Source organism: Gobio gobio (genome assembly GCF_949357685.1).
Source record: "Gobio gobio genome assembly, chromosome: 17".
In the NCBI taxonomy this organism is placed as follows: Eukaryota; Metazoa; Chordata; class Actinopteri; order Cypriniformes; family Gobionidae; genus Gobio; species Gobio gobio.
Window position 1 is genome coordinate 32,593,083 of NC_137110.1, and position 144,179 is coordinate 32,737,261.

The window sequence follows — 144,179 nt, forward strand, 5'->3', positions numbered from 1 at the left end:
AACCATCACTGTACCATTTTACCACCACAGTACTTTTCTTTGTAAGGGAGGGGCAAAAAATCCTGGGACATAGATGACTAACTATCTTCTTATGAATACTGTCTTGCCATCTCAGCACTTTAGACTCTTCACTTCACTGAAACGCTGATACTCACACTTTGACAGCATACCTGTATCTTCCACACATCTCTTCAAACATATCCAAAATACTCAGATATGCTCATGTTACACAGAAGGTCCTCACTCAGCTCCATAAATTCATCCATCATTGCCCCTCCACATTTCTTCAAGATTCAGCATGAAAAAAAGACATGGAAAATAGCTTACCTCCACAATTCCCTTTTTGAAATCTATGTTAGCTTTTCCTATAATTGGGCAAAGGCCAGGTTAAGACATCGGTTTATCTGAATATCAAGTGTTTGTGTTGGTTCCTTATAACACCATTATCTTGATAATATTTGGAATGTTTTTCTAAATCAAATTCTGAAAGTCCCCTTGCAGTTGTTTCAGTATACAAGTAAACAGAATATTTTTTAGATGAAAATGTGAAAAGGTTACATAACAGCCAGCTAGTCTTAATAAGAAGTGACTTTCATTATTTAAATTGTCAAACCTGAATGTCTGCTGTGAGTCTCCATATTTCAGGCTTTGTTTGTGTCAGTTTTCAGCAGACACATCTCAGACAGAATTAAGTCTTCTTAGACCAGCAAAGAATTTTGCTTAATTGAGATTACATTTTGTGTGATACAAATGTTTATGTAAACAGAATTGCATGCATATAACTTGAGATAACAATGTTGTAGATTTTAGTTGCACACTAGTTGGCTATGCATGCAGCCAAACAGGATTTGTTACAGGTCTGGACTATTAATACAGCTAGATTTAATTTCTTTAGCTTTCTGGAAAGTCTGTGTCAGGAAAGAGAAGATGGGACTAAGATTGAAGAGCGAAGATCACTTGACAGCTAGCTCATCATGTGGCAGAAGTCAAAGAAAAAGAGAACGAGAGACTAATTCAAAGGCTATGTAATTTGTAATAACAGATGACACATCACATGCTTGTAGATAGTATTTATTATATTCATACTCATATCTTAATTTTATTTTGTATTTATGTAGTATGACACCTCCAAAATTTACATTATGTACCAAAAGAAAAAAAAAACAGTCTGTCGATATTGCAATACTTGATACACATTAATAAATAACACTTAGAAAAATATAAAGTTTACCACAGAACATCCATGTTAGGTGGCTAAAATGTTAATATGTGATCCCTCTGCTTAGCCTATAGCATCCCAGCAGGCACCGGACGTCAATATGACGTCAGATTGACATTGGACCACAACGTCGGACAGACGTTGCATTTTGGTTGAAAATGAAAATCGGGTTGACGTCAGAACACAACATCAGATTGACGTTGGGTTCTGACGTCAACCCGATTTTCATTTTCAACCAAAATGCAACGTCCGTCCAACGTTGGATGTTGACGTCAATCTGACGTTGGGTTCTGACATCAATCTGACATAGGGTTCTGACGTCAACCCGTTTTTCATTTTCAACCAAAATGCAACGTCCGTCTAACTTTGGATGTTGACGTCAATCTGACGTTGGGTCTGATGTCAATCTAACGCTGGGTTCTGACGTCAACCCGATTTTCATTTTCAACCAAAATGCAACGTCCGTCCAACGTTGGATGTTGACGTCAATCTGACGTTGGGTTCTGACGTCAATCTGACATTGGGTTCTGACATCAATCTGACGTAGGATTCTGACGTCAACCCGAATTTCATTTTCAACCAAATACAACGTCCGTTCAACGTTGGATGTTGACGTCAATCTGACGTAGGGTTCTAAACACAACACCAGATTGACATCAACCTCCAACGTTGGACAGACATTACATTCATATTGAAACTGGCCATTATCTCATTTGTCATCAGCCTGTGGATATAAAAAGAAAAGGATTTAAATGTCCAAATAACTAATAATACATAACACATTATGAACCGGTTGTCATAGTTTTTGTCAGGTTCATCATATCTAATGCAGATGTCACACTGGTTCTACTCTGGTGCTAGATGGAAGGTCATGGGCTCACCCAGATTGCCAGGTTTTTATCTTCTGGCAACACAAGTGATAAAATGCAATTCCAAAATCTAAAACCTAAAAATCTTTAAAAATTTACTCTGTTGTGAATATGTACACAAAAAAGAGAAGAAACAACAAACAACTGACTGAGCAATTATTAGATGGAACCAAAAGCAATGGTTTAGGATATTTCACACTATGAATTCAGTGATATCACCAGTCTGTAATCGTTGTCGTCGTTGCTGCTTCTTCTTCTTCGCTTGTTTTAATCAAGAGATGCTGTACTCGTTCAGGAGATGTGTAATTGCGCCCCCTACCGTATAACATGGAAAGTGGAAAATATTGTAGAGATAACAAAAGACAGAAAAAAAAATCACTCACGACTCTTGACGGAATAACTTTTAATAAGGGTTAATCTATATTTTTATGCAGTGATATATAATTGAATGCAGACTATGCAGTAATATTTTACATTTGATTACTATTTATGTACCTGAAACTCTAGTTTAGACCTATATTAACCTACATAATTTGTATGTTTGTTCTGCTGTATTGATTTGTGCTGTTGCTCGTAATTTGATTATTTGTTCTTATTTTATTACTGATTGTCTTTAACAATATTTACAATATATATTAGTTAGGCTAGTAGTTTTTGGAGTCATAAACTTATTTATTAAGGTTACATGGATCAAAAACAATACTGGGCTTATTTTATTTTATTTATTACTTTTTTTGTGGTGTGGCCAGTGAAAATTTTGGCAGGGCAAGTAGAAAAAAATCCTTATATAAAAAATGAGTCCTTATAAAAAAAAAAAAAAAAAAAAAAAAAACAACGGATGTTAGAGTTTCACAACCTAAAACGAATAAAATATCAACATCTAATGATGTTACAATCTGACGTCAATATGATGTTGGCTTGAGACGTTAGTTCAACGTTAGATTTTGGTTAGTTAATACCACAACCCAAAACCAACAAAGGATCAACGTCTAATGATGTTAGAATCTGATGTCAATATGATGTTGGCTTGAGACGTTGGCTCGATGTTGGGTTTTGGTTACTTTACAACACAACCTAAAAACAACTAAATATCAACATCAGCTGATGTTGGTATTGGACGTCAAATTAACGTTGACATTAGACGATGAGCTGATGTTGAATTTTGGTCACCTGACGTCACAACCAAAATGTAACCAAATATCAACGTCTTATGACGTTGTGTGCCTACTGGGCTGCGTGCCACGTCTGACAACACCACGTATCCGTAACACGCCCGCTCCTCGACAGTAGTTTCGAGAGGTCTACTCCACTACAAATGTGTTAAAACCAACAAAATAACAGCATTTAAAATGTTTGAGTTTCCTTTTTCCAGTTAGAGTTTCACAACCTAAAACCAACAAAGGATCAACGTCTAATGATGTTAGAATCTGACGTCAATATGATGTTGGCTTGAGACGTTGGTACAACGTTTGATTTTGGTTAGTTAATACCACAACCTAAAACCAACAAAGGATCAACGTCTAATGATGTTAGAATATGACGTCAATATGATGTTGGCTTGAGACGTTGGCTGGATGTTGGGTTTTGGTTACTTTACAACACAACCTAAAAACAACTACATATCAACATCAGCTGACGTTGGTATTGGACGTCAAATTAACGTTGGCATTAGACGTTGAGCTGACGTTGAATTTTGGTCACCTGACGTCGCAACCAAAATGTAACCAAATATCAACGTCTTATGACGTTGTGTGCCTGCTGGGATATATTTTTGTGTGTCGGGGTATATAAATACTATGCTGAGCAAAAGCCCCCCCAAAAAACAGGTTTTCAAAAAGTTGGACCATTGTTTGTGCATTTGTGGATGTGTGTGATTCAAGGGAATCCTGGCACAGCCTGTCGCACAGAGACAGGCTCACTGCCAGCAGGTGGATGGCTAGATAATGGAAAACTATGTCATGGTAATACAGAAAGAGAGAAAAAGAGAGAAAGACAAAAAGGAGGAGGAGGAGGTGATAGAAAAACTGGTAAAGAGAAGAAGATCATCTTAGAAACAAAGAGTCGAAGATGGAGATGGAGGATATGTGTGTGTTATTGCACCACTATTTGGAATGGTGAGTGTGTTTGTGAGGGTGTCTGAGAGTGTATTTGAATGCGCTTGTATTTTTATCTAATTTTGGCTGTCTCTTGATCAGCAATTAATACTTTATAATAATGAAATGTGTGTTTTGTGTTGAAAAGATAGAGTTAATGCATAACATAATATTGATCTCTGGGGTCGGATACAGCATTAGAATGCAGATCTGAGAATATTGGGTCACCTCTTGGCTATGAATTATTTTAAATACAACTCTGATCTCTTGTACCTCTAATATGTGAGAGCAATAATAATTATAAGTTAAATAAATTAATAATAAATAAATAAATAATAGGGATGCACCGATATGAATATTTTGGCCGATACCAATAACCGATAATTCTTTAAATTTGAAAGCCGATAACCGATATATTGGCCGATAAATTTAAATACAAATTTGAATAAACTTTGAGAGCCTGATTACAAAAATAAAAGGCTCACCATTAAAACCCATGTCCCAAACACTTCAACATAAATCAAACCTATACAGTACAGTAGCCTATTTGAACCAGTGTAAGATTCCTTACCTTTTCAAATTAATTTTACACTCCTATGGCCAACTTACTTTATAAAAAAAAAATGGTAACACTTTACAATAAGGTTTAATTTTTGTTAGCATTAGTTAACCAACAATGAATGAACGATACTTCAACAGGATTTATTCATCTTAGTGCATGTTAATCACAACATTTTCAGATCCAAAGTTGTGTCTGTCAACATTAGGTAATGCACTGTGAATGGACTGTTAATAAACACAAACATTTTATTACTAACATTAACAAAGGTTATTGTTCTCTGTTTATTCGTATTTGTTAATGCATTAACAAATGCGATCTTATTTGTAAAATGTTACCTAAAATTCTATTGCTTAAAAAAATAAAAATAATACACCTTAAAAAAGCAAGCAAGTTATTGAACAGCATTGCTTAGGCTGCATAATAAAGAATCAGAATGCAAGTGCCGTGCATGAAATAGCCTCCGCGCGGACAATAAGGAAATGGTTTTAATCAAACCATATTGTTGATGGAAATGATACGAGAACAATGAAAGTGCTAGTTTTTGAAAAAAATATGTTTAATATTACAGTAATAGTAAACATCTTTAATATTAGTCTAGTCTATTAAATCATGTTGCTGTTTGAGAGCGCGCGCTGAAGAGAATGAACGAACAACCGTAAACTAAAGCGCTTAGAAGGTTAATTAACAACTAAACGCATCATATATGAGAACAATCAGATATTTATACAAAATAAATATAATATTACAACTTATATTAGCACAAAATAACGCATAGGTGAAGGCCTATAACTCCTGTGGATGCTCTTCCCCTGTTTGAGAGCGCGCTGAAACTGAAGATGATCACCGGTACAATGAAGCACTGCGGGTTATTGACTTAACGAAAAGCATCCTATTTGACATTAATCAGATGTTTATACTACAAAAACGTAATATTACGACTTACATATGCTTAAAATGACGCGAATGCACAAGCGAACTTGACTGTGCTGGTCAGAATGCGTTGTGGACGCTTCCCACAACAGCGCGCTGAAACACAACCTAAACCCAGATAATTCACAACGTTTTATAACAAAAATATTCTCATTACAGTGTTATGTATAGGACAGTCCCAGTAGTTATTAATGCTGTGCATTTCTGTTTGAAATGCGCGCGCTGAAACTAAAGACCTGTACAATGAAGTGCTTTACTGCATCGTTAATTAACTCAACCAAACGCATCCTATATGAGATTATATACACAGAATAATAAATATAATATTACAACTTACAATGGCACAAAAGGCTGTGAATGCACAAGCGAACTGGACTGTGCTTGTCATGAAGGTGTAACTCCGTGGGCGCGCTCTTCCCTCAACAAACGCGCTGAAACACAACATTCTTTTACAGCCGTATTCTCATTATCATTTTATGTAGATTATATGTTAGACTTGCGCTGTACATGTTGCACATAACTGTATTTTCCTTTTCGAAGTGATTCCAATCATATTTAGAGCAATTCAAACCCCATCATGGTGGACGCAGTGCGTCTGTCTCAGCTGAAGAAAATAATACATTATCTATTGGCTTGACTATATCGGTCAAATTTTCTTATTGGACCGATAACGATAACATCAAAAATAATCATTTATCGGCCGATAATGATATGTTGCCGATATATCGTGCATCCCTAATAAATAAAATTAAATTCAATAAACTTGAGTAAAGTACTAAAACACTGAGACTCATGTGGTTTGCAGTTTAAGAGTCAAGAACTCTTGATAAAGTTGAAAAATGAACAGCAGGTTTATGCTATTCATTTTCATTGGGCTTTAGTAGGTTTTGTGATTCAGAGCAATATTATAATGAATTGTGTTGTGTTTAATTGTGATTTTTTTATGATATACATTGAAAAGATACTAGCCCTAAAAGACACACAAGCACATTGCACTACACAGCACAGACAACATCTTTGAGGTCGGAGTTATATATACTAAAAATAATATGTATAAAATAAGGTGAAAGAGAATGACACGTATGAAAAACATTTTAGATTTCAGCCTCACTTCTTTCCGATTCTATTTAATTTGTTTCACTTTATATTTCAGTCCTTTGGCTAGCCAAACTGATGGTTCACAACTAATGTTCATGTGTAGTGGGAACAAATGCTCCAAGCCTGCTCAGACCGCTGAGCTGGAGAGTTTGACCCACCCCACCTCAGTATAGGCCCCTGTGATATGCCAGTACAATGCTGCCATCAGTTTGGTCCAGGATGTCTGCACCTCCGGGGTAAAACACTCTCCAAAATCCTCTGCAAGTATCTCCAGAATAACCCCACTCAAGATCTGTTGTGAAAAGAAATAAAGTACAATTATGAAAGAGGATTGAAAGAGAGCACAAAGAGATCATTGGTTGATTTATTAAGGGATGTAGCTTTCCCCTGGCTTACAATGCATATTGGTATTGGTAAAAGTGCTTATTAATAAACAAAAGTGTCTAAATGTTTTCATTCATGACCCTGGATGAAGGGATTTAGTGATTTATCTTTAGCAACCCATATACTAATGTATGTCAGATGAAAACTTTGCCACTTCAACATCCTAATCCCTTGAAAATACATGGAAATCAAATGCTATGTCAAGATCTAAACTCACCATCTCTTAAGGTTCAGAATGTAATGGAGGGGCAGAGAATGCTTTAGACCACAACAACTACATCTATTCTGATGATGCATTTAATTTGCTATATGAATTGAAAATTCTCTAAAACCTGAAAAAAGTAATAATGTAATCACTTTAATGCACATTAAAGAAAATGCATGTTTTCACAGCAAACAGCAATTGTAAAATTGCTAAAATTAAAATTGACCACTAACACTAATTGACCTAAAATTATAAAATTAAAACAAAAAAAACCACATGAGCTCAGGTCCAGACTGTAAAGTCCAATGAACGTGAGCGGAGAGGATCAGCCTTGATGGATCAGGATCAGCCATACCACATCCTTTAGGGATACCCCTTGTATAATAAGGCTTTCTAAGCCATCATACTCCTGTCCTGGTCTCAAAGCACCATGCAGAAAATGTGTCACCAACGGGTTTCTCCCCAAGGATACACCACCCAAAGGAACATGGTAGGCAACTATTGGCGCCATGACACCTTCAGTGGTTTTTTAAAGCCTTATTATTTTCAGGGATTACCCTGCAGGAAAACGATCCTGCAGTAACTCCAGCACTGTATCAACTGGGCAGTTAACCTCGGCCATGTCTGTAACAAGGCATCCAGCCCTAATGGCGCTGGATGTGTGTGAGGGAGAATCTCACGTTTGCTATCGTGAGACGCAAACAGATCCACCTCCGCTTGGCCGATCACTCCCCCTATGAGTTCCACCACCTTGGGGGGAAGTCTCCATTCCCTGGGCCTCAGCCCCTGCCTCGACAGGATGTCTGCTCTTAAGTTTTGGTACTCTGGAATAGGGGTTGCACCAACTAGTCGACTTTAATCCTATAGAGGGTGCAACAGGATAAGCCATTTCCTGACATGCAGGCTCTGTTTCCAACAGTTAAAAATTACAATAAATACATACTCGGAGAGCTCTCCACAAGACATGTTTGATTATACCATCTGGATGCTCAAAATTGATCGGGAGAATGCACGCTTATTGTACACGTCAGTTAATCACCGTTCTAAATGCGTGCTGCATTGTAACACACACACACATAGCTTGCACATCACGTGGAGATTGCGAGCACGCGTGCGCCTCACATAAAACCATTCAGTAGCGCAGAAATGTATTGTCAACACTGTTCTGTGATTTATCACTAAAATATCTTAAACTGAAAAGTTATAGCATATATTTATTAGTCACTAAAACTCACAGCTTCACTATTAGTAGAGAGAATCTGGCAGGTAGAATTAATTCATACGCAATCGCTCTCTCCATTAATGCATTCATATACATGTAATCTTTATTGTGCTACTTTATCTGTATCTGATTCAGAACGAGCATAAATCTGTGAGAAATAACAACCCAAAGACAAAAGAACTGATACAAAAGCTGTTATGTAGTAAGAGCAGTAACCTTATGGGCAGCGCTGTGTCATATGCCATAGTTGTCCTGTGCACAAGAAAACCTGTGTTTGCGTCTCAGCTCAAGATTCAGGGTTATTTGTTTATTAATGACGTCATCAGCGACTAGTCGATGCGACTAGTTTATGCGACTTTCATCACATAAATGTCGACTTGAAAGAATCGGAAGTCGTTCAACACGACCTTGGTCTTTAGCCATCACTGCAAGGGTCCTATGTACAGTCATTGAATACAGTCTGCATCATCGTTTTAGATATTGCAGATCTAAAATGGGACACAACCCCCCAGCCCTCTTTGGTATGATGAATTACCGGCTGTAGAAATCGGACTCTGTCTTGGGTGGAGGAACACATTATATGGCCTCCTAGCCCAAGATAGTTTTACCTTCCTGTTCCATTAGCAAAGCCTGCTCGGGGCCCAACGCAGTGGTAAAGTCCAGTTGAAATAAGGTGGTTGACACAAGAATTGGATTTGTAGCCTATTTCTACAGTCTACTAAAGGAACCAGCCTCTCAAGACTAGCCTCTGGTATTCTTTGAGTAGTCACCTGAAACAAACTGGCAGGGAACAACCCAGCTGATTTCTCTATTTCCCTCCTCAGAGGATGCGAGCGTCCCAACGACGTAACATTGAGGGACTGACTTAAATGCACCGACGCAATGTCTTGTGCCTGCTGGAACACTTGTGCTCACTGGAAACCACTGCGCCCAGAAGAACAGAGGATGGCGGGGTTGGCAGAACGGCCTCCTGACGGCACCAATGAGGAATGGGCACCGTATAATGGTGGGAACCGGGGGGAGCACGGGAAGTGACACTTTCCTGTACAAGGAGCTTTTTAACGGCTGGGGCTGCTCCCGCCCAGCAGCACCAGAGAGTCCGGTGAGGGAGATATTCCAGGTCTCTTAGCAGGTCTGCCTGCTGCCTTATATGCCTTACACACCAGCGGCAAAGTAGGTCTAACCAGCCTGGAGGGTAAAGCTGGGGCCTTAAGGGACGATGCCGTGACAGGGGACAGATAGCTCACAAGTGTCTGCTCTGCCTTTGGCATCGCCCCATACCCCTGTTTTTTCAGCCCCCATATATTTACATATATGTTTAACTGAGAGCAGATAAATCAAGCTGAAAAAGGGCTTAATCCATGATCTTGAAATCTCATTGTAAAGGGAAAGAACGGAAGGCCCTGGGAAACAATGCAGCCAAAGATCAACCAGACAGGTTAACACGTCTGGATGAAAGGCTGAACTAATACAGGAATCTAACTTCTCAAAGTCAGATAAGTATTTATCATTTAATTCCTCAAAATTAAATGCAGCCAGAGTTCAACCAGACAAGTCAACACAATCTGAATGAAAGGCTAAATATATTACAATAGGTTCAATATACAATAAAATAACCATAAATTCATAGCTTGCAACCCACTACAGTTTACGTTTTCATAATCTATGCATTGCCTTCTTTATTGCATAAGACTTTTTCCCTTGAGAACAAAAGTCGACAAGAGCAGAGCTAAAACTCCCGATAGGGCATTCCTGTACACGCCGGGAAATTTTATGAATGAAAACAGCTAGCCTCCACTTTTTTTTTTTAGAGCTGACCGTGCATACTCCTTGTGAACGAGGATGAGGATGGTGAGTCCTCAATTCCCTCGCATCGATGCTCAGCACATCTACCTCCTCAGAGCTAGACTGCTGAAGCACCAAGCTCTCAGTCAGGGCGGTAGGAACCACAGCACGGACTTCTGAAACCAAAGAGAGAGTGCTGGATCCCGTGGATGAAGGCAGGCAAAAGGCCCTCCACAATATCCATTTGCGCTCAGGGGCCAGAACACGAGCCTGATCACTCTCCTCGAAGAGTGACAGACGGGGGTGGAGAGTGCGAAGCAGAAATCTCTCATAATGCCCTGCATGCTCAGCTCCCAAACAAACCATGCACAAATCGTGTTTATCCTTACCAGTGATGTAGAGAGGGCAGGAAGGAACACACAATTTAAATTCCTTGGAAGGAGCTGCATGTAACAGCTAAAGAGATAAAACATGCCTATCCTGGAGTGTCTTATTCAGTAGTGATGAATGAGGGGAATCTTAGTAACTCTTCTAATTCATGAGTCATCCCTTATTAAAATTCTCAATCTTGTTTTAGTATCCCAGATATTTAATAATTTGGCTACTGCAATCCTAACACTTTGTTCCAGTGGGCAAAATTATTATACATTTTATCTTTCTTACTTTGAAGTACATTGGCTCCACTTTGTATTTGAGGGCATGTGCTTTTCCCACTAGTCCCAGCACAGATGAAACCTTCTCTGGATCATGAAGGTTCTCCACAACCGTGTTAATGGCATTCATGACACGACGGGCATGTTTTCTCAGCTGAGAGTTTTTCTCCATCTCTTCTGGATCTTCCATGTCCTGGAACTGACTGAAGTACTGCTTTGCTGAGGGGAAGTTCACAAAGAATCTGAGAGACATAGAAAGAAGATCATTTATTATTGCAACCAAAGTTTAGTAGACTTCCATGTGAACATTTCAAATTATAAGTTATGATTTCTCTTAACCATCAGTAACACAAACTGTGGCTTTGTCACAGTTCAGGTCTGTATTTTCATTTCTGTTGTCTTCCTATCGTGTCTGTCAGTTTGTGGACGTGACTACATTCAGCATTCATTCTGCAGTCACAGCAACATATCAGCTAATGAGGTTAATCAAACCTCTGCTCACCTGTTGATGATTTGGTTACGCTATATATACCTCAATGTTTGTGTTCATTTCCTGTCAGATTGTTATTCTTGTCTCACCATGTTTTTTTCTCATCTAGAGCTTATATTTGTTGTTTCCCTCTTTTTGTGTTCGATTCATTCCACATTAGGTTTCCTGTTATTCACTACCTGCCTGGATTATACAGATTGGACTGTCTGACTGATTTCTCCCTGCTCAAGTTCATGTCATTTGGATATTTTTTCATGCTCCAGGTCTTTTGTGAATTATTTCTCTGTGTACTAAATAAATTCTTAATTGGACTCTGCATTTGGGTTCTGTTTACTGGTGTGACAGAATGATCTGACCATAAGAAGGGGCGACAGTGGCTCAGTGGTTCATGTAGGTTGTCTACAAACTGGAAGGTTGGTGGTTCAATCCCCGGTTCCACCTGACCAAGTGTCGAGGTGTCCATGAGCAAGACACCTAACCCCAGCTGCTCCCGACAAGCTGGATGGCGCCTTGCATGACTGACACCACCGTCGGTGTATGAATGGGTGAATGTGAGGCAATATGTAAAGTGCTATGGATGACCATGGGTCTGTTGAAAGCTATATAAATGCAGTCCATTTACCATAAGATGAATTCAGCGAGTGCAGAATTCAGCGAGTTTGCTACTAAGAGCAGATTCTTTATACAAGACAAGCTTGTTCAGGTGTTGGTCACTCAAGTTTCAGAGCTCACTGCGCAGTTTCAACAATTCCAAGCTGATTTCACCTCAAAATCTCCCCCTGCGTCAACGGCCATTAATTCTGCCCAGCCTTCTGATGTGGAAGTTGCTAATCATCAGTTCGAGCCTTGCTTACTCTGTAAGCGAATCTCTGTAGAACCTTTTTATCAAAGTGTTCTTTTTTTTGCAACCAGCTGCTTATACTTTTGCAACCAGCTGCTTATCCATCTGAATGCTGAGTGCTGATGGACATTTGCTAGCTTCATGTCCAGTAAAAGCCAGCACCTGTCAGTAGGATCGAGTTTATTGACGGGTGGCATCGGATTTTGCATTGGGACAGTTCCTGTTTTGATAGGCAAGCCTTTTTGGATAGCGGGGCTGAGCGGAACTTCATTTACCGTTCACTGGTTATGAAGCTTAAGATTCCTGTTGTTTCCCTCAATCAACCCGTCTCCGTTAATGCCCTGCGTGGTCAACCTTTGACCTCCATCACATATTCTACTGTTCCGGTGAGTCTTACTATTTCTGTTAATCACACTGAAGATTTTTTTTTTCTAATTTTCTCTCCTCATGCTCCCCCTTGGCTTTCACGTCATAATCCCCAAATAAATTGGTTTACTAATTCTGTGTCTACATGGAATGAAAATTGTCATGCTATGTGTCTGGTGTCCGCGTGTTCCCCTGTACCTTGTTCTGTGTTGCAGGACGAAGACGTGGACCTGTCTACCGTGCCTGATGAGTACCATGACCTGAAGGGAGTGTTCAGTAAGTCTCAAGCTGCTTCTCTTCCTCTGCGTCGTCCCTATGACTGTGCCATAATAAAATACTTACCCTTTGCCATTGATGTCATCGGCCTTCGAGTGTCTGCAGGGGTCCATCTTTTTCATGAAGTTGGATCTCCGCAACGGCTATCATCTGGTCCGCATTAAGGAGGGCGATGAGTGGAAGACTGCTTTCAACATCCCCAGGGGACATTTTGAATGCCTGGTGATACCGTTTGGGTTAGCCAATGCCCCCAAAGTCTTCCAGGCTCTCGTCAATTACATGCTGAGGGATATAGTGGACCATTTAATTTTTGTCTATTTGGATAATATATATCGATTTTTTTCTTCCAGGAACCTACCCAGCACGTCAGGCATGTGCTTCAGAGGTTGTTGGAGAATGGATTGTTTATCAAGGCAGATAAATGTGTCTTTCATCCACAGTCTGTTCCATTCCTGGGTTTCATAATTTCGTCCAAGGGGGTGCGCATGGATTCTGCTAAGATTCAGGCTGTTGTAAATTGGCCAATTCTGGATTCTTGCAAGGCCCTGAAGAGGTTTCTGGGGTTTGCCAATTTTTTCGCCAGCATTGGCAACTGTTGGCAGTCAGGTTGGCCTTGGAGGAATGGCGTCACTGGTTGGAGGGTGTGGGGGGGCCTTTTATTGTCTGGACCAATCATAAGAACCTTGAATTTATTAGATTAGCTAAATGATTAAACTCCAGGCAGGCCCGGTGGGCTTTGTTTTTTCGTTTGTTTTAAATTTTCCATCGCCTATCGTCCGGGTTTGAAGAATATCAAGGCCGATGCTATATTTCGTGTTTTTGATCCATCCGAGTGTCCAGTTTTTCCCTGCTCCCATCCTACCTGAAGGTCTTGTGGTGGGCATGGTGGTGTGGAAAATCAAATTGAAGGTCCGTGATGCCTTACATGGGGTAACGCCTCGTTGTCCACTGGGTCATTTGTTCATGCCAGAGAATTTATGGTCAAATATCATTCGGTGGGGTCAATGTTCCAAAGTAGCTTGTCATCCAGTAGTGTGTCGCACCATTTTCCTAATTAGGCATTGGTTCTGGTGTCCATTCATCGCCCGGAATGTCCGCCAGTTTGTTTTGGCCTGTTCGTTTTGTGCCAATTCTTAGACTTCCAGTCGACTCCTGCTCCCACAGCTTGTTAGTTTTCTTCCGGCGTTTTGTCGATTACTGGGGGCCACTGTTAGTCTTTCCTCTGGTTTCCACCCACAGAATACCTCCCGTTTACATTGTTAATAAAAAAGTGGGGCTTTCTTCCAGTGATATTCCTCTCCGTTATGTTTCTAAGAAATTGTCTGTTGTCTGTTGTCTTCCTATCATGTCTGTCAATTTGTGGGTGCTAATACTCATTCAGCAGCCATAGCAACTTATCAGCTGATGAAGTTAATCAAGCCTGTGCTCACCTGTTGATGATTTAGTATATATATATATATCTCGGTGTTTGCATTCATTTCCTGTCAGGTCGTTATTCTTGTCTCACCGTGTTGTTTTTCTCATCTATAGTTTATATTTGTTGTTTCCGCCTTTTTGTGACTTGATTCATTCCATGTTGGATTTCCTGTCATTCCCTACCTGCCTGGATTATACAGATTGGACTGTCTGACTGATTTCTCCTTGCACAAATTAATCTGTCATTTGGATATTTCTTCATCCTCCAGGCCTTTTGTGAATGATTTCTCAGTGGACTAAAATCATTCTTAGTTGCACTCTGCTTTTGGGTTCTGTCTGTTTACGTGTGCGACAGGCATTTTAATCAAAGAAAAATGGGATGAATATGGCTTTAAAATTGTGTCAATTTCTTTACATATTACGCTATATGTGTTTTAATTATTTGTATACTGGCCTCCGAAGCTAAGACATATTTTTATCAGTTTATTACAGTAAGACACTAGAAATGTTCTAAGGCCCATGATAACCAAAGCCATCACTCTTCGTTAACATTTTGCCCAAGGGCATACTTCCCAGCTGAGACGAAATAGAATATGTATTCCTTCGGAATCTAGATAGCACAATCTGCATAAATTAGATAGACACAAGCCAATAAATGCAAATTATGAAAAATTATAGACTGGAAGATTAGAAAGTTGGAATGAAGATAGCTAAAAAAAGAGAGAGAGCAATTGTGGGCAATGAATGGCAGCGTGGTGTAAGACTGCAGTGCAGAGCTGAAGTGGCTCTGATGAGAAGGATGTCATTAAGTCACAGTAGGAAAGGCAGGTGCACAGACAGAGAGAGAGAGAGAGAGAGAGAGAGAGAGAGAGAGAGAGAGAGAGAGAGAGAGAGAGAGAGAGAGTTCAAACACAACCAGTCAGTGCTTTAGCTCTGATGGTTTAAGAGCCTCAGCATTGATAATGAACATACTGTACTCTAATATTCAAGAGTGCAAATCTGACATAAATGACAAACTGCAGCTCTGTTTCTGTTTTCAGTTCCACCGTAGGCGTTAAAATTGTCAGCTGTGTGCCTGGCAGTATCCTGTTAAAAATTACTGAAAACTTGATATTAGCAACAAAACTAGATTTAGCAGTAACATACAAAAATGTACACAATGTTAATATTTGCAATTTTCAATATTTGCAATGGTCTGCTCAGAAAGCTTTTAGCTATTATAATAGTTCATTTTGATGATCCTTGAATCTGATTGGCTGAGAGACCTTCAAGGAGTGCTGTTTACTCTTTGTATCTCTGCGTTGTAGACATACAGCGTTTCTCCCAGCGAGTGACAATGGTGGAGGAGAAAACCCACAATTATTTTTTTGCATGAAATGCTGCATGCTCTGTGTTTTGTGAATCCACCTTGGGTTGATTGTTTGCCAGCTCAGCCCTGTACTGTCAGCCCATTTGCTTCACCTAGAAATCTCTGTGCCTGTCACTCCACCTCAGCCTGTCGACCTGTCAGCTCTCTCCTCGCCCCCTCGGATCCACCTAGGACTGTCGTCCCAATGGCTGTACCTTGGTCAGTTGTTGGTCTGCCATCGCCATGGGCTTACAAGACTTTGTCTGAAACTCGTCCCTCCACCCCTTTGGCTCCCTTGGGCCCTGCCTTCCCTTCAGCTTCACCTAAGTCCTCAGGTGCACTAGCTTCTCCTCAGTCCTTGGTTCCATCTGCCAAGTCTCCCCCTTGGTTCCATCTGTCAAGTCTCCACCATGGTTCCTTCATGGCTTCTGTCTCCGTCGTCTTCACTTCGCCGCAAGATTACATCCTGGGATTGCACCTTTGCTCCTACCGCTGGCTCCTCCCTGGCTTCTGCCTCCATTGTCTCCTACCTCGATTCTCCTGCTGTTGTCTCTACCCTGGTCAGGTGCAGATCTACCAGGGTGGCAAGTGCCGCCGTAAGAAATGCATTGCCACTCCATCTGCCACCCCAGATTTATTCCAGTATAAAATTAATGAATAAAATAAATACATGTACACAGTGTTTTCTGTAAAACATTTTAGCAACTGTACTTTAATGTGATGGCATATAATTGTAGAGGCTGGATCAATCAGACACAAATATTCATGAATATTCATGAATATTGATATTGAATAATCCAACAGACGCCTCAAGACCGTAACAAGCAGGCCCAAGCAGGTTCCTAGGAGACTGCTTTCCACTGATCATTAACAACTGTTATTCCCCTGCTGACACTAACCAGTGAACCTCAGAGACATTCCAGTAGGGGGAATGTGGCCACATGCAACAGCACACGCCACAGGAAAGACACATAAGGCCCATGAAAATGGAATTCTCTCCATTAATTTTGTATGATCCCTCTTATTTAGTTAAATGATTCCCATTTATACAGATTCTGCAAGCGGTTCACATACTCTTTCATGCCACTGTATCCTCAGGACATTGTGTTTTGTATATTGTCTTTTTGTATTGTATCTTGTTTTGTGCATGCCTTATGTTAGAATTAATATATAAAGTAACCTTATTGGTATCATGCTTCCTCCCGAAGTAATCCTTGTTTAACGCCCTGCACATTGATCACTTCCTTATAGCATGCTTGCTATATTAATCAGAGCATAAAGGGACACAAACAAAGGAACTTTTCCCCGTTTGAAATTATACCTTTCTCTTTGGTCAAGCCAAACTGGAGAGGTGTGACCTTCACAAGTTAAAGGGCACTGTCTCAGTGACCCCCTCTCTTTTGTCCTGCTTTTTCTGGTTGCTGTTTGTGTGGGACCACACTTTTACTGCAACCACGCCAGCAGGGCCTCAACAAATCAAGCTATGTAATAACTTTGGGCTCTCCCGACAACGACTAAGTCAGGCTAACATCGCATGTTTGTCATCTCTTTATTCAACCCAGAAGAATTTGATTGCAACTTCACCACCATCGAACTACTGACTACTGACCATCAAGACTTTCTCCTGAGACCGATTGAATAGAAGATTAATAATTTTAAAAGAGTGCTTGCTGGAGGAAAACGTTAATTGATTCTAATATTAATTATACTACATCGTTAATTCTTTTATTTGATCCAAATATTTATAATTAATTATAAAACGTTTTTATAATTAATTATAATTATAAAACGAACAGGTTAATTTTTTGCAATATAAATTAATTTTTTATTTTAACGACAAGTTAATAATATAATTATCTTGATGTAGTTATAATATTGCAATAGATTAACCTGTTCGTGATCTAAATATTTATAATTAATTATAAGGAGTTATAATTAATTATTCATATTTCTCATTTGAGCAAATTTGCTACTAGTTGTACCGTGAAAAAATGGCAAGAAACATGATTGCTTGCGCTATGTAGTTATGTCACAGGGTGTTTTGGTGACGGTTCATGTTCATTGTTCATGTTTTTAGTTTATCATGTTCACGGTTATGTTTGAGTGTCATGTTCACTGTCTTGTTTCCTGGTCTTGTCATGTGACTCCCATGCCCTCATGTGATCTTGTGTCTTGTCCTGTCATTGGTTCATTGTCTGATCATCGTTCACAGGTGTCCCTTGTCTTGTCATTAGTCCATGTGTATTTAAGCCCTCACGTTTGCCATGTGTCTTTGTCTGTTATTGAATGTGTAACCAGCTTGGTCAAGTCAAGTCAAGTCAAGTCAAGTCAAGTCAAGTCAAGTCAAGTCAAGTCAAGTCAAGTCAAGTCAAGTCAAGTCAAGTCAAGTCAAGTCAAGTCAAGGTTTTGCCAAGTCTTTGTTTTGATTTATGTTAAGTTTTAAGTTATAATAAACTGTACTTGGGTTCAGCAACTTGCCTCGTCAGTGGATCAATCGTTACAAGTTATGACTCTTATGAACCGGTTTCTTTTTGGTGAGTCAAAAACACAACACAAACACTGTAGCCCAGTTGACAAACAAATGAACGTTTTTACAATCATTTATGTATAGTATTATTTCCCACAATGCTTCCCATCGTTTATTTTGACCTGAATCTTGTTCCTTTAAATATTGGTGTGCAAATTCTCAGACTGCTCATTCCACTTTCATCATATTGCAAAATAGAATGAAACCAACAAGAAGATCCCGACCATGGAAACTAATAGCAGAGTTCGGTAAGAATGTAATCCTAATAGGGCTGTGAATCTTTGGGTATGCAGCGAATTGATTCGATTCACGGAGGTTTTCGATTTGATTCAAGAACGATTTTTGCAAATTCAGACCGATTCGATTCGTAGCGATTGTAACCAGTACAACAGAAGCAAATCACGTGTACTCTAGTCTTGTTCTTCTTTGACTGAGTTGTTTCTTTTCTTTGTTCAACCTTAGTTGAATTCAACACTTTGAACACTTTTTGGATAAAACATTGAACACAAATTAAAACAATAAGAATCAGTAAAACAAAATTACACTTCACTTTGAATAATCAATTTTCAAAGTTCCAATATTTCCCGTAAACAGTAGTTTCTCTCTCTCTTTTTTTTTTTTTTTTTTTTTCAAACCCAAGCAGTTGAATTTTAAATTCATTTTTTTCAAATTCTCTGTCCCAGAGATCCATGAGCAGATGAAATCCACAGTCTATATCATCCAGGGGAAATTATATGCAATTTCACTCTTACCATAAGGTTTGAATACTTTTCTGTGTTCTTTTCACAAGAAGTTCAGAGACTCCATCTCAACGGGCGGCTCTCTCGTACCTTACGCACACCACGCCCACTTAGATCAGATATCACATCAACATGTTAGCCGGAGGGGTACCACGGGTCATCGCTTTCGGCTTCAACAATTAGTCGCAAGATGGCAAAAGACGAACAGCGCGTTGCAAGACATGCAACATTAAAATCACGGACAGCCAGACGACAACCTCCAATTTCGTCCGTCATTTGAAGAGCCATTCTGCCCAGTAAGTGCTTGTCAATTTGTTAACGTTATCTGGTTAGTTGGTAGTTGGCTAATGTAATAGTAGCTAAAGTAGCCACTAGCCCAGGGGTCACCAACATGGTGCCCGCTGGCACCAGGTCGCCCACAAGGACCACATGAGTTGCCCGCGGGTCTGTTCTAAAAATAGCTCACCATAGCAGCTGTGTTTAGTTGCTTCCGTGTTTATTTAAACGCAGGGCTCCAGACTGAAGCCGAATATATATACTAGTGTCTGTAAATATTAAACTGCAAAATACTCCTGCATGTTCTGCGTCTGTGTGGATGACGGGCGCCGCGCGCACTCGCTCTTGTAGTCTCTGCCGTGTGTAGTCTCTGCCGACACGAATGCATAAACCGTCACTTCATGAGAATTTACTGTTTCATTTGAGAAAACTGAGTGCGTCTCACTCAGCTCCCTGGTTCAATGGGCTGACTCCCTGATCAGTGCCCTGACTGAACTAGGGAGCTGATTAAGACGCGCACCCACTGTCATATCATGAACACAGACACTCAAAGGTATTCATGGTATTCACGGCAACCTGCCAAAATAAAAGTTTGGTTTAACGTGAAGAAATTGACTACAGATTGAAGCCTACAGTAAATTTAGCTACGTCTCTATGTAATAATACAGTATTTCACAATTGCTAAAACACTAAACCCCTTTCTCTGAACCCAATGCTCAGTGGCCTTGACCCATTTGTCAAATCAGTCACTTTGTAGGCAAAACCTGTTTGCAAATCTCATCCACTCTTTTTGCAAAACTCTAAACACATTCTTACTCACTAAAACACATTATGCACTGTGTTGCAAAACGGTACATACATGTGGCAAAAGTAAAACACAACTACAACACAGTTGTCATCGTTTACACACAACAACTCAAAATTGTTCACACTTGTTTCTAAAGATGTGATCAAATCAGTTGTCTAGAATATAAGCCAGTTCAGAGTACACAGGTGGCCCATGTGCGGTGAGTGTTGATACCACAATGGATGGAAACAATGTGAGAGGCAGAGGAGGAAGAAGAGGAAGAGCAAGAATGGTAATTTCAGATCAAATTCAGCAAACTGTGATAGACCATGTTCTTGTTCATGGAATGACAATGAGGGAAGCAGGACAAAGAGTACAACCCAATTTGTCCAGATTCTCTGTGGCCACCATAATCAGGACATTCAGAGAAGAGAACAGGTAAATGTATTGTTTTTCCAATTTGTGCGACTGAAAGTTTACTGTATACATTTGATATAGTACAACAGTTTGTCAATAGAAAGGGGAGTGGGGGAAAAAAGAAAAAAATATTTACAATACATTTTACATATGAATGTGATGTTTCTGAATGTATACATTTGTAAGAGCATTTTCCCTTTTGTAGAATAGCAAGACTCCCAAATGAGGGTGGAGGGACTCCTTTGTTCTCCCAACAGCAAGAGGCTCTCATTGACTTTGATTTTGCAATTGCACAATATTTTGTTTAATACGCTTTTCATTTAGAATTGTCTTTGTTCTTTGGCCTTACTTTATTTTTATGCTGAAAATACAGAAATTCAAAACTGTATTACTTTCAGTACTTACAGTATGCAATATATTTGCTGTACTGAGTTGTAAATTATTTACTTTTATTTATGGTATGGCAAAATTACTTTCTATATGCAATAAAAAAAAATTCTCTGTAACTACATGCCCTGGACTCTGTGTTCTCAATTTTTTGATGTAGTGTCTAATGAATGCTGATGAGTGTGTATATATTGACTGGCTGTGTTTATGTTTTGAAAGCATTGTTTGATTTTGAGCACCGATCAAATGGTTTTGAGGCAAGTGTTTGATTTTGCCAGAAGAGTCAGGGGTTTTGTGAATGTAGTTTAAAGACTGGGTTTTGTGTTTAAAGTTTTTAGAATATGGGTGAAGGTTTCAAGAAATGTGTTTTAGCAATTGAAAAATACTGTAATACGTCTCTACTAATAATAATAATTATGAAATAAATAATATATAATTATTAATGGTTGCTTATTTTTCACTTGATCTTTCATTTATAAACAATGTTTAGTTTTAAACAGCATACAGCCTTTACATGTTTATGTATTTACTTATAATAAATAATAAACATTGATTTTTAAAAAATAGTTATAAAAAAACAAAACAAAAAAAACATTTTGCTGCGGTACCAAAATTGGTACAGACTACTGTAAAAAATTTGTATGGTATTGGTACCGACTACTGGAACTACTACTACACTCTTTCAGGTGTAAAACAGTTTGGATAGTTGTTAATATGAGAATTGATGCATTATTTAAGAGTTTTAAGTATTATATAACATGAGTAACTCGGTGACTTTCATTTTTAAAAAGTAGCTCTCAAATGAAAAAAGGTTGGAGACCCCTGCGACTAGCCATTAACCCTCATACCGTGTTTGGGACTAATGTGGGCAAAATAATTTGGATTTATTTTTTTAAAATACTTGATCTGAGCGGTACGAGACTTGGCTACTTTTCCTATGTTTGCCACCTGAACACACAGAAAAATGACTCGATTCTACAATGTTAAGTGGGTGAAAAAAAAAAAAAAACCTCCTTAATCTTGTGTTTGTGTAATTCAGAGCATTCGTGTTGTTGTTTTTTTCTTACCTGTTTGTTCTAACCTGTTTATTCTTAGCTAACACTTATAGAGAGAGAGAGAGAGATGTATTTTACTGAACATGAGTATTTGACTTGACTTGACCTACTACAGGACTTGACTTGACATAGCTTGTGACTTGACTTGCCCAAGAAAAAAAATACTTGGGACTTACTTAAGACTTGAAGGTTCAGACTTGATCCCATCTCTGCTTAATATACATTTCCTTGACACAGTGTCATAAATCCCTTTGTACAAAATTCCCTTTTACCTTTACAATAAAAGTATTTCCCTTAGATTTTGTGCAGTCATTTATATAATTACTTTGTTTACCATACAAAGTACATTAACATTGTAATTTCACACAGTGTCGATCCATTCACCAAATAAACAACAGAAAATAAATACTTATTTTCTGTATAAATACTTATATTTATATAAATACTAAATACGAAAATAAATACTTATTTTCTGAAACCCATTTTCACTAGGATATATACAACCACATTTGTTACAAAATTAAATGAAACTACGTTAACTCGGTCATCCAGGAAATCATCCAACTGAACATCTGAAGGAATTGTCAACCCAGGAATTCTCCAGACGACGCATTTGACGATAGCATTCACATACTATATATACAATAAAATATATACACACCACGTTCGCATTACGTTAACGCTGAGATCGCATTGTAACACATTTACATTACATGAGGATATAAATCAACTCTAATATTACACAGACTGAGCCTGGTTTCTCCCAAGGTTTTTTTTTCTCCATTAGGTCACCTGATGGGGTTTTGGTTTTCTTGCCACTGTCGCCTTTGGCTTGGACTCATTTTGGCGGGTGTTAATAAAAACTTACTAGCCAGTTTGGCCGGTGATGCATGAGGCATTACATGCATGATACATATGGCTCTGTTCTGTCATTTATCCCCCTGGCAGCACTTCCTACATTTCCCATGAACACTGTGCCGTAATGCTACGCGATGACGTTTCATACGCCCCTTGGTTGCGGGCAGTTTGCAGTGAAACCAGCGCGAGAAACCATGGAAACCAACTGAGCGTCCACCAGAAAACACAAGGAAGAAGAAGAACGAACGGAGCCAGAGACTGAAAGAGGAGGGAATTAGCTAGTAAAGTAAAAAAGTTAAGATTAAACTAAATGCGGCGGAGAAATGAAGAAAAGAACATTTAACGCTTCCATAGACACAGATTAAACTTTACATTTGTGGGTTTCAAAAAGAAAATAAAAAAATCTCAATGAAATGTACTATGTTGTAGGCGCTAACAGTGGCTTCATTTACACAAAAATTTATTTCAGGGTGGACAGGAAGAAAGGCTTGAAGATAGGAGAGACATACACAAATGACTACCAGGCAACAAAAAAAAAATCTGATGTACCTTATCAGTAGCATTTTTAACACTAGAACCGCCACGGGGTAAAATTGACCCATGGCTGTTTTTCAAATGAACATAACAGATTTCCAATAAAATATTCAAGTCTCCCAGTCACTGACTTTTACTAAAACTTGTTATTTACAATCCCCTGTTGTAAAAAATTGTTTAGATAAAATCAGATTTAAAAACGGGGTATTTATACCTATAAGCGCCAGCGGGTCAAATTTACCCCTATATAATTCCTCTATTTTCACGCTGTATTTGAGCAACGCGTCGGCTTACTGTAAACAGCCACACAATGCACGGTCAAATAAAGATGTTTTAGCCTATTTATAAATGTTCAGACTTTGGATTAATTATAAATTTTTGTTTTGCAATTCTGTATTGAGTATTGTTTGCTACTGTGTTGCTATTTATTCAAGTCTGCCCGTTTCCGAAAAAAAAAAAAAATTCAGATAAGATGGAACGAATAAAACTATTTTCATGATTATCCTAAGTTTATCGTTTGTTTATTGGCGCGCCCCACTGGTGGGGAATAGAGACATGACAAGTGGGGCGCGACAAACGGGAGGAAATGTGGTCATTTTTGAGCCCATCTCTATTACCCTTTTGAGCGGTCCCACATGTGGGATTTTTATTTCGGTGCACCTGAGATGAGATGTGCTGCGCTGGTAGAAACAACATGAGACCATGATACCGTGACTGTCAAGACGGCTCGCACAGTGTTTAGAGTGGCGCGGGGCTGGCACTATGCAACACGCATCGCCACAAATGAGTAAAGCAAGCCAACACGCAAACTGCCAAGTGAAACTGAAAAACAGCTATGTCTTAGATGCTCAAAAACACAATCATCTTCATTAAAACAAATGAGACTAAATGCTCTTACCAGTGCTTAGGTCGCTCTCTCATATTGCGGTCTTTGATCTTGAAATGAGCTGATGAATAATGCAGCTCATATCTGTTGCTTTCGTTGACGTGAACTCCGTTAAATTGCGAGCAGCCTGCCTCAGCTTGTCAAAAATGCCTTTTTTTAGGCTAAACGTTTAAATTAATATTGTGATGCTTGAAATGTTTTATATCTATGGATTTTGTTATAAGCAAGACAAGTCCAGTGTTGATTTGAGAGGCTAAATCAAACTTACTGTCGGCCACTGGCCGCTTGGTCGTTACTTTAAGAAACAAAAACTTTAATTTAACAAAAAAAAAAATGTTTCAAACATTTTTCTAAATTAACTTAATAAAGAAACAAAACAAAATATAACTACTTTGACCTTAAAAACAAAACTGAACTATTTTAATGGCAGCAACAATGTGTAATAGGGAGGATAAAAAATAGCAACAAAACCACAGGCTTCAGTCGGACTCAGGACGAAAATTTTTATAAGCTGTCGGGCCGGGCTAGGGCCTCAGTGCTTGATAATAAAAGCACTCGCTAAGTGCTTGATAATAATAATAAAAAAACCTACTTTAGCTTTTCTTCTATAATTCGCTATATAAATGAAGGTGACTTGACATATCAGTGTTTTTAACCACATAAGGTTTATTTTAGGTTTCAAACATTTAACTACACATAAGTACTACTAGTAAAACAATACATTTAGAGTTTGTAAAATACACACTGGTGTCACTGGAAGCAGCAATAACAATCCATTCAAAAATAATTTGCCAATGTTTTATTCATATCAGATACACATAGTGTAAGTAACTATAAAGTTTACTCTATTCTTCTCCCAGTTCACCGGTCACTTACTTGCATGTATTTCGGGAGACTAGTCGTAAGACTAGTACGGACGAAGGACTCCCACTTATCACAGGATTACCAAGGTACACTGGGAAGCATATCCCAGTGAGGGAATGCCAAAGATGCCTACCCGTGGGGAGGACTTAAGAGACACATATGACCCGACTAAGGGCTGCATATGGAGATCTTTAGAGTACCAGCCGAAGGTGGATTTTTAACCCTAGGGTTGGCGGGGGACACGCCAAGGGAAGAAACCCGCTCACTGCGGAGACTTACGGTGAAATACTCATGTGGGGGTCGCCGGAGCGGAACCTGGCACAGGGGGCACTTGGCCGGAGACGAGGGTCTGGGCTCGCTAGTGGGCAGACACACAGGTATCGGCGTAAGCAGTGCTGGAGGAGCTCAGGGCTTTCGGGGAGCTCACCTGAGGAAAAATAATCGCACGTATCCAGTCCGTGGAGTGGAGTGGCGAGCAAGCAAAGACACCAAAGCCTGGTCCATTACCGGCCCCTCGGGGGGGCGAGTACATAGTCGGACACTGTCTCCACTCGGAGATTGTAGAATCTGGCGAACGTGTTAGGTGTCGCCCAGCCTGCAGCTCTGCAGATGTCTGTCAGCGAGGCGCCATGCGCTAGAGCCCAAGAGGAGGCCACACTCCGAGTGGAGTGCCCTCACACCAAGGGGACATGGTCGACCTTGCTGCTGGTAGGCCAAAACAATGGTGTCCACTATCCAGTGAGACAGCCTTTGCTTTGAGAGAGCACTTCCCTTCCGCTCTCCACCATAACAGACAAAGAGCTGGTCTGAGGTCCTGAAACACTGCGTCATGTCTATGTAGGCGCGGAGGGCGCGTACTGGACAGAGCAATGCCAAGGCTGGGTCTGCCTCCTCCAAAGGCAGCGCTTGCAGGTTCACTACCTGATCTCTGAAGGGAGTGGTAGGAACCTTGGGCACATATCCAGGCCGGGGTCTCAGGATCACGTGAGAGTTAGCCGGCCCGAATTCCAGGCACGCTTCGTCAACCAAAAATGCCTGCAGGTCCCCGACCCTCTTAAGAGAGGCCAATGCGGTCAGTAGAGCCGTCTTCATCGTCAGGATCTTAATATCGACCGACCGCAAAGGCTCAAAGGGAGGTCTCTGCAGAGCACTTAAGACTACTGAGAGGTCCCAAGAGGGTACGAGAGGAGAGCGAGGAGGATTCAGTCTCCTCGCCCCCCTCAGGAACCTGATGATCAGGTCGTGCTGACTTACCTTTTTGTTCTCCAAGAGATCGTGGTGGGCAGATATTGCGGCCACATACAATTTCAGGGTGGAGGGAGACAGCCTTCGCTCCAACCCGACTCGGAGAAACTCAAGCACGGACCCGATCGGGCATTTCCAGGGGTCTTCTTGGCGGGAAGAGCACCAGGTGACGAAGAGGTTCCACTTCAACGCATAGGCATGCCGAGTGGACTCTGCCCTAGCGGAAGTAATGGTGGCGACCACCGTAGGTGGCAGGCCACTCAAACCTGCCGCGTCCCATCGAGGAGCCACACGTGGAGGTTCCAAAGGTCGGGACGCGGGTGCCAAAGGGTGCCCCGTCTCTGAGTGAGGAGGTCCGGTCTCAGAGGAATAGGCCAGGGAGGGGCTGTCGCAAGGAGAATGAGTTCGGGGAACCAGGTCCGGCCGTGCCAGTACGGGGCGACCAAAAGGATCTGCTCCTTGTCCTCCCTGATCTTGCACAGGAGTTGTGCGAGTAGGCTCACTGGGGGGAACGCATATTTGCGTAGGCCCCGCGGCCAGCTGTGCGCCAGTGCATCCGAGCCGAGCGTGCCCTCGGTCAGGGAATAAAACAGGCTGCATTTTGTGGGAAGAGTCGCGGGAGGCAAACAGATCTACCTGTGCGTCGCCGAACTGTTCCCAAATCAGCTGGACCGTCTGGGGATGGAGTCTCCATTCTTCCGGGAGAGGCTGAAACCACGAGAGCTCGTCGGCTGCGTGGTTCAGGACTCCCGGAATATGGACAGCACGAAGGGACCTCAGGCGCTTCTGACTCCATAGGACGAGATGGCGGGCGAGTTGAGACATACGGCGGGAGCGTAGACCGCCCTGGTGGTTGATGTACGCTACTACGGCCGTGTTGTCTGTCCGGACAAGCACGTGTTGACCCTTCAGCAACGCTCGGAAGCGGTGCAGGGCGAACCGTACTGCCAGCAACTCGAGGCAATTGACATGCAGTAGGCGCTGGGGTCCTGTCCAGGAGCCCGCGGCTGCTTGTCCATTGCACATGGCACCCCAACCCGTGGCAGAGGAATCCGTCGATACGACAACATGCCTGAAAACTCGTTCTAAGGGGACACCGGCCCGTACAAAACTGAGGTTCGACCACGGGGTGAGCGTCTGTAGGCAGGGCCGAGTCACTTGGACCCGGAGCGTGCCAGACTGCCATGCCCATCTCGGGACTCGATCGCGAAGGCAGTGCTGAAGCGGTCTCATATGAAGCAATCCGAGCGGCGTCACCGCGGCTGCAGATGCCATATGCCCCAGGAGCCTCTGAAATAGTTTCAGTGGAACCGCACTCTTGCTCTCGATTTGACGGAGGCAAGTCAGCAGACATGCCCGCCCCTCGAAAGCAAACCGTAGGAACGGTCTGGGTCGAGGTAGGATGGAGACATGGAAGTAGGCGTCCTTCAGGTCGATCGCTGCAACCCAATCGACCGGACGAACGCATTCGAAAAGGCGTTTCGCTGTCAACATCTTGAACGGAAGCCCGTGTAGGTAACGGTTCAAGATGCGCAGGTCCAGGATTGATCTTAACCCACCGGTCTTTTAGGGTACAATGAAGTGGCTGTAGAACCCAGACTTCATCTCGGCTGGAGGGACAGGCTCGATCGCACCCTTCGCCAGTAGGGTGGCAACCTCCGCTTGCATGACAGGGGCATTGGCCCCGACCATAGTAAAGCGGACTCCCCGGAAGCAGGGAGGAGCCTGCGCGAACTGAATCGCGTAGCCGTGCCTGATTGTCTTCGCGACCCAGCGGGACAGCCCTGGAATCTGAAGCCAGGCTCCCAGGAACTGCACCAGCGAGGTCATTCGGACTACAGACGTACCCGGTGTGGGGCAGCGATGCAGCGCTACCGACCCGGACAAGGGAGGCTGTTGGGCGTCCCGGTGTGGGGGTGCGGTTAACGGCTGCGTCCTGACAGAGGAGACCAGGGAAGGACACGCGTTCCACTGGGGTCTGCTCTGCCAGGGGGCTGGCGACAGAGAGGGATGCGAGTGGCGGGACCCGTGGGTGGCGCACACCGTCATCATCGGTCTCTGGGTCCTCAGAGACAGGAACATGAGTTCTTCCCAAGCGCTGCTAGCCCGGGGGCCAGCAGCGGAAGGATTTTTCCCCCGGCCCTCCACCGGAGGAAGGAGAGGCCCTGCTACCATCCCCTGGGAAGAATTGGAACCCATCTCTGAGTTGTCCACCTCCAGCCTGGCGTTTAACCATGCTGGGGAGCGGACTGGGCGTCATCCTCAACCACCTACACGGCGCGGCCCAGGAGAAGGCTGCTGCTGGGGCCGGGCGGGAGGAGGGAGGGCGCCCTCGGCGGACCGAGGTGACTGAGCCGGCGGCTGGGTTGCAGCAGCTGGCCGCCGGGGCAGTACGTGTTACAGCCTCAGTCTGCTCTGGGGCGGCCGAGAACCGTTGGGCGCAGTTCTCAGCCGCGCCGCCGAAGAGGCCAGCCTGGGATATGGGTGAGTTGAGGAGGCGGGCCCACTCAACGTCCTCCACATCACCAGGTAAGGCCTGGTGTTCTCCCGGACCACAGCTGTGGACATCGCCCGACCCAGGGAGCGTGTGGCCACCTTCACCGCCCGGTGGGCGGGATCAGTTGCGGCACGCAGCTCGTTGAAGAGCCCTGGGTTGGCTCCACCCTTGTGCATGTGCAAAGGGGCGGCGGCCTGCCCGTAGCTCTGCAGGACCACGCCACTGAAGTAGACGAGCCCACAGGCTTTGGGAGGGTGATTAGGACAGCCACACCACGCCACGTCAAAACCCTCTGTGGACACCGTAGTGCGCAACAAGGAGTTCAACCCGAGGACCACGCACCGCCCTCAGGTCACCCTGGCCACCAGCCAAAGTACCATCTCACTCAGGGACGGTAGATTGGGGTGTGGCAGAGGGGACTCTCTCTCCTCACGGAGATCATAGAGTCTCGACCGCGACATCGCGATGGTCACGTTCCCGCAATGGAAACATGACACATCCACAAACACTGCCCGAACGTGCCACGCGCAAGCTCTTTTTGTGAGAGGAAGCCTCGCAGTCGATGCCGAAGCGCCCAGGGAAACACACACCAGCCGTCTAGCAGACCACTGCGCAGATCAGCAGGCAGGAAGTATGCGATCACTGGAACAAGCCGTCACACCAACACCGACTGGAAAGCCGCTCGTCTCGAAGAGGCTGACAGAGTCTCAGAAGGCTTGTGAGGAGTGAAGAGGTAGGTACTCTTGGCTCCGAAAGCAGCAACATAATGCGATATTGCCACGTACTTCCTTATATACTCACGTGGTGAGGCGGAGTTACGTATGCAAATTCCGCATGCCCCATGGCATTGGCACGCCATTGGGCATTTTCTTAAAGCTCGAAGATGATAGGCTTCTAAGCGAAACCCCCATTCGTTTGTCACTAACGTTACGTCGTAGTGACTGAACGAAAGGGCACGCATATATAGATTTCCCTTACATTAGTTATTTGTAGTTATTCATGATCCCTCAGCCTCTCTAAAATAATGTGATAATGGAGTTTAAAAATAAACTTGTTTGTTTTATTGTCACAACGGAACAGAGGAACATAAAAATATATTAAAGTTATGATAAATAAAATGTATAAAAACTATGAAACACCAACATTCATAATGTGGTTGAGCGGTGTTTCGTCCGTTTTTATGATTAAAAAAAAATATTAATTTATCGGCCATCATAAATGCCGATACCGATTGGGATACCGATTGTTTGGAAAATGCCAAATATCGGCCGGGCTCTAATGGAAACATTAAGGGGAAACGTTCTAAAATAACGGTCGCCTTAAATGTGATGTTAATAAAATAAATATTAACAGGTAAACTTGAAGCCTAATTACCATTTTGTTGGGGCGATTGGGGACAGGTGGGGCTTGGAACCCTTACCTACCTCCAAAGTGGGGAATGGCAGAAAAAGTTTGAGAAACACTGCCCTACTCCCTTTTCAGATCACATATTAGAATGGAAAGGCATTTATTTTCAATAAAAATGAAGAAAATATTCAAAAAGTGGAAATAAAGTGTCTAATGTGTTTAATAATAAAGTGTTTATCGGTTACGGTTAGTTGTAGGGAGGGATTTATTGTCCCAATAAGGCGGCATCCATTTAATAGTTGAAACATTTTATCATTTACACTCTAATGTACAACAATACTGAGGTGCAAATAGTATCTGCCACTATTTATAAGTATAAATCTAACTACTATTTACACTTATTGCAAAGAAAATACTGCTATATTTTCATAGTGTAAATAGAATCTATCATTATTTTCACTTAGTGTTAATAGCATATCGCTAAGGAAATTCTGATATTTTCACTTAGTGTAAATAGAATCTATTGCTAATTAAACTTAGTGTAAATAACAGCTATTGCTATTTGTACTTAGTGTAAATAGCATCTATCACTAACAAAATATACTATTTCCACTTGGTGTAAACAGAATATAGTTGCTATTTACACCACAGAGGTCGTCAATTAACTCTCTGCTTGTCCTGACACGATCATGGAGGTCTTCCCTGAGTTTCCTGTCTGCCCTGATGCGACCACAAATTTCCTGTCTGCCCAGACACGACCACAGAGGTCAACCTGGAACACCCTGCCTGCCCAGTTATGGCCAATTTGTCAGTAAGAAACGTGGTGAAATACCACAAAACGTTTGTAGTCAAGTCAAGTCACCTATATTTAAATAGCACATTTTACAATACAGATTGTTTCAAAGCAACTTTACAGGGATAAAAGGAAATTAATGAAACAAAGATTGTTTGTGCTCTACAGCAGCTCTAGAAGATAGTCATTGTCCAGCGTTGATTCATTTCCGTGATGAAAATCATTAGTTATTAATTTAGGGGCCGTTTACATGACACCATTTTCAACTGAAAACAGAAAACGTTTTATACATTCTGGCCGTTAATTTACACGTCAACAGTGTTTTGATCACGTTTTGGTTTGCCTGCGAATGCAAACTTTGAAATAAGTTTCAAACATAGACTGTAAAAAAATATGGACATAGTGTCCGTGACATCACCCATAGGATTCTGATGAGCCGTTCTGAAGCGCAAAGTATGGACGAGCTGGCCGTTGCCATCTTGGCAGCGCGTCATTGCGCGTCACTCCCGGATAACAGAAAAGGCAGGACGTGGGCGGAGCTGAAGTGACGCGATGACTAACAGACAGCAGATAAATGGCTATCCACCTGTCACTCGAAGTGGCCACGCCATTAATTATGCAGAACTTTAATGCTTTATATAATGTAAACGAATGAGTTATAAAAAAATTCACCCCCCTCACAGTTGTCATGAAGGGCAAAATTAGCCGTATAGACCAAAACCACAATTTGTACCATGCTGTAAACATGTTTTAATCTGCTGTAAAGTTGGCCATTTAACATGGGGCTCAATAAGATTCTGCTCCCTTCTGGAGCCTGTCCCTAGCGGCCAGTCGATAAATTGCAGTTTATGTCACTTCCGTTTTGGCTTCACGAGAAACTGCGGGAGGTTGCCGCTTGGTTTTAAAGTACAAGTTTTTGAATACGATATGTTTGAAAACGATTTAGTGACATTCTCAGGCTTTTTTATTTATAACAAAATTATCTAATTGCCAGCTTAAAATATAATAGCATTGTAATATACCAATATAATATGTAACAATAAAGATTACAATGGCTTCATAAATTAATTAAAAACATAAAAAAGCGCACATTCTTTGTTCTTAATTTTCTAGCTGTTGAGTTTAAAAACCTTGCTGTATTTTTGTATAGTTAATTAAGAAAATGTACACCATGTTTTTATATAATACAGGGGTTTACTGAAAAAACTATGTCCATCATTATTTAAATAAAAAAAAGCCCCACCAAATTCTGTCACCCATCGAATTTTGTGACCATATAGTTGTTACATATCTCTGTTTCTGTCGTGTTGTTTGCATTTGTCACATGTTCCTTTGTTCTCTTTCCCGCCACTTTCTGTTACCCTCGTTAGTCTAGTTCTGTTCAGCTGTGTGTAGTTCTTTATTATCTGTATCACCTGTGCCCCTCGTTAGTCAGTCATCTGTGTTTGTATTTAAGTTCCTCTTGTTCACTCTGTCTTTGTCCAGTCACCGTTATCCTACCTGTTATCCTGTTCCATGATATGATCCCTGTATGTGTTTCTGTTGTTACCCTGAGTAAACAACCTTTGAGATACTCCTCGGCCTCTCCTTGTCTACCTGCCTGAGCACACCCGTAACAATAGTGTCATACTGTACAGTATACATATAGTGACGCTGTACTGATGGTAGGATTAGAATTAGTGTTGGGAGTAGGGTTGGGGTGAAAACGTCTCGTTTACGTATGTAACCCTCGTTCCCTGAAGGAGGGAACGGAGACATACGTCGGAACTGACTGATGAATTGTGATCTATTTTCAGAGACCAATCTACTTCGAGTGTATAGAAACGAGCCAATAAACATTGGCATGCGGTTCACGCACCACCCCGCAGCGCAGGTATAAAACACGGACGTGAACAACGCATACCGCTTTTACAACTGAGGAGCCGAGATGTGACTCGGGCCTGCAGCTGAAGCACAGCACCTGGCGACGGGACTTACGTTTCCGTTCCCTCCTTCAGGGAACGAGGGTTACATACGTAACCGAGACGTTCCTTTTCAGTCGGTCACGTTCGACGTACGTCGGAACTGACCGACGAATTGGGATCCCTACAAAAACGCCAGGGTGCTGTCCCTTCCAGCGCCCTGCTTAATCTCACTGGGTGCTCCTAGTTGAGCAGCAGTCAGGGCTTAAAGCAGGGAGGTCCGACACTGCTGTTCCTGCAAGACCCACTCAGCGTGACTATTGGATAACGCTGGGAAAGCGTGCCCGTCTCGGGAGATGGTACGCTGCGGAGCCACGTCCTCCTCCGGAGGAGGGGTGGAAAATACTCATACGGACTAACCTATCTGGTTAGTAACAACATATGGCAGTCTCTGGGGTGGTTCCAACCTGGTTCCAGGGGGGAAAGAACACCGCCAGAGACGACAGAGTGGGCTCTGTCAAGCGAAGACACGGGGCTAGCCGAGTAGGGTAGCAGGTACCGTGGAAATACACATATGGGGTCGCCGTGAGGGAACCGCTACATATGGACCCAGCCTAACACACACGTTCCACAAGCATACGGGTGCAGGCCTGGCGTCAGACGGCCGCCACGTCTGACACCGAAGGGGTGACGGAGGAGCTCGACAGGGTTCACCATTTCTGGGGAACACAACTGGAGAAATAAATAACGCACGTATCCGGCCATAGGCGGGAGTGGCGTAGCAAGCCGACACAGGAACGGGCACTTCGCGTCTACCGGCCTTTGGAGGTGAGTACACGGCAACAAACCGGCTCCACATGGAGACTATAGAATCTAGCGAATGTGTTAGGTGTCGTCCAGCCCGCAGCTCTACAGATGTCTGTCAGCGAAGCGCCTTGAGCCAGCGCCCAAGAGGAGGCAACACTCCTTGTGGAGTGCGCTCGCAACCCAAACGGGCAAGGCACGTCTTGTGATTGGTACGCTAAGACGATAGCATCCACTATCCAGTGGGCTAACCTCTGCTTGGAGACAGTCTTTCCCTTCTGCTAGCCTCCGTAACAGACGAAGAGCTGCTCTGAGGTTCTAAAGCTTTGTTTCCGGTTAACGTAAGCACGAAGAGCGCGGACGGGACATAACAAAGCCAGGGCTGGGTCTGCCTCCTCCGAGGGCAGCGCTTGCAGGTTCACCACCTGGTCCTGAAATGGAGTGGTAGGAACCTTGGGTACGAATTCTAGGCACGATTCGTTGACCGAAAGTGATTCCCACCCTCTTGATTGAGGCCAATGCAGTCAGGAGTATCGTCTTCATAGACAGGATTTTTAACTCAACGGACTGCAAGGGCTCAAAAGGAGGGCCCTGAAGTGCTCTGAGGACCAGGGCTAAGTCCCAAGAGGGTAGGGAGATAGAACGAGGAGGATTTAGTCTCCTCGCACCTCTGAGGAACCTGACGATTAAGTCGTGCTTCCCTAAGGATTTACCTTCAACTACATCGTGATACGCCGCTATTGCTGCGACGTACACTTTCAGGGTGGAGGGAGACAGCCTTCGCTCCAACCCATCTGGTAGGAAAGAAAGCACAACATTAATCGAACACTTCCGGGGGTCTTTGCGGCGAGAAGAACACCACTCAACGAATAGGTTCCACTTAAGAGCATAGAGGCGCCTCGTAGAGGGGGCAGGCCACCTAGAACCTCTGCGTCCCGTCCAGGGACCAGACATGGAGTTTCCAGAGGTCTGGACGTGGGTGCCATTGAGTGCCCCCTCCCTGAGAAAGAAGGTCCTTCCTCAGGGGAATCGGCCAGGGTGGGGCTGTCGCGAGAAGAGTGAGTTCGGCGAACCAGGTCCGGTTGGGCCAGTAGGGCGCAACTAGCAAGACCTGCTCCTCGTCCTCCCTGACCTTGCACAGAGTCTGTGCTAGAAGGCTCACTGGGGGAAATGCATATTTAAGTAGGTCCCGGGGCCAGCTGTGCGCCAGTGCATCTGTGCCGAGGGTACCCCCGTTCAGGGAATAGTACCACTGGCAATGGGACGAGTCCGGAGTGGCAAACAGGTCTACCTGTGCGGCTCCGAAAAGGTCCCATATCAGCTGGACACTCCAGGGGTGGAGTCGCCACTCTCCCGGAAGTGGACACTGACGAGAGAGCTTGTCGGCTGTCTGGTTCAGCGCACCAGGGATGTGAATGGCACAAAGTGACCTCAGATGCTTCTAACTCCACCGGAGGAGGTGGCGGGCAAGTTGGAGCATGGGACGGGAGCACAGACCACCCTGACGGTTGATGTACGCAACGGCCGCAGTGCTGTCCGTGCGGACCAGTACGTGTTTGTGCTGAAGCAGCTTCTTGAAGCGACTTAGCGCAAGACGTACTGCCATTAACTCCAGGCAATTGATATGCTAATGCAGCTGGGGCCCCGTCCACAGACCCGAGACTGCATGCCCGTTGTACGTGGCCCCCCAACCCGTGGCTGAGGCATCTGTGAATACCACCACATGCCTGGACACCTGTCTTAAGGGCACTCCGGCCCGTAAGAACGAGGGGTCGGACCAAGGGTTGAAGGTTTGGCGACAGTACGGGGTAACTGGGACCCGATACTGGCCGCTCTGCCACGCCCACCTCGGGACTGGGTCGTGTAGCCAGCGCTGAAGCGGTCTCATATGAAGCAATCCGAGCGGCGTTACCGCGGCTGCAGCCGACTCCAGAACAGCTTCTTCCCACAAGCAATTAGACTCCTGAACTCTTGATCCATCAGGATCATAACACACACTGGACAGAATATCACTCAGCACAACCCACTGTCGATACACACACATTATATACACATTTATTATAATTTATTATTTATCATATAGCACCTATTGCACATTGGATCTCTACTGTGAATAATAATGTATACTGTACATTGTATACTATTATTATTATTATTATAGCGTAATGTATATTGTTTAATGTATGTTTTAGTGTGTATATTGTTTAAAGTATATTGTTTAAAGTATATGTATATTGTAAGTATGTGTATATTGGTTAAAGCTGTGAGAACCACACTCACATTGTGTAAATTATTTATTGTTTATTGTAGAGTTTACTGTGCTGTGAGTAATTGTGGGCGCATCAGTGTAATCTGATGCTGCTCTAAATGTTGTACATGTCATGTCGTGACTACTATGTTGCTCGGAACTGCACCAAGAATTTCACCTGCTGTTGCACTTGTGTACATGGCTGTGTGACAATAAAGTGATTTGAATTTTGATGCCATATGCCCCAGGAGCCTCTGAAAGAATTTCAGTGGGACCGCCGTCCCGTACTAGTCATCCAATTTTTTATATCAGCTATGCATTCCGTTAATCTTGTGAATTGGTAAGTTTCATCAGGGCGTGAAGAAATATAGAGCTGAGTATTGTCAGCATAACAATGAAAACTAATGCCATGCTTCCTAATGATATCTCCCAAGGGTAGCATGTACAGGGTGAAAAGCAGCGGTCCTAGCCTTGCGGTACTCCATACTGAACTTGTGATCGGTGTGACATCTCTTCATTTACTGCTACAAACTGATAACGGTCAGATAAGTATGATTTAAACCATGCCAATGCAATTCCACTAATGCCAACATAATTTTCGAGTCTATTCAAAAGAATGTTGTGGTCAATAGTATCGAATGCAGCACTAAGATCGAGCAACACTAATAGAGAGATACAACCACGATCAGATGATAAGAGCAAATCAATTGTAACTCTATAATGAGAGTAGTCTCAGTACTATGATATGGTCTAAATCCTGGAGATCCTCACAGATAACATTTCTTTCTAAAAAGGAGCATATTTGTGAGGACACTAGGCCTTTTCTAGTATTTTTTGACAGACAGGGTAGATTTGAGATTGACCTGTAATTGACTAATTGTGTAGGATCAAGTTGCGTTTTTTTAATAAGTGGTTTAATAATAGCCAACTTAAATGTCTTCGGTACATATCCTAATGACAAGGATGAATTAATGATATTAAGAAGAGGAGCTATGATCTCTGGAAGCATCTCTTTTAGTAGCCTAGTCGGTATAGGGTCTAGCGTACATGTTGTTGATTTAGATGATTTAACACATTTGGCAAATTCTTCCTCTCCCATAGCAGTGAATGAGTGGAAATTTTCCTCAGTGACACTACAATGCACTGTCTGATGTGATGCTGTAGTAGAAGGCCCGAGTGTGCTTGTTGTACCACACCGTCGGACTATTTTCTTTAATCTTCGAAGCGCAGAGGAGCAACGGTGTCTAAAGTGCTGGAAAAGAGAGAGAGAGTCAGTTTCTGTTGCAACATCGAGTTCCTCTAGACTATCTGGGATGCTGAGGAGATGAAACTGATGAGGAAGATTATTTACAAAGCAATCTGTAGTGGCAGCGGTGATAGTCCTGCCATATTTTAATCGAGGGGATGGCTTTGCAGCCTTTGCTAAATTAAGTATACACGATACTAGGTAATGATCTAAGATGTCATCGCTCTGCTGCAGAATTTCAACAGTATCAACATTTATTCCATGTGACAGTATTAGGTCTATAGTATGATTACGGCGATGAGTGGGTCCTGACACGTGTTGCCTAACTCCAATAGAGTTTAGAATGTCTCTAAATGCCAATCCCAATGCGTCTTTTTCATTGTCTACATGGATAATACATGGGTATGAATATCCTTAACTACTCTACTCCAACCATTAGTCTGCTATGAGCGAGAGATGGAGAGGAGGAGCGCTGAAGTAAAACCCTGCCTTCTATTCAATATTCCGTTTCAATTGGAGATACGTCACAGCACTGAAATAAAATCAGTTGCAACTTCCGGTTCACTGAGAAAGACATTTTGTTACACATAACATCAAAATTCAACAAAAATCTAACAAATTGAACAGGAATGCTTTATCTGAGCTCAACCTGAATTCAACCTCAATTTTTTGGCTCAATTTTGCCATATTGTTACAGCCAGACCAGTTCATTTTTGTGTGTATAATAGTGTGTTATGTGTAAGTGAGTGTGTGTTTGAGTAGTTGTGTTTGTTTTCTACCCTCAATGTTTAAGAGAGTAACACCTTCCTTGCTGTCAGTGTTTTTCTTCATTGTGGCTTGATTATCGATTTTATTTGCGATTTTAATATTTTTGTGTTAATTATATGTGTGTCTGTGGGGGGGATGTATGGTGGCCGAGAAAGCTCAACGCGCTGCAAATTAAAAAACACCAGCAAATAAAGAAAACATCTTAATCAGTTTGACATCACATGCGCTGCAAAAGTTCAAAACACATGCAAATACAAAAACGCGCTGCAAAAGTTCACAACACATGCAAATTCAAAAACGCGCTGCAAAAGTACATAACACATGCAAATACAAAAACACTGCAAATACACACAACACAGGCAAATAGAGAAACGCGCTGGAAATACTCACAACACATGTAAACGTGCTGCAAAACCTCACAACACATGCAAATAGCGAAACGTGCTACAGATACTCACAACACATGCAAATAGAGAAACGCACTGCAAAAGTCCACCACACATGCAAATACGCGCTGCAAACAGCACATACCAGGCTCGGCGATCTCAAGCCCCTTCTGCGATTATCTGAATGATGATGATGATGATGATGATGATGATGATGATGATGATGATTAGGCTACTTTTAGAATTAAATTAATATTTTAATTTGCCCTGCAATAATTTATAGCGGATCACGCATATCCGACGTGCTGTAATAAGATTAGCTAAGTCCTCATTTAAAAAAAACAACAACAACAACTTGTTTAACACCTACATCTCTTCTAATTTTTTTAAAAACTACGGGCCACAAGGGAAATATTAAGAAATAAATTAAGGTTAAATAGTGAACAGTAGAACATGTTGAAGTAGAGCTCTCATCGCTGAGTTTAGTTTCACTTTATGCAGTGAAAAATTTACTGGGATTTGAGATATAAAATCAAGTAAATTATAAAAAAATACATTATTTATTATTAATAATTTATTAATAATATTAACGCAAAATAATACCCCCCCAAATTGTTTGTCCTGGCGCTGGGACTGGCACAGGCCACAAAGAAAGTGTTATAAGGGAACACCAACAAGTGACGTACCTGGCTGGGATCGCTGGCTGCTGTTCAATTTTATTCAGTGGTGTGCACCTGAAAGGTGATTTTTTTAAAAAATCTTAACATTCTGATCGTATGTGCATTATGAGCAGGCATAATTGGAGCACATTTTTGTATTTGCATGTGTTGTGAGTATTTGCAGCGCGTTTTTATATATGCATGTGTTGTGAGAATTTGCAGCGCGTTTTTGTATTTGCATGTTTTTGTGGACTTTTGCAGTGCGTTTCTCTATTTGCATGTGTTGTGAGTATTTGCAGGGCGTTTTTGTATTTGCATATGTTGTGGACTTTTGCGGAGCGTTTTTGTATTTGCATGTGTTGTGAGTATTTGCAGGGCGTTTCTGTATTTGCATGTGTTGTGAGTATTTGTAGCACTTTTTGTATTTGCATGTGTTGTGGACTTTTGCAGCACACTTCTCTATTTGCATGTGTTGTGAGTATTTGCAGCGTGTTTTTGTATTTGCATGTGTTGTGGACTTTTGCAGCGCATTTCTCTATTTGCATGTGTTGTGAGTATTTTCAGCGCGTTTTTGTATTTGCATGTGTTGTGAACTTTTGCAGAGTGTTCTTGTATTTGCATGTGTTGTGAACTTTTGTAGCGCATGTGTTGTCAAACTGATGAAGATGTTTTCTTTATTTGCTGGTGTTTTTTTTATTTGCATGTGTTTTCTTCAGTTGCAGCGTGAAGTCCCCATTTACGTTTGTTTGTTTGTTTTTTTGTGGTCACAACGACTGCCACAAAAGTCGCAGAGTTTTGTACCATTCCAATAAAGCAGCGATTTTTAACAATTCAAAACATTTTGAATGACAACAACACGACAAAATGACAACAACACACTCAAAAAAATGACACGTTGGATTTACTTTTTTTTTTATGCCAACATGTTCCAAGTAATTGGGTTATGTTGAATTTAATTAAAATGGTTTATTTCAGTAAACTTAAGTTTTTTACGTAAGGTTAATTAAATGCAATTTAGTTAAGTCAAAACTATTCAATTTAATTATTCTAAAATGAATATGATAAACAGACCAAATCAAGTAATCCTGTTTAATTGATTATTTTTATTTAGCGAAATACTATTTTTACAACATTTACAAAACCTTTTATAAGGTATTATTGGCTAGTCAGAAGATTTTATTACAGAGGTTTTATTACATCCATGGCATGCCCAAAGTAGTTTTTTTTTTTTATTAAATCAACTTTAATTGTTATTAGCAGGTCCTCAGCCCAAGCACATGCTCTACACTTCACCACAATGGTAACCTCCAAAAACACTAACATAACAAAAACTTTTAAATACCAAAATAAAAAGTCTCTCCATTTTCTCATCTTGTTATTAATGCATCAAATAGCACTTTATTTAAACATTTACTCTCCGAATTTAGCCCCTTTGCAAAGCATGATGGGAAGTGAAAGACTTGTTTGATTGGGTTACTTGATTGAAACATGTTATTTCAAAATGAAAACATCAAGTTATGTCAAAGAGTAACGGTTTCAAGTCAGTTTAACATGAATCAATTACATTTGAACCAGAAACCTGATATAATTGTGTTAAATCAAGATGTATTGCTTAAATAAAGTGAACAGCATCATTAAATAATTTTTTGAGTGCACCTGAGGATGTAAGTTGTGCGCTGTGCATCTCAAACGCATTAAAGGGGTCATGAACTGGCTTTTTAAACATTTTTATACTGTTGTCTGTTGGTCTACTTGTGACGTTTGCTTGGTTTTTACATTCAAAAACATCATAATTAATAAGTAATAGGCTATTTTCTGTCATGGTTTTGAGCCTCTCTCAAGACACGCTCGGTTTCGATGGGCGTGCCTCACTGAAGACTTGGAAGTAAATGCCCACGGCTAGGATTGGATAAGATTTGCATATTTTATGAGCTTGGCTCCCCGGTGAGTATGTGTGAGGCATTGTTTTGATAGCGGCAACCGGAATGATTCGTCCCTCAGGGCTCGCAAAATGTCTTTATCAAACAAACACAATGATTTATCGCTCATCCACCTGCGATTAATATGAATGTTATTTTACATTACTTGGCCCGTCCGATTGGTGGATATAAGCGCAAACCGTGCATCACACACACACACAGACGCGCGCGCGCGCCAATTCCGCTGCAGACAGCAAAAACTTGGACTTTTCCTTCAAATATCAAGTCAAGAGAGTGAACAATGCACATCCCCGGGACGTTGGGCTTTGCGAGCCCTGTGACAGTGGTAAGTTATGTTTAGTTAGACATGTACACGATGTAACATTGTATTTGATCTGTAACAATGCAATACTATCACATATAAAAAATTTTTTTACTCACATTAGTGTGTTGCTTCATTCGTTCATGTAATCTCATCCTGTCTGCAAATCCAGTCTCTTGTTTACAAATCCGTGGTTAAATGAACATATGTGCAATGTCTTCCCCACGTGAGCTGGATATTCATTAAAAATAGAGTTCAACCACACATTTCCAATATTACAATCCGAAGGAAGCTTATGCAGCGACAGTGTCCTTCCACAACCAGGCACAACGCAATATCTTGCTATCTTCTGCATATTTATTGCTCAGTAGCGTGATCCGTTTAGCTCCAGGAGTAGTGGGCGGGGCTACAGAAGCAGGCGTTCTTATTCTTCTGTTGAGGCGGCGTTTCTGCATTCTATAACGTCAATGGTCGACATATTCTGAGATCGATCGTTTTATGGGCCTGGTGTCAATAAAAGCTTTTCTTTGACTAACAAGGAAGTTTTCAGATCTGAAACTTACAGGACATTCTTATATCACGATTAACTTTTATATGTCAAAGGCTCAAGGGAAAGTTGATTTCTCAGTTCATCACCCCTTTAAATAGAACACACATCTGACAGTAGGGCAAGCCATGTAGGTTTATGATTTAGTTTGAAGCACTTAATATAAAGCAGGCTCATGTTTAGACAGCTTGAATCGTATACTTTTCCTGCAGCAGCAGTGTCCTTATTTTTCAGATGCGTTTGCAACATCAAAGTAAATGTTTGAAAATAAGTTCCGCACACAGAGAAATTCTGCATGTGCTGTGGTTAAAACAACATTGCATTCAGTCAGAACACATGCATACTGATTACTGAACCAAAAGACCCATACTCAAAATCTGTGGTATCTAATATTGATTTAATGTATGACTCATGAAGACCTAATCCATTCATTAATGACTGACACATTTGCAACTAATAAAGAGTCTATATAATTAGTTATAATTAGTTTAAGTCATAAATGAATCGCTATTTATTCAATGTGTGATCGATGAATTCCCTATAAACATAGTATTAGATAATAATGTAAAATAATGTGTTAAATATTACAATGGGCCTAAGTTATGTATTTAAACTTCCAGAATTTGAACTTCTGACAACTGTTACATCATGTCTAAACCTGTACACAATATGTTGCATCACACTGCAACAGCACTGGCTGCGACAAACTGACCATAGCAAATCCATTTGTCCTTCATATCAGAAGTAGCACAAGGTATTGGAGTACATCAGAAATGGAATGGGGCATCAACTTACTGTAAGGGATTTGTCGTGTCTCTGTGCATCAAGTGTAGACAGCATCACTGATTATAACGGGTTCAAACATCTTTTGTAGGATTGTGCAGTTTGTGTCTGGCCCAGACACATTACAAAATAGAAGTGCCTGGACGCATGTTCTCAGTGTTCTGCCTTTGAATTCTAGACCTCAAACTTCCTCCAGAAATATTTATGTGCCATGAACAACAAAGGCACTAGGTGACATGCGCCAGTTTATCTGGTACAGTGGCATCGCAGTTGCAGATGACTGGAAGTTGAATCCATATCTTCGACCCATTGTGGTAATTAACACATTAATTTACACTAATACTATAAGTTGTTAGGGAATTATTATATGATGATACTTTTAATTAATAGCGATTAATCTATTAATCAGATAGATTATTTATTAGTTGCTGATGTGTCAGTCATTAATTAATTATTTACAGACCTCACAAATTCTCAAATCCTTGTTATGGCCTTGATGGCAAATTCTAATTGTAACAATACTGAGGTTCACATTTGCTTAAATTATTTGAAATGATTTGTTGTATTAAGTATTAATGTTACACTGATACACATCCTACATTTTATTGCTGAGCATTAATTGTTAAAACTTGCTGTTTAGGGAAAAACATAGTCTTGGTGTGATGGACATACTATGTTATTAACACCTCCAGCATTACTTCATGGAGGGGATTATATATTCCCCATGGTTGTCCTAGTAACCAATTTTAATTACAGTTCTAAGACCAGCTCCTCTAGGTTTCTCTTAAAGTAGAGGCTGATGGCAGGAGATTTTGAACCTCATTAGAAACAAAAATCATTCCATCATTCCAAAACATTCCAGCACTGTGCATGTGATATGACTTCAACTTAGTTTGAGGTTGTTATTCTGCTGACAACTAATGTTCTTCCAGTGAATAAATCTATTAACCTAGTATTCCTTTTCTTAGAATTCCACAGCGCACTGCTCTCTTCATGTTGACCTCCTTTCACTTCTCTGCATGTTCTTTTATGCCACTAAGACAAACTGAAAGCATTTTGCTCATTTATTAGCTTTAGCCTTTGGCCGAAACACTAAAATGCATTCTGAATCCCACGACTGGAGATGAAAATGTGTGGCAGCTCTTAGCTGGCCATGCGTAACCTCCACATCTGTCACTTCATTCTCCTAGAAACACAGACGTTACCCTACCGTTGTGTGCTCAAGAGTATAACCAATGCTGCACTGTTCAATGAGATTTAAAATTCATGCAAGCTGCACATGTAGCATGAAAGATATGAGCACAAACTGTGCTACCATGTCAGAATACTGAGAATTGTAGCTGTTAAACCCAATGTTTTTTGCTGCCTTCCTCCTTGTTGAGTAGCAGGCAACACATTTCATACCTGGAAAGGACAACATCTTACGCTTGTGTGCTAGAGTAACTTCCCCTCCTGAACCTGAATTAATTAATAAGGACAGTTATCTACAGGCTCGCGTTATTATAAATTATTGTAAACTTCCAAACAACTTCCATTTTTTGTTATTATTGGCATTGTACTTAAAATACATTAAGAACCACTTTACGTTAATGTTCCCTTTGTTAAGGGTTTATACATGGATTCAATAATGACTAATAACTCCTATCCAAATGCACTATTAATCACTGATAGGCAGTTATAACAACAGTAATAAAAGGGTGACTTTTATCTAATTGTTAAATGTGCAGTAAACAGCACATTCCAGGACCCAGTTTATGGCCGGGCCACTCTCTGTCCATAACAGTGGACAAAGGTTTGCTACATTTTGATTGGATCTTGGTAGACTGACACAAACAAACTGTCTAACGCCATCAGATAAAGATGCTAGGACAACAGCCAGACACCTCTTAGAGGGCAAGAAGAAGAACTCTTGTACCAAGCCCAGGAAGGACAAGACATCTCATTGGTCCACATGGAGTTTCTGCCTTTCACCCATATCCCTAGTGTCCTGGTCTATGACTGCCATAAAAATTCCACAGGACCTTAGCAGTAGTGGGTGAAAGAAAGACCAAAATGATCCATCCAAATCCAGTCATAACCAGTGTTGGGGGTAACCCATTACAAGTAACTTGAGTTACGTAATCAGATCAGTTACTTTTTCAAGTAACTAGTAAAGTAACGCATTCCTTTTAAAATTTACAACAAAATATCTGAGTTACTTTTTCACATTTATTTGACTGACAGCTCTCCTGTCCCCATGTTGAGAAAAATTGAGAGTAAGTACAGAGGCGTTGTGTGTAAACATAATGGTTATTGTAGTTCTAGATTAAATGTGAGTATTTATTCATCTCACTTGCACAATAAAGAGTCAGTATTCCTCAGAATAAATAAAATCAGTCAAATGCAAAATCAGAGTACTATGCAAACCTCCAATAATTATAATAAATAACAAATATTTATATGCATTTAATCTACCTTTATCGACCAATGTCTTGCTGCTGACCTTCGATAATTCAGTTAAACCATGAGCAAAAATTACTAGATATTTTGTTTTTATTGGTAAAACTTTTTTTCTCCTGTGTCCTATTCTTCCATTATCCAGAATGGCAGCACAGCACAGCAGAGCTGTGTCCTGTACTATTCATGCATGAATTTGCATTTTTACCTTATTAAAATCTACCTTATTATTTAAATTTTAGTATGAAGAGGTCTTTACATTTGCACAAAACATCTCGGTTACGTATGGTAACCCTCGTTCCCTGAAGGAGGGAACGGAGACGTACGTCGGTTGTACCGATGAATTGGGATCACTTCAGAGAGCCCCTATCAGCTTCGAGATTTAGAGAACAGGCCAATGGGCCATTGGCGTGCGAGATTTGCATCTCACGCTCTGCCCCGTGCCGCGAGTATAAACAGGAAGCGAGATCAACGCACTGACGTTTTTCACTGAGGAGCCGAACTCGTGGCTCGGCCATGCAGTGATGGTAAGGAACTGTGGCGACGGGACGTACGTCTCCGTTCCCTCCTTCAGGGATAGAAGGTTACCCTACGTAACCAAGACGTTCCCTTTCAGTCGGTCACGTTTGATGTACGTCGGTTGTACCGATGAATTGGGATCCCTTTGGAAAACGCCATAGTTACTACCACTTCCAGCGCCCAGCGAGAGCCCCTCAGACCCCGTTCTGAATCGGGCGGGGAAATTCACGCAGGGAGAGTCACACTGCTGTTCCGCAAGACCCACTCAGCAGACTATTGGATAACACTAGGAAAGCGTTCCCTGGAGGGACGCTGCGGAAGCCACATCATGCCTGGAGGGAGTTACTATGTGGAGAATACACGTATGGACTGGTCTTGGGCAGTGCAACATACGGAAGTCCCAGGGGTGGCCTCGGCCTGTTGCAGGTGGGGGAACAACACCGTACTGAGATGGCAGAGGAGCTCTGCCTAGGGAAAGACACAAGCTCGCCGAAGGGAGCTGTACCGTGGAGGATACACATATAGGACCGCCGTAGGGGTCACAACATACGGAACCCAGTCTGACACAAGTTCCACCAATGCATACAAGTGCCAGACATGGCGTTCGATGCTCCGCCATATCCGACTGCCACGGATTGTGGAGGACTCAACAGGGTTCACCATTTCCTGGGGAACTCGACTGGAGAAATAAGCGCACGTATACGTTCCATGTGGAAGGGAATGGCGCAGCAAGCCGACACTAGAACGGGCAATTCAGTGTTGCTGACTATTGGAAGCGAGCACACGAGAAGCAACCGGCTCTACACGTAGGCTATAGAACCTAGCAAACGTGTTATGTGTCGCCCAGCCCGCAGCTCTACAAATGTCTGTCAGCGAGGCGCCACGAGCCAGCGCCCAGGAAGAAGGTACACAGAGTTAAGTCCCAAGAGGATATAGAGGAACCTGATGATCAGATCGTGCTTGCCTAAGGACTCACCATTAACCATATTGTGATTTGCAGCAATAGCGGCAACGTACACCTTGAGGGTGGAGGGAGACAGCCTTCGCTCCAACCCATGTTGAAGAAAAGAGAGCACAGATCTGACCGAACACTTTCGGGGGTCTTCTCGGTGAGAAGAGCACCAATCGACGAATAGGTTCCACGTCAGCGCATACAGCCATCTCGTAGAGGGGGCTCTGGCGGAAGTGATGGTGTCTACCACAGCCTGTGGTAAGTCACCTAGAACCTCGGCATCCCGTCCAGGGACCAAACATGGAGTTTCCAGAGGTCCGGACGCGGGTGCCACAGGGTGCCCCGTCTCTGAGTCAGGAGGTCCTTCCTCAGAGGAATGGGCCAAGGAGGTGCTGTCGCGAGGAGCACTAGTTCCGGGAACCAAGTCCTTTTTGGGCCAATACGGAGCGACCAAGAGGAGCTGCTCCTCATCCTCCCTGACCTTGCACAGTGTCTGTGCTAGAAGGCTCACTGGGGGAAACGCATATTTGCGTAGGCCCCGGGGCCAGCTGTGTGCCAGGACATCTGTGCAGCGGCGGCAGGTGGACGTCCTCGGCGACGGGCAGACGGAGGTGCTGCGGCCGGCGGCGGGGTAGAGGCAGCAGCGGACCGCCGGGGCAGGATGTGTTTGATGGCCTCCGTCTGCTTCTGGGCGGCCGAGAACTGCTGGGCAAAGTTCTCGACCATGTCGCCGAACAGGAACCGGTTCTTATCGGTTTCCCTCATGTCGGCCAGGTTGAGCCAGAGATTCCGCTCCTGGACCACTAAGGTGGACATCGCCTGACCAATGGAACGGACGGTGACTTTCGTCGCCCGGGGGGGGGAGTTCCGTCGCCTTCCGGAGCTCTGGGTCAGGCCTACCCTCGTGCATGTCCATGAGTGCTTGGGCTTGGTGCACCTGAAGCAGCGCCATGGCATGCAAGGCGGACGCGGCCTGTCCGCAGGACCTGTAGGCCTTCGCAGTCAGACTGGAAGAAAACCTACAGGCCTTGGACGGGAGACGAGGGTCACCGGGTCAGTTGGAGGCTGTTGCCGGACACAGTTGCATCGCAACGGCCCGCTCAACTGGTGGAACTCCCCCTCCGATGCAGCGATCGACATCTGCTCATCCGCGGGCGCCCCGAAGGTCACCGCCGGCCGCCCATAGGAAGGGGCCAGCGGTTTCCTCCGGAAGCACCACCGGCTGCGGCACTTGAGATGAGATGAGATGAGATTCAAGTTTATTGTCATTACACATGTACAAGTACAATGCAACGAAATGAAGTTTGGAGCAAGCCTCCGAGCCGCAGCTATTTAAAGCACCGCCACACGCTCTCCAGAAATAAAGAAATGCAGATTGCTAAGCATACATGCAAACATTACATACATAGTACACACAGTACACGTGGTCACGTGATGGTATTTTTTGTTGGGAATAGTAAGGGAGATAGGAAGGAGGAAAGGGGAGGCAGACGGTTGGATGGGGGGCAGGGATGGGGTGAGGTGTGTATGATGCGAGTAAGAGTCTTGAAGCTTCCTGTGTTGTGTGAGAATGTTAGCCATAACTTAAGATGTTTTCAAAGTTCAGTTCTGTGGCTTGTCCTTGAAAGGAGATATGGCCGTGCACAGGGAACGAAAGCAAGATAGCAGGACCCAGCTGTCAAGCTGACCTCCCAACCGAGAGATAGGGACAGGCTGGACGATGGGATGAGGGAAAATATCTTAATATAACTTGTGAGGTATCAGGGGCCTGCGGAGGTACACTCGGCGGGTTTGCCCTGAACGTGATCCTCAGGTCACCCCGGCCATCCGTCAAAGTAGGTCTATCTTGGGAGATAGCTCTAGATCGAGGTATGGGGAGGGGGACTCCACCTTCACGGAGGTAGGCGAGTCTCGACCTAAGCGCCGAGATAGTCATGTTCCTGCAGTGAGAACATGAGCTATCCACAAACGCTGCCTCAGCGTGCTGTATGCCCAGACACGTGAGACAGCGATTGTGACCGTCAGCGGGCGAGAGGGAACGACCGCATCCAGAAACGCACGGGTGTTGCTCTTTTTGTGAGGAAACGCTCTTTTCAGAAGTGCTGAAGCACCCAGGGAAGACCGCGGCAACACACAGGAAATAGTTCAGCCTGTGTTTGCACTCAATAGGAAACGCCCACCGAACCAACAGGTTTGCTGTGAGAACAGCAGTTGTTTCTTAATGCAGCTGAGTCTCGCGGTCATGCTGGATAAAGCCGTCACACCAGCACAGCGTCCCTCTTCGTTCTCTGGTTCTCTCTCGATGAATTCGCTGAATAATCAGGAAAGCAGTCTTGCTTCATCAACGCCGTTCGGCTCCGAAGTGAATGACGTCAGTGCGTTGCACTCGCTTCCTGTTTATACCCGCGGCGCGGGGCGGAGCGCGAGATACAAATCTCGCACGCCAATTACCCATTGGCCCGTTCTCTAAATCTCGAAGATGATAGGGGCTCTCTGAAGTGATCCCAATTCGTCGGTACAACCAACGTAAGTCGAACGTGACCGACTGAAAGGGAAATATAACTTTTTTGTTATAAAAAACAACAACAAAAAAACAAGCCCAGCCCAGGTGAGAAAAAGTAACGCAAAAGTAACGTAACGCATTACTTTTCTTAAAAAGTTCAAAGCAACTTTACCCAACAAGTCAAGTCAAGTCAACTTTATTTATATAGCGCTTTTAACAATGTAGATTGTTTCAAAGCAGCTTTACAGTGTTAAACAGGAAAATAATGCAGCATAATTTTATTCAGCTGTATATCCATTCTGGAAAAATTTTAAGTATCATACAGTGACAGTGTGGGCTTTAGATCAATAATTTGATCAGTAATTTAGTTTAAATGGTTAATTTAGTTTATTATTTAGATGTATTTCGATGTTTAGTTGAAAAATTTAGTGTCCCCAACTGAGCACGCCAAGCCAGAGGCAACACTGGTCATTACTATGTTTGGAAACCTTAAGACTGATGTAAACTACACACATCCATTTCATACTTATTCAGAGAAATAAGTATTCTCAGTGACAGCTATTTGTAATGCAACATCTTACACAGAATCAACTGTTAATGAACAAATTAATGAACAGTTCAATCTTTTCCCATCATGGTTTCTATTTGTTTAGAATATTGCCAAGGGTATTCTGATGGTGGTTTGGAAAGTGAGAAATGCATTGGTAAACTTTAAAGACACTTTAAAGACTTCTAACTGTGTACAGTATGCAAATGAGTTCCAAAGGAAAAAGGAGGGTGGGCCACATGGTGGGTCCAGCCCGCAACAGATATGACCACGTTCTGAGCCTCCAGCCTGTGAGGAAAGAGACATTAACAACCAATACGTTAAGCGTTTTAGTCCAGCGAGACGAGACGACTACAGCACGTCCCGAGTATCCATGCCAGAGAGACAAAAGCGGATTGACCAAGTCCTGAGTGTCTGATCCACAGAGTCAGAAGACACAAAGAGACATTTGCAACAAGGTTAAGCTCAGGAGAGCAAAACCTTCACTTCGAGGTTCCTTCGTCTGCGTGTTCCAGATTAAGGACCATCTGCACCTACTTCAGGGCCTCATCTGTGTGTTCCAGATTTTAGGACCCTTTGGTGCTCCAGGAGATCAGCATCTCACAGATCTTCGTGTTCAAGACTGTTGAAACGGATTCCAGCTCCTTTCCCACTGCATTGTCACCCAGCACAACCAGTGGTAGAATCGCCGCCATCGGACTGCTTACTCAACCAAGTGGAACTTAAATATCACTTAACCCAACCTCTTTCTAGAGACCTTGGCATTGTTGTATATTATCAGTGTATGATTTTCTAATTTACATTAGAGGTAATTTAACTGATGCAAGTTAATAACAAATAATCTTTCGTTTATTTGTTTGATGCATAATAAGGTTCTTCACCTAGTTTCAGAGAAACAATAAGATAACGCAACTCTTCCATAGCCACACTCAACTTAATCACATGTATTGTATGCATCTTATTCACTTTATTCCTTTATTCACTTTATTCCTTTATCATTCATTGTATTCATTTAGTAGTTGTGTTAGTTATTCTTGTTTATCTTTTGTTAATAAAATCTATTTTATTACAATTGTGTCTTACTTGTGCTGATAATACAGAAAAGGCTCTCCAAGTTAGAAATCTCACCAATCTTTCAGATAAATCAGCTGACCAACTCTCCCCACTTTACATTCAATCTAAAATGATTGAACAGCCTCCTGTGTGGGGTGTTTTCATACAGCCAAGGTAAAAGGCCTTGACTAGTGTCCCAAACTAAGAGAGGGGGAAGGTGGTCATCTGATGTACTCATAACCACACCTTAAGTGACGTGTGATCCAAAAATCACAACGTCAACGGTGACGTGAGTACCAATCACTACCTTACTTAGCGTCCTTGGATGGACAAAAGTAAAATCACTATATAAGTGAAATTAGTACAAATGTATGCTTTGTTTTATGTCATACTCTTTCTCAGTCTGTCTGATTAGTCATTATGTTCATCTTATTTATTAATTACCTCATTAGTTCTCCTTGTCATTTAAACCCTGAGTTCTCCCTTAGGGTATGGTTACACAACACCGTTTTCAACTGAAAATGGAAAGCTTTTTATGCATTTTGGCTGTTCATTCACACAACAACGCTGTTTGGGGGCCTGAAAACACAAAAAGAACTAAAAAAGTACTGGCCTGGCATGCATAATACAGCCTTTTTAATAATTTTCGCAGATCTGTGTGAATGAGGAACGTTTTGATAACATTAATAATAATAATAATAAATATAGCTGCAAGCAGCAATACCGGGGCCAAGCGCAAAGAAGAAGACCAGACATGCCAAAATGGCTGGCAGTGTCAGATCAACTGCAGCAATGAGCAATTACTCACACTTTAAGATGATTTTAGGCAAAATGGCTGAAATATCATATATAGAGTCACTAATAATATAATTTAATGGTTTATCACTTTTGACCAATAGGTGGCACAGTTACGAAATTGATCTGGTGTGGCCAGAATAAGGGAACAATGACACATGCAAAAATGTATGCCAATATGTCAAAGCATTGCAGAGAAACAGCCTCAAGAGTCATTTTGGCATCATGCCTCAACTTCGTCACTACGGTATACTGTTTCACTAAAAACTGTTTCATCTATTAAGGCAAAATCCCTAACTTTTTGTAGGCACATTCTGAAGATGATACGATTTCATTTTGGTGGAAAGTGGACAAACGGTCTAGGACGAGTTAAAAAAAGTAGGTTTTAAGCAAATAACAAGATGGAGGACAAGAAGGTTTGCCAAATATGGCAAAATTGGTATCTATGTTCTCGGCATGAGCCAAGGAATGTATTATGACAATGTATTATTTCATTAAACTAGGCTAATTTAATCAAAAGTTATTAGCATTTTTGTACATTTTGTTATAACTTTTGACCACAAGGTGGCACTGCCCCAAAACTTTTTGAGTATATGGAAGACACATACAGAGTTTTGTAACGATACACTAATGCGTTTGTAAAATATAGCATTTTTTTTGACAAAATTCAAAATGTCTGACGACCAAAATTGCTGATATGGGAAAATTGGGAAATGTCTGACTGATTTTTGGCCAAAGCGTTCAGAAGTTATAAGCAAAATTAGCCCATTTTCATATCTCCGGACCAGTAGGTGGCGCTGCGCCGAAACTGCATGTTGCCTCAGGTCATGCTTGTGATGACATGTACCAAGTTTGGTCTGAATACGATAAAGCGTTGCGGAGATATAGCCTTAAGTGTATTTTTGCAACCGCTATGTAATATTTGTCCACACGTTTATTGAAAACGATTTGACGAATCAACATGATTTGCAAGTTTTTTTGTCAACATGGTCTGAAGATGATCTGGTTCAATTTTTGTGAAAATCGGCCAAACCGTAGGACGAGTTTGCAAAAGTAGTTTTTTCGGAAAATTCTAAATGACGGGAAAATTTTCATGACGGAAAATGATGTCATAGGGTGCAATCGAATCGTCTTGAGCCAAGGAATCTGAGGAAAAAAGTTTTTTTGTTTCTTATGGTTCAAAAGTTATTAGCATAAACATGAGTCAAACTTTGGACTGGTGGTGGCCCTAGAGGGATTGAGTTAGAGACTCCAAATTTGCCTTGGTGACAGATCAGACTGTCTTCTATCTGTGTGCCAAATTTCACAACTTTTTACCATACGGTTCTATGGGCTGCCATAGACACCCATGGCGGAAGAAGAAGAATACGGGAACAGTTTCAATAGGTGCCCTCGCACCTTCGATGCTTGGCCCATAAATATAGCTGCAAGCAGCAATACCACGGCCAAGCGCAACAGAAGCAAACAAGGAGGCTAGCAGCAGACCAACTGAAAAAATTAGTTCATTAGAAAATATTAAAACATTTGAAGCAAACATTTTAGAGGTATAGAGCCAATTTCATATTTTGTTTAATTATAGCGCCACCAACAGGCACAATCCTAAAAAAAAATTTATGTTTCTTCGGAGTGAGCCCATACATTTGTGTGTCAATTTTGCTGAAAATATCTCATTTCGTTTTTGAGTTATAGACATTTATATGAAAAAAACACGTAAAACATTACTGACACCTGATTTTGATTGGATTTTACTACCTCTAACTATCAACATTTTGACATTTGGGCATTAGCATAAAGCTATCGACCTCTGTTTCCGAACTTCTGATCGTCTCGATCGGAGTAGCGGTTTCGAAGATATCAGCTAACGTTTTTAAGTGCTAAATTACAACACGGCACAAACCATACAACGAAACCTGGCAAGTTGGGTATCGTTGGACTCGGCAAGGATTCAGGAGACAAAAAAAGTTACTCCCATGAAAATAAGTCAATCTCACCCAAAGTTAAAAGCGTTTTTTTTAATAAATCTCTACTAGGTGGCGCTGTTTCGAAACTTCTCAGGCTCTTTCAGGGCATCGAGCTGATGACCCATACCGAGTTTCGTAAAAATTAGTTTGTGTTCATAAAATACAGCATTTTAGCACATAATTCAAAATGTCTGACAGCCAAAATGGTTGATGTGGTAAAATTGGATATCAGACGAATCGACATGTTGCCCTGAATCTAACAAGATTTTTGGACAAACGGTTCAAAAGTTATAAGCAAAAATAGCAATTTTTCATATCTCCTGACCAGTAGGTGGCGCTGCGCCGAAACGCTGCAAGTTGCCTCAGGTCATGCTTGTGATGACATGTACCAAGTTTGGTCTGAATACAATAAAGCGTTGCGAAGATACAGCCTTACGCCTGTTTTTGCAAGTGCTTTGTAAAATTTGTTCACTCGTTTATAAAAAAACAATTTGACGAATCAACTTGAATTCCATAACTTTTTGTCAGCACTGGCTGAGGATGATCTGGTTCAATTTTCGTGCAAATTGGACGAACCGTCTAGGACGAGTTCGCTAAAGTAGGTTTTTGAGAAAATTCCAAGCGGCGGGAAATTTATAATGACGGAAAATGGGGTGCAATCGAATCGGCATGAGCTCAGGAATCAGAAGAAAATTTTTGTTTCTAGCCCTTAAGGTTAAAAAGTAATTAGCACAAACATGAGTACACATTTGGACAGGTGGTGGCGCTGGAGGGATTAAGTTAGAGACACCAAAATTGCTATGGTGACAGATCAGACTGTCCTCTATTAGTGTGCCAAATTTCACAACTTTTTACCATACGGTTCTATGGGCTGCCATAGACTCCTATGGCGGAAGAAGAAGAAGACGGGAACGGTTTCAATAGGTGCCTTCACACCTTTGGTGCTTGGCCCCTAATAATAAGAAATCTAACGATTTCAAGAGGGGCTCCGCACTTTCGGTGCTTGGCCCCTAAATATAGCGGCAAGCAGCAATACCGGGGCCAAGCGCAACAGAAGCAAACAAGGAAGCTAGCAGCAGACCAACTGAAAAAATGAGTAAAGACATTTGAAGCAAAAATGTTAAAACCCCACATTAAAACATTGAGTTGTATATGTCATATTTTGTTTAATTATAGTGCCACCAAGAGGCACAATCCTACCATTTTTTATGTGTCCTCGGAGTGAGCCCATACATGTGTGTGTCAATTTTGGTGAAAATATCTCATTTCGTTTTGGAGTTATAGACATTTATATGAAAAAACACGTAAAAAATGACTGACACCTGACTTTGATTGGATTTTACTACCCCTTACTATCAATATTTTGACATTTTGGCATTAGAATGTTGCTATCGACCTATGTTTCCGAACTTCTAATGCTGGTTTCGTCTCAATCGGACTAGCGGTTTTGAAGATATCAGCTAATGTTTTATAAGCACTAAATTACCACGCTGCTCAAACGATACGCCGAAACCTGGCAAGTCTGGAATCGTTGGACTCGGCAAGGAGTTTTTTTCACGAGACAAAAAAAGTTAGTCCCATGAAAATAAGTCAATGACACCCAAAGTTTTAAGTGTTTGAAAAAAAAACTCTCCACTAGGTGGCGCTGGTTCGAAACTTCTCAGACTCCTTCAGGGCATTGTGCTGATGACCCATACTGAGTTTCGTAACAATCCGTTCATGAGTTCATAAAATACAGCATTTTAGCACATAATTCAAAATGGCCGAAAGCCAAAATGGCCGATATGGTAAAATTGGATATCAGACGATTCGGCATATTATCCTGAATCTAACGAGACCACTTTATATAGCCTTAAGTGTATTTTCGCAACCGCTACGTAAAATTTGTTCGCACGTTTATCAAAAACTATTTGACGAATCAACTTGAATTCCATAACTTTTTTGTCAGCATGGTTCTGGTTCAATTTTTGTGAAAATTGGTGCAATGGCCTAGGAGGAGTTTGCAAAAGTAGTTTTTTTCGGTTAAATAAAAATGGCGGGAAAATTATTATGACGGAAAATGACGTCATTGGGTGCAATCGAATCGTCTTGAGCCAAGGAATCAGAGAAAAAAGAATTTTCTAGCCATTAGGTTTCAAAAGTTATTGACATCAACATGAGTGAAACTTTGGACAGGTGGTGGCGCTAGAGAGATTGTTTAAGAGACTCCAAAATTGGTGTGGTTAATGTTGGGCCAGACCTCTATCTGTGTACCAAATTTCATAACTTTCCTGCAAATGGTTCTATGGGCTGTCATAGACTTCAATGGCGGAATAATAAGAAATCTAACTGTTTCAATAGGTGCCTCCGCACCTTCGGTGCTTGGCCCCTAATAATAATAAATATAGCTGCAAGCAAGGTTTCGTCTCGATCTGACTAGCGGTTTCGAAGATTTCCGCTATTTTTTTTTAAGCACTAAATTACAACGCTGCACAAACCATATGCCCAAACCTAGAAATTCTGGTATTGGTGGACTCAAAAACGATTGAGGAGTCTAAGGAGATGACTCTCGTGAAAATAAGTAGACCACACCCAAAGTTATAAGCATTTTTTTTATTCTTATAGGTGGCGCTGTTTCGAAACTTCTCAGGCTCCTTCAGGGTATCGTGGTGATTACCCATACCGAGTTTCGTAATAATCCGTTTGTGCGTTCATAAAATACAGCATTTTAGCACATAATTCAAGATGGCCGACAGCCAAAATGTCCGATATGGTACAATTGGATATCAATCGACTCTGCATGACGTCCCGAATCTAACGAGACCACTGGCTGAAGATGATCTGGTTCAATTTTCGTGCGAATTGGACGAACCATCTAGGACGAGTTTGCAAAAGGTTTTTGGGAAAATTCCAAACAGCGGGAAATTTATAATGATGGGAAATGACGTCATATGGTGCGATCGAATCGGCATCAGCTCAGGAATCTGAGGAAAACCGAATTTTCTTTCTAGCCCTTAAGGTTCAAAAGTTAGTAGCATAAACATGAGTAAAAATTTGGACAGGTGGTGGGGCTAGAGGGATTGAGTTAGAGACATTAAAATTGCTGTATTTAATGTTGGGACTATCCTCTATCAGAATGTCAAATCGTTACAACTTTCCCGCAAACGGTTCTATGGGCTGCCATAGACTTCAATGGCGGAAGAAAAAGAATACGGGAACAGATACAATAGGTCCCTAAGCACCTTTGGTGCTTGGCCCCCAATAATAGGAATGCTAACGGTTTCAATAGGTGCCTTCGCACTTTCGGTGCTTGGCCCCTAATAATAATAATTTGTTACATTTATATAATGCTTTTCTTGGTACTCAAAGCGCTTTACATATAGAAGGGGGGAATCTCCTCAACCACCACCAATGTGCAGCATCCACCTGGTTTGATGCAATGGCAGCCAATTTTGCACCAGAATGCCCACCACACACCAGCTTATTGTGGGGAGGAGACAGAGTGATGATACAGAGTATATCAGTATAGGGGGAGGATTATGAGGCCATGATTAACAGAGGCCAATGGGCAAATTCCCATTCACATGGATCCGTGAAAACAACTAATAATGCTGTATTATGCATGCCAGACAAGTAATTGCCGATGTCATTTTGTAAAGCCTGTGCATATATGCATTCTTTTACTACAGAGCCCTCAAGCCGAACGTGCATGCCTAATTCAAAGATTAGCGTTTTTAAAGTTTACACCGAGACAATAACGGTATTGTTTAAAAAAAATCAAGCATTCTGTGTTAGTTCAGGCAGGCCACATTGTCTAGCTCCCCTATCAGCTGACATCAGCTGATTGGCAAAATTCAAACCTGCCCATATCATATCATATACCAAATTCCTATGCACTCTGCTTTGCAACCCACCTCCTCCCTGGCTCCTCCTTAAATTTGTGTTTAACTAAATCAATGTCTTTATGTTGTCATTGATTCATGCTCTGTTCTCAATTGGGGGATTTACGCTGCTCTCCCAGTTTTAAAAAAATGGGAGGTTGTCCCCAGAAGCTGCTGCTGTTCCCTGTCTTAGCTTTTCATGGAGCTCATGAAAAGGATGGGGAATTTAGAACAGAGCCATATTGCCAAATGTAAATTTAGCAAAATATGCCAATAAAAAGTTGGCAAAAATTTTGTCTATGGTGTTTTTAACTTAAGTGGTCCTGACTGAACTTTTTTTTTTTTTCAAAAGTTTGCGTTTTCAGGCCACCAAAACACAGTTGTCCTGTTAATGAATGGCCAAAATGCATAAAAATCATTCTGTTTTTAGTTGAAAACGTTGTGTAAACGGCCCCTTATTTAGAATCGCCCGGTGTCTACACTGGACGCGACAAAGCAAACATTCCAAATCCATTTGTCTTTAGTGTCAGGAGTACCATGAGCGCTTGAAAAAACTTCCACAATCACTCTTTCCATTCAAGATTGCTTCTGATGGTTTCAGATACTTGGGGGTCAAGTTCATATAATAATCTATTTGCAAAAAATCTTCAACCACTCATGGCCAAATCCAAACTGGATATGTGTAGGTGGGTCTCTCTCCCTTTATCCCTTGTAGGTTGCATTTATTTGGTCAAAATGGTTATTTCTGCCTAAATTTCTGTACCTCTTTCAACACATACTGATTTGTATAAATCCTCAGGGGTCGGCAGTCTCCACCTTTTTACATACAGAGTTTTACATCATTCAAAACTGTAAAATGTCTTCTTTTATTTGTGTACACTCACAGTAAAAACAAAATGTTGTGCTTTTTCAAAATAAAGAAAGCAAACATGATGTGTGATCTGCCATCTCTCTTTCAATAAAAGCCATTCTGATACTTTACTTATCGTCGCTGTCCGATGAAAACCACGTATGTCCATTTTGCCCGATTTTTAGATTTTTAGACAGATTGAATGTTCAGGTTCATTTCCGTATACAGTATGCTTCACATATCTAAATGGCCAATGAAAAGTTGTGAAATCATGTCATCTGATTTTCACGTATATCCATTTGGTGTCAAAGCTGTCAATCACGCCGCGTATCTCCCACCCTGTGGAAGCATCTCGCCAGTCTCGCCGGTCTCGTGAAGTTCTAATCTAGTTCTTCACAGATTAGTTTGCTTGCTAGTATGTAAATAAACTCGGTCTCATTGATAAGATTCAAACTTTTTTTTTCTTAGTCAAACTGATCAAATTATAGCCTGTAATGCCACTGTCATGATTGTCACTAGAACATGCCTCACTCATACTGCTATCACCGCTTGCCAGAGGCTGAGAATGTCCAGCACGTATTCCTCTGTCAATATGAAACGCGACTTGGCCATTCTAATTAATGATCGGAAGAACGTGTATCGACCACCGTTACTGTAAAATATGCACGTATGTCCATTTAAACTCAATTTCGGTCAAATGTGGATTATATCATTACACTGGCAAGAATATGGTTACATGTAAAGATGCCGTACCAAGTATGACAACGCTACATTCAACTGCTTTTGAAATACAGTGTTTTTTTCACTTCCTGAAAAGTAACCATTTTGGACATACGTGAGTTTCATCGGGCAGCGACGATATACTAATAATTGCTTACGAACTGTAACTTAGCGAATACTTGTCACACAAACATGAAACATATGTCTAAAGAAAGTTTTAAATAATGTACGTCAAATCGAAAACAAATATTCTCTGTTTATGTAATCTGTTTGAAAAGTGAGATATGTCAGTCCTTCGCAAGTAACCTCATTATTCTTTAATGCGGCCACACCTGCACTGCTATTCAAAGGAAAATTCTGAGGCGATCCATACAAACAGAGTCAAAGCCCGCATCAACTCAAAAAATGCAGGGAGTTTAGTCAGATTGATGTACTTTAAATTGTTTTGAGAACCGGTGAAGAATAATGCTGGAAGAATTTACTTCAAAGGAAGAGCGCAGAAGAGCAATTTAATTTCAACAAGCAACTTGATCCAGCCGAGATTTGTGATGATTATTCTAATCGCAATGTGGACTAGTTTCTGTGAATATTAAACCGCGAAAAGACTGTTTAACCCCCTCGAGGCGATCGGCTCTCTTTTTTTCTTATCAGTGCCAAAGAGACTCAAATAACTCTGTCGTTTTTTATCATTCATGCAAGTGTTATACATCATTATATTCTGTTAAGTTTCTATTTTTTTGTGTACAGTCACAATAAAAACAATTTGTTGTGCTTTTTGCAAAATAAGGCAAACAAACATGATTTGCGATCTTCAGCCTCTCTGTAAATGTCTAATCTTATTCTCTTCAGAAAATGACCTGTAGCTTAGTGAAAACTTGACACACAAACATGAGACATATGTCTAAAGAAACGTTGAAATGTCAGGTTTTTAATCATGTAAATCAAAACGAAAACAAATATTCTGTGTTTATGTAATCTGTGTGAAAAGTGGGATATGTCAGTCGACTCATTACTGACTCATTATCCGCTATTGCGGCCACGCCCATGGCCACCTGCTCATTCAGATTAAAATACAGGCAATCCATGTCGATGCCCACACACACATCAACTCATGCAACATGACGCAAGGCGGTTTAGACAAGATTTATTTGGCCTGTTTTCGTTTTGTATAAATTGTATCTTAATTTTAATCAATGTTTTTAATATATTTGAAATAATATAACAGACTGGTATAATAAATATATTAGTATATTTGATACCAATATAGCAGACAATAGCCTTAGCGCTGGCTCTTGCATTTCACGTGTTTCTGACTGAAGCTCGAAATATTTGAGTATTGTGTGCAGGGACGTCCTTAGGCCTATTTTAGGGGGGCTGAAGCTACCCCAAAATGTTCCTAAGCCCCCCTAAATGAAAATAAGAACAACAATAACAATTCGATTTATCAATAACCGTATCCTCATTCATATTTAGACGAAACAAATTATATATATCCAGCTACAAAGAAATAGACGAAAAGTCGGAAGTTGGACAGAAGCGTTGCAGACCGGAGCGCTACTGCAAGTATCTGCCAGGAGGATTCATCTCGTCTCATCGTTACCAAGGTTATAATCGTTAACGAAAGTGAACGGAAAAATGAAAACTAGGTGAGTTGTCGTTAACTGAAATAAAAATAAAAACGAGGCATTACAAAAAAACGGTAACTAACCAAAACTGTAATGTGTTTCATGTCTTTGTCGTGTGTTTGGCAAAACTAACTAAAACAAAATAAAATAATAGATTAAATGTCCTTATTTTTCGTCTTTATCAATGTCTTTCATAGAGCAAATAACGTTCAGCTGCATTTCCTTTCCCTGCCTCTCTCACTCACTCGTCTCTCTAACATACATGCGCGCCACGCACACACACACACACATTTGTGTGTATTTGATTGTTTACAAATGATCCAGAAAATATTTGCCATTGAAATGACTGGGAAAAAGTGTCCCAATCAACCTAAAGTCACCAGATACTATTTGAAATCATAATTGCATTGCATTATGTTGTTTTAAATCCCAATTTTTTTACTTATAACATTCACCAATTATTCAGTTATTTATATTTATTGAATATTGAATTGGGTTCAGTGTCACAATATTAGTATTACTGTTATTTTAGCTCTTCTTTCAAAAACATTTCTGATTGAAATCTTGTTTCTTTTTTTGGCAGAAAATTTAGCTTGCTTTAAGTAAAAACTTTAAGTAAAAAACATTTAGATTTTTCCCCGAGAAAACTATTTTTTTACTGTTACTGTAGTAAACCTAAAATCTAGTAGGCCTACCCACTGTAAACCCGAATGTTCATATTAATTAAATAGATTAAGTAGTGTATACTCAAAGTTTTAGAAAAAGTTCTACTAACTTAATTATTTCAAGTTGGTGTAACATGATCTTCCTTTTGAGTAATTTCAACTAATATTTTTTGATTAAATGGAACTTTTCTGTGAATAAGTAAGCATAACTTAAAAACATAAATTAAGTACAACTTAATATAATTAAGTAGTTACATGCTAAGAATGATGAAGTCCTGTTATTTCTGTTATTTCAAATAGAGATGATTTAAAAATAAACTTAATTTATATAGCACATGCCAAAATACAATAAAATCTCAAAGTGCTTAACCCTTAATCGTCCCTCAAGTAGGGTTTACGTTTGAGTCCCTTGGGGTCAGATAGACCCCAAACTTTTACAGACCGATTGTATAAGGAAATATAATTTTTTTAGATGGAAAACTGTATATCATTTTTTTTAATTTACTTCTCAACTATACATTTATGCTGTGTTTATGTGGGTATTTGGCAGTTTTTTACCTATTTACTGCACAAATACTTAACTATGTCATAAATTGGCTCATTAAAAATGATTTTTTTATGAAAAAATCACTTGAATGATGATCTTAAATAAATATAAATAGTTTTTGGACATTGCTCTATGTGTTAGGGATAGAATACCGCCATCTGTTGGTTTGTGGAAAAACTTTAGGAATTATAGTTAAAGAGAAAGAGAGTGCAATGACCACATTATCCACTAGAGGTCCATAGAGAAGTTATGCAAAAGTTAAGCTGCCTTTCATCTTTCTTTTATTTGCCCTTTTCCCTCTCTTTCTCATGATTGTTCCATGTTGCATTTGTGCTCTAGTATTTGTCCTTCATTTATGTATGGATTTTTTTCTGATTTATTCCAGTTTTGTTGATTTTATTTGCCAGTTTCTATAAAAATGCTCTCTTTTGCAGTCACACACATGTGTGTGTTGTGTGTGTGTGTGTGTGTGTGTGTGTGTGTGTGTGTGTGTGTGTGTGTGTGTGTGTGTGTGTGTGTGTGTGTGTGTGTGTGTGTGTGTGTGTGTGTGTGTGTGTGTGTGTGTGTGTGTGAGACAGAAAGTTTGTTCCACTTTGTGTTTATGCTCTAGGACCAGATCTTGATATAAATGTAGACATTTTCAGATTTATACTGGATTTAGTTGATTTTTTTTTTACAAACAAAGTGGAAAAAAAAGCATTTTTTACATTTTCCCATTCATTGCCAAAATCCCAAAAAATGCTCCAGACACCTGTTTGTGTGTTTGTGTGTGTGTGTGTGTGTGTGTGTGTGTGTGTGTGTGTGTGTGTGTGAGTGAACATGCTTGTTCCATATTGCATTTGTGCTCTAGTATTAGTACTTCATTTATGTATGAAAATCTTTCAGATTTATGCCAGTTTTGTTGATTTTATTTGCCAATTTCAATAAAAATACTCTCTGTTGCAGTCACACACGTGTGTGTTTGTGTGTGTGTGTGTGTGTGTGTGTTTGTGTGTGTACGTGTGTGTGTATGAGATAGAAAGTTCGTTCTACTTTGTGTTTATGCTCTAGGACCAGACCTTGATATAAATGTGGAAATTTTCAGATTTATACTGGATTTAGTTAATTTTTTTTTACAAAAAAAGTGAAAAAAAAAAATATTTTTTACACTTTCCCATTCACAATGTGGGGTCAATCTGATCCCGAGGGACTTAAACGGTAAATTTTTTTTTACACACCTTTAGAACAACCAAATCAAGCCCAGATTTTTTGTGCATGTTTAGATAGATTATTTAGGAAAAGTCACAGAGTCTCATGGCCCTGAGATGAAGGGAACACTTTTTAAAAATGGAGGAAAAGTCCAGTGGGGTCAGCTGGACCCCAAGGGACGATTAAGGGTTAACCAAATAAGAAAAAATCCATCATAACAAATAAATTACAACCATAGCCTATTAAAACAATTTAATTGGGGCAAACTGAAATGCGTTAGTGGAAGACAAAATGTATTTATTTTATTTATTTATTGTATTTTTATTGTCATCAGTTTAATGTAGCCTATAAACTAAATTTTTTTTAAACGTGTACATAAGTTTTGTTCTCCGGTTTAACACATCACACAATAAGCACTTCTAACTCCTGCGAGACTTACTCACACACATACATCAAGAATCAGCCTATGAATCTCAACAATGGTGACATGATTCATGCCGCAATGCATTCTGCGTGCATCATGCAAAACTCATCCATGGCTCCCATAATGCATTGCGGCATGAAGCGTGTCAGCATGGTTGAGATTTATAGGCTGATTCTTGATGTCTGTGTGAGAGTAAATCTCACAGGAGGTCAAAGTACTTAACATACAATCTATTTTATAACTTATTCATACACTCTATTTTATAACTTATTGAGGCAATCGATTGCCTCAATTTTTTTGAGTTCTGGGAACTTATTCGGGTTTACAGTGTGAAGCTCATTCATTATGCAGCTCATTATTATGCAGGTCTTTTGTTTCTCAGGAGTGATCACATTATTATTCATGGTTCGTTCACGCCTACTCGCATACGGCCTGAGTAAAGAAAAAGTGTTTTACAAAATGTAAATGAATATATTGTTTTATGTGAATGAGTAGGCTCAATGATTCTCACATCATTTTGAAGCAAAAACTCAATTCAAAAACACTTAATAATCAAAGGTCTTGTGAACATATATCTATTGTGTGTTTTGAAGCCTTAATTTTAAAACATTTTTTTGTTGTTGTTTTTTCAAAAATCATGCATAAACATTATTCTCTCAAAAATACAAGCATGTACATGTTGCTCTCATATTATGGTAGCCCTGTTTGTGCTGAATACAGTGTAATTACACGTTTGCCATTAATGTGTTTATAAGCAACTGAAAAAAACCCACAAATATCAGAGCATGTCAACTTCTAAAGAGCCCCAAAACAGCTCAGACTCCTAGGGGTTAAAAGCAAATGAAAAAATGCACAAATGTCAGAGTATGTCAAAACTTCTAAAGGGCCCCAAAACAGCTCCTTTTTCTATTTGAATGTACTGTAAAATATAATTTATTTCTGTGATGCAAAGCTGAATTTTCATCAGCAAAGAACTTATTCATTAAAGAATCCTGAAAAAAATAAATAAAAAAAAAGCAGCACAGCAGTTTCCAGCATTGATAATAAATCAGCATATTAGAATGATTTCTGAAGGATCATGTGAATCTGAAGACTGGAGTAGTTGCTGATGAAAGTTCAGCTTTGCATCACAGAAATAAATTATATTTGAAAGTATATTAAAATAGAAAATGTCTCAGGTTACGACTGTAACCCTGGTTCCCTGAAGAGCAGTGGCGGCTGGTCAATAGAGGGCGCTGGGGCGCCGCCCCCATCAAAATTCCAGAAATATACATGTATACAAAAATGATATAAAAATTAAATAAAAATAAAATAGTTTACTCATACTACGTGCCGGCTGTTAGTAAGAGTCTCAGCATTTAATAAAAACTGGCTTTGATCGGTTAACTAATATGTTCTTCAATATGTTTCATGTGGTTTCATGTGCGAGGGACGGCAGACAAATGGATGTCTATCTGAGTTCAAAAATATACGGGCAGCATGTGACCTGAAGCTGGTCTCTAATTGTTTTTTTAAGATCCTCCTCCGAACGCAGGTCGCTGTTAGAAGAAAGGATGATGGAAGACCAGGGAGGGGTGCAATTCACAGTCTTTAATTAACAAAGGAAATAGTCCTCAATGATAAATCAGAACATAAATGTCTGGCAGTAATCTGAGCCAGATCCGAGTCTACCCAAAAGGCTGGTTAACGATAACACAGGATTCCACGAGGACGGCGGCCAGGGTCCCAGTGACACCTACAGCCGGTCAGGGAAGGCTTTGGTAGCAGAGAGGGTGAACAGCCACGAGCAGGCGCCGATCAGGTACTCTGCAAACAGGCACAGCTGGATAACACGCAGTCTAGAAGCAGAATCACTCACTAAACAAATGGCGCTTAGTCTAGCGGACAGACAGGACAAGACGAGACAGGGTCAAGTCACGAACGTATCTCATATGTAGTGAAACAATAATCTGACAACAAGACAGGGAAGGAAAGAGAATAAGAAGCTGAGATAATCAAGGAAGAAAAGGGAACAGGTGAGGGAATAGGAACGAAAGGGGAAACTGCTGTAAGAGATAATGAGCGAGGGAGAGGATGAGTGAGCGTGATTGTGTGACTGAATGCGTGAGTGCTTGAGTGACCACAAGAGGGAGACAGAGAAAAGGGGGAAGAAAATCCAGGATCATAACAGTACCCCTCTCTCAACTAGCGCCACCCGGCGCTCCTAAGGGCACTTGGCGAGACCGGAGGAAATCAGTGATGAGTGAAGGATCCAGGACGTCCCGGGAGGGAACCCAGCTTCTCTCCTCAGGACCATACCCCTCCCAGTCGACAAGATACTGATGAACGCGTCCCTGACGGCGCATGTCGAGAATCCGACGAACCCTGTAGATAGGGGTATCATTGACAATACTAGGAGCGCAAACAGGGCGAGAGGGAGGACGGATGGCGGGCTTAATGCAGGAGACATGAAACACGGGATGAACCCGGCGTAAATTGGGTGGGAGGTGAAGTTTAACTGCGACAGGGCTTATGACCCTTACAATGCGGAATGGTCCAACAAAACGGGGAGATAATTTACGTGAATCAGACTGGAGAGGTAAATTCGAAGTAGATAGCCACACTCTTTGTCCGCAAATGTAGAGAGGACTCTTAATCCTGCGCTTATTGGCCGCAACGTTCATGCGTCTTCTAGCTCGACAGAGAGCGGACCTCACTCGCCTTCAGGTGCATTTGCAATGACTAATAAAAGCTTGTACAGAGGGAACATTAGACTCAGAGTCTTGGGACGCAAACAACGGCGGCTGATAGCCTAGACCAGTGGTTCTCAAATGGGGGTACGCGTACCCCTGGGGGTACGTGAAGGCACTCCAGGGGGTACGTGAGATTTTAAAATATTCATATATTTAAAAAGTAGCATGCAAAAATCCTTTAAAATAATTTTTTTATAAATATTTCAGGAAAATATAAGTATAAGTTCATAAAATGAATTTTATATTCAGTAGGCTATTCAATTTCATTATCCTAAAAACCCATGAGTCACCCCCATACCAGGATGGTTTGACCCAACCTGTCAAATGCCGCCTGGCATCACCTGTCAATCACTTGGATCAAACATGAAGTCGTGGTTGAAGCGTAGCAGCAATTCTTTTGAAAACACGGAGGGACAAGTGGCAAAGAAGGCCAAACCAGAGCCGTCAAAATTCCGGCTGTATCTTGAAGAATATGTTTTAATTGGATTTACGTCCACAAGTTGCATCCCACCCAAGGCACTGTGTTTTTTCTGTGGGGAGAAATTAGCTAACAGTAGCATGAAGCCAGCACATCTGCAGCGGCATCTTAAGACAAAACATGGATGTCACGTTGGTAAGCCACCTGACTTTTTTAAGAGGAAACTGTCTGAATTCAGATCATCTCAAGACACGATGCTGAAGGCCTCCACAACATCAGCCAAAGCCCTGGAGGCCTCTTATGCAGTGTCTTTGCTCGTAGCTAAAGCCAAGAAGCCATTCACTATCGCTGAAGACCTGCTCCTTCCAGCGGCTGTAGTGCTGACTGAGACTATGCTGGACAAAAACGCAGCGGAGAAATTAAAGACTGTGCCTTTGTCAAATGACACTATTTGCCGCAGAGTAGATAAAATGGGAACAGACATTGTCGAGCAAGTTGTGGGAAAACTTAGCGACTCCTTTTCACTCCAGCTGGATGAATCCACAGATGTCAGCGGAAATGCACAACTTGTTGCTTTTGTGAGGTATGTTGATACTGACGACATTTATGAGCACATACTATTCTGCAAAAGTTTGGAGGGGAAAACAACAGGAGAGGATATATTTAATGTTGTCAATGCCGCTTTCTGTGAAAGCGGTTTGAGCTGGAAATCCTGCAGCAGCATCTGTACAGACGCGGCAGCATCAATGACAGGCAGCGCGAAAGGACTAATAGCGCGCATTAAAAAAGAAAACCCCGACGTGATGTGGACTCACTGTGTCATACACAGAGAGGCATTGGCGTCCAAGAAAATGAGCCCTGTATTGCATGACGTATTGAACAGCAGCATCAAAGTGATCAACTTCATTAAGTCAAGGCCACTTAATGCACGCCTGTTTCGCCGCCTCTGTGAAAATATGGGAGCAGAACACACACAACTGCTGCTGCACACAGAAGTACGCTGGCTCTCTCGAGGGAGAATACTCAACCGGCTGTTGGAATTAAGATCCGAAGTACACACCTTTCTGATTGAGCACAGATCTCCCCATGCCACCTTGTTCCAGGACACAGACTGGCTTGCAAAGCTGTGCTATCTGGCAGATATATTCAGCAAACTGAACGAACTGAATATGTCTCTGCAGGGCAAGGACACCAGCATTTTAAACCTGTATGACAAGGTGGGTGGTTTCCTGAAGAAAACAGAGCTGTGGAGAATGGCCTGTGAACAGGAGGATTGTACCTGCTTTCCTCAGCTGGATGATTTTCTCTCTAGTGAGGATGTGGACAGAGCTCCAGTCAAGTTGGTCATAGTGGGACATTTGACCAAGTTGATTCAGGATTTTCATTCCTACTTTCCTGACATGGAGGAGAAATCTGCACAGCTGGATTGGGTGAGAAACCCATTTCTCTTGTCCGAAGCAAACCGAAGCAAGCTCCCGGTCACCTATCAGGAAAAACTCTTGGAAGTGTCATCTGATCGTGGCCTCCAGATGAAGTTTGCCATGTCCACACTTTCACAGTTTTGGGTGTGTGTGAAGCAGGAGCACCCTGACCTGGGACAGAAAGCTTTGGAGCAGCTACTACCCTTTGCCTCCACATATTTATGTGAGGCCTCCTTCTCTGCAATGACTGTGATCAAAACAAAGCAGAGAAACAGACTGTGCCTGGAGAAGAGCTTGATCACAGCAATTGCCTCCCTGCCACCAAGAATGAAAAAGATCCTCAGTGAAGCACAAGCCCAAGTGTCTCACTAAAAGTGCAAAAACACTCAGTTAAGATGTCAGTCTTCTTTTTGATTCTTAAAAAGATATTTTAAGATGGATATTTTATTTATTTTTAGCAATTTCTGCTTTTATTTAAAATTAATGTTAATTAATTAATTAAAATTTTTATTTAAGTTAATAATTTATTTTTGAGAACAGATCTTTACTATGATACCAAAAGAGGACACTTTATGTTGATAATTATTTTTAGGTGCACAAATCTTTATTTATTTTAATTAAGTTAATTATTTCTTTCTTTTTTTAGTTATATCTTTTTATTTTCAAATAGTTCAATTGAGACCACTACAAATGAGAAGTGTTTTGCACATTTATGGAGTTTTAAATGGTTATATGGTCACTGTTTTCACTACATTAGTTTGAATCACTACATTTTAGTGATGATACATTTTTGCAATAAATTTAGTCATGGATTATTATCATTTAAAATGTTCAAAATAGTTTTTTTTTTTTTTAAATGTTTGAATTTTGTATGTGTTTATCTGTTCCAAAGTTGAATAAATCAGACACCGATGGCACAGTGCTCTGTTTTAAGTCTTTTTTTTAATTTGCGCTGGTTAGGGGGTACTTGGCTGAAAAAATATGTCACAGGGGGTACATCACTGAAAAAAGGTTGAGAACCACTGGCCTAGACAACAATGGAACGGAGACAGGCCGGTAGCAGAGGATGGAAGTGAATTATGGGTGTATTCAGCCCAGGAAAGATGCTGAGACTAGCACGCGGGATTCTGATGGGTGAAACTGCGAAAAATACGGGCGACAATCTGATTGGTTCGTTCTGCTTGGCCGTTCGTTTGGGGGTGATACCCGGATGAGAGGCTAACGGATGCCCCAATCAGGCGACAAAACTCCTTCCAAAACTGAGAAGAGAATTGGGGACACTATGTCTGTAGGTAAGCCATGTAGCTTAAAAACATGATCAACCATGATCCGGGCAGTCTCCTTGGCAGAGGGGAGTTTAGCGAGCGGAATAAAATGGGCCGACTTAGAGAAACGATCTACCACGGTTAGAATAACGGTGTTACCCGCCGAGAGGGGAAGCCCGGTGATAAAGTCGAGAGCTAAGTGAGACCATGGTCGTGTAGGCACCGGTAACGGCCATAGCAGACCGGCTGGAGGGGAATTGCCAGCCTTAGTCTGCGCGCACGTAACGCAGGAGGCAATAAACCGTCGCACATCACGCTCCAAAGAGGACCACCAGAAGCACTGACGGATAAAAGCGAATGCTGGGATGGGCAGACAACTTAGAGGCGTGTCCCCACTGAAGGACCGCTCGTCGCGTGGATTCGGGAACAAAAAGAAAACCCTTAGGAACATTGCGCGGGACTATGAATCAAGAAAGAGAACGCTTTACCAGCCTCTCTATTCCCCAGATGGACGTGCCAACAACACGACCCGAGGTGATAATCTCCTCAGGTTCAGTCGATAACGAGGAGTCAAAAAGACGAGATAGCGCGTCCGGCTTAATGTTCTTGGATCCCGGGCGATGAGAGATAGTAAAATCGAACCGGGTAAAGAACAGAGCCCAGCGGGCTTGACGAGCGTTTAGTCTCTTGGCCTTACGGATATATCCGAGGTTACGGTGATCTGTCCAGACCAAAAAAGGAACAAGGGCTCCCTCTAACCACTGTCGCCACTCTCCTAAGCTAAGCTAGACGAATGGCGAGCAGTTCGCGGTTGCCCACGTCGTAATAGCGCTCAGCGGGAGAAAGACGGTGAGAAAAAAAACCGCAGGGATGTACCTTTCCGTCAGCGGCGGATCGCTGGAAAAGAACAGCCCCGACCCCCACCTCCGAAGCGTCGACCTCGACTATAAATTGTTTAGTGGAGTCAGGGGTAAGAAGGATGGGCGCCGTAGTGAACAGGGACTTTAGAACGTCAAACGCAGTCTGCGTAGAATCTGACCACCTAAACTGGGACTTGACTGAGGTCAGAGCAGTAAGGGGAGCGGCAACCTGACTGAAACCAGGTATAAAACAACAATAAAAATTAGCAAACCCGAGAAAACGTTGTAGTGCGAGGAGGGACTCGGGCACGGGCCAGTCAGTGACCGCCTGGACCTTAGCGGGGTCCATACTAATCCCTTCTGCCGAGATAACCGAACCCAGAAACGTAACTGCGGAGGCGCAGAAAGAACATTTCTCAGCCTTTTCATAAAGTCGATTCTCCAATAGCCGCTGAAGGACATGACGAACATGTTGGACGTGCACCTGGAGTGATGGCGAAAAGATCAAAATGTCGTCAAGGTAGACGAACACGAACACGTTGAGCATGTCCCGTAGGACGTCATTGACTAAGGCTTGAAAAACCGCGGGGCGTTAACTAACCCAAAAGGAAGGACTCGGTATTCAAAGTGCCAGAGGAGCGTGTTAAACGCGGTCTTCCATTCATCCCCCTCCCTTATACGCACCAGGTGATAGGCGTTACGTAAATCGAGCTTAGTAAAAACCCTAGCTCCCTGCAAGACCTCGAAGGCTGATGACATCAGTGGCAACGGATAACGATTCTTGACAGTGATGTCATTCAAACCTTGATAGTCTATACAGGGACGCAGAGAGCCGTCCTTCTTCTTAACAAAGAAGAAACTGGCTCCCGCAGGAGAGGAGGAGGGAACGATAGTACCGGCGTTGAGTGAGTCAGAAAGGTATATCTCGAGCGCCTCACGTTTGGGAGTAGACAACGAGTATAGTCTTCCCCGAGGGGGCGTGGTTCCCGGGAGAAGATCTATACTGCAATCATACGGGCGATGAGGCGGGAGAGAAGTGGCCCGAGAGCGGCTGAATACCTCCCACAAATCGTGATACTCCTCCGGTACACCAAACAAATCACCTGGCTCCTCCTAAAAAAAAGTAACAGACGACACAGGGGGGCACAGCAGAAGACAGACAATCAACATGACAAGACAACTTCCAAGACAAAATAGATCCCTCCGCCCAGTTAAAATGAGGATTGTGGAGAACTAACCACAGATGGCCTAAAACCACTGGAGAAAAAGGGGATTGAAAAACAAAAAAAGAAATAGTCTCTCTATGATTTCCAGAAACAGTAAGAGTCAATGGAGAAGTTCTTCTCTGCATCCTAGGAAGGGAGCTGCCATCTAGAGTGAACAGAGGGGTGGAGTCTTGTAAGTCTAAGAGAGGAATACCTTGTTCCAAAGCCCAAGTCTCGTCAACAAAGTTCCCCTCCGCCTCAGAGTCAATCAATGCAGAGCAAGAAACTGAGAATCCCGGTCAGCGGAGGTGTACAGGAAGAGAAGTGCAGGACTTAGATGGAGAGACCCATGATGTAGCGCTCACCAGTAACCCTCCGCCTACTGATGAGCGTTGGCTTTTACTGGACACCTGGAGACAAAATGATCAGCGGGAGCACAGTACATGCAAAGGCGATTCATAATCCTGCGTTGGCGTTCCCGTATGGAAATACGAAGCCCCCCTAGTTGCATCAGCTCGGGATCAGCAGTAGGTGGTAGTGGCAGCTGTGTCGCCGTGGAGGGGGAAAATTATGAAGCCTCCATTCTGCGGGCCCTTCGTTGCATATCAAACCGTCTCTCGATGCGAAGAGCCAGCTCGACAAGGGAATCAAAGCTGTCCGGAACCTCCCGGACAAAAACCTCATCCTTGATCTCAGAGCTCAGACCCTCGAGAAAGCGGACGAGGAGCGCCGGACCGTTCCATCCACTTGTGGTGGCCAGGGTACGAAACTCAATCAAGTAATCAGTGACTGAGCTCCTCCCCTGGCGCAAAGTGGAAGGGAGGCGGGATGCTTCGTCTCCGTGTGCAGACTGGTCAAAAACTCGGATCATCTCCTCCTTGAAAAGAGAAAACTTGAAAACACAGTCTACCTCTGCATCCCAGTTCGCCGCCGCCCACTCTCGAGCCCGTCCATTGAGTAGAGAAATCACCTAAGCCACTTTAGACCGCTCCTTGGCATAAGTCAACCTCGCATTGGGTAAGGAAAGATCGACACTGTGAGGGCTCACCCGAGCATGGCGGGTTGTTAAAACGCGGCTCAGAAGAATCGCGCTGTCCAGCCGAACCAGTGGCCTCATGACGGTAGTAGTGGAACTGCTGGGTAAGATCTGAGAGCTGGGCGATCAAGGAGTCCACGGCTAGCCTCGCGGCGGATAAATCCTCTTCATGCTTGCCCAACAGGGCACCCTGGAGCTCGACAGCGTTGTGAAGAGGATTACCACTCGCCTGGTCCATCTCTTGGTTGGATTATTCTGTTAGAAGAAAGGATGATGGAAGACCAGGGAGGGGTGCAATTCACAGTCTTTAATTAACAAAGGAAATAGTCCTCAATGATAAATCAGAACATAAATGTCTGGCAGTAATCTGAGCCTGCCCAAAAGGCTGGTTAACGATAACACAGGATTCCACGAGGACGGAGGCCAGGGTCCCAGTGACGCCTACAGCCGGTCAGGGAAGGCTTTGGTAGCTGAGAAGGTGAACAGTCACGAGCAGGCGCCGATCAGGTACTCTGCAAACAGGCACAGCTGGATAACACGCAGTCTAGAAGCAGAATCACTCACTAGAACAAATGGCACTTAGTCTAGCGGACCGACAGGACATGACGAGACAGGGTGAAGTCACAAACGTATCTCATATGTAGTGAAACAATAATCCGACAACAAGACAGGGAAGGAAAGATAATAAGAAGCTGAGATAATCAAGGAAGAAAAGGGAACAGGTGAGGGAATAGGAACGACAGGGGAAACAGCTGTAAGAGATAATGAGCGAGGGAGAGGATGAGTGAGCGTGATTGTGTGACTGAATGCGTGAGTGCGTGAGTGACCACAAGAGGGAGACAGAGAAAAGGGGGAAGAAAATCCAGGATCATAACAGTCGCTGCGTCCCTGGCAAATCGGAATTGGATGCGTGTTATTGGATGCGTGTTATCAGTCATTCAGCTTCCCGCTCTTGGCCACTAAAGCGAAAACTGCGCGGGCAACACAGTCACTCCAACTCCGCCAAAACCTTGTTATGATGATCACTTTCGTAGAGATAGCAGCAGTTCTTTCTTTCTCCAAATTCTTTCACAAGGCGTTCGTTGGAAGATCCCGACCCGGACCAACACGATATACAAATCCAGCAGCAGGCCAGTGACAGAGGACGCAGCTGCTCTCGGAGCTTCACACACTTGTTATGAGAAATGTAGGTGGCTGGCTGGATGTGTTGTTAGCAATGCCCTTTATTGCTTTTCCTGTCTTTTATTTCAAAGTGTCGGTACTGAATTTTTGTGGACAACAACGGGGGTATGAGACCTCAAATATCTAACTGAACAATGCAAACGTCATGACACTACTGACATGACTGACTTTAATCAGAGAGTCATTGAGAAATTTGCTGGCCAGATAGAAAGGAGAGCAAAATTTATGTTCAAATAGTCAACATGCTAGTTGCTGTTTTTTGTTTGTTTTTCCTTTCTTCATTCAATTATATGTGGGAAATTTATGTGTAAAAAGATAAAAGTGAAGACACTAGGTGTTTCTCAATGTCAAGGATACTTCCTCTGTAGGACTGGTCCTTCCAAGTCACTTCCTTCAGAGGCTAGGCGAGGCTCCTCTTTAGCATTCGGAGAACACGTAAATGGAACAGGCTAGCAAGTGCACGTTATTGCGTCATTAAGTCAGTGAAAAGGTCCGTTAGCAATCAATAATGTAATTTGTATAATATCAATACGGTAGTAATTTGTACTGGCATTTAAACGTTAAACTTTACTTATATTTACATTTACATTTAGTCATTTAGCAGACGCTTTCATCCAAAGCTACTTACAAATGAGAGCAAAAGAAGCAACTAGAACAGTCAAGGGCAACAGTACACAAGTGCTGTAGCAAGTCTCAGTTAATCTAGCTCAGAACACACAGGACAGTTTTGTTTTTTTTGTTTTTTTTTATAAATTAGACAGACAGAAAATGAATAGAATGATAAGTGCTATTTTTGATTGGTCAGGTGCTGCTGGAAGAGATGTGTCTTTAGGTGTTTTTTGAAAATGGCTACAGACTCGGCCGCACGAATTGAGATAGGCAGGTCATTCCACCAGGTGGGAACGGCCCAGGAAAAGGTCCGTGACAGCGATTTCATGCCTCACTGGTATGGCACCACAAGGCGTCGTTCACTAGCAGAACGTAAGTTCCTGGAGGGTGTGTAAGTCTGAACGAGCGAGTTTAGGTATATTGGTGCAGAGCCAGTGGTTGCTTTGAAGGCGAGCACCAGTGCCTTGAATTTGATGCGAGCAGCTATTGGCAGCCAGTGCAGACTAATGAAGAGAGGCGTGACGTGCGCTCTCTTCGGCTCGTTAAAGACCACCCTCGCCGCTGCATTCTGGATCAGTTGCAAGGGTTTGATAGTGCATGCCGGAAGGCCCGCTACAAGAGCATTACAGTAGTCCAGTCTGGAGAGAACAAGAGCTTGGACCAGTAGTTGTGTGGCATGCTCTGATAGGAAGGGTCTAATCTTCCTAATGTTGTATAATGCAAATCTACAGGATCGGGTTGTTGCAGTGATGTGGTCAGTGAATTTTAGCTGATCATCAATCACAACTCCAAGGTTCCTGGCTGTCCTGGATGGAGTAATGGTTGATGAACCTAGCTGAATGGAGAGATTGTGGTGAAGTGCTGGGTTGGCAGAGACAACAAGAAGTTCTGTCTTTGCAAGGTTAAGTTGAAGGTGATGTTCCTTCATCCAGGCAGAAATGTCTGTTAGGCAGGCAGCGATACGAACACCAACCGATGGATCATCTGGTTGAAATGAGAAGTAGAGTTGAGTGTCGTCGGCATAGTAGTGAAAGGAAAAGCCATGTTTCTGAATGACCGATCCCAGTGATGACATGTAGATGGAGAATATTTACTACTATATTTACTATATTTACTACGGTTATAACAAATGTTTGGTAACGTAAATACTTACACTTGAAAGCATATTGCCCCGTTAACGTTCCGACTCCGCCAACGTCCAATATTTTTATTTTTTGAACAAGATAGCAAAGATGCGCGCATAGGATTGTGGGTGATTTGAGAGCACAAAGAGCGCAAAGTCTACTCGTATGCATCCTTTCCTGTATATGGCATATTTTTCGAACGAAGGACTCAGACCTTGGTTGAAATTCCGAGGATCCTCGACATTGGAACAGTCCGACGGATGTCGATGACGTAGCATCCTCGGAATTCTGGCTTCCGAGGATCCTTCCTTGACATTGACAAACGCCTACTGTCTACAGTACTTCCACTGTTACACAATCAAGAAGAGAGCACTCTCGAACCTGGAGTGGTACCAAAGTCCAAGTCATAGAACCTGACAAAGGTGAGCGGAGAGGACCAGCCTGCAGCCTCATGAAGGGAAACTCCCGAAAGCAAAGCTTTAAAAGCAGCCATAATCTTAGTGGAGTGAGCCCAAACAGCCCTTTCTGGGTTACCCAAAACAGATGAATAACTGATCTGACTTACGCCACAGGGCAGCTCTGTGGATATAAGCATCCAAAGCTCTAACAGGGCACAGCAGATTAAATTTCTCCTAGTCTGGGGTTAGAAAAGGTGGAGGGCAGAATGCCCGCAGTACAATAGGGCCCACAGTATTAGTGGGGACCATAGGGATATAACCCAGCCTAGGCTGAAGAAAGGCTTTCACCATGCCCAGCAAAAGCTCCAGGCATGAAGGAGCTACCGACAGGGCCTGTAAATCTCCAATTCTTTTAAGAGACTAGACAGCCTCGGCCACGTCTGTACCATCGCATCTAGTCCAAGAGGAGCTGGATGGTGTAAGGGAGAACCACAGTGGACAGTGTGTTGTCTCAAGAGATGCAAACAGGTTTACTTCCGCTTGACCAAAGTTCTCCCACAGGAGCTCCATGGAGGTGGAGTCTCCATTCCCTGGGCCTCAGCCCCTGCCTCAACAGGACAGCTGCTCCCTGGATTTGATGCCCAGGAATGTAATTAGTGATAGCAGTTTTCCCTGGGCCCACAGGAAGATCTAGTGAGTCAGTTTGTATAGATGGCATGATCTCAGACCCCCCTGATGGTTTAGGTAAGAGACCTTCGAAGTGTTGTGTTTCTGCTTCAGAGCCGAGTATTACTTGCCTGTGCGTCTATATCTCTTCAAAACGAGCTTCTCTCCAGAGTGTTGGTGTGACGGCGCGTTCCAGCGAGTTCCGCATTCCTGTCAGATCTGTGCAGTGATCCGCACAGAGTGCGCGTTCTCCCTGGGCGCTTCAGCATTTCTGCAGGGTACAAACTCCTCTCTAAAAGAGCTGCAAGTGACACGTCTTTTTCAAGATGTCTCGCCCGTGCACCGTTTCTGGGTGTGGTCGACAGGTTAGTCCGTTTGACGGGCATGAACGCTGCTTGGCATGCTTGGGCTTTGTGCACGCTGAGCGCGCGTTCGGGCCACACCCCCATCTTGCACGCTGCTACCCGTGGTGTTGCCAGATGACACCATGTCGATCACCGCATCACAAGGTGGGCTGGACTCCTCTGGAGATGAGGATTCGGCTGAGCTGCCTCCTTCGGGAGCTCCTGCATTGCCCGAGTCTAATTCGGAGCTTACAGCCATGCTCTCCCGGGCAGCTGAGAGCCTTGGGCTTGTGTGGAACCCTCCGCCATGTCCCGAGCGATCGAGGCTGGACGATTGGTATCTGGGCGCGGCCCGTGCCAAAGGCGCCCACCAACCCCCAGTGCCCTTCTTCCCGGAAGTGCATGAGGTGTCGAAATCGTGGAGGTCTCCCCTGACCTTTCGTGATCACTCGGCAGCCACCTCCGCCTTCACTGCTCTCGATGGCGGCGCGGAGAAAGGGTACACTGGGGTTCCCCCTGTTGAACGCTCTGTCGCGATGCAGCTTTGCCCGCAGATTGCTTCAACCTGACCCAAAGCACCCGTCCAAAGCCTGTAGGTTTACGTCTACTCTGGTGGCGAAGACCTACAGAGCCATGGGACAAGCCGTGTCCGCCCTGCATGCTATGGCCATCCTTCAGGTCTACCAGGCCAAGGTGCTCTACGAGCGACGAAGGTTACTGCGCGCTCTCTGGGTCAGGTGATGACCACTTCAGTGGTCCCGGAGCGCCACTTATGGCTCAACCTGGCTGATATAAGAGAACCTGATCAGACCCGCTTCCTCAATTCTCCCATATCCCAGGCTGGGCTATTCAGCGGCGCAGTCGAGGATTTTGCCCAACAGTTCTCGGCCGCTCAGAAGCAGACTGAGGCAATAGAACATATTCTGCCCCGGGGGCCAGCTGCTGCCTCCACCCAGCAGCCGGCACAGAAGCCTCAGCCTGGTCCCCGCCGAGGTCGCCCTCCTGTGGCTCCAGCCCCTCACGCTCGCCCCCAACAGCAGCCTTCACCCGGGCTGAAGCACGGAGGACGTAGCAGGAAGGCAGCCCCGCCCGTCCCAGCCCCCCAGCCTGCTAATAACAGGACCACTCCTTCCCCTGGTGGAGGGCCGGGGGAGAATCCTTGGTTTTCCCCTTCCGCCGCTGGCCTCATGGTCGGCGGCACCCTATACATGGTTAAAGAAAGAACTGACACATTCACCTCCTTGCTCCAAGAGGGCGCGGCTGGCAGTGGGCGGCGCACAGCCTCACCACTCTCAGTCCCCTTTGTCGCCAGCACCCTGGCAGACAAGACCCCCGTGGAACGCTGGTCCTTCCTTGGTCTCCCATGTCTGGGCTGGTCATTCTGCCTCGCTGCCCCATCGTGGGCACGCCTGTGGTTCGCATGACCCTTACTGGTTCAGTTCTTGGGAGCCTGGCCAGCGCTTCAAAACCTGTCCAGCTGGCTCGCTCGCACCATCAGGCTCGGCTATGCAATTCAGTTCGCACGATCTCCTCCCCGGTATCGGGGAGTCCGCTATACCATGGTGGGTGGCAATGCCCCCAGGTAAACATAATGCGAGTGTGCAATGCAACGCCCTTTATACCCACGTGGTGGGGCGTTGCATTATGCAAATTCCGCAGACCCATGGCATTTTCATGCCATTGGCTCGTTTTGTAGATCTCAAAGGCGATTGGCTTCTAAGCGAAACCCCCATTTCGTCAGTAACTGATGTAACGTCTCCGTTCCCTTCCTTCAGGTTACATACGTAACTGAGACGTTCTCTGAGCTGGAAGAAGCACACTTTTATAGACATTGAGCCTTAACCCCAACCACTTTATATGTGCAAGAACAACATCTCGATGTTGAACTGCTATGTGCTTTGACTGAGCTAGAATTAACCAGTCGTTGATGTAATTCAGTACGTGAATGCCCTAGAGTTGCAAGGGAGCCAGAGCTCTAGCGACGCAATTCACGTGAACCATTTTCGAAAGGGAACGATACCCAGTTACTGATGTAACCAGTGAAAATGTGGATGGAAAATTATAATTTTTACAAATATTGGACAGCTCTTAGTTCAAAAGTGCATATATTTGGAGAAATATTGATTTATTATCACGTTTGCAAAATATTTCGCCATACAGAAAACCATTTATATTAATTTCTCACTGAATTATCCGATCTCCATTCAGCTGAAACATGTACACAGCTCTCTCTGTCTCTCCTCTTTCTGATTTGCGTCAGATGAGTCATCATGCACTCATTCGTTCTCTACTGCTTTCAATCATTTTACATGCTCAATCCTGCCCTCTGCATGACGCTCTTCTGTGGGTAACAAACAAACACTTCCTCATTCTGTCTCTGTGAAGAACGAACCAATTCTACATTTATATGTGTGAATGAAGAAACTAATAAGCACACGATAACTATGGTATAAGGTTTTTGTGTGATTTTTCATGTGATTTCGGCTATTTTATATCAATAATGGATGTTTACATTATAACGGCTAGCAATGAGCTCCATATAAAATGCTAAATATAACGTGTTTTAACATCACCATATGAATGAAATCCCCATTATATCGTGACAGGAAGCTAATACAAACACTCGATGGTGGTCTAATGTGACATTTTGAGTGAAAGTGTAATTTTAATATTTATATTGTGTTATGTAGCTTGATGCTAACTGTTGCTCTAATGCACCTGTTGGACCAGAAGCTTTGTCTATTTTGTTACAATAATTCACATAAGGTTCCAAGGATGTGTTTTATTTATTTATTTATTTATTTATTTATTTATTTATTTATTTATTTATTTATTTATTTATTTATTTATTTATTTATTTATTTGTTTGTTTGTTTGTTTGTTTTTAGAAAGACTTCAGATAATATGTGGATTACTGAGAGTGCTCAATGGCTTAATGAGCCATTTGTGCCATCATAAAGGCTATTGCTAATAGCTGAATACAAACAAAGGAATAACGATAAATCAATAATGAGGATTAAGTCTCACACTCAAAGGTGTAAAACGATAGTCAATTGAGGACATTATAGCATGAATTGAGTTGTTCTCCTCGCCAGAGATTAGACAAAAGACTGCAAATGGGTGTTTGCAGGCCAACATATTTGATAACATCTTCTCTAAAAAAATTCTGACATGGTCTCTGAAAATGTTTCATAAAATTAATAGTTTTGGACATAACAGCCTCAGATTTGAAATGAAGCATGACCACTCTTGTGGCTTCACTCGAGTTGTGGTTATAAGTTGTTATACTACATTCACATAATATTTTTATACATTTAAAAATATATTCTTAATATTTTAATTTTTTGTTTTTATATTTGAACCTATATATCTCCATATGAATAACTGTCTGAGTATTCCGCTGTAAACTCTCAGGTGTTGGCTTTCTAGAAATATATTTGTTATGTGTCTATTCAGAATAACTTGTGAGCAGCAGCCTTTTTACCATGGGTATGTCAAAATGCCCCACTTGCCAAAATGGGGTGTGTGTGTGGGGGGGGGGGGGGGCAAGGGGTTAATAAGTAATAATAATAATAATAATACATGTAAAGGGTATGTAAAAGTATGTATTTTTATATACAATTTTAAGCATTACATTTTACAAAATAATTAACTTTTTTGAAGAACTGTCTTCAGAGACTTAAAGAATAGCCTTAAAGGGTTAGTTCACCCAAAAATTTAAATAATGTAATTTATTATTCACCCTAATGCCGTTCCACACCCGTAAGACCTTCGTTAATCTTCGGAATGCAAATTAAGATATTTGTGTTGAAATCCGATGGCTGCATAGCCAGCAATGACATTTCCTCTCTCAAGATCCATTAATGTACTAAAAACATATTTAAATCAGTTCATGTGAGTACAGTGGTTCAATAATAATATTATAAAGCGACAAGAATATTTTTGTTGGAAAACTAAATCACGACTTATATAGTGATGGCCGATTTCGAAACACTGCTTCATAAAGCTTCGGAGCATTATGAATCAGTGTATCGAATGAGCGGTTCACTCGACTAATGTTGTGTTTTGATTGGCTGTCCGTTCGCGTGATCAGTGCATGATCACTACGTAGGCTCGTCCTGTATGGTTGTTGAATGGATAATGCTGTCCAGCAGAGGGTGCTTTTGCTTAACTTCCTCTTCTACAACGAGAATACTTTTTGTGTCCAAAAACATACAAAAATAATGACTTTATTCAACAATTTTTCAGTTCTGGCCTGTGCCAGTCTCCTATGCTGTTTACGTTGCAGCTCCCGCGCATGCGTCATGGTGCTCACGTGAATAGCAATCGGCTGCCATAGATCTCGAAGGCCCAGTGGAAGGCGCTGCGCTATTTACAACGGAAGTATGTAGGAGACTGACACAGGCTAGACCGAATTTTATGAATAACGTTGTTATTTTTGTTTGTTTTTGCACACAAAAGGTATTCCCGTCGGTTCTTAAAATTAAGGTTGAACCACTGGACTATTTTACAGATGTTGGCCGTTGCCATCCTGGCAGCGCGTCACTCCCGGATAACAGAAAATGGGCAAAAAAGCGGGATGTGGGCGGAGCTGAAGTGACGCAATGACTAACAGACAGCAGATGGCTATCCACCTGTCACTCGAAGGGACCACGCCCTTAATTATGCAGAACTTTAATGCTTTATATAATAAATTCACCCCCCTCACAGTTGTCATGAAGGGTAAAATTAGCCGTATAGACCAAAACCACAATTTGTACCAGGCTGTAAACATGTGTCACAGACACGTCAGGTTCCACCCTCCACCAATCACAGCGCACTCCTTCCCCAGAGTACTGATCACCATCACCTGCACCTCATCACCACACTCATCACCAGCACTACAAGACTCACAACCACACAGCACTCCACGTCCGGTCTCGTTCGCATATACTTCAGGCTATGCTTACCTCAAGGACTCTACTACTGATACTTACCTGTCTCCAGCGTGTCTCCTTCCTTCCGTGTTCCTTGTCTGCTGTGTGGGTGTGTTCCTGTCCGTCCCTCAGTACTCCAGCGATCTACAGTCTCCAACGATCTCCAGTCTCCAGCGACCTCCAGGCTCCAGCGTCCTTCCATCTACAAAACAAAAGACAGTAACTCTCTCTCTCTCTCTCGTATCACCTTCTAATCTACCAACAACCGGTTTACTCACCTGCTCCACAACACCTGCTCTACTGTGGTCTAATAAACTACCCTTACCTGTTAACATCTGTGTCTGCCTCCTGTGTACTTGTAACAGAAGACCGGACCATAACCGAAGACCCAGTATGAGCCAACCGGATCCATTCCAGGAATTGGTAGATGCGCTTCGGCGTACATTTCCTCCACAACCCACTCCAGTTACTGTTCTTTCACCTGCACCAGCGAACACTAACCCATCTGTCAACAACCCTCCTTCACTACCTCCGTATGCTAGTCCCATGGCCAAACCGGCGCCCTACTCAGGATCGGCGGAGAATTGCAGCGGCTTCCTGCTGCAATGCACACTGGTCCTGGAGATGCAGCCGCACTTGTACCCGAGCGACACTTCCAAGATCGCCTTCATTATCTCTCAGCTCAGCGGCAAAGCATTAATGTGGGCCGATTCCATCTGGTCACAACAGGGTGCGGTAACGCAATCATACGCAGCGTTTATTTCCCACTCCCGGGAAGTGTTTGGAAAACCGATCACAGATTCTTCAGCTGGTGAGAAACTTTATAATTTAAAACAGGGATCCATGTCTATTTACGATTATGCTTTGCAATTCAGAACGCTTGCAGCAGTCAGCAGATGGAATGTACAGGCGCTGATAACAACATTTCGGCAAGGATTGGAACCTCGGGTACGGCTGCATCTCGCTGCATGCGAGGACTCCATCGGCCTTGAGAAGTTCATCCAGCATTCCATTCGCTGCGCCACTCGCATGCAGGCGTGCATCCAAGAGCACCAGGACCAGTATCCCTTCAACGTGCCCTTCCGCCGATCCAAACCCGTCAGCACCCCAGAACCAGCCCACGAACCCATGGAGTTAGAGAACTCCCGACTAACCCCTGAAGAACGCCGCCGTCGGCTGACCCAACGTCTCTGCCTGTATTGTGGTGAGCCTGGGCATTTCATAGCTGCATGCCCCACACGACCTCCGCGACCCATGGTGAGTGCCATTATTCCTGCTGATCATAAAATGAAACCACTCACCACTGTCGTCACCCTTACTGCCGCTAATGTCTCCCTTTAAGTGGTCGCGCTCCTCGACTTGGGGTCAGCCGGCAACTTCCTCTCTGGTGCCATCTGCCGCCAGTTACGCCTCAAGACCACTCCGTCTCCGACCACCTACAGGATCAGCTCAATAACCGGAAGACCCCTCAGTCGCAAGCACGTCCGTACCGTGGCTGGACCAGTCACTCTACAAGTAGGGCTTTTACACCGGGAAGAGGCTCACATGCTGGTTCTGGAGGATTCGACTGCTGATGTGGTTCTGGGGCGCCCCTGGTTGGAGCAGCACAACCCTACCATCTCCTGGAAGACGGGCGAAATCCTGAAGTGGGGCGACACTTGCTTCTCTCAATGTCTAACTGAACTTCCTCTTCCATCCTTGTCTCTGCCTGATCTAACTCTCTGTGCCACATCCATCGAAAGTCCAGTTGAACAACGCTCTGTCGATGTCCCCAAGTGTTACGCCCCCTTCAGCGATGTCTTCTGCCCACAACGGGCTTCCAAGCTGCCTCCACACCGGCCATGGGACTGTGCCATCGACCTGCTTCCGGGTGAACCAGTACCAAGGGGTAAGATATACCCACTATCCATCCCGGAGGAGAAGGCCATGGAGGAATGCATCCAGGAAGCCCTCGCCCAAGGTTACATCAGGCCGTCTACTTCCCCTGCTGCATCCAGCTTCTTCTTTGTGGCAAAAAAGGACGGAGGCTTGCGGCCATGCATCGATTATCGTTCCCTCAACAAAATCACTGTTAAGTTCCGGTATCCCCTTCCTCTCGTCCCAGCAGCCCTCGAACATCTCCGTGGTGCCACTGTGTTCACCAAGTTGGACCTCCGCAGCGCGTACAATCTCATCCGGATACGTGAGGGGGACGAGTGGAAGACTGCCTTTATTACCCCTACTGGACACTATGAATACCTCGTCATGCCGTATGGATTGGTAAACGCCCCCTCCGTATTCCAGGATTTCATCCATGAGGTGCTCCGGGAGTTTCTCCATCGATTCGTCCTAGTCTACATCGACGACATCCTCATCTACTCCCGGAGCCAGGCCGAACATCGCCAACACGTTGCGGAGGTCCTCAACCGTCTACGTCAGTTCCATCTGTTCCTCAAGGCCGAAAAGTGTTCTTTCCACCAAGCATCCGTTTCCTTCCTGGGATACCACATAGATCACAGTGGCATCCGGATGGACGAGAGGAAGGTGGAGTCCATCACAACCTGGCCAGAACCCACTACCATAAAAGAACTCCAACGCTTTCTAGGTTTCTCCAATTTCTACAGACGATTCATCAAAGGTTACAGCTCTATCACTCATCCACTCACCAGTATGTTACGCAATAAGCCCAAGTCTCTGTCCTGGACCCCGGCAGCCACCAACGCCTTCAGCCAAATCAAGAAAGCCTTCACCACCGCTCCCCTACTAGTCCATCCAGACCCGGAAAGGCCCTTCCTCGTGGAGGTGGATGCTTCCACAACCGGAGTGGGAGCGGTGTTATCGCAGCAGCAGGGGACGCCCAGTATACTCCATCCATGCGCCTTCTTCTCCCGCAAGCTCAGCCCGGCGGAAGTCAACTACTCCATCGGTGACAGGGAACTCCTTGCAGTCAAGCTTGCCTTGGAAGAGTGGAGGCATTGGTTGGAGGGAGCCAAACATGCGTTCCTGGTGCTAACAGATCACAAAAACCTTGAGTATCTGCGATCAGCCAAGAGACTAAACCCCAGACAAGCCCGTTGGGCTATGTTTTTCTCCCGTTTCAATTACACCATCTCCTATCGTCCCGGTACGAAGAATCTTAAAGCTGATGCTCTCTCCCGTCTGCATGCTCCTGACGAACAGACCGAAGAACCAGAACCCATTATTCCAAGCTCCCTCATCGTAAGTCCTATTATCTGGTCCGAAGAAACCATCCCCTCCTCCAATGCCTCCACGAACCCTCTGCCGGGCTGTCCACCTGGCTTGCTGTACCTCACTCGGACACGACGCACTCCCACCATTCACTCGGCTCACACGTCACTTGGTACTGGTCACCCGGGGGTCAATGAAACCCGCTTGTTGCTAAAAGAACGCTTCTGGTGGCCAGGGATGGCTAAGGATGTCAGAAGGTACGTGCAGGGCTGTAGGGAGTGTGCCATTTCCAAGTCTCTGCGTCATCTTCCAGCTGGTAAACTCCTTCCTCTGCCCGTTCCAGAACGCCCATGGTCACACCTAGGAGTAGATTTCATCACTGACCTGCCGGTCTCAGACGGTAATACCACCATTCTAGTAGTGGTAGATCGTTTCTCTAAATCTTGTCGTCTGATCCCACTCCCAGGTCTGCCTACTGCCATGGAAACAGCTGAGACACTCTTCAACCAAGTTTTTAGATACTTCGGAGTACCAGAGGACATTGTATCAGACAGAGGTCCCCAGTTCATATCCAGAGTATGGAGATCGTTCTTCTCACTCCTAGGTGTGGCCGTTAGCCTGACGTCGGGGTCTCATCCACAGTCAAACGGGCAGACGGAAAGGAAGGTACAGGAAATTGGCCGCTTCCTACGTACCTTCTGTCATGACCACCAGGACTCTTGGAACCAGTTCCTGGGTTGGGCCGAGTACGCCCAAAACTCTCTGAGACAGTCGACCACAGGACTCACCCCGTTCCAGTGCGTACTCGGCTTTCAACCTCCACTGTTCCCCTGGGATGGGGAACCCTCCGACGTTCCTGCAGTGGACTACTGGTTCCGAGAGAGCGAGAGGGTCTGGCTCTCAGCCCACCATCAGTTGCAACGGGCCCTGCGCAGACGCAGGATGGTAGCTGATCTCCGACGTTCTGACACCCCTGTCTTCCAGCATGGTCAGCTGGTGTGGCTATCTACCAGAGATTTCAGAATGCGTCTGCCTTGCAAAAAGCTGAGTCCCAGGTTCATTGGCCCATTCCCCATCACCAAGCAGGTCAATCCAGTCACCTATCAACTCCGTCTGCCACAAGGGTATCGTATACATCCCACTTTCCATGTCTCACTGCTGAAAGCTCACCACCCCTCTGTTTCTCCCACAGGACCTGACGTAGTTCCCGCCGAACCCCCCCTTCCACTCATCCTGGAGGACGGTACGGCCTACAAGGTCAATGAGATCTTGAACTCCCGACGTCGTGGTGGTCAGCTGGAATATCTAGTGGATTGGGAAGGATATGGTCCCGAAAAACGCTCCTGGGTCCCAAGGAACGACATTTTAGATCCCAGTTTACTCCAGACCTTTCACGACAGTCATCCTGAGAAGCCAGCTCCGCGGGGTAGAGGACGTCCCTCACGGCGTCGGGGTTCTCGGCCCTCTGGAGCGGGCCGTGGAGGAGGGGGTACTGTCACAGACACGTCAGGTTCCACCCTCCACCAATCACAGCGCACTCCTTCCCCAGAGTACTGATCACCATCACCTGCACCTCATCACCACACTCATCACCAGCACTACAAGACTCACAACCACACAGCACTCCACGTCCGGTCTCGTTCGCATATACTTCAGGCTATGCTTACCTCAAGGACTCTACTACTGATACTTACCTGTCTCCAGCGTGTCTCCTTCCTTCCGTGTTCCTTGTCTGCTGTGTGGGTGTGTTCCTGTCCGTCCCTCAGTACTCCAGCGATCTACAGTCTCCAACGATCTCCAGTCTCCAGCGACCTCCAGGCTCCAGCGTCCTTCCATCTACAAAACAAAAGACAGTAACTCTCTCTCTCTCTCTCGTATCACCTTCTAATCTACCAACAACCGGTTTACTCACCTGCTCCACAACACCTGCTCTACTGTGGTCTAATAAACTACCCTTACCTGTTAACATCTGTGTCTGCCTCCTGTATACTTGTAACAACATGTTTTAATCTGCTGTAAAGTTGGGCATTTTAACATGGGGCTCAATGAGATTCTGCTCCCTTCTGGAGCCTGTCCCTAGCGGCCAGTCGATGAATTGCAGTATATGTCACTTCCATATTGGCTTCAAGAGAAACGCCGGGAGGTTGCCGCTTGGTTTTAACGCCATGAGGGCAAGTAATTCATGACAGAAATTTCATTTTTGGGTGAACTATCCCTTTAAAAGTGTGAGTACTAAGGGCTAAATAATATAAAATAAAATGAGTTAAATATGCATAAATGTTAATTATAAATGTATTTAATTTAAAGTTCCCCTATTATGGTTTTTCGTATATTCCCTTTCATGCAGTGTGTAATATAAGTGTTTGTGAATGTAAACGTTCTGCAAAGCTGTAAAGTTGAAAGTGCACAATAAAGTTAATGGGCCCTATTTTAACGATCTGAAACGCAAGTGTCAAAACGCGAAGCGCAAGTAACTTTGTGGGCGGGTCTCGGCGCTGTTGCTATTTTCCCGGCGGGATAAATGGCTCTTGCGCCCGGCGCAAATCTAAAATGGGTTGGTCTGAAGTAGCTTCATTATTCATAGGTGTGGTTTGGGCGTAACATGAATAAACCAATCCGAGCGTCATCCAACATTCCCTTTAAAAGCAGGTGCGCAAGTTCCATTATGGATTGCTATTATTATGGCGTATTTACCAGGCGCACGCCAGGAGCGGTTCACAGCCGAGGAGACTGATGTTCTTGTAAGAGCAGTGAAAGACAGAGAAGTGAAGTTGTAATGTTGTACATTATGGTAAAGGTGATTTCACAGTCTTTTTTTTTTCAGTCTTTCAGTTTTTTCAGTTTTTCAGTCGATTTTTGTTCCTGGTTCTTGACGGACAAACCAATTTGTCAGATGTCCTTATATACATAGGCTATATGTCTTGCCACTATTGGACAAACAGGTCTTATCCTTAATTATTACAATTAGCCTGAATCATTTGTAAGCTAGATTTATGCCTATTTTTTCACATCTTCGTCGCACACCACAATGATTTCCGTCATCTCATGTGTTAATATTTTTTTAGTGTAACAATTTATGATTTGCAAAAATAACTGTTGCATCTGTGTAGATTACATGAGCAAAGTGTATGCGCGTTGTGCACGCTATACATTATGGTCAAGCATGCGCCCTTAAAATAGCATAATGAACAACGCGCAACGCGCCACTGACTTTAGACTAGGTTTTTTCTGGTCAGTGGCGCAATTGTTTAATGGAACAGCAAAATAGCACCAGGGATTGTTTGCGCCGGAACACGCCTCCTTTTTTGCGCTGAACCGCCCAGGGAGCGCAAGTGCATTCACTAGTTTAGCGACGTGCTTCTGTGGAGGGAAAAGCGCGCTTTGCGCGGGTGCAAAATAGGAATGACACATGCGTCGGTGTACAAAGTCAATTGCGCTGGGTGCAAGATAGGGCCCATTGTCTCCTAGAAGAACGAATTGATTTTGAACCACCTGTATGAGTCGTTTGTACGTCACTAGAAATACATTTGCATAATGCCTGCCTATGTTATACGTTGTTCGCCCGCAAACAACTTGACCCACTCTTTAACACGTGATGTTACTGACGACAGCTTCTCAAATCTCAGAGTTCAATGCAGGATTTGCAAAATGCTTGATCTTGAAAGATGGGTCAATTCACCCGTCTATTTGGACCAGCTTGCTCCTCAGAATCACAACCTGTAAATATGAATAATTATTGATGTATATATTTTCAACCTGGTGTTCAAAATACATTATTTTTGTGTTTTATATTGTGTAAGTTTCCAGCTAACTCACAGTATTACAAAACTACACTCAAAAAGATGGTTCCTTAAAGGTTCTTTACACTTAGTAACAGTTCTATTTAGAACCGTATCATCCTTAAGAACCCTAAAATGGTTCTTTGTGCTAGAGTTTAGGGTTCTTTATTCCCGCCTTTTTGTTTTTCAAATCTGTAACTGCCAAATCCACTTCATGACTGATTTCCTGGAGCTCAGCTATACAACTAGGAGACTGTCAACACACTCTCAACAGGTAAACAATTTCTTTCTTAAAATATCTATAATTTTTTAACTATTATTACTTTATGCCTAAACATACCTAGTCACAAAAAACATTAAGGCTATCCCATGACTTTATATAACTTTTTCCTATTAAAAAAGTAAAGGGTTCACATAGGCCTACTGTACATTATTGTTAATTTTGGCCTTCATAAACATACTTGTTTTTACATAATTAAATGTACAGACAAACTGTAACTCTAAACTCAATTGTGTATTTCAGGTGCTGTCACGTACCATAACTTCATCATCTGCAGAGAGAAACTGCCACTCACAAAACACACATAAAGATGGACGTATATCATAGATGATTGTGAATATTACACTGGAACTTGGTCTTCATAATATAAACATCTGTATCATGTTCAATGTAAATTGTTATTTATTAATGTATTCAGCTAACTGTTGTTAGAACACTGTCATTTTTGCTACATTTTGTCATGTCAATAAAAAATAAAAGTACCTAATTGACACAGCATGCTGGGGTTTATTTTATGTAAATCCAACTGTGGCAATATAGACCAGGCAGATAGAGGACTAAAAAACTATATTAATAAATAATAAAAAATACTAACATTAATAATATAAAGATACTAGTATAAATGAAATAAACTATTATTTAAAAAGTTATTTATAACACCATTATAGCGCCTATATAGCACTTCTTAAAGCATGGTTCAGTAGGGAAAAAGGGTTCTATATAGCACCAAAAAGGGTTCTGCTATTGTTACGAGCCGAAGAACCCTAATTTGGTCCTGTTTAGAACCATTTTTCTTAAAGGTGTACGAGCCTTTAAAATAGCATAATAAGGGCACTTTAAAATAGATTGGTAAAATTCTCAGTGTAATCTCAAATGTTTCTTGTATTATAAAATGTAAATATTTAGATCAGATTTGGTGCATATGTTTAACAGTTCATAGACTACACAGACAGGACACAGATACAGTTTTTAGAATGTTAAGATATAACAGAGGGAGCTGAAAGATGCATCCAGAATGTGCCAAAGAAAACAATTTGGCCAACAGGAGAGTGAGAGACATCAGAGGGTGCCAATACTGAGTATCCACAGATAAGCCACACACACACACACACACACACGCGCACACACACACACACACACACACACAAAACATGTTTTTTGAGTTTACATAGGCAAAATTATTTTTAAACTGTAAAAAAACCCTGTACATTCCCCTAAACCTACTTATCACAGGATACCTTTTACATTTTTAAAACAGCACTTGACATGATTTTTAAGCTGTTTATCGCTTGGGGATCAAAACATTTCCCCACAAGGCCAAGTGGGGAATATTGCCATCTTTGTGGGGATATTTTGTCCCCATAACGTAAGGTATACCTGAACCACACACACACACATGCACGCACGCATGCACACTCACACACACACACACACACACACACGCACGCACGCGCACACACACACACACACACACACACACACACACACACACACACACACACACACACACACACACACACACACACACACACACACAGTCTAATAACCTAAAATCACAACATTATCCCTGACAGTTGTCCTGGCAACCTAAAGCATTCTATTTTAATGAGTCCTGTAGGCTTTGCCTATTTAAAACTGATTATGTTCGCTTATGTGTGTGAAGAGACTACAGAAAAACATATCTAATATGCATAATCTAGTTAATATAGTCAACTGCTATTATATCATATATTTTAAATTATGAGTTTATCCATTTTTAATAGACATTTTTTGTTTATTTCAGTTTATGCAATACAGCACTGTAAACACACCAAGAACTGTGAGTAATGCAAACTATTTACCGAATTATCACAAAACCATACAAAGGTATTTCAGGGGTTAAGAAATACTGTAGGAGGTATCTATAACTGCTAAATTCTGTTTGGTGAGTGTTAAACTACTGTAAATTTCCTCTATGGTGTGCATGTTGGAAAAGCTTTGACACTGAGAAAAAGCATGTGGAAAAAGATGTCATGGAACATCTTCCATTGGCATCTGTCTTTTATCAAACCTAATTTGGGAATGCCAGCTGCAAGAACAAAAATGTCACATTTTAGAAAGACATTATCTATAGTTCTTTTCAAATAATGTATTTCATGTAAAATCATGTAAATCATGATTGCTTCATTATTTTTTTCCACCTGTTTGTATTTACTGTGTATGTGTTTGTATGCCAGCGGCATGTCCCTGTGTGATAGAATATCCACCATGAAAGGTCTGCTTGCCAGTATTCTTTTCTGCCCACTGTGCAGCTGCACATGCTGTTATGTACAAGAAGCACATTTAATGGCAGAATGAAAAAGATTTGTGGCCAAAGAAGAGATTTAAAGTTCATATGATTGAAAAACTGGAAGACTGTTTTGGAAAAATATTGATTTGGTAACTATGAACTTCACAATTACAAAAACCTTTATGGTATTATCATAACACATAAAATATTACAACTATTTCAACACTGTGCAAATACATTAAAACAAGACTTCTAATGGTTCTTTGGCAAATTACTGCACCTGATCAGTATAGTGACGCCCACATCCTCACAGGTCTCGTAAACACGCGCCCAGGTGTCCTGAATGATGCCTCGCTCCACATCTGTCAGCGGCTCTGGTCTCTCCCTCCCCTCTGTCTCTTCATCCTCCCTCTCTTTCTCCATGCCACAGACGCACCACGGGGTACTTGCGCCTGAAGCAGGCACAGACGGTGGAATGAGAGGTTGTGGTGGTGGAGAGGAGCGACGAAGTTGGCGGAGGGGGCAACAGAAACGCAGGGCAATAGAGTAGAGAGTGTGCATCCGCCCCCCTCTCACCCTGTGCCCCTCACTCCCCTGAGCCGGCAGGATGATTTCACTACTGACAATCGCTCGATGAATATATATCTGCTGTCACTGTCTTCCTCTCTCTGTCTGCTTTTCCGTCCCTTGTCTTCCAAGCTGCTCAGGTCTTTGTCTACCCTCTAACACAGATGTTGTCTGTGCTTGGAACTTCTGGATTTGTAATGACCTCAGATATGGAACGTGTGGAGGAGAAGGAGGGAGCTGAAGAGCTGAAGGGAGGAGTGACAGGGAGAGAGAGAGAGAGAGAGAGAGAGAGAGAGAGATGCATGAAAATTCCTGTTACCTATCAAGCCACAAGCTGTGCCTTTACACTCACAGATTCAAACCACACGTAACAATCACGTTCTTTAAAAAAATAAAAAAATAAATATGAAGCCTATTACGCAAAATAAAATACACATAATTTCAGACAAAACTATTGTCACAAAAGTATTATTTTTTATAGTTTATTATTATTATTATTATTATTATTATTATTATTAAGATGTCCAGATCCAGAGATGTCCAGCTTTCCCTAAAGAATGAAGAGGATTACTTCTCGCCAATAGGGTCTATAGAAATCAAAATAACAAATGAAAAACAATAATAATTATTTGGTACCTTTTTTTTTTTTTTAAAGAAAAGCAATCTGAGGACAGAATATTAAAGCATTCTACTACGGAAATATGCCTGTATACCTAATGCACTGTACTGAATATTTGTGAGATTATGCAAAGCTGTTGCTTTATTTTCCCCACAACTGTACCCCAAAGTAACACTGACCATCTGGCCATATTTATTTATTTTTTCATGATTTCTTCATATAAACATACACAACAGACTTTTTGAAAATGCATAATAATAAAAGAGGATACTGACACAAAACAACTTAATCTCAGTCACTTCATTTACAAGCACCATCTTGAATATTTTATGTGAGTGTGCCTATTTGGTACATTGCTATAGTGAACATCTGTCCGACAAGATAATTCCAGTCATTTGTCTGTGGAGCAAAATAGGGAGAAGCTGGGCATAATTGAGCTCCAGACCTTTAATAATTTAGTGTGACTCATTCAAATGGTTCAGTGAACAGAGCTTCAGTTGTATTTTGTGTCTGGGGATCCTTATAAACAAATAAATAAATTATTAATCAGTTGACATTTCACTGTTCTCCGTCTTCTGTTATTAGTAAAAAGGCAGAGAATGTGAGAGTGTCAAATTCAGTGTGTTGGTAGTTTTAAGAATATCAGCAAATATTGATCAAGGATCAACAGAATGTACTATTTTGGTGGTTTAAAAATGATGGTTATACAACATTAGTGGATCTCCAGTAGAATCTCTAGTCAAGACAGAAAATGTTGAATTAATTAAAGAGCTGAGTCTGTGTGAAATAACATAAAAGTATAAAAAATGTAACTATATTTACGAAGGGTCAGGGTTAATTAAAGGGGACCTATTATGCAAAATTCACTTTTACATGGTGTTCAAACATAAATGTGTGTTTGCAGTGTGTGTACACAAACACCCTATAATGATAAAAATCCACCCACTACTTTTTTTAATCTCTATAAATCATACGCAGTCTCTCAGAACAAGCCGTTTTGCAGATTCTGTACAAAGTGATGTCACTTTGTAAAGGTCCGGCCCGTGACGGACTCTGCCATTTTAGCATAGACCCCGCCCTCAGCGAGTTGTACACTGTCCGCCATTTTCTCCAGGCCGGAGCACCTGTAGCGACAATGTCTCGTAAACAACTTTGTTGTTGGATGCAAGAGTGAACATAACAGTCTTCATGTTTGGGGGTAGATTTGTTGCGTTATTCCAAACAAATAGATTTGTATCCACAAATAAATGTAAAGAGATTCACAAAAAATAAATAAATTCACAAATAAATAGAATGAGATTCACAAATATATGCAGGCGTTTCACAAAAATGAATTAGATTCACAAATAAATACAATGACATTTGTGAATAAAAAAAATATCCACACATATGTTTTTATGTCACAAACACAACTCTGCCTTGCATTGATTTGTGAATCGCTTCCTGTGCATTTGTGAATCACTTCCTCTGCATTGGTGGATCTCTTCTTGCACATTTGTAAATCGCAGCACTGCCCGTGGATTTTGAAACATTTCTAGCATCTACACTCACACAAATCGACAAATAGGTAGACTCCACCCACCGTCTACTTAAGCCAATCAGATAACGGCCATATTGTGCTGACCAATCGTAGCACATTCTCGCTCCAACCAATCACGTTTTGGCCAGAGCCGTTGAAAAACAGAGTTACCACTCCCATAGACTTAAAGCGTGTCATGGAGTGACCAATAATGGTTCCAGCATTGAACCCTATTTTTTTTACAGTCTATGATTGAACCCCATTCATTTCAATGTAGGCTATCTCAAGCACACTCCTGGCAAATTGACGAAATTACAGCATATTTTGAGATTTTATGGCATTAGTTGACCTCTCAGGAATATTGATAGAAGATGTATTTTATGAAACACGTTAGAGTTAATGTTTAGTGTTATATAATATATCGTTAGACTCTAACTTCAGTTAGATAACGTGAGCAGCACTGCAACAGCTACTATATCCAGATGCAATCTGTCATTTCAACAGTTTTTAGATTCTCTTTCTGTCAAAAGCGTTTCTATGAGAGCTCCTTGAACCATGTGACCGCGCGCGCCGCCGGGAGATGAGAGCAGGTCGCACCTCTGTTTTTCACATAGGTTTTTCAATGCCTCTGGCTTTAACTGTTACACATTAGCGCCACAACGCTATTTATTGTTTGAATTTCGTATTAAAACTTAAAAAAATGTAAACGCTTAGACTTTGTTTCATATCAACAGCAGGTGTGGCAATTTGAGAGCGAGAGACGCGCGTGAGTGACAGAGAGACGGAGGGAGAGCAGGGAAAGGAAATGCAGCTGAACATTTTAAATAGCGTTAAAAAAATGTGTCTATGTGTGGGAAACACTGTGATTGGTTATTATTTTGAACTATTATTGACTACAATACTCAAAGCTGTAAAATCATGTTGTACTGTCGTGACCCAAATAAAATGACCAGATCACTAAAAAAAAAAAGATTAACGTTGTCTTTTCTTTATCTCTCCCCAGAATAAAATGCTACTGTAAAGCCTAATCAAAGTCAATGCACATATTGTGTTAATATTTGCCAGAAATCGCTGCAAATACAGTGAAAATGCTGTCTATCCTGCTTAATCCTATTAAAACAGATTGACAGTGCGGAGTTGTTTGAAACTATTGAGAGCTCTATGGCTCTAGTCAGCACAATATGGCCGTTATCTGATTGGCTTAAGTAGACGGGGGTGGAGTCTACCTATTTGTGGATTTGTGTGCGTGTAGACGCTAGAAATGTTTCAAAATCCACGCGCTGTGCTGCGATTTACAAATGTGCAAGAAGAGATCCACCAATGCAGAGGAAGCGATTCACAAATGCACAGGAAACGATTCACAAATGCACAGGAAGCAATTCACAAATTAATGCAAGGTAGAGTTGTGTTTGTGCAGAGCCGGCCCAAGGCATAAGCGAACTAAGCGGCTGTTTAGGGCCCCCTTTGCCACCAGGGGCCCCCAAGAGCACATGAAATGACTTTTTGCAGTATGTTATTTCATGATGAATGAAATTGCGAAATGGCCTTAAACAATTACTAAATAAACTGCAAAATGTTAAGTTTTCTAATATATGCACGGATTGATTCTGACAGCATTGCACGAGCTCGCGGCACCATCGGCCAGACACTATTCGCTTGTTAGCCAGGGTTCAAAGTTCAAGTGCGTAACGTTACTCGTCAGTTGCCTGGTAACCTTTTTATGAATGAATGGATTTGAGAATGTGATATGGTTTAGTGCGAATATCTTGTCTGACGTGCTGCATGTTTTGAGTACAGCATAGCTTCCAGTTTCTCAATAAATGTTTTTCTGCAAACTGCTATATCGTCCGCTTGGAATTATAAGTTGTGTGGCCTATATTTTGCAAGTTTTTTTTTAGAAAATAAAAAGGTTCTTTCTACACAGTCGAATGGATTGCAAATTTTTTTATTTTATTCCCGCCAAAATAAAAGCTCTGTTTAATGTTTGAAAGAAATCAATATTTCTTGTTTTTAAAAGAAGTCTCTTTTGCTCACCAAGGATGCATTTATTTGATCAAAAATACAGTAAAAACGGTAAAATTGCGAAATATTATTATAATGTAAAACATTGTTTTATATGTGAATTTAGTAAAGTGTGATTTAGTCCTGTGATCAAAGCTGAATTTATCATCATAACTCCAGTCTTCAGTGTCACATGATCCTTCAGAATTAATTCTGATATGAGGATTTGATGCTCAAGAAACATTTATTATTATTATCAATGGTGAAAACAGTTGTGTACAATATTTTTAGGATTTTTTTGAAAGCTTTTCTATTTCAGAGAAATGCTGTTCTTTTGAACCTCCTATTCATCAAAGAATCCTGGGGAAAAGGGAGCATATTCAGCATAAGAGACTACTTACATTTTTTTTTTCCTTTAAGTACATATCCCAGTCTGAACTGTAGTACAGTAAGGATTTGAATATTAACACCTGACCACACCTGTGGGTTTGTTACTGTTACAATTAAAAACTGTATAAGGGTAAGACCATTACTGCCAGACATGATGAAAGCAACACAGCTACAACTACTGAAATTGATACTGGGTGTGCAAATGATCAAGAATTGACAGTAGTCAATTGTATTGGTGGCACCGAGGGGCCCCCAAATAAAATTCTGCTTAGGGCCCCATAAGGGCTTGGGCCGGCCCTGTGTTTGTGACATAAAAAAACATTTGTGTGGATATTTATTTTATTCACAAATGTCATTCTATTTATTTGTGAATCTAATTCATTTTTGTGAAACTCCTGCATATATTTGTGAATCTCTTTACATTTATTTGTGGATAACAATCTATTTGTTTGGAATAACGCAACAAATCTACCCCCATATCATGTAGACTACTCCCGAAATCAGAGCCGCTGAAGACGCAATGGATTAGTTTTGTTTTGGAAGGGAATGCGCCCCCATATACCTACATTTATTTATGTCTGCACAAACCATTTTACACCAGACTGCTTTGTGAACGAAGGTCAATACAAAGGGACAATTCAAAACATAGGTTCCCTTTCAGTCGGTCACGTTCGACGTATGTCGGAACTGACCAACGAATTGGGATCTGTTTTCAGAGACCGACCTACTTCGAGTAATTAAAAACGAGCCAATAAACATTGGCATGCGATCACGCATTCCACGCACCGCCCCGCATTGCGGGTATAAATAAGGAAGTGGAAGTGCCGCATACCGCTTTCAACTTCGGAGCCAAGCATTCAGCATTCCTGGTGTTCCTACGAAGAGTATTCCATTATCTACGAGCAGAGAGAAAAAAGGTCCTACCTGTTCCGGTCCAGTGTCGGTGTGACGGTGCCTTGCAGCGGTGGTCGAGAGACTCCGAGGAGAACAAACAGCTGTTTTCACAGCTCGCTGGGCGTTTTCCCATTGAGTGCTCACAGCGGGCTTGCACCTTTGAACCGCTGTGAGCCGCGGCCATTTCCCCTGTGTGCCTCGGCACTGTCGGAGCGGTTTTTTTCTTCTCTCACTAAAAGAGCAACACGGTTTGACCCTGCGTCTTTTTCAAGATGTCATTCAAAACGTGTGTTTCTGGATGCCGTCGGTTTCTGTCCCCAGTTGACGGACACGATCGCTGTCTCTCGTGTTTGGGCGTTCAGCACGCAGATGCGGCTTTCGTGGATGAGTCATGTTCGCACTGCGCGAACATGACCATCGCAGTGCTACGGTCTAGGCTCCAATACCTCAAAAGGGGTGGAGTCCCATTGCGCATCCCCCGATCTAGTGGTCCTCCCGCTGCAAAGCAGAGGGCTGCTACTTTGGCTAATGCCTTTGGTGGAGATCTGAGGGTGATGGTCAGGGCACCCCCGCCCAGTCAACAGGCTGCTCGGGCCCCTCCCCCCTCCGCTGCGCCGGCGCAGTTCCCTGAAGATCGCGGTGGTCCTTCCCATGGGGGGCCACCCGTTTCTTTCGGGGCTCCTGCTGAGGATATGTTATCGATAGCTGCATCGGGGGACGAGCTAATGGACTCTGGAGATGAGGATTCGGCTGCGTTGCCCCCTTCGGGTGTGGCACCGTTGCCCGAGTCTGATCCAGAGCTCACGGCTATGCTTTCCCGGGCCGCTGCGAGTGTCGGGCTCGAGTGGAACCCTCCACCGTGTCCCGAACCCTCGCGGCTGGACGATTGGTATCTCGGGACGGCCCGTGCTGGTTCTCAGCGCCCCGCCCCAGTGCCTTTCTTTCCGGAAGTGCATCAGGAGCTCACGAAGTCGTGGACAGCGCCCTACAGCGCTCGCTCACGATCAGCGAGTTCCTCCGTCCTCACTACCCTCGATGGAGGCGCGGCTAAGGGCTACGTGGAGGTCCCTCCAGTGGAACGGTCGGTTGCGATGCAACTGTGTCCTAAGACCGGCTCCGACTGGAGGGGCCATCCGCGTCTCCCCTCCCGGGCGTGTAGGTTCTCGTCCAGCCTAACAGGCAAGACCTACACAGCCTGTGGAGAAGCCGCGTCTTCTCTGCATGCCATGGCGCTCCTGCAGGTCTACCAGGCCAAAGCGCTCAAGGAATTGCACGAGGGTAGTTCCGACCCAGGGGTTATGCAGGAACTGCGTACCGCAACGGACCTCGCCCTCCGGGCGACAAAAGTTGCCGCACGCACCCTGGGTCGGGCGATGTCCACTCTGGTGGTCCAGGAACGCCACCTATGGCTGAACCTGGCAGATATGCGTGAGACCGACAAAGTGCGGTTCCTCAACGCCCCTGTCTGTCAGGCCGGCCTCTTCGGCGACGCCATCGAGAGCTTCGCCCAGCAGTTCTCGGTGGCACAGAAGCAGACGGAGGCCATCAAGAACATCCTGCCCCGGCGACCTGCTGCTGCCTCCACCCAGTTGCCAGCTGCACCTCCGCCTGCTCGTCGCCGAGGGCGTCCCCCTGCGGCCGCCTCCGCCCCTGCTAAACCCAAGCAGCAGCCTCCACCATCGGGGAAGCAGGGTGCCGGCCGTAAGGGTGCCGCCCAACCCGTGTCGGGGCCCGCTAAGTCGGCAGGCAAGCGCAAGGGCAAGCGGCCCTGACACGGGGAGCCCAGGGAGAAGAGGAGCAGCTCCAGGGGTCGCTGGCCCTCCGGGGTCCAGCGGTACCCACATTCTCAATAAAAGAGCAGTTTCCTCCCTCCCTGAGCCCCGAGAGGGACAGGTTGGCAGTGCGCGACGCCCCCGGGCCTTGCCACTCCTTTCCTTCCCTCTCACTCCTCGCCAGGGGGCAGCAGAGTGGGCACCGAGGACGCCCCCGGGCCTTCTCACCCACTCTCTGCCCCACCTGGAGTATTCAGACAACACTCCGGGCCGCCTCCAGGCCTCCCGAGTCGGGTCTGAATACTCCACCTCGCTGCCTCACCCCGGGTACGTCTGTGGTGCCGTTGGTCCCGCTAGTTCGGTCTCTGGGGGCCTGGCTAGGTCTCCCCAGGCCGTCTCGCTGGCTCATCCGTACCATCAGACTCGGCTATGCGATTCAATTCGCACGCCGGCCTCCCAAGTACAGGGGCATCCTCTTCACCTCCGTGCGGAGCAGCGATGCCCATCTCTTGCGGTCCGAGATCGATGTCCTGCTGGCGAAGGGCGCGGTCGAGCCGGTTCCTCCTGCCGATATGAGGTCGGGGTTCTACAGCCCCTACTTCATTGTACCCAAGAAAGGGGGTGGGTTAAGGCCTATCTTGGACCTGCGCATTCTGAATCGGGCCCTGCACAAGCTTCCATTCAAAATGTTAACGCAGAAACGCATTTTCCAATGCATCCGTCCCCAAGATTGGTTCGCAGCGGTCGACCTGAAGGATGCGTACTTTCATGTCTCTATCCTTTCTCGACACAGACCGTTCCTGCGCTTTGCGTTCAAGGGGAGGGCATATCAGTACAAAGTCTTGCCCTTCGGGCTGTCCCTGTCGCCTCGCGTCTTTACGAAGGTCGTCGAGGCAGCCATTGTTCCGCTCAGAGAACGCGGCGTTCGCTTACTCAACTATCTCGACGACTGGCTCATACTCGCCCAGTCTCGGGAGCAGTTGTGCGAACACAGGGACATGGTGCTCAGTCACCTCAGCCTGTTGGGACTTCGGGTCAACCGAGAAAAGAGCAAACTCTTCCCCGCGCAGAAGATCTCTTATATCGGTATGGAGCTGGACTCGGTCAGCCGGACAGCGCGCCTCACTCAAGAGCGCGTCCGGTCAGTGTTGAACTGCTTGAATACGTTCAAAGGCAGGACAGCGGTCCCACTGAAATTATTTCAGAGGCTCCTGGGGCATATGGCATCTGCAGCCGCGGTAACGCCGCTTGGATTGCTTCATATGAGACCGCTTCAACGCTGGTTGCACGACCGAGTCCCGAGATGGGCGTGGCAGAGCGTTCAGTACCGGGTCCTAGTTACTCCTTACTGTCGCCAAACCTTCAGTCCGTGGTCAGACCCCTCGTTTCTCCGGGCCGGAGTGTCCCTAGAACAGGTGTCGAGGCATGCTGTGGTCTTCACGGATGCCTCATCCACGGGCTGGGGGGCCACGTACAATGGGCACGCAGTTTCGGGTCTGTGGACGGGGCCCCAACTGCGTTGGCATATCAATTGCCTAGAGTTACTGGCGGGACGTCTTGCCCTGGCCCGGTTCAAGAAACCGCTTCGGGGCAAGCACGTACTGGTCCGTTCGGACAGCACTGCGGCCGTTGCGTACATCAACCGTCAGGGTGGTCTACGCTCCCGTTGCATGCTCCGGCTCGCCCGCCATCTCCTCCTGTGGAGTCAGAAGTTTGTGAGGTCACTTCGTGCCATTCACATCCCAGGTGCGCTGAACCAGACAGCCGACGAGCTCTCTCGCCAGTCGACACCTCCGGGCGAATGGCGACTCCACCCCCGGAGCGTCCAGCTGATATGGGACCACTTCGGAGTTGCACAGGTAGACCTGTTCGCTTCTCCGGACTCGACCCTTTGCCAGTGGTACTACTCCCTGACCAGAGGTACCTTAGGCATAGATGCACTGGCACACAGCTGGCCCCGGGACCTACGCAAGTATGCGTTCCCCCCAGTGAGCCTTCTCGCACAGACACTGTGCAAGGTCAGGGAGGACGAGGAGCAGGTCTTGTTAGTTGCGCCCTACTGGCCCAACCGGACCTGGTTCCCAGAACTCACACTCCTCGCGACAGCCCCTCCCTGGCCGATCCCCCTGAGGAAGGACCTGCTTTCTCAGGGGCGGGGCACTCTATGGCACCCGCGTCCAGACCTCTGGAATCTCCATGTCTGGTCCCTGGACGGGACGCGGAGGTTCTAGGTGGCCTACCACAAGCAGTGGTAGACACCATCGCTTCAGCTAGAGCCCCCTCTACGAGGCGCCTCTGCTCTCTGAAGTGGAACCTGTTCGTCGAGTGGTGCTCTTCCCGCCGGGAAGACCCCCGAAAGTGTTCGATTAACGTTGTGCTTTCCTTCCTGCAGGATGGGTTGGATCGAAGGCTGTCTCCCTCCACCCTCAAAGTGTACGTCGCAGCAATAGCGGCGTATCATGATGCAGTAGATGGTAAATCCTTAGGTAAGCACGACTTAATCGTCAGGTTCCTCAGAGGTGCGAGGAGACTAAATCCTCCTCGTTCTACCTCGATACCCTCTTGGGACTTAGCCCTGGTGCTCAGAGCACTTCAGGGTCCCCCATTTGAGCCTTTGCAGTCTGTTGAGATAAAAATCCTGTCCATGAAGACAGTTCTCCTGATTGCATTGGCTTCAATCAAGAGGGTAGGGGACCTGCATGCACTCTCGGTCGACGAATCGTGCCTAGAATTCGGGCCGGCCAACTCTCACGTTGTCCTGAGACCCCGGCCTGGATACGTGCCCAAGGTTCCTACCACTCCCTTTCGGGACCAGGTGGTGAACCTGCAAGCGCTGCCTTCGGAGGAGGCAGACCCAGCCCTAGCTTTGTTGTATCCCGTCCGCGCTCTTCGCGCTTACGTTGACCGGACTCAGAGCTTCAGATCCTCACAGCAGCTCTTCATCTGTTACGGAGGCCAGCAGAAGGGAAAGGCTGTCTCCAAGCAGAGGTTGGCCCACTGGATAGTGGATGCCATTGTCTTGGCCTACCAGTCCCAAGACGTACCTTGCCCGTTCGGGTTGCGAGCACACTCAACAAGGAGTGTTGGTTCTTCCTGGGCGTTGGCTCAAGGCGCCTCGCTGACAGATATATGTAGAGCTGCGGGCTGGGCGACACCTAACACGTTCGCTAGACTTTATAGCCTCCGTGTAGAGCCGGTATCTTCCCGCATTCTCGCCCCCAGTGGCCAGCAGCGCTAAGTGCCCGTTCTAAGTGTCGGCTTGCATACGCCACTCCCGCCCTCTGGGCCGGATACGTGCGTCTATTTTGCTCCAGTCGTGTTCCCCGAAATTCGGCTAACCCTGTGAGTTGCTCCGTCACCCCTTCGGTGTCAGACGTGGCGGCCGTCTGATGCCAGGCCTGCACCCGTATGCTTGTGGAACGTGTGTGTAGGCTGGGTTCCATATGTTGCGGTCCCCTCTAGGCTACCCCATATGTGTATTTTCCACGGTACCTGCTACCCTACTCGGCTAGCCCCGTGTCTTTCCCTCGACAGAGCTTCCTCTGTCGTCTCTGGCTGTGTTCTTCCCCCCCTGGAACCAGGTTGGGTCCACTCCAGAGACTGCCATTTGTTGCACTACCCTGTTAGGTTAGTCCTTATGTGTATTCCACCTCTCCTTCCATTGAAGGATGTGGTCCGCAGCGTACCATCTTCCGAGACGGGCACGCTTTCCCAGCGTTATCCAATAGTCACGCTGAGTGGGTCTTGCAGGAACAGCAGTGACTGTCCTTCCCTGCCCGGAGCCCTGACTCCCACTCTAACATAGGAGTGGTCCAGCGAGCTCAGGCTGGAAGGGCCAGCCTCCTGGCGTGTTGGTAGGGATCCCAATTCGTCGGTCAGTTCCGACGTACGTCGAACGTGACCGACTGAAAGGGAACGTCTCGGTTACGTATGTAACCCTCGTTCCCTGAAGGAGGGAACGGAGACGTACGTCCCGTCGCCAGGTGCTGTGCTTCAGCTGAAGGCCCGAGCCACTTATCTCGGCTCCTCAGTTGAAAACGGTATGCGGCACTTCCACTTCCTTATTTATATATATTTATATATCGCATGCCAATGTTTATTGGCTCGTTTTTAATTACTCGAAGTAGGTCGGTCTCTGAAAACAGATCCCAATTCGTTGGTCAGTTCCGACGTACGTCTCCGTTCCCTCCTTCAGGGAACGAGGGTTACATACGTAACCGAGACGTTTTGCTAAAAAGTTGTTTCTAAAGGATGCACTGCATGAAAACACTGAAATCCGGCACTATCCGGGCATGGTATACTCCTGTGTAATTTGATGTTTACCGGATGTATGTGGGAAAAAGCGGATCAGAGTAACACGGAACAGTATATTTCCAGAAAAACCCGGAAACCTCACGTATGCGGACGTATACAGGAATCCGTGAAATTTCACGGACATATACAGCTGAAACACTGCTGGGTGTGCTAGGACTGAAGACTGTTAGGTGTGAAGAAGACCTTTCATATGTTAATGACTGACACTTGTGCTGGCTGTTCTCAGAGGGAGGGGGGGCAGGGGAGGACTTCAGGATTGAGAATTATCTCTGGTCTACTGTAGGCTACAGCAAACAAGCTTTTTACACAGAAAAAAAGAATTCTTAAGGCCCTGAAACACTAAACTGAACTAGCAATGACTAAAGCCGACTGTGGGGTTGGTTCACGTCTGGGTCTGGGCCAAACCATCAGAATGGTGTGTCAGGGCCTTAAAACCACTGCATGAAAAGAGTCTCTTAATCAATTATTTTTTATAAAAACAGTACAAAATAAAAACCCTGTCTGAACATATACGTTCACAAAAAAATCTGAATATGTAATGAAATAAACAAAGAAATGTAATGGAATTAACAAAGGATAATTAACCAAACATTTTAGACTATCCCCAAACAATTTTTGCAAAGTTTTACAAATTGTAGGCAATAATAACATTAAATAAAAAGGAGATGAAATGTGGAAAATGAAAAAGTTTGTTTTAAAAACACCAAAAACTGATATGCTCAAAATAAAAATATGGAATAAAAAAGAGCAGGGATTCACTTGCTCAAGAAACACAGAAACACAAGCAGATCTTTCAGCTCTGCAACTGTTAACAAAAAGTGTCACTCCAAGATTCTTAACTTAAACACGCTGCAAAAGAGGGGCGTTTTAAGGTTTGAAATCCACCACTCACAATAGATGTAGGTGCAACCAATAAGGTTACCAATAAAAATAAGGCAACCAATAAAAATAATCCTAATTTTACAGAAAAAAACTTCCGTTTTTTACAGTATTTTCTTGTAATTTTGAATTATGTTTAAAACGATGTAAAATTACAAACAATATCTAAATAAACAACTTGACTGTTATTTTAAGGATTATATCATTAATGACAAATTGCAGTAATTCTCATTTTTTTATACAGGAACATCACTGTATTATTTTTCTGTTTTCATAAATAACAAATTCATGCAAAATTACAAACAATATCTGTAAATTAACAACTGCAATACAATATTTAGCTCATTATATTAAAGGTTTATGTTTGTGTCCATACTAACAATTTAACATTATTCTTTGTCATTTTAAAGTAAATCTTATTAGTTTTATATTTACACTGTAAAAATAAAAACCTAAAAAAAACAGCAGCTACAGCTGCAAAACAAAAACCGTAAAATAAGTCAAATATCTTAAGTCAAATAAAGTTTAAAAACTTCACAGAAATTTACATTAAACGTTTTAGAGAAAACACTATTAGTTTACAGATTTTTCCTTATTTAAATTAAGATATTTTACTTTAATTTTCTGTTTTACAGTGAAGGTGTATTTTTACATTCAAACTGGTTTTACATTCAATTCTGGATACAAATATAACAAAATATATAGCAAACTAAATATCAAACAATAATTGTTTTTAAAGAGTACAAATCTGCACTGCTCTCCAGGTTGAAACTTCCAGGCATCTGCCCACACCACAAAACACCATTTGACCAATTAATTAAATATAACAGCAAATAAAAATAAATATACACATTTTCTAACTGTTGTTTAAAACAAGTTTTTTTCTATATTTGCAAGGCTATTTGCTGTCTTTCCGTGTTCTTTTGAGCGTGATTGGTCAATCTGAACGTCATCCAGAAATCTGGCCAATGACAGTGCGCGCCTTCAGTTTGAATTATACACCCGTTGTCTTTGGAGTTGCTCGTGGCTCGCGGGGACGCGACGCGATCGCGGGTTCTAATCTTCAACAGGACGGCTTCTTCTGTCCATTAATTGCATTGCATGGATCATTTAAACCTGTTAAAATCTTATTTTGGACGAATTTTGATTGTGGGATGTCGACTGAGAGAACAGACTAAGTTTCCAATGGCGGACAGCAGACGGCAGAAGGTAACGTAAATCCCTTTATATTTTTTCTACTGCTTATCAAGATATAACGTTAGTGCATTAAAGTAATATGCTAATCGTGATTAACTTACATATTCTGTTTCTGTGTTTTGTTGTAATATTGTTAAAATAGGGCTGGGTGTTATGGCGATCTGATGATACTGGCTATTGTTAGCGATTTTGCTGTAAACGTTAACATTACCTTTTTATATCGCGGAATGGGAATATAGCGTATATAACGCAGCACTGACTTTACTAAAACTTTTTGACATTTTGACAAGGAAACATGCATGAATGTAGAATAATGAACGGGACATGCATGTGTTAAAATAAGCCTCTCTCAGACAGCAGGCGATCCCGAAATCAATTATCTTTCTGTAAAATGCGCACAATTATCTCAGAAACCCTGTCATGTGAGGTATTCACTTGATTTAAACAGTCAGTTATGTCTAAAGTAAAGTCAAACAGTTTAAGTTAACTTGGGGAAACCCGGATGAGTGTCATTCTGTGCATCAGTTCTTAAAGGGGCTGCAGCTTTGTCATAATTTTAATAAAACAAAAGAATAGAGAAGACCTTCTACTTCTTTAAGAATCATGTGATATTAATTAATTGAATATCATACAGTGAAGACTTTTAAAGCAGTATTATTCTGTAGCATTTTAATAAAATATCCATCAAAATAAATATATTGTGATATCGTTATTGTAAAATAAAATTTCTCATGTATGTATAATTATATGGTCATAATGCCCATCCCTACTGTCAGCTAGTTTTAAGATCAAGCTTGTCATAAAATGTAACAGTTTTGGAATGAGTAATCTGAGAACACTGTCATGTACACTTGTTCAACAGAGAGGACAGGAATCCACCATCCTTGGACTCTGAAGAATTATAGGCAAACCAGGATTTTGGATCTACTGTGAAGTTTTTGTATGGGCCTGGTGAGTATGTTTTGCAAGTCCATGTCCGTAAGTTGATAATTAATATTAATGTTTTATCAAACAAATTAATATTCATTTGTGTGTGTGCATGTTTCTTCCCCCCTCATGATCCAGAAGTTTTGGATCCATGATCCTGAAGAACTTTTACAGATGTTGACCCTGAATGTGTAAAAGGTAATCTTAAAAATGTTGTCATTATTTTAATGTTCTCTGTTTTTTTCTGTAATGTAGACACATGCATTTTCTGTGAAGTTGCTTTGAAACAATATCAGGGTTTTTCCTACATTGAACTAGGGCTGCAACGACACGTCGACGTCGTCGATGACGTCGACTACGAAAATACGTCGACGTGCGTGAAATGCGTCGACGCGTCGGCGGCACATTATTTACGTTCTAGAATGGAACAGAAGATCTAGAATAATGGCAGCTTCTGCTCCCGGGCATAGTGAAAATGATTATTTATCATATAAAGCCAGACCGCGACATTCAAAAGTGTGGGAGTACTTTAAACAGAAGCCGAATAAAACTGTGCTTTGTTCGCTCTGTAACGCCGGTTTCACACTGCGCGCGGTGGCAGAGCAGGAGCTGTGCGCGTGGAGAGCGGGAGCTTTCACACTGCCAATCAGTGTTGCCAAGTCGCTTTTTTCCGCGGAATTGGGCTACTTCTACACTGTTGCCGCGGGCTGTGTCTCATGTCCGCGGGTTGAAGCAAAAAAACACACATATTTAACCCCCCGAACGCGATGTTTACCAGAGAACCTCCCTGAAACGCGATTGGGCTTGTTTTGGGCTAGTTTTGAGTAACGAATGGGTGGGTTTTGTTGTGTAAACCTGGCAACCCTTCCAGTGTTCTCTCCATGGTTCTCTCGCGCAGCTGAACCGTGGCGCGTGTATTGCAACAGACGGTCACATTTTCCGGGGTTCTTCTCCGACCCCAGTACGTCTCGTGCTTTTATTTATTATGGGCTGCATATATCTCCTGTATATGCGACCTGGTTCCGCTCTGTCCCAAACACATATGCATAATAACTTGTTGTATATAGGTAGTTTACATGATTAAAGTAACATTAAAGTTAAGATATGCCTCTAGCTTTAATAATTTAAATGTGTCTTTGAAGTTTGGGCAAAAACTTCTGGCAGCTTTAGTCGTTGTTTATGCACAAGTATATCTTCAAAATAGACGACTAGTTATACATTAACACTATGCTGAAAGCTCCTGTATGTGAACCTTTTGCAGATAAATACAAGTGCATTTTCGTTTACTAAGTAAATCATACTCAACTACTATAGTAAACAACTTTTCCTAATTAGGCCTACTCTGTATACATTTTATGATGAATAGTATCATTATATATTATGTTTAAAAAGCTTCTTTTGTTCATATATATTCATTATAAAATGGCATACTATGTACACTACCCTTCCTGAAATACAATTAATATTGTCATCATTCATTGATTTCATGTTAAAATAATATACAAATTCACTACCCTCTTTGAAATACAATAATCAGTAAAAAAACATAATAAGACTAATCTGGAAAAATAATCGTTAGATTAGACGACTAATCGAAAAAATAATCGTTAGATTAGTCGACAGAAAAAATAATCGTTAGTTGCAGCTCTACATTGAACATTTTTTGCCGGCCGCCAAAACAAATTTTTGTCCCGCCAAAGCCTTATTTGATGAGTTATTGTGATTTATGAGTATGTAGAACAGATGAGTGCTGCACTTGCATTAACTGAGTGACAGAGAGAACGACCAGTGAGCTCCTACCCCGCTCGCACGCTCTCTGTCTTCAAAATAAGCATTCTTAGCTTTCTACTGTTTCACATTTTACGTTAATCAAAATCAAAAGGTCGGAAGACCGAATCCATGTTGCACGTGGCGCTATCAGACGATGTCTTCCTTTAATTACCGCTGGGTGTGAAATGCGCTCAAAAAACATTGACTGATTCTCTGACCAGCTGACATAAAGCATACTTTCAATAAACAGGAAACAAATCCTATCCGGTTATGAAGTGTTTTCTGTGTCTTGACAAATCTTTCGCGATTTTCTAAAGACGGGATTCACACACAACGCGTCTGCTAATGTCCAATTCGCCACCTCATGACTCCTTTGAACCGAATCATTTTAACGACTGGTTAGAACAACTGATCTGTCCAACACTGAACTCACAAATCAGTTTAATAATTTACTCAGAACAACACCTGAAATGAGAACACAAGTGTGCTTACCCACTTTAGCAAGAGTGGATAGTAAGAATTATTTTTAATTATCAACAGTCTTTCAGCTTATTTATGTGGACAATGTGTAGTAAAATAAATAGCCTAAAATCATTTAGTTTAGACTGGAGTGAGGTGAACCCAGAACAAATTTGTTGTTAGCTAGCTGATTGTAAATGGCAGAAAATTGGGCTATTTGTTCATTTTTTTAATACTATTTTTTTAATATTGATATGATTACCAAAACAATTATCAGTAAATAGTGTAAAAATGAGGGGAAAAAAACAAACATCAAGGTATCAAAATAAGATAAGCAAAAGTTACAAACTTTCTTTGAATTTATTTCAAATTTATTGTCAGTATTGCGCTTGCAGATCAAGTGGGTAGGGTATTTTTTTTTTACCGTGCGTATGTGTGTGTATGGATGACCATGTCTGTCAGCCACCACCGAAGACCATTTTTGACCCAGGAAAAACCCTGAATATGTATTGTGAAAAGCGCTATACAAATACATTTTAATTGAATTGTTTTACTTACTTTTATTGGCATTAACTATATATTATTAATGTATTATTTGGCAGGTCGCAAGATGTATTTTATTTTGTGAGACTTTGCTGAGGAAGTATTCTTTGGCTCAGTCTGAAAAGGCCCAGAAAAGAAACACTATGAAGAACATCACACAGAACCGTCAGAGAAAGAAACGGGTAAGTTAAGAAACCGGTTAAGCTTTTTCCCTCCAGAATGTTACTATACTCCTCTCTGAGTTTTAGTGGTTAATTTACTGTCATGTTTTGCAGTTGCTGGAGACCAGGTCCAGGGTTGCACAAACCAACACAGAACCTGTGGAAGACCGCAACTATAGACCTGATGAAGATGAAGATGCTGCTGTTGTTGATGGAAGGCCAGTGTGGATGGTTAGGCTAGCTACTACAAACCAGACTAGACTGACCCACGCTACGCATCACATCACCAGCCCATCACGGCAGTTTGAAAAAATGTTCAAAACTCAAACAACATTGTGTTAGAGTTGGTCACAATTCTTTTATAATTATAAATTTAATATTCAATTGTTCCATTTTAGATTGTCTTTATTCCTATGTTTATATACTTATACTTTTATTGGTTCCCATATATAGAACATTTACATATATTTTATATACACTTTTTAATTTATAGATTTCTTTGTCTCGTTTTATATTGTATACTTTGTATGTTTGTAACTTTTTAGATGTCCATGTTGCTTTTGATCTCCACGTTTTGTATTGTTGTTCCTTTTACGTCGCCTTCCTTTAGAAACATTTTGTTCACTTATCTTTTCCCCCATTCATTTTAATGCATGTTTATAATGCTCTTTGTTCTTTTTATTTGGTTATATTGTTTACTTGGAATATTTATGTGTATTTTATATGCACTTTTTTTGTCTTATAAATGTATTGTTCTCATTTTATATTGTTTAATTTGTATATTTATTATTTTCCTTTTTATGTTCACTGTGTATTTTATTCCTTTACATCTCTGTCTTTTAAATGCATTTTATTCATTTTTTTTCCCTTTTTGTTTCTTTACCAATTCATTTTAATGTATATTTATGTTCTTTGGACTGTTTATATTTTTACATTTGTTCCTTTACATTTTCATCCCTTTTAAATACATTTAGTTCACTTGTTTTTGTTTCACCATTGTTTTAATGTTTGTTTATAATGTTGTTAAGAATGTTTTTTTTTTTATTATACCTTTTTAATAAATATTTCAGACTTTCTCAAATTGTTTTGTGTGTATTTTTCTTTTGGGAGGGAGAGGGGATTATTTTTTATATATTATATATTAATGAGCAAAATCTGCATAGCTGGCCTATAACCAATCAAGTCCCTATGCTACAAAACCTAGCCCACCCTTAGCCTTAGAAGTAACCAATAAAGTCACTTGACTGGGTTTTCAATCCGTCCTGTCCTCCAATAGCAGTCTGGGTTTTGGGAGTGGTTTAAAAAAAACAACCAATCCAGTTTGAGATGAAGGACCAATAGGGGGTGGAAGGCAAAGCTGTTTAGAGGTGTGAAAATGTCTCCTGGGAAAAACTTGATGGGATTATTTGCCATGGCAACAAATGGCTGTAGCATGGGAGTATACGGGCACAACATACATCCGATTTGGTACCATTTCGGATGAATACGGACATATACGGATCCATGGAATTTGACCTATCCGGCCAGTATACTCCTGGATTCTTCCGAATTTCAGCAGTGTATACAGGAGTATCCTGGTCCGGATACACCTTTTTTCATGCAGTGATGGATCAGTAACAACTGTTCATGATCCAGCTTATAGTCTCCAGAGCGATACTGGTTATGGCAGTTCAGTTTCTGACATTTTCAGTGTGCAAGATTGTCCTGACACCAGAGCATAAGCTCTTGAAGCTCCATCCTCTTCTTGATAGGGGGCCGGGAGCACCAGCTCATTTGCATTTAAAGGGACACAAACACGGTGTGTTTCTGCTAACAAAGTAGCAATTTTAACATGCTGTAAAACAATATCTGTGGGGTAACTAAAACTTCACATAAACACTATGGGGACATCAGGAGACTTATTTTACACCTTGTAAAAAGTGCCATAATAGTTCCCATTTAAGACAAATGAAACACCGAATGATTCTCAAAGCAACCCAAAAACTCTATCCTGCTGAGACCCAGAAAAAAGGATTTTTGAATTAAGTATTTTTTCATGGCATTACATTGTTTAACTTTAGAGCATAATAAAAAAATTGTTATTATTATATATTTTTTAAAAGATATTTTATTATGTTATGCTATGTCATGTAGCGAACACCACTATGATTCTTAACTATGTTATGAAAGATATAACAGAATGACTTGATATAACATTTTACTTTATGCAATATGTGTGTGTAAAATGGCAATAAATGGGTAGTCCCATTCAATAATGTATATTGTATCTAATTTTTGCATGTTAATGTGTTCTTGGGGAAACATGTAATGAAAAAAGAAGTGTAATAATGGGAGTAATATTTGAAACATTTTTATATTAATATCTAATATTTCATATGAATATTGATATATAATTTATTTCCCTATTCATTTGTTGTGTCTCCCAAAGTGCTTGATTTAAACATGATTTTAGTCATGCTGTCCACACAGTGGACATGTATGAAAATGCCCTGTTTTGTAACAGAAAGTCATATTTTGATTAGAAACCCCATAACATTTTTCTGAGATGCTGATTTATGACAAATAATTTGAAAATTAAATGATTATTACAAAATATTATTATATTTCCAAAAGTTTTTTGTTGTTCAATGTGTTGTTCAATTTGATCACTTATTTCATTGCAGTCATTTTTAAAGACCAAGGAGAAGTTGTTGTCATGGTGAAACCTCCAAACATTTGGTATCTCTGAAAAGCCCTGAATGTGCTCTTTACAGGACATCCAGAAACCTGTGATGTATGTCAGAGGAATTCACTAAAATATAATGTCCACTACAGTGGACAAAAGTCTATTCCTGGGTCCCAGGAGGCTATGAAAAAGCTCTCTATTGAATATTAGGCATCCCCTCTGCTTCTGCTAATTTGCTCCATTTGATCTCCCAAATATGTATCTAATAAATATCTCCAAAATATCTAATTTCTATTATTTTGCAAATGACTATTCCTCAAGTTTCCTCTGTTATCTGTTAGGATTTGCAATTCACATTCATTTGTACTTAAAAAAAGATTTTTACATTTGAATGTTAGATAGATAGATAGATAGATAGATAGATAGATAGATAGATAGATAGATAGATAGATAGATAGATAGATAGATAGATAGATAGATAGATAGATAGATAGATAGATAGATAGATAGATAGATAGATAGATAGATAAACTAAAACCACTGGACAATTGTTTACTGGTTAGTGAGATTGTGTTATTAATGGAAATGTCATGAATAAACAGCAATTTTAATTTAGCAGGTAAATTGATAACATGTCTGTTTTAGAAGTGGTGTTTTTAAGCCATGATCACCTCATTTGAGCACATTCTGCCCTCTTGAGGATGAACAGTACACCTGCATTCCCTTCTCTTCCAGTTATGCCAGATTTCCCGAGAAGTTGAGGTACACGTCAGAATGGAACCTGTACTGGTGAGCGGACGTGTACAGTGACCTCAGCAGTTTGTGCGTATCAGCTGACACACATACAGACGGGAAGACATGGAACGCGGTAAGACCTGATGAAAACCCACAACCTTTGAATATAATGGAATCTATTGATTGTATTCTTGAATCTATTGATTGTATTCTTGAATCTAGAATCCATAGAATCTATTCTATTCAGTGTTTGAATACAATATCATGCATTGATTCTATTCTTGAATATAGAATCATTAGAACCTGTTTTATTCAATTTCTCTGTTGCGCGAAGAAAGTCTTTACTTTTGCATTGCACTGCGATGCTAAGCGACGTCATACCACGAACGAGCCGTAAAAGCCTGGGCTGCACTGTTGGGACTGTGTCAGTAGTCAATAAAGCACCATAATGACGCTATTGTAGAAAACAGTGTATTTGTCTTATTAAACGTAATGTAAGTCAAAACAATGGTCAATCGAAATAGAATGCACAAAGAATAACGTATAGGCAATACAGTTTCTTTACTAATAAAAGTGTGTAGATAGCCTACTATTGGGCGTCCTCCTAGTTCGTAGTACGAGTTGGGAAGTTGTCTTTACAATGTCAGGTGCGTTCAAGTACCAATTCTCTTAATTAACGACAGCAAGGTTTTGGAAATCTACTTATAGAAAATGGACAACAAAGAATGTGCCTCAGGTGTGTTTTGCTTTGTAATGTTTTGAATTAATTTATGAAGCCACTGTAAACTTTATTGATAACAATGCTATTATTGTAATGTTTTGAATTAATTTATGAAGCCACTGTAAACTTTATTGATAACAATGCTATTATATTTTGTGCAGGGAATTAGCTTATTTTGTTGTAAATAAAAAGATAATTTTACTGCTAAATACCTATAAATATAGTGGTATTCCGCCACGTTTCTCACTGACACATCCCAACTCTTAAAGATCAGGGTTTAAAGAAATTCTGCCTTTATCGGAAATTCCTACTTCTCACTTCTGAAGTCTTGATTACAAGCTTGTCGCATTCAAGTGCTTTGTTGTCGGAAAGAACAGGAATCCAGGCTTATTCTTGCCTATTTCGGGGAAAATATTATTAAAGCCAAAATGATAGCGCCCCATTAATTGACGAAAAACATTCACAGCACTATCTATAGATAGCTCGGTGACAATTCTGTAATTTCTGTCAAACACAGGCTATTTTAGTTGTAAAATATGCTTCAAATGATATTCATATGTGTAAATATGCATTACTTTAATTACAAGACAAGGCAATGTAGCTGTTGTGAAAAAACTAATAAAGAATACCAGCCAAAGCAACAATCGTTCTCCCCTCAGCCATGTTTAAAGTTTATGGCATGCCCAACTCGGGAACTTGGGTATCAAAATTATCCCAGAACTTCTCAGTGGTAAATGTGACTTGAGAGGGCATTCAAGTCAAATTTTTAACCAGGAAACTCGTACTTACGATAATTACTATAGCATCTGAAGGCAGAAAAATCCCAAGCTTCTCATTCGTACTGGCGACTTTGTGGTGGCGTTCGTGAGCAATCTTTTTCACATGACTTGAACCCACCATAAGAAAAGAAACGTGTACGGACTTGCACACAATTAAAATAATTACTACATTTTAAATAAATTTTACTACGGTATATTACTGCTGATACAGTATATGAACGAATTTTCACAGATACATATGCATCTAAATGTTTAAAAATTCAGAGCCCAGATTTTACTTTAAGTCTCTCTGTCTTTCTGTCAATATATAGGTTTCTCTCTTGCAGGACCTTCTTCTAATCCTCGTAAACGTCAGGTGCGATTTTCAGCACGTCATGACATCCTGCTCCTACGTGAGGTGATAGCACAGAACCCCTTCACTTCTAAAGAGTCAGGCCGGATCTGGGCAAGGGTGGGTGAAATTATTACTGCTACCCTACAGGACGAGAACTTTGAGGTGGATGGACGGAGATGCAGGGAGAGGACTATGCTATTACTCGATTATTATAAAAAACAGGACTTTGCAAGTCTGCGCAGGTTAGGAGAGGTCAACTTTACTTGTTTACCTGCCTTGAAGGTGCACTAAGTACTTTTTTATATTTGAAATAAGTGAATTGAAGTAAATAATTGACTGGTACTTTACTATTTAATGTGAGTATTTTTTCAGATGTGATGAAGATTCCAGGGTAACACTTTAGATTACAGCCCATAAAGTACTGCGTAAGTTAAACAAATATACAGCGTGACTTTTGGTAATTATAGTGTACCTATAAAGTATGTATGTTTAAGTATAAGGGAACAATATTTTTGTTGAATAAAGGGGTAAAACCCAGGAGTATTAACAAATGATTTATACTGTAAGTATTTTAGAACTAAGTACTTATTATACTATGATGATAGGTAACAATCTTATGTTTGGAAGCAATTTAGTGAGAACATACACTGTGTATCTTTTTGTAATTATAGTGTACCAATACATATAGCCTATAGGCTTTTATAAAATTACAAGGTACATATCAGTGCATTTGTACGTGTATTTTTATGTTTTTTTGATAGCAAAAGTGCAGCTGTTTTAGTTTGGACTTCCGTGATTCAAGGCAAGTAAAACTAAAACTATTGCTTAGTAATTAAAACTATACAGAGCCCCTAAAGGGACTTTTTAAAGGGACCTGTATAAAAATATACAGACTTTCACGTGCTCATGAGAAACTTATCTTGTGCTCACGAGAAACATTTGCGTACATTCGAGAAACTTTAGGGCAGTACTAGCTTATAGGCTATCTCTATGTCACAGCCTTATGTCCGCTTTAACGCATCCTCTGTGACAGCTGAGAAACCATGCCTTGAAATGGGCCATTTGCCAAGTTTACCGGTCCATAAAGCCAAGTTCAAGGATCCAGTATACCTCTAATATCATATCACAGCCTTATGTCTGCTTTAACACATCCTCTGGGGTGGCCCTGAAACCGTGCCATGAAATGGATTATGGCGCAATGCCGTTGTGTTCATTAGGTTCATTGATAAAAAGTGCTCAAATTTGGAATTCGTTTGAGAAATTTGTCTAGTTCGAGAATGGATTCCAGCTACTTATTTGTTTGTCTTTTTTTAAGTGTAACATGCCTCCCTTTATATCTAACGCCCTTTATGTCTATGGCTCCTGCTCTAAATAAGTGACCTGTAAGGATGCGTTAAATCCGACAAAGTGGTTTAATAAAGGGGCTTTTGATCTTGTGTAATACAATATTTTAGTACATTTTACCATTCAAATAATTTTTATTGGAACTGTACATTTTATTGAGCACTAGGGGTGGGCGATATAGCCTCAAAATTATATCACGATATTTCAAGAATATTTGTGATAATGATATTTATGACGATATAGAAAAAAATATATATGGTTAATAAGTTTAAGTGGTTATTGCAGCTGGTAGGCAACAGCATTTATTAGTGCAAACAAAACCATAATATAATATTTTAGTTTAACAATAACTAATGTAATTTATGCCATGGTCTGTCTGAATTTTTTATTCTGATTGGCTGGAAGGTGTGCAATAAAATCGTTTAATGCACAGGTAGTTCCAAGTCAGATGAATCCTCGTTCTATATTAATGCGCTGTTTTCATTTCAGGTGTGTTTACACAGAGCACTGTAATCGGTTTAAAAGTCAGAAAGTCCGAATGAAAATGCTGCATATAAACACTGCTTTCATAAGGATACAACATTTTTTCTGAAGTGTTACATTTTTTATTTTGTAACAAGTTATGAAGATAATGTTGGAATAATGACACAGACATAGCCTGGCTACGCCATCTCATCTGACAGCGTTTGCAGGCACTTTCTACTTCAACTGCGCCTGACAGAAGAATTTATTTTTCTGAGGAGTTTCTTACAGCAACACCAGATCGGTTTAGATAAAGTCTTGTGTAAACTGTCCACAGAATCGTTCAATCGGAATGATTTTAATCGGAATGACATAAAAGTATGCATGTAAACGGGGCTATTGAAGCTCACACGCACGGGCGCGCGCGTCACTCGCATTCAGAGAGCAGAGATCGTGCTGCACATTCATGAGCACAGAAACTTGTTATTAACGCCGCCCCGCGACTTTTAGCAATAAAATAGCTAAGTTACTGGATCACTACGTGAAGTTTTAGTAACTAATTTCGGGAGGAGCACGTCCAGATAATTAAACCTATCTAAACAATGGAGCACGGCAGATTGTTATGATCCTGGGTTTTTCTTTCTCTGTCTCCCTCTTGTGGTCATTCACGCACGCACTCACTCATCACGCTCATCCCTACTCATTATCTCTCACAGCTGTTTCCCCTTCCCGATCGATTTCCTCACCTGTTATCTCTTTTTGTCTTGATTGTCTCAGCTTCTTAAGTCCCTCTCCGTCTTGGTCTGGTTGTCGGATTATTGTTTCTACAAATGAGAGACGTTGGTTTGTTCACCCGATCTTGTCATGTCCTGTCCAGTGTTTGTGCTCATATTGTGACTGTGTGCAGAGTACCTGTTCGGCGCCTGGCTGTTTCCCCCGTGGTCTTCTTACAAGGAATCATCCCTCTGTCCTCGTGGGATCCTGAGTTGTTTCAGCCTTGTGGCAGTCTCTGTTTTGGCTCTGTTTGCCTGACGTTTTGTTCAGTTTTTGCTATTTGAGGACTTTTTCCTTTTGTTCCATTAAAGACCGTGAACTGCATCCTCCCTGGTTTCTTCATCCTCCTTTCCATAACAGAATAATCCGACCACAAGGATGGACCAGACGAGTAGCAGTCCCTTTCACACGGCCGTCGAGTTCCAGGGTGCTCTGCTGGGCAAGCACGAGGAGGACCTAGCCGCCACAAGACGTGTTGTGGACTCTCTGACCGCCCAGCTTTCTGATCTGACCCAGCAGCTCCACTATTATCGCCAGGAGGCCACAGGTTCCGCTGGAGGGCGCGATCCGCCTGAGCCGCGCATCAACAACCCGCCGTGCTATTTGGGTGAGCCAACACAATGCCGTTCTTTCCTCACACAATGCGAGGTTGTGTTCTCTCTCCAGCCCTTGACTTATACCAAGGAACGGTCTAGAGTGGCTTACGTGATCTCTCTCCTTGACGGACGGGCTCGAGAGTGGGCTGCGGCTAACTGGGCTGCTGAAGCAGACTGCATCCAGAGGTTTTCTCTTTTCAAAGAGGAGATGATCCGAGTTTTTGATCGCTCTGCTCACGGGGATGCTCCTGTCCACTCTGCGCCAGGGGAAGAGGTCAGTCACTGATTACTCGATTGAGTTTCGTACTCTGGCTACCACCAGCGGATGGAACGGTCCTGCCCTGCAAGCCCGCTTTCTCGAGGGTCTGTGTTCAGAGGTCAAGGACGAGGTCCTTGCCCGGGAGATCCCGGAGAACCTTGATTCTCTGATCGAGCTGGCTCTGCGAGTGGAGAGACGGTTCGAGGTGCGACGAAGGGCCCGCAGATTGGAGTCTTCTTTGTTCTCCTCTTCCACACCGAGAGAGTCGTTACATCCTTCGCCCGCTGATCCCGAGCCGATGCAGCTTGGGGGTCTTCGTATTTCCATACGGTAACGTCAGCGCAGGATAATGAATCGCCTGTGCATGTACTGTGCTGCCGCTGATCACTTTGTCTCCAGGTGTCCGGTAAAAGCCAACGCTCGTCAGTAGGCGGAGGGTTACTGACGAGCGCCACTTCATGGGTCTCTCCTTCTAAGTCCTGCACTTCTCTTCCCATTCATCTTCGCTGGCCGGGGTCGTCAGTCGTCAGCATCCCGGTCGTCAGCATCCCGGAGAACCTTGATTCTCTGATCGAGCTGGCTCTGCGAGTGGAGAGACGGTTCGAGGTGCGACGAAGGGCCCGCAGATTGGAGTCTTCTTTGTTCTCCTCTTCCACACCGAGAGAGTCGTTACATCCTTCGCCCGCTGATCCCGAGCCGATGCAGCTTGGGGGTCTTCGTATTTCCATACGGTAACGTCAGCGCAGGATAATGAATCGCCTGTGCATGTACTGTGCTGCCGGTGATCACTTTGTCTCCAGGTGTCCGGTAAAAGCCAACGCTCGTCAGTAGGCGGAGGGTTACTGACGAGCGCCACTTCATGGGTCTCTCCTTCTAAGTCCTGCACTTCTCTTCCCATTCATCTTCGCTGGCCGGGGTCGTCAGTTTCATGTTCAGCGTTGATTGACTCTGGAGCGGAGGGGAACTTTGTTGATGAGTCATGGGCTCTAGAGCAAGTTATTCCCCTTTCTGACTTACAAGACTCCACCCCCCTGTACGCTCTTGACGCCCTTCCTAGGGTACAGAGGAGAACTGTTCCATTGACGCTTACTGTTTCTGGTAATCATAGAGAGACTATTTCTTTTTTTGTTTTTAGTTCTCCCTATTCCCCAGTTGTTTTAGGCCATCCTTGGCTAGTACTCCACAATCCCCAGTTTAACTGGGCGGAGGGATCTATTTTGTCTTGGAAATTGTCATGTCATGTTGATTGTTTGTCTTCTGTTGTTCCTCCTGTCTCGTCTATAACTATTTTTCAGGAGGAGCCAGGAGATCTGTCTGGAGTCCCGGAGGAGTATCACGATTTGCGGGAGGTATTCAGTCGTTCTCGGGCCACTTCTCTTCCTCCTCATCGCCCGTATGATTGCGGTATAGATCTTCTCCCGGGGACCACGCCTCCTCGGGGAAGACTATATTCGTTGTCTACTCCCGAACGTAAGGCTCTTGAAAGTTACCTGTCCGATTCGCTTAATGCCGGTACCATCGTTCCCTCCTCTTCTCCTGCGGGAGCTGGTTTCTTCTTCGTTAAGAAGAAAGACGGCTCTCTGTATAGACTACCGAGGTCTGAATGACATCACTGTCAAGAACCGTTACCCATTGCCACTGATGTCATCGGCCTTCGAACTCTTGCAGGGAGCTAAGGTTTTTACTAAGCTCGATTTACGTAACGCCTATCACTTGGTGCGAATCAGAGAGGGGGACGAATGGAAGACGGCGTTTAACACGCCCCTCGGGCACTTTGAATATCGAGTCCTTCCGTTCGGGTTAGTTAACGCTCCCGCTGTCTTTCAAGCCTTAGTCAATGACGTCCTACGGGACATGCTTAACGTATTCATTTTTGTCTACTTGGACGACATTTACATTTTTTCACCGTCACTCCAGGTACACATCCAACATGTTCGTCGTGTCCTTCAGCGGCTATTGGAGAATCGTCTTTACGTTAAGGCTGAGAAGTGTTTTTTCCACGCCCCCTCTGTTACGTTTCTGTGTTCGGTCATCTCGGCAGAAGGAATTAGTATGGACCCGGCTAAGGTTCAGGCAGTCACTGACTGGCCCGTACCCGAGTCTCGCCTAGCGCTACAGCGTTTTCTTGGTTTTGCTAATTTTTGCCGTCGTTTTATTTCTGGGTTTAGTCAGGTGGCCGTTCCTCTTACCGCTCTTACCTCTACCAAGTCACAATTTAGGTGGTCAGAGTCGGCACAGGCTGCGTTTGACGTTCTAAAGTCCCGATTCACCACCGCGCCGATCCTTTTGACCCCCGACTTCTCTAAACAGTTTATCGTTGAGGTCGACGCTTCCGAGGTGGGGGTCGGGGCTGTTCTGTCCCAGCGTTCCGCCGCTGACGGAAAGATACATCCCTGCGCTTTCTTTTCCCATCGGCTCTCTCCCGCTGAGCGTAATTATGACGTAGGTAACCGGGAGCTGCTCGCCATTCGTCTAGCGCTAGGCGAGTGGTGACAGTGGTTGGAGGGATCTCCCGTTCCGTTTCTGGTCTGGACCGATCACCGTAACCTCGAATACATCCGTAAGGCTAAGAGACTCAGCGCCCGTCAAGCCCGTTGGGCTCTGTTCTTTACCCGTTTCGATTTTACCATCTCGTTTCGCCCTGGTACCAAGAACGTCAAGCCGGATGCGTTATCTCGTCTCTTTGATTTGTCCTCTTCCTCTGAACCAGAGGAGATTATCCCTTCGGGTCGGGTAGTTGGTACGTCCATTTGGGGAATAGAGAGGCTGGTTAAGCGCTCCCTCGCTCGTGTCACGGTTCCGCGTAATGTTCCTAGGGGACTTCTTTTTGTCCCCGTATCTACGCGACGTGCTGTCCTTCAATGGGGACACACATCTAGATTGACTGCCCATCCAGGCGTTCGGGGCACCCTCTCGTTTATCCGCCAGCGCTTCTGGTGGTCCTCATTGGAGCGTGATGTACGTAGTTTTGTGTCCTCGTGCGTTACGTGCGCGCAGACTAAGGCTGGTAATTCTCCTCCAGCCGGTCTGCTTCGGCCGCTACCGGTGCCTTCACGTCCTTGGTCTCACTTGGCCCTTGACTTTATCACCGGGCTTCCCCCGTCGGCAGGTAATACCGTTATTCTCACGGTGGTAGACCGCTTCTCGAAATCAGCCCATTTTATTCCACTCGCTAAGCTTCCTTCTGCCAAGGAGACCGCCCAGATCTTGGTTGATCAGGTTTTCAGGCTACATGGTCTTCCCTCTGACATAGTGTCGGATAGGGGGCCTCAATTTTCGTCTCAGTTTTGGAAAGAGTTTTGTCGTCTGATTGGGGCATCCGTTAGTCTCTCGTCCGGTTATCATCCCCAGACTAACGGTCAAGCTGAACGAACCAATCAGATCATCGCCCGCATTCTGCGCAGTTTCTCTCACCAGAGTCCCGCGTCCTGGTCCCAGCATCTTTCCTGGGCCGAGTACGCCCATAATTCGCTTCCATCCTCCGTCACCGGACTGTCCCCTTTCCATTGTTGCCTCGGTTACCAGCCGCCGCTGTTTGCTTCCCCGGACTCTGAATCGAACGTTCCTTCCGTACAGGCCTTTATTAGTCGTTGTAAGCGTACCTGGAGAAGAGTGCGGTCCGCCCTCTGTCGAGCTAGAAAGCGTATGACCATTGCCGCTAATAGACGCAGGATTAAAAGCCCTCGCTACGTTTGCGGTCAGAGAGTGTGGTTATCCACTACTAATTTACCTCTCCAGTCCGATTCACGCAAGTTGTCGCCCCGTTTTATCGGACCTTTTCGCATTTCTAAGGTGATTAATCCTGTCGTTGTTAAACTTCACCTCCCGCCTAGATTACGTCGGATTCATCCTGTGTTTCACGTCTCTTGCGTTAAGCCTGCCATTCGCCCTCCCTCCCGCCCTGTTCAGGGTCCTAGTATGGTTAAGGATATCCCCGTTTTTAGGGTTCGCCGTATTCTGGACATGCGCCGTCGGGGACGCGGTCATCAGTATCTGGTTGACTGGGAGGGATACGGTCCAGAGGAGAGAAGCTGGGTTCCCTCCCGGGACGTCCTGGATCCTTCCCTCATCTCTGATTTCCTCCGGTCTCGCCGGGTGGCGCTCGTTGAGAGAGGGGTACTGTTATGATCCTGGGTTTTTCTTTCTCTGTCTCCCTCTTGTGGTCATTCACGCACGCACTCACTCATCACGCTCATCCCTACTCATTATCTCTCACAGCTGTTTCCCCTTCCCGATCGATTTCCTCACCTGTTATCTCTTTTTGTCTTGATTGTCTCAGCTTCTTAAGTCCCTCTCCGTCTTGGTCTGGTTGTCGGATTATTGTTTCTACAAATGAGAGACGTTGGTTTGTTCACCCGATCTTGTCATGTCCTGTCCAGTGTTTGTGCTCATATTGTGACTGTGTGCAGAGTACCTGTTCGGCGCCTGGCTGTTTCCCCCATGGTCTTCTTACAAGGAATCATCCCTCTGTCCTCGTGGGATCCTGAGTTGTTTCAGCCTTGTGGCAATCTCTGTTTTGGCTCTGTTTGCCTGACTTTTTGTTCAGTTTTTGCTATTTGTGGACTTTTTCATTTTGTTCCATTAAAGACCGTGAACTGCATCCTCCCTGGTTTCTTCATCCTCCTTTCCATAACACAGATAATGTAACCTAATCAAACCCAAGTGGAGCACCCTCAGATAATTAAACCTAATTAAACACATGTGGAGCACATCAAGCCAATCGATTTAATCAACGATAAGAGGTGTGTGTATATATACAGCATATTTACCTTCTTTCGTTGACCGTTTTTATTTTTAGCATCCCTCCACCACCCCATCTCCTCACTTTGATTTAATAAACTCATTAGACGTCAACACAATACATAATAAAATACAGTCTAGTTCTAGACTATCTTTATCATGGGGGGGATACTCTGGGTTCGGGCCAAATTCCGAGCCTGGAGCCCTCCCCCGGACAGCACGCCAAATACGCATAATCTTTACTCCATTTAATTTGATGAACTCGTGAAATTATATATATATTCAGCAACGATGGGGTTACATCGCAATTTTTCAGTAATAAGTAATAAACCCACATCTTCATTAACAGAGACGCTGAACAGACAGTCACACAGGTACGAATCTCTCTCTCTCTCTCTCTCTCTCTCTCTCTCTCTCGATAATTAATCCAAATAAATGCTATAATCCATTAATTCAAATAAATTTAATCTTATGCACTACTTTATCTCTGTGTCTGATTCAAAGAAGGCAGAATGCTAGATCTAGCGAGCTGTAACTGACGAAAATAACTGTCAATGTTACCCTTCCGGTGAAATATTGTGCTGCAAACATCAATAGCAGCTTTAAGTTGTCAATGTTTAGTCAGTTGTCAAGAGGGCGGACCTCTTGTAACCAAGTAGCTCCCTTTTTAGGTACTAAGTCGTTATCGGAGGCTGACATGCTGCTCTTCGTGTATACTCTGACAGGTGTTGTTGTTGTGCGTGCTAGGGAACGTAAATGCGGCATACGCCATCGCATCGCTATATCATTGATATCGCGATATGACACTTTTTTATCATGTAAAAATGTATATTATATATACGGTATTATCGTGGACGGTATGAAATGGTACACCCCTATTGAGCAGAGTGGAATTGCAGCTTCAGACCATTTCACGGCGCAGTTTCAGGGTCGCCACAGAGGATGTGTTAAAGCCTCGTCGTCAGTGAGGAACCTGGGTGTGCTCTTTGATACCAATCTTTCATTTGAAAGCCACGTTTCTAGCACCTGTAAAACTGCATTCTACCATCTTAAAAATATATCTAAATTACGGCACATGCTCTCAATGCAAAATGCTGAACAGTTAGTTCATGCGTTCATGACCTCAAAGTTAGATTATTGTAATGCTCTACTGGGTGGTTGCCCTGCTCGCTTAATAAATAAACTCCAGCTGGTCCAAAACGCAGCAGCTCGAGTTCTTACTAGAACCAGGAAGTATGACCAAATTAGCCCAGTTCTGTCAACACTGCACTGGCTGCCTATTAAACATCGCATACATTTTAAAATCTTGCTTATTACTTACAAAGCACTAAATGGTTTAGCTCCCCAATACTTGAGCGACCTCTTAACATATTATACTCCATCATTCTACTGCGGTCCCAAAATTCTGGCCAGTTGATAATACCGAGAATATCCAAATCAACTGCAGGCGGTCGATTCTTTTCCTATTTAGCACCCAAACTCTGGAACAGTCTTCCTAGCATTGTACGGGAAGCAGACACACTCTGTCAGTTTAAATCTAGACTAAATACACATCTCTTTAGTGTGGCATACACATAAAACACTTTTTCAATTAAATGATTGTTAGGCTGCATTAACTAGGTCAGCCGGAACAGGGAAAACTTCCCATAACACATGATGTACTCGTGACATCATCAGAAGAATGGCATCTACGCTAATGATAGTCTCTCTGTTTTATCCCGAGGTTTACTGCAGTCAGCCGGATTCGGGCCGTATCCAGATCAGATGGTGGACCTGCGTCCAGACAAGACCAACGCAGGACCCTGAAGTGTCTGCAGAGACCGTGTCAATTAGACTCCCCTGAAATTGCATCGTCGACACGGCATCCTCAATAAACCCATCTCCGGCGTGATGACTCCGATTGTTCGAATATTACAATTTAATAATTCTTAAATCGATATGAAATCCTCAATAAACCCGTCTCCAGCGTGTTGCCTCCGATCTTTCGAATATTGCACTTTAATAATTATTTAATCGACACATCATCCTCAATAAACCCGTCTCCGGTGTGTTGCCTCCGATCCTTCGAATATTCCGATGTATTATGAACTCTGACCTATAAAGTTGCCAGAATAATAATCATACGCTGTTTGTTAATTGGCCAGAGGAGAACTGGCACCCCGACTGAGCCTGGTTTCTCCCAAGGTTTATTTTTCTCCATTAGGTCACCTGATGGGGTTTTGGTTTCCACTGTTGCCTCTGGCTTGGCGTGCTCAGTTGGGGACACTACATTTTTCTAAATTTTTCAACTAAATATCCAAATAAATCAAATTATTAAACTAAATTAACCAAATAAACTAAATTACTGATCTAAAGCCCACACTGTCACTGTATGATAATTGAAATGAACTGATGACATCACCGTTTTCTCCAGAATGTCTATACGGCTGAATAAAATTATGTTGCATTATTTCCCTGTTTAACACTGCATTGTTCAAAATCTGCATTGTTAAAAGCGCTATATAAATAAAGTTGACTTGACTTGACTTGAAAGCGGACATAAGGCTGTGATATTAGAAATAGCCTATACTACTGCCCCAACAAAAGCCTAATTTTGAGCAAATACAGCTTTATTAATTCATGTGCATCATTCATACTCTAGCTTTCTTCATGGGCAGTGACGCATAAATTAAATTGCTGAAAAAATATATTGCGCATGCAATAGTTTCTCGTGAGCATGCAAAAGTTTCTTGCGAGCACAAGATACGTTTCTTGTGCGCACAAGAATTTTTCTCATGAAAGTCTGTATATTTTTATTTTTGCAAAGGTCCCTTTAGGGGCTCCGGAAAACTATGTTGTGTTGAAAACCCTATAACACTTGTGGTGTTTTATAATTGATTATAAATAAATAAAACATTTTTTTTTAAGTTTAGTCTGTGTGAACAAAGTCAGTAAGTTTCATTCTAATGCAATAACATTAACTAGTGTATTTGGGTAAAAGACGATTCGATTCGGGTCAAAATCACCTAAACACAACATTGTTATAATACAGTGAGACAGAGAACAGGTGAATGGAATATAAACAGTTTATTGAGTGACCAGAGTGCAGAGTGGATCAGGTGAGCAGTCAGAGTGATGAATGGAAGGGTAATGCAGATAACTGGATGATAATACTCAATGTCTTTCGTAGGAGAACCAGGAGGACGGGACACAGGAGCCAGGGAGACGATGGAGACAGGAGACGAAGACTAGGAGACACACTGGAGACGAGGAAGCAGGTAAGTAGCACGGGAGAGTCCTTGAGGTAAGCAAACTGTATAGCGTTGTGCAAACGAGACCGGACAGTGATAGTGTGAGAGCGTGGGGCCACCCCTTGGGATGTCCACCAAGCGTTTCTCTACCGGACTCTCGATTGACGTGGAGCAGACGGACAGGTTCTCAGGACGTGGAGAGACTGAGACAGGAAGTGCAGAGAAACAGCCCGGGAAGCAGCCGTCACCCCACTTCAGGATTTCTCCTGTCCTCCAGGAGATGACGGGATTGTGCTGCTCCAACCACGGGTGCCCTAGGACGATGTCAGCGGTGGATTCCTCCAGAACCAGCAGATGTTGTTGTTCCTCATGGAGAAGACCCACTCTGAGCAGTAGAGGACCCACGGATGTACGTACTTGTTGGCGGCTGAGAGGTCTCCCGGTTATCGAGTGGATTTGGTAGACGGACGGAGTGGCTGTCGTCCTGAGCTTGAGCTGGCGGCAGAGGGAGCCCGAGATAAAGTTACCAGCTGACCCATAATCAAGGAGAGCGACAACTGTAAGAGACTGTCGTGGAAATTATTTTATCTTAAAAGTAATTAGGATTCAGAGAAGTATTGAAAGGTTTAACAATTGTTTATTTCTTGCAAGAAAGGCGTTCATCACTCTGAGCTTTCAGAGAGCGAAGGCAAACTTCCCCTCTGTGTCTGAAAGCTTTATACCCCCCACCCTCGTGCGCATAAGCTGCAACACTCAACTTCCTCTTTATTTCATCAGCTTATGCACGGAAGGTTTACAAAAGTCACGTGTCAAACACATCACCATATCATGTCATATTCCTTAATATAAATACACTCTGTATCTGCCTGTTGTCGGGCAGAAGTTTCTTCTTTTATCGTTTCTGTGAACTAGACCCCATTTCCTGTTATCAAGTTTCGGCGAAACCAAGCAGAACTTAATGTTCTCTGAAATGTATTTTAATAATGCATCAAACCAAGCAGAACATAATGTTCTCTGAAGCTTCACTTAATAAGACAATGGTTAATAAAAATCAATGTCAAAGCATGCATTAAAAATTTCCATAACAAGACACACCGGCAGCAGTAAGGATTACAGTGGTCGTGAGTGGCTTCATTTTACTAAGAGACGGGATGATTGCACTCACCAATGGATGAGAAGAGCGGACTGGGCATTCTGTGATGTTATGCCCGGGTGTTCCACAGTAGAGGCATAGGTTCTGGGTCAGCCGTCTCCACCGCTCAGCCATAGACAGACGGGAGTTCTCAAACTGCATGGATTCGTGGGCTGGTTCTGGAGGGCTGACAGGCTTTGGTCGGTGGAGGGATGGAATACATAGCGGCTGGCCCTGACGTTCTTCCACACACGACTGCTTACGAGTGGCGAAGCGGATGGAGAGTTGAATGAACCGTTCAAGCCCGATGGTGTCCTTGTATGCAGCGAGATGCAACCGCACCCGAGGATCCAACCCTTGACGGTAAGTGGTCAGTAGCGACTGTTCGTTCCATCCACTGGAGGCGGCGAGGGTGTGAAACTGGAGGGCATACTCATTAACAGACCTTGTACCTTGTTTTAAATGATAGAGTTGCCCACTAACTGCTGAATCCCACGAGGGTCTTCCGAAGACCTCCTTAAAGTGGCCGATGAAGCTGGAGAGAGAGTGGGTAAGCGAATTATTCTGAGACTATAATGGTTCTGCCCACCGAAGGGCTTTGTCAGACAGTTGGGAGATGATGAAGGCCACTTTGGATCGCTCGGTGGGGTACAGGTGCGGTTGCATCTCCAGGACCAGCGAGCATTGGAGAAGGAATCCGTTGCAATCCTCCGCCGAGCCAGAGAAGGGCGCCGGTTTGGCCATGGGACTGGCATTCACCGGTGGTGAAGGAGAGACGGTGTTTGTGTCGGAAGTGCTCGCTGGTGATGGTGAAGGTGCGGGAGGAGTGGTGGTGAAAGTTCGACGGAGAGTGTCAACCAACTCCTGAAATGGATCCGGGGCACTCATGCTGGCACTCTATTGTGTTGGTCCGGTCTTCTGTTATAATACAGAGAGACAGAGAACAGGTGAATGGAATATAAACAGTTTATTGAGTGACCAGAGTGCAGAGAGGATCAGGTGAGCAGTCAGAGTGATGAATGGCAGGGTAATGCAGATAACTGGATGATAATACTCAATGTCTTTCGTAGGAGAACCAGGAGGACGGGACACAGGAGCCAGGGAGACGATGGAGACAGGAGACGAAGACTAGGAGACACACTGGAGACTAGGAGACACACTGGAGACGAGGAAGCAGGTAAGTAGCACGGGCGAGTCCTTGAGGTAAGCAAACTGTATAGCATTGTGCAAACGAGACCGGACAGTGATAGTGTGAGAGCGTGGGGCTTAAGTGCAGGCAGTGATGAGGTGATGATGAGCTGCAGGTGTGAGTGATCAGTACTCTGGAGATGCTGTGCGAGGTGCTTGGGGGTGGAGCCTGGCGGGCTTGTAACAAACATGAGGGTTAAACTGGGGAAATATACTCTTGTTCCATTTAAGGGATAGTTCACCCAAAAATGAAAATTTTGTCATCATTACTCACCCTGAAGTTGTTCCAAACCTGTATGAGTTTATTTTTTCTGCTGAACACAAAAGAAGATATTTTGAAGAATGTTTGTAACCAAGCAGATAGAGCAACCATTGACTACCATTGTAGGGAAAAAAAATACTATGGTAGTCAGGGGCGGACTTACCATTAGGCAAAGGTAGGCGACCGCCTGGGGCCCCCGAAAGCCAAGGGCCCCCTGAAATGCTTGTTATATACGATACGCGTTCAGCGCGGATGCTCAAGCGGTTGCTGTGGTGTTCATTACCACGACAACCCCCTTTGTGTCCGCGTTGAACGTACATCTTGTAGAAAGTGTTGGGGTGTAGGGCCTTATGGTTTCCGCGGTTCCAAAAACAGGCACAGGATCACGGAATCCATTCATAAAAACAAACGGAATGTCATGAAATGAATGGCGCAGACGCGCGGTTTAGTTTACTACTGCAGCATGCGTGACGCTCGCCTTCACAATTCATTCACACAGAGACATAAAACATGCAGTATTCATATTTAAATATTATTTTCGCTGTTTAATATTCACATACACTAGTCCATATCGCGATTTGATTGAAATTTGCTGACTTGCATTGGATTTATCCATCCAAAATTTGACAAGTCCCGTGTTAAATAGTCAATTCAATTTTTATAACTGGATTCCGCGAGTCTGCGTTTTCTGCATCGCGGAAATCATAGGGGCCCTACACTTCACGAGCATTGTACCATTTCATTTGTGAGAAACTATTATCATAACATATACACACAGAAAAATGTCTTCAAGGCAACCCGTCAAAATAAAAGTTTGGACAGTGTAGCGTAGCCTATGCCTTAATGTAATAATTTTAACAGGCCTAAACCTCTGTTGTGTAGCACTTTGAATTTACACAAATTAAAGGATTTGTTTAATTTTCATTGGAATAAAAGATAAGTGTTGTATACCTTCATTTGATTACCAGAAAAAATTTAATACATAAAACAAATAAATATATATTTTGTTAAACGTTTAATAAATTGCTGTTAAATTAATAAATTAATGTTAAATAAGTTTCATGATTTCAATTAATTAGACATGCTTTTTTATTAATACAATTTAATATAACCATCCAGAATATATAAAAAAAGGGATTGGATTTATTTTTTTTCTGGAATTTGAAAAAAAAAAAAAAAAAAATTGAACATAACATATGCATCTGAAGTTATAATTATATAAGGAGCAACAGTGCATATTATGTTTATCGTTTGAAATTGCACTCATTCATTTCTGTGAAGGACCCGAGTAGATGACGCATGCAGTTACTTTCCACACAGACACACTTCATTTTTGGTTGAAATAATTCTTATGTGTGTAATAATTTCCTTCATTCTAATTTAAATTTGTGGGGGTGGAGGGGTCATGCAGCAGCAATCATCACAACAGTGAAAATAACCTTAAGGTTGTAAATGTGGGCCCCCAAATCACTAAATCCACCCCTGGTGGTAGTCAATGGCTGCTCTTTCTGCTTGGTTACAAACATTCTTCAAAATATCTTCTTTTGTGTTCAGCAGAACAAAGAAACTCATATAGGTTTGGAACAACTTCAGGGTGAGTAAATGATGACAGAATTTTCATTTTTGGGTGAACTATCCCTTTAAGGGTATGTTTACACGACATCGTTTTCAACTGAAATACTGCATATTACATGTTCACACATGCATATTACGTGTTCGTGGGGTGTTTCTTGACTAAGTGACATCGCCAACCACTGGCTGGGCATGCGTAATACAGCCTTTTTAGTCATTTTCACAGATCTGTGTGAACAGAGATCGTTTTAAAAACAACTTTACAACAAATTTAAAAACAATTTTACAACACTTCTTATTCATGTAAAAAAAAATGTAATCAACTTTCCATTTCAAATACTAAAGTACTAAAAGAAAGTAGGACATGTTGTACCTGTTTTTGTTTTTTTTCTTGCTTGGCTTCTTCCTCTTGTTCATCTTCTTCTTTTTCATTCTTTCCACTTTCATTCTTTCCTTCTGAATCTTAAGAAGGAATGCCATGTCTCTTGCTTGTTATTCTGTATTATTTTATATATATACTATATACACCCAGAAATTAAAAAATACCCAGAGGGTAACAAGCACCACTTTAATTTACAGCCCACAAATGTCGCACTTACCTTGTAACTACATGAAACAGGAGGTATATTTCCCCAATATATTAAAAAAAAAAGTTGCCACACGGAAGACCAAAAAAAAAAAAAAAATTAAGGAAATTAATGCAAAAAAGATTTGTCTTTGTCTGTTTTGTCTGTATAGAGCTCTAGAAGAAAATCATTGTCCAGTTTAAGTAAGTTCAGCATTGATTCATTTCCGTTATGAAAATCATACGTTAGTGCTGGGCGGTATACCGGTTCATACCGAATACCGGTGTTTATTTTTGTTATGATATGAATTTTGATTATACCGCAATACTGGTTTATGTCACTTAACCCCTAGGAGTCTGAGCTGTTTTGGGGCCCTTTAGAATTTTTGACATGCTCTGACATTTGTGTTTTTTTCAGTTGCTTATAAACACATTAATGGCAAAAGTCTAATTACACTGTATACAGCACAAACTGGGCTACCATAATATGTGAGCAACATGTATGTACATGCTTGTATTTTTGAGAGAAAAATGTTTATGCACGGATTTTGAAAAACAAAAAAAAAATTGTTTTAAAATTAAGGCCTCAAAACACACAATAGATATCTGTTCCCAATACTTTTGACTCCTGTCTGTATTTGTATAGAGTTTTTTCTTTAAACTGATGTGAGAATCATTGAGCCTACTCATTCACATAAAACAATACACTGATTTAAAATTTGTAAGACAGTTTCTCTTCACAAAGCCAATATGCCAGGAGGCGTGATATCTAATGAATAATGATGAGATAGCACCTGAGATAACAAAGGACTCGCATTAATGAGCTGCATAATGAATGAGCTTCAGGTAGGCCTGTGACAGAGAGCAACAGAGCAAAGGAAATATATATTTTTTGTGCTTAGGCACAGTGCAGAGTTGCTTCATAAAGGTAGACCAGATAACTTAAAACAATCTATATTCTCTGCCACAATTTATGATTTATTTAACTATAATTTATGATTTATTACACCAATTTATTAAAACACAACAATTAGCTAATGAGATTAAAACCATGTTTTTACTCCAAACTTACTTTATCACAAGTCAAATGTTTTAAATAACCTTATGTGATCTCATTTGGCTTTGGATCACAAAATCAGACAGAAAATATATTTTACAATATTCTGCATAATTATAAAATTTAAATGAGCTAATTTAAACAAAGAAAGCTTCAGTGCGCCCTCGTGCACGATGTGTTTGTCGATGTGTTTGTTTGAGCTGATGTGTGTGTGGGGGCGTCGCCTCAATATTTGAATCTCAATAGAGCGTGTGCTTCGTGGGTGTGGTCGCATAAGTGTACAGTATAATGAGCCGCTCAGGAATGACTAACATCGCTCTGCTTTCAAACGGATTACATAAACACCGAGTATTTGTTTTTGATTTGGTTTACAGTGTTTAAAACCTGACATTTCAGCGTTTCTTTAGACATATGTCTCATGTTTGTGAGACAAGTATTCAATAAGTTAGAGGTCATTTTCTGAAGACTATCTGAATGAACGTCTTTGACAGAGAGGCTGCAGATCATGTTTGATTTCTTTATTTTGCAAAAAGCACAACAATTTGTTTTTATTGTGACTGTACTAAAAAAATAGAAACTTAACAGATTATAATGATGTATAACACTTGCCTGAATGATAAAAAAACGACAGAGTTATTTGAGTCTCTTTGGCACTGATAAGAAAAAAAGCAAGCCAATCACGCCGACGCGACGGCCGACTCGAGAGGTTAAACAACGTTCGGAATGCAACACAGCGCGACACTGTTTGAAAGGGGTGCGATTTTACTGTTGCAATGTAGTGAGGACACAGCTGAGATCGCATTATAGCCTATGGCTGAATCCGAAATTGCCCCCTCATTCACTATTCCCTACGTTATCCACTAATATAGTTCACTTGAAGGAGTGAATGAAAACAAGTGCGTGAAGTCGGACAGCCGTTGAGTGTAAATCGGCTGTACACTCGTTATTGCGGTGCAATGGGATTGAATGAGTGCACTCAATAACGTCCACTAGGGTTTTCGGACACCACAACAAATGGCTGTCTAATGGCATAATGCCTTATTTGAGGGTATAGGGGGCGATTCCGATTCAGCCCTTGATTACAGCGGAGAATTCAAACAACACGTGGTGCGCGCAAGAGAGTGGTTTCTGCGCGGAGCGCCGTGATGAGATTAAAAACGCTCCCCACGTGGATCATGTAGCACAGATATAGACCGTAGCATGCGCGTTTAAATTTTTTATGGGTATATTTCATATACTCTAGTGCTCTAAACACGAACCAGCAGCATGTATGCGCACATATTTCATCACGTTGTAACGTTTGATCCACTGGTGGCAAGCTTGATGAACCCAAGTGCAGTTTATTCATAAATCCCAAGTGAGCAAAACATGAACAGATACTAAACAGACAATGACTTGAGCTTGACTTGAAAACAGACTTGACAGAGAACTCAAGAACAGTGGTTACAGGAAACAATACTCGACAAGGGAACAAGGCAAACACGAGGGCTTAAATATACAAAGACTAATGACTAAACAAGACACACCTGTGAACAATCAAGACAATGAACCAATGACAACATGACACAAGAGACTAGGGAAGCACATGACATGATCACATGAGGGCACAATGGAATCACATGATATGATCACATGACAAACAGGAAGCATGAAAATGAACAAAACCCAAATACACTGTGACAGATCCCCCCCTCTATGGGCAGCTCCTGACGCCCAACAAAACCAAACCTATTCCAACAAAAGTCTAGGAGGGCGGACTTGGGGGAGGGATGGCGAGGCAGGCCCGCACAGGGGGACAGGACATGGAACCTGGCAAGGCAGAGACGGGCCTGGGAGCATGGGCGGACCTGAGCCGCGGAGCATGGGTGGATCTAGTTCAGGGAGCCATGGTGGCTCTGGCAGTTCAGGGAGCCATGGTGGCTTAGGCAGTTCAGGAAGCCAATGTGGTGCAGGAAGTTCAAGGGGCCATGGTGGTACAGGCAGTTCAGGGAGCCATGGCGGTACAGGCAGTTCAGGGGGCCATAGCGGTACAGGCAGTTCAGGAGGCCAGAGAGGCATGGCATTTCCCCCCAGGCATCCAGGAACAAACGGGTTCTTGTAAAAAAATGTTTCTAAAAAATATCCTTGAGGGCAACATCATTAAAACCAACCAGGTGACAAAGTTCACAAAAGTCCTGGACATAATCCTTCATGGGACGATTGCCTTGACGGAGGTGCAGGAGGCAAACAACTGCTGGGTTCATGCTGTAGGTCGAGTATTCTGTAATGTTTGATCTACTGGTGGCAAGCTTGATGAACCCAAGTGCAATTTATTTATAAATCCCAAGTGAGCAAAACATGAACAGATACTAAACAGACAGTGACTTGAACTTGACTTGAAACAGACTTGACTTGAAAACTGGCTTGATAGAGAACTCAAGAACAGTGGTTACAGGAAACAATACTCTACAAGGGAACAAGGCAAACATGAGGGCTAAAATACACAAAGACTAATAACTAAACAAGACACACCTGTGAACGATCAAGACAATGAACCAATGACATAACACAAGAGACTAGGGAAGCACATGACATGATCACATGAGGGCACAATGGAATCACATGACATGATCACATGACAAACAGTATGGTATCTTCCAGCCAGGCAAACAAAACGTATCACAGCCTTCTCGACGGCCTATTTTAAATCACGAGTTCACACTTACAAATACTCAGATAGTAAATAGTATGCGTAGTAGTATGCGTATTTGCCGTGCTGTCCGAGGAGAGGGCTTCGAGCTCTGTATTTGGCCTGAACCCAGAGAACTCCCCCCTATCTCTGGTTAGGAAAGTAACCAGGTGAGTGTGAGGAAGACGGGGTGGTGGAGGGATGCTGAAAAACTGTCAATGAACATTGGTGAGTTGACTGGGTATTTATATAGTCCTTCACTTGTGCTGATTGGGTAGACATGTTGATTGCTGATTGCTGACAGCTGGTTAGAATGACATAATGATTGGATAGATCGATTGCTGATTGCTGACAGCTGGTTTGAAGGACATGATGATTGGATACATCATTTGAACGTGTTCCTCCCGAACTTTGTTAATAAAACAATTTCACAAGTTCACACTTACAAATAATCAGATAGTAAATAGTGTGCGTAATAGTATGCATAGTAGTTTGTGTATTTGGCATGCTGTCCCAAGGAGAGAGCTTCAAGCTCGGTATTTGGCCCGAACCCAGAGTATTCCCCAAAAATTGTGAACCAATGCAGGACAGCAGCCGTAACATTACTGATGACCCCCAAAAATTGCAATTCGTAGGCTGATTGTGCTGTTTGGGGGGTTAGTTTTGAAGGACCGGGAGAGTTCTCGTCATATTGGAAGAAAACATCACTGCTGCGGCAGTGAAGGTGATTTAGACAGAGTTGAGCTACTGCGGGAACAGAGTAAAACATAATTGCTGTGGCAATGGAGAAATTAGTCGGAAGAGCTGAGCTCCTGCGGGAGCAGAGGGAAACATCACTGCTGCGGGAGTGGATTAATTAATCAGAAGAGCTGAGCTCCTGCGGGAGCAGGGGAAAACACCACTCCTGTGGCAGTGGAGAAATTGGTCAGAAGCTCCTGCGGGAGCAGAAGAAAACATCACTGCTGCGGAAGTGGAGACATTAGTCAGAAGAGCTGAGCTCCTGCGGGAGCAGAGTAAACGTCACTGCTGCGGCAGTGGAGAAATTAGTCAGAAGAGCTGAGCTCCTGCGGGAGCAGAGGAAAAGATCACTGCTGCGGTAGTGGAGAAATTACCGGTCTGTCGTGGTGAAGAAAGAGCTAAGCCGTAAGGCGAAGCTCTCGATTTACCGGTCAATCTACGTTCCTACTCTCACCTATGGTCATGAGCTTTGGGTCATGACCGAAAGGACAAGATCCCGGATACAGGCGGCCGAAATGAGCTTTCTCCGCAGGGTGGCTGGGCGCTCCCTTAGAGATAGGGTGAGAAGCTCAGTCACTCGGGAGGAACTCGGAGTAGAGCCGCTGCTCCTCCACATCGAGAGGGGACAGCTGAGGTGGCTCGGGCATCTGTTCCGGATGCCTCCTGAACGCCTTCCTGGGAAGGTGTTTCGGGCATGTCCAACCGGGAGGAGGCCCCGGGGAAGACCAAGGACACGCTGGAGGGACTATGTCTCCCGGCTGGCCTTGGAACGCCTCGGTGTCCCCCTGGAAGAGCTAGAGGAAGTGTCTAGGGAGAGGGAAGTCTGGGCATCTCTGCTTAGACTGCTGCCCCCGCGACCCGGCCCCGGATAAGCGGAAGAAGATGGATGGATGGATGGTAGTGGAGAAATTAGTCAGAAGAGCTGAGCTCCTGCAGGAGCCGAGGGAAATATCACTGCTGCAGCAGTGGAGAAATTAGTTGGAAGAGCTGAGCTCCTGTGGGAGCAGAGTAAATGTCACTGCTGCAGCAGTGGAGAAATTAGTCAGAAGAGCTGAGCTCCTGCAGGAGTAGGGGGAAAACATCACTCCTGTTGCAGTGGAGAAATTAGTCAGAAGAGCTGAGCTCCTGCGGGAGCAGAAGAGAACATCACTGCTGCGGTAGTGGAGAAATTAGTCAGAAGAGCTGAGCTCCTGCGGGAGCAGAGGTGACATCACTGCTTCGGCAGTGGAGAAATTAGTCAGAAGAGCTGAGCTCCTGCGGGAGCTGAGGAAAACATCACTGCTGTGGCAGTGGAGAAATTAGTCAGAAGAGCTGAGCTCCTGCAGTAGCAGAGTAAATGTTATTGCTGTGGCAGTGGAGAAATTAGTCGGAAGAGCTGAGCTCCTGTGGGAGCAGAGTAAAACATCACTTCTGTGGCAGTGGAGAAATTGGTCAGAAGCTCCTGCGGGAGCAGAGGAAAACATCACTGCTGCGGCAGTGGAGACATTAGTCAGAAGAGCTGAGCTCCTGCAGGAGCAGGGGAAAACATCACTCCTGTGGCAGTGGAGAAATTGGTCAGAAGCTCCTGCGGGAGCAGAGGAAAACATCACTGTTGTGGCAGTGGAGACATTAGTCAGAAGAGCTGAGCTCCTGCGGGAGCAGAAGAAAACATCACTGCTGCAGCAGTGGAGACATTAGTCAGAAGAGCTGAGCTCCTGCAGGAGGAGAGTAAACATCACTGCTGTGGCAGTGGAGAAATTAGTCAGAAGAGCTGAGCTCCTGCGGGAGCAGGGGAAAACACCACTGCTGCGGCAGTGGAGAAATTAGTCAGAAGAGCTGAGCTCCTGCGGGAGCAGGGGAAAACACCACTGCTGCGGCAGTGGAGAAATTAGTCAGAAGAGCTGAGCTCCTGCGGGAGCAGAGGGAAACATCACTGCTGCAGCAGTGGAGACATTAGTCAGAAGAGCTGAGCTCCTGCAGGAGGAGAGTAAACATCCCTGCTGTGGCAGTGGAGAAATTAGTCAGAAGAGCTGAGCTCCTGCGGGAGCAGGGGAAAACCCCACTGCTGGCGCAGTGGAGAAATTAGTCAGAAGAGCTGAGCTCCTGCGGGAGCAGGGGAAAACACCACTGCTGCGGCAGTGGAGAAATTAGTCAGAAGAGCTGAGCTCCTGCGGGAGCAGAGTAAACATCACTGCTGCAGCAGTGGAGACATTAGTCAGAAGAGCTGAGCTCCTGCAGGAGTAGGGGAAAACATCACTGCTGCGGCAGTGGAGAAATTAGTCAGAAGAGCTGAGCTCCTGCGGTAGCAGAGGAAAACATCACTGCTGAGGCAGTAGAGAAATTAGTCAGAAGAGCTGAGCTCCTGCGGGAGCAGAGGGAAACATCACTGCTGCAGCAGTGGAGAAAGAGAATTCCCATTTGTGGAATGATGGTATTAGATATGTGGGCTTGCGGGTATGTGTGGGAGAGTGAGGCTGGAGCTGAAAACGTAGCTGATGAGTGTTCGTTGGGCTTCTTTGATATGGATGCGATTTGATCGGATATATTGCTCTTAAAAGCTTCTGAAGACCAGCGACCGAGTGTTTGGATCTGGTGCTGGGAAAGGCCTTTTTGGGTAGCTGTAGTTGCTGCTCCTATGCAGAATGAATGGCTGGAAAAGTGGTCTGCTTGGTTGCCTGATTGAATCAAGATGGATTTATGGAGTTTTTGGAACCAAAACCATGTGACAGGGCAGTTGAAATCATCAACAAAGTGTGGGTTTATTGAGAGTTTAGCCTGATCATTTCGGAAGTTTAATTAAACTGAAAGGGTTTGGTACGGCTGAATTGGTGTATTTTTCATTTTGTCTGTTTTACTTTGTTTAATAAAATAAGAGATGGTGTCGTCGTCTAACACTGTTAAATCTGTAATTGTGGGATGGATTTTTGGGTTGAAGCTGGATATGGTGGTGAGTTCTTAACATCTGAGAAAACAAAAAAAGGCCAGTATGAACATGGCGTCGAGAGTGCGTGCTTTGTTGGTGGAGTGGTAGCCTCAGCGGAGAGTGGAGATGCATTTGGTGAGGATTTCTAGGGTAATGGCCCAGATAGCAGACCAACACTGAATCATCGTTGAATCAATGTTAAATCATCAACTAAAATATCATTGAATCAATGTTGAAATTTAATGTTATTTCAGTGATGAAAAATAGATCAAGATGGGCTTAAAATCAATAACTACAATTAAATCACTTATTTATAGGTCCCATGGCATGGCATTTTTCTATTATTTTATAATGTTTCCTGAGGTGTACTTATATTGTTAGTATGATTTTTACATCATAAAATGTCATAATTTAGAAATAAAAGGCATTTTTTCAATACTGCTGTTTGCCCTGTGGCTGAATTCCCTGTTTCAAGAGGCGTGTCTGCTGTGAGACTTCAGTAAAAACGCCCACTGTTGTGATTGGCTGACATCTTTGGATTTTAAATGAGTGGAGGGGGCGTGGTTTAACGAGGTCTACCAGGCACGAGCTGCTGCCAGAGAGACGGATGGACCTGAGTTCACTTCACATCAGTTCTCAGCACGTCTCAGATCAGTGAACTGTTGTAGTTACAGCATATACTTCAGGTTATTAGTTTATTTCTAGTCGGAGGGGCTGTCACTCATGTCAGAAAGTTAGTAACTTTAGTAAATTATGGATCAGCGCTGACTCGAGACCCCTTTAGAACGATTCAGTCCGATTTGGTGAACTGATTCGGTTCACTAAAAAGAACTGATTCAAAAGAAAGATCGTTCGCGAACCGGGCATCACGGAGACGGAACGATTGCTAACAAAGTTATTTATAGTAACTACTGAGTTATGAGAGCGCTGTCTGTCAGCGCGAGTTTATTGTGTTTGTATCTGAGAGTTCTGAATAAACATGAGTCTCAGTCACACCGAGTCCGTCTTCATCATTATTACCAACTTTGTAACACATGCAAAGTACCATTACAGCTGTCGAGATGAACAAGTTACGAGTAAGTGTTGATAATAGCATTATTTTTAGATATGTTCCTATCATATGAAAAGCGTCAGTGCATTGAGTACACAGCGCAAACAAAGACACAACAGTAGTAATCGAATGTAATCCAGTTTATTGTGGGGATAGCTGGCTAGCCTAGCCGGATACGCTCACGCTTACCCCCCTTCTGCTTAATCTCACTCCGCGTTTGGTGCCTCCGCTGTGGGCCAGATGCAGTACTGGGGGTCGGGGATGTTGAAGGCCGACCGGTCAGTGCAGCTCGAGCTTCGGCGTGTGTGAGGTTTATTTCTAAAGATGTTACTCTGCTGATGTTGAGCAGAAACGACTGTATGCACATTGTAGAACCGATAGACGCGACGAGGACGTACAAAAACACTTGACTCACAAGATAGAAAACACAAAAACACCGTTCTGTTGGGAGAGAGAGAAGCCGCAGTGTGTGCACGAATAATAAATAATTAGCTACACATCAGAAATCACTGATCACAGATCAGAAGGAACTGAAAAAAGACTTCTGTTTTCATTTGTACATCCAAACACTGAGAAACTGCCAGCATTCACTCGTTCACAAGCCTTGATCTCTCGAGCGTTTGCATGGGCGTGCCAGATTCTCTGGGTGGAGGAAAGGGAGGTAACCGTTCCTGCTTGGACGTCAAACCAGGAGACTTCAGGATTGGCTAGTCTGGCCTGTAATTTTCTCAAAGGCAGGGAAAGACAGCCAGAACTCGGGTTTACACCGATTCAACATTTGAAAATGAAAATTTCATGCCATGGGACCTTTAACACTGAATCAACATTGAATCAATGTTAATGCATTAATCAAATTATCATTGAAAAAATTTTGATATTTAACATTGATTTTTCATCAGGTTTGCACCTTGAAATAATGTTATTTCAACGATGAAAAATAAATCAAGATGGGCATAAAATCAATATTTTTTCAACTTTAATTAAATCACTTATTTAACACTGAATCAACATAGAAACACTATAAAATCAATCTTGCTTTATGTACAGCAGGATTCTATGGCAGTTAATTTTCATGTATGGCTGCAATTGATATGATTTTGTATCAAGTCACTCAAAGTAAACAACATCCTTCAGTTTACATGTAAATGTATTTATTTATGCCCCCACAATTTCAACAGGAAATCTCACATTGACTTAAAACTATTACATCTAAATTTATAACACAAGTGAAAAACATGACAACCTGCATCTGCAAAATGGAAGTAAATACAAATGGGAACTCGCCAATAAAGACAGAAATGGGACAGTAGTACTGAAAGAAAAAAGGTAGAAGAAAAAATGAAATACTCTGAATACTCTAAACTCAGGGGTTTCCACCATGAGCAATCCCCCCAAGCCTTTCAGGGGCGTAACGGAGCCATTTTTACACCGTCCCAGCAAAGATAAACTCTGATGCCTCCTTTTTATCAGCATTCACTTGTAATGCACCTAAAAAAAACAAGAAGTTAGTAAATATTTGGAAATGTGACTAATTATACATTACAAATGTACTACAAAATGAAGTGAAACTTGAAATGTGATCAAAATCTTTATATTCCAGTTAAAACACGCTGAATTTAAATTCAAGACTATTTAATGAATTTTAGTATAGACTTTTCCCTTTAAAGCACCTGCAGACACACAGGAGGAATGAAGGGAAAAGCAAAGTGAAAATATCTTCAAATATCTATCTGGTTGTATCTAATATTAATACTGTATTTAATAGTAAATAATAGTAATAAACAAATAGTGTGAAAGTAAAACAAGTAAATCAATAATCAAGTAGCTAAATTAATAAAAGAGGAGCTGGATAGGCTACACAGTGGTTTGGAAGAGATTATCTATTTTACAACATGAACTGGAGGTGCAGCAGTTTGCCAAATTTCTGCAGTTTGATATAACATTAGCTGTCTACAGAACTTAAAGATCTCACTCTTCTTTCGTTTTCTTTCTTGCTGCATTAAAGATTAAAGGAGCACTAGGTAGGTTTTGCTCTCGGGGTCCCCCTACAGTTGGGAAACAGTATTGTCCTCTACTACTGTCGTAAACTGCATTCTACATCAGCAGATGCATCGCACGTTCATTTATTGACATGACAACTATGATAGCCCTGAACACTGCAGGAGGAGTTCGCCTGTCTATGGAGTTCACATGCAGGTGTTCTGCTTGCGTCGCGTGTGAAATGTCTTCCCAGGTACAGTGGCATATGTTTCAGCCTGTCATATGATTATAATTTCATGGGTTTTATTTTTTTCAAACGCCAAATGATCGCGATGCTCACGTTTACAAGCCAGCGTCATTATAGTAGCCTAGTCTATTGGTTACTGTTTTACGGAATCTATATGATACTTCAATTCAATGTTTGAGTGGTAGGTAATAACCATACATCATCAATATTATAATATCAAGCTACCATAGATGAATCTGCAAATTTGAAAAATCGATTTGCATTATAGCTTGAGGCAAGACAAATAAACCAATATCACAGACATGTTAGGTATCCTAAAATATGATTTTGTATGTATTACGTATTTACTTGCAAGAATGTAGCCCCTCCTCCTTCAGCTCACTCCAACGAGCAAACGCCGGCCCTATGTTGATCCTCGTCCTGCCTTTAATCCCATCACTTTCTCGTTTCCTCTTTTTGCTTTCCTCCGACAAAACCTTTGCTTTCTTATTTTTCTGTGCTTCTTCGGCCATGACTATAACATTCGGCAAACAAATGATAGTTTTTCTCGCACGTCCGAATTTAAGGAAGTGGGGGTGGTGGTGGAAGTGACGTATATGCCGTAAAGCAGTCGAATTTTGTAGTTCTTTTTTTTCTCGGGTTACTACCCGAAACCCGAAGTTTAAAAGTACGATTAAAAACGATACAGACCCCATCAGGCTATGGCAGACGTGTCATTCAACCTATTGTAAGTCGATGTATCATCACAAGAGGTTTGAAAATATATTATAAAGGTTGAAAAGTTACCTAGTGCTGCTTTAAATTGGAATTGTGTAATTCTGGTCGCCCCTCGTGTCGTGAGCTAATCGCACAAGCACAGCTGAAGCAGAGCTACGAACTGATTGTCCTATTTCCCCTCACCGTGCCACAGGGCAATCAGTTCTAGCTCTGCTTCAGCTGTGCGATACCTGCACGAGGGCTGACCAGAATTACTGACATGCCAGAAATTCATCCAATCGCCTCTCGTTTCTCTCTGTACACTGGACAAATATGGGATGATTTTACTATCAAAATTATTAATAAATGCACGCACAATTATCCATGAACTTGATATATTTTGTAGATATTTTGACTGTCCACAAACAAATGCCTTTCAACTTGTGTGTGCTAAATACAGAATTACTTGAAGGTGCAGCATTTTGTACAAATAGAAATAATTGTGAATGCAAAACTTCGGTTTTGTATTAATGTTGGTCAGAATCTGTGCGTGCAACGAGTAAGATGTGCATTTGTGGATCCGGTGCCGCGCATGCATTCATTGACTCGTTTGTGAGTCGATCCTATTGTCTCAAAATCCGAATGAATCAAATAGGATCAACTCACAAACGAGTCAATGAATGCATGCACGGCACCGGATCCACTAAATGCACATCTTACTCGTTGCACGCACAGATTAATCATTTTGATTCTAAAATCACGTGAACACCTCACAACAAACGACGCATGACAAAGCAGAAAATCGGCCCGACCCAAATAAGAGTTGCACGAGTCAGAATTCGGCTCGAAATCGGACGAAATTCGCACCGTGTATGCCCAGCTTAAGAAATAAAGATGAATAACAATTTGATAGGGTTTGGTGAAAAACAAACTGAAATTCAATGTATTAAAGAATATCCTGGACATTGGTTGTGTACGGAGGGCGTTCACGTGACTCTATTAACATCACAGTTCACTCTGACTCGCACAGGAGAAGCACACAAGTTGTAAGAAATAAAGATAAATAAAAACACAAAATGAAAATTGAGATGAATTGTATTAATCTTTTTGTACTTACCTCTAAAAAAACACTGCTGCTGTCCTGTCTCTTTTTCACACTTGAAGTCTGTTAAGCCGCGCTTTGATCTGAAGGTGCATTACCGCCACCTACTGGATTGGATTGTGTCGCATTCGATCGGTAGGGGAAAATATTCTAAATTCTTTATTAACCCTGTATTCTTTAGATAAATAATTAAATGTATGTAAATTATACATGATTTAAATAATAATAATAGCCTACATTTTATAAATTTAAAACAGGCTATGATTTATATAACTGGATGACCACAAGAATTAAGGACTCTGTGACAGTCATTATATGTCTCACTGCATGTGCTGTAGCTAGCAGATAACACTAGAGGATTGGAGATGTTTTCCATGATGGAGGAGATTTTAAAACAATAATTAAAACAGTAATATTAACAATATGCCTACTAATAATAATCAACTGGTTCGTCCCATTGAGTTCAATTTATGGTAGTGGTTCTATGTTAATCCACACACTCGTGGAGATTGCTCACATTTCACAGAAATTTACCCAATTGATTTGAATTTGCTTTAACATGTTGAATGATGGGACAGATATATTGACAGTAGGCCTCACCAATGGAGAATTAAGCTGACCAGAAATCAACATTGAGTCAATGTTTGTCTTTTCAACACCGAAAAGCATGGAATGATCAACATTGATCAAATATTATTTAGCATTGAATTTTCAACATTGGTCCACAATTTCTTTAGCATAGAATTTTCAACATTGATCCAATATTACTCAGCATTGACATTTCAACCTCAACCAAATTGATGATTCTGATGGAATTTCAACAGTGACTACGTTTACATGGACAGCAGTAATCTAATTATTGACCTTACTCTGAATAAGACAATAATCTGATTAAGGCGTTTACATGAGTTGCTTTTAGAATATTACGTTCATGTTCCCGTTTTACATGTTACAGAACATAGCTCGATTAATGGTACGTCATTACGTCCCCGTGCCACGCTACGCTGTCCGGCGTCCAATCATAGCGCGACTTTCGTAGGTCTGTTCAAATCAATGGGCTCAGGCAACCCGCAGTAACTTTACCTGCGGGTGTCACTGTTGGACAGTGTGACTTTATAAAAACGAGTGACTTTTATACTTTTTAATGTAATTATATATATATATATATATATATATATATATATATATATAGCCTATATATATAGTTTTATTTTTTGTAATATTATATATCGTGTCTTTCAGTTTTTTTTAAGAGACACTGCCCATCTTGCCTCCTTCTTGACAGCCTACATTTCGAATAATAGCTTTGATTAATGATGAAAATTAAGGTTTCAAAATCGTGATTGTTTGGATTGTTTTTTTCTGCCATTGAGCCACAAGCGCTCACTGAATGGCCATATGGCTCGCGAGCCTAGAGGTTCCCGACCGCTGTTGTAAGCAGACAATTATGAATCTGGGATTACAGATACAAACTTATTGTATTTTACTTTTACAATGA

At 42.7% G+C, this 144,179-nt stretch overlaps 1 protein-coding gene across 1 annotated transcript; it reads right to left on the minus strand.

The window, feature by feature from the left end:
• Nucleotides 1-6,898: 6,898 nt before the first annotated feature.
• Nucleotides 6,899-91,431, minus strand: cygb2 (cytoglobin 2; the record flags this gene model as incomplete). Its single annotated transcript, XM_079840635.1, has 3 exons — nucleotides 6,899-7,063; nucleotides 11,031-11,262; nucleotides 91,151-91,431. The coding sequence occupies 3 exons, from the start codon at nucleotides 91,429-91,431 to the stop codon at nucleotides 6,899-6,901; spliced, it is 678 nt and encodes a 225-aa protein (XP_079696761.1).
• Between the last annotated feature and the right edge of the window lie 52,748 nt (nucleotides 91,432-144,179).